This window comes from Patiria miniata, unplaced genomic scaffold (genome assembly GCF_015706575.1).
Source record: "Patiria miniata isolate m_02_andy unplaced genomic scaffold, ASM1570657v1 HiC_scaffold_13, whole genome shotgun sequence".
Taxonomy (NCBI): domain Eukaryota; kingdom Metazoa; phylum Echinodermata; class Asteroidea; order Valvatida; family Asterinidae; genus Patiria; species Patiria miniata.
In genome coordinates, this window is record NW_024037051.1 from 1,877,853 (window position 1) to 2,003,590 (window position 125,738).

The 125,738-nt window shown below is 40.3% G+C and overlaps 2 protein-coding genes across 2 annotated transcripts; both read left to right on the forward strand.

The window, feature by feature from the left end:
- Positions 1-36,584: 36,584 nt before the first annotated feature.
- Positions 36,585-48,022, forward strand: LOC119721476 (lactadherin-like). The gene is made up of 5 exons (XM_038191557.1): positions 36,585-36,638; positions 39,112-39,364; positions 42,008-42,142; positions 46,307-46,512; positions 46,977-48,022. Exons 1-5 carry the CDS (start codon positions 36,585-36,587, stop codon positions 47,112-47,114), a joined length of 786 nt encoding a protein of 261 aa, XP_038047485.1. The 3' UTR covers positions 47,115-48,022.
- Positions 48,023-53,102: 5,080 nt separating this feature from the next.
- LOC119721477 lies at positions 53,103-121,606 on the forward strand. Its single transcript, XM_038191558.1, has 27 exons — positions 53,103-53,574; positions 55,087-55,221; positions 55,796-56,004; positions 56,376-56,507; positions 58,246-58,621; positions 59,223-59,357; positions 62,523-62,731; positions 63,199-63,330; positions 69,592-69,979; positions 70,903-71,037; positions 74,253-74,455; positions 83,972-84,299; positions 86,930-87,064; positions 91,175-91,301; positions 93,940-94,009; positions 94,162-94,534; positions 95,325-95,459; positions 98,052-98,257; positions 98,712-98,843; positions 106,210-106,462; positions 108,339-108,473; positions 109,094-109,302; positions 111,675-111,927; positions 112,537-112,671; positions 119,268-119,410; positions 120,676-120,875; positions 121,573-121,606. Exons 1-27 carry the CDS (start codon positions 53,247-53,249, stop codon positions 121,604-121,606), a joined length of 5,250 nt encoding a protein of 1,749 aa, XP_038047486.1. The 5' UTR covers positions 53,103-53,246.
- The last annotated feature ends 4,132 nt before the right edge of the window (positions 121,607-125,738 follow it).

The following is a 125,738-nucleotide window of genomic DNA, read 5'->3' on the forward strand; positions in this document are numbered from 1 at the left end:
GTTCTTGTCAGAATCACACAAATCACAATAGATATCGTTCACATGGTGTTTGATTTTAGCATAAACCTCTCATTCATTGAGCTCAGATGCAGTACTCAAAGAAACTACACAGAAGCTAGCAAATCTTTTGAAGAAAGAGTCTTGATCTACATATTTAACCCCCCACCCCCCCCCTCTCTCATTAAAAAACAATTCAAACAAGCCCACTCACCTGAACAATGTTGAAAACTGGCATGCACACTGATACTGATGCAAAGCACACTGGTGATAACTTTGAAAAAGATGTCGATTTGAGCCTCATGACTTCTATGTACAAACAAGTGGATACAAGAACGACATGTATGAGAATCTATTAGCTTCATTAAAACAATGAGAGTTAAAGGTTTGGATAATGGACATGATCAATGAATAGGATTTATGCAGAAACACTATGTGATTGATATTTCTTTTGAATTTTGTGGTTCTGAGAAAACTGGTTCTTCTCAGAATCACACAAATCACAAAGATATATCATTCAAATGTTTTTTTAGAGCAAATATCTTATTCATTGAGTTTAGATTCACTACCAAAAGAAACTATACACAAGCTAGCAAGTCTTTTGAAAGAAAGAGTCTTGAGCTACATGTATACTACCCACCCCATTCTCATCCCTTACAGCTCACTCACCTGAACAATGTTGAATACTGGCATGCACACTGATGCTGATGCAAAGCACACTGGTGATAACTTTGAGAAAAGATGTCGATTTCAGCCTGATGACTTCTATGTACAAACAAGTGGATACAAGAACGACATGTATAAGAATCTATTAGCTTCATTAAAAAAATGAGAGTTACAGGTTTGGATGGTGGACATGATCAATGAGCAAGCAAGTCTTAGTTTGTGAAAGTAAACCACAATGGATGTCAGAATATTCATCTGAAAAGGTGAAAAGATGACACCACTTAGAAGCTTGTACTCCCACTACTCTTCATGCAAAGATTAGCTTGTCAAAAAAGAATATATACTTTACAGTTATTCATTAGTTATTGCAATTACACGTACATTAATTTCTTGGGGAAAATGTTATGTGATACAAATGATGATTATTCACTAAACTATTGCTAGTAAGTTGAGATGTAGAGTTCTGAAGACGTTTGAATCTTGATCTTTCAAGATAATGTTTGACAATATCTTCAATAAAATTGCTCAAATTATATAGTTATAAAAATTGCTTCATTCTGACATAAACGTGGTCAATCAATGTGCCGTTTTCTGTTGTTTCATCATTAACACACTGTCTATTACCATAATCTTGCATTAACTTTTCAATCTGTGAACAGTCTTTCAGAATGTCTTCATTAAGATCGCCCATTACAATGCATCTATTGGACACTTTATGAAGTTCACTCAGCAAAATTTTAAGATAGTCAACAAATTCGTTCATCAAATATGAAGCCGGACGAAATTACTGCCACACAGTATGACATATGACTTATTATCTGAAATGCAATATGCTCTAGATTCTGAACAGGAAGAGTCAGTCTGTTAAATGTTCTGTTCTTTCTACCAAATACTGCTACACCTCCACGACATTGCTGCTTTAACGTTTGTGTTAGTTTACTTGTATTATCATATGAAGCACTTCTGATCAGGGGCGGCGGAACGTGGGGGCTGGGGGGGGGGGGGGGGGGCGTTTGCCCCCCCCCCAGATTTTCCCAAGTGCCCCTTTAGCGGCCATAAAATGTGCCCCCTCGAGCATTAAAGTGCCCCCTCGAGACTGAGAAAAATGCCCTTAAAGTATCTTACTATTTCTTAGAAGTAACCATTTGCCAATAATGGTATTGATATTTGTGATATAAACGAGGAATATGAAAACCAAGTCCCAAAACCCATACAATACGCCCTGAAAATGGGCACATAATGCATATTTAGCATATAATGATTGGTTTTGTAGAGCAGCGCCCCCTATGTTGGAAGATGGTACCAGGCCCCCCCCCCCCCCCATCCCACTATTTGATTTTACGGAGGCCAAGTGTCCGGTGAAAAAAACGTGTCGACATTTCAGCACGGGTTTGCAAGTGCCCCTTTTGGGTGATGCCCACCCCCCCCCCCCCCCCCCCCCCCCCCCCCCCCCAGTTTCAAACCCGTTCCGCCGCCGCTGCTTCTGATCTGATGATAGCATTTGAATTCAGTTAATTGTATGTCGGAGTATTCCTCATTATCGATCCATGTCTCAGTGAGACACATAAAATCAGATTTCATCATTTCATGATTACTTTTTAGGTCCATTTGATGTTCCTTCAATCCTTGAATATTATGCATCATGATTACAGTCTTGTTTGATTTCTCTTGTCTTGTACATTCTTCACCATCAATAAATTCTGGCATACTCTTTAATGATTCCCAAACTGCCTTGTTACAGTAGATATATTTTTCATCAAACCCTTGAATCACAAGTCCATGCATTGATGTGACTCTGCTCAGTGCAACATAAGCTTGTCCAGCTGAAGATGTACGTTCAAGTGAAACAACTGCTCTATCTGTTGTCATTCCTTGCACTTTGTGAACTGTGCATGCCCAGGATAATTTTAAGGGAAACTGTTGTCTAACACACCGCTTAGTCACACTTTCCTCTTCCTTCTGAATTGGAACTGTGTCTTTGCCATTGGATGATTTGTATTTTCTTTTCTACTAAGTTCCAACATCCTTACTATCAAACTCAACTTCAATCAACTTTGGCCAAGATTCATCAGCCAACATAATAATTGCACGTACAGTGCCAAAGACTCCATTCACAAGTCCATCTGATACAAAAATGTTCTTAGTTAACATTACTCTACCACCAACACCCATGCACAATGATTCAGGCAAGTTTGTATATGTCGATTTCTTAGGAACTTTTACCCTTCCTTTCTGATTACCATCTTTCTGAACATCTTTAGCAACAATACATGTACAATCATAACACTTTGCAAATAGTGTTTGGGTATTGTATTCATCCACTTGTTTGTTACATGGGTAGATATGTCATGCATCATTCCAATCTTCTTCAGTTTCACAGGACTTCAACAATGTTACATCTTCTTCTGACAACTAATCCTTCTTACTTTTGACTCGTAACCTATTCAGTACTTCTGCAAACTGTACATCATCTTTTTGTTGCATGATTTCATTTAGCTCTACTTTCTTGAAAACATCATTCCACAGATCTACTGGGAGTGCTCTCTGATACAATGCTTTTCCTTTGACTGGAGGCAACTGATAAAAATCTCCAACAGCTAAAATACTAATGTTACCGAAAGGATTATGACTACATGTTTGTTTTATCTGACGCAGACGTCCATGTATGTAGCACAAAATCTTGTGATCAACCATCGATATTTCATCTATAATCAAGATTTGAAGATCTTGTAACACATTCCTTAGCGTACTCAATTTCTCTTCTCCTAGTGGTTGACATGGTAATCTCGCATCAACCGGGATTGAAAGAGCACTGTGAATTACTGAATTGTACTACCATTGACATGAAATGCAGCAACTCCTGTAGGCGCAACTATCAAAACTGACATTTTGTCAGGATTCTGAACCATTCTAGCAAAAAGTCGTGTAGCTTCGTAATGAACTGACTTTATTAAGTGGCTTTTCCCAGTTCCAGCTCCACCTGTCACAAATACATGAAATGGTTCAGGATTTTTCCCATTTATTTTTTGTAAGCACCAATTACGAATCTTATTAAAGACCTGTCTCTGCTCTACGTTCAATGATCTTAATAAATTTAGTGCTTCTTGCTTTGATATTTTTGCTGGATGTGGTTCAATACTACATATTTTTTCTACCATTGCATCAGCTTGCAAATCAGGGATATCAAATTCATTGTCTTCCTCTGATACTTCTTCACGTTCTGCTTCACACTCAAGTCTCTCTTGCTCAGCCTTAGGACAAATCAAAGCCCATGCATCTTCCTGAAGACCAAATTTTTCAGATACTGTTCTGCCGCTTCAAGAGACTCAACATTTTTTTCATATATGGAGCGGTTACTTTCAAGAATGTACCTCACAGATTTCAATTGACCATTAAGATTTACTGCACCATTTTTATAAAATTCTGCAAATGTTTCAAACTGAGGTGGTTTCAAATGCACATCTGCACGATATGGAAGAAACCACTGCAAATTACTTTGGTAATATTTCTCAGGATATTTACTCTCTGAAAATCTAGGGTATCTTATCACTGCAGTTCAGTTTTACTGCGTTTCTGTATGTGACCCAAACCATCTTTCAGTTCATACACTTGTGATTTGTTTTTCTTGTTAGTGTTTGCATTATATATTATCCTGTATTCTGAGCAAAATGTGGCAAGGCACATCACATTAAATTCATCAAGATCTGGTCTTGCTTTATAGCGATCAACTTTATTAGCCATGAATATGTCACTGTCATCATCTGCAGATCTATTCTGAATTACACTTAACGGCAAGCTCATTCTGACAGAATTGTCACCAACAGGTATAAAGTCGACTTTTCTTGAACCCTCTTTCAATCTAAGACCACATACACGAAACACTGCTTCCTGGGCTGATACTTCACGATTATGCAGATACACAGAACCAATTTCCCTCATACTCTGTCTTGCATCTAGATTACCCTTCTCTGCCTCTTTCTGTGTGTTTGCTAATAACTGTCCCATTTCACGCTCAGATTTAGACATATATGACACAACATAAGCAGCACAGGTGTATGCATCAATGATGAACTGAATATCCATATTAGCATTCCAACATCTTATCAAATCAGGATTGTACAGATTGACCCATACATCTTGCGGTTCTCTTTTTATGACAATAGTAGGTTTGTTGCTCAATGTATTGTTAGCCTTTTCAAAATCATCCTGTGTAATATTAATTCTTTCAAACAACTCTATAGTTGACAAAAGCTGGTTTTCTTCATTCTGTACTGCATCCCAAACTGACTTCAGTAACTCCTTTGCATCTGTATGCTTCTTTTCATCACAATGATTGTTTGGATAATTATTCACATTATTATCATCAACATCATTATCATCATCATCACCATAATCATCATCATTAGTATGATTCTCATCGTCGTTGTCATCATTATGCATTGGGTCTGGCTTAGTAATGAATGTGCTATTGGATGGTGGTCTTGGAAAATTAAATCTACACTCAGTTCCTTTCTTTTTACATGACTTAGAATGCTTCTTGCTATGTAGCTGCACGTGACTCACTATGTCATTCAGTTCTGTGTCCTCCTCCTTAGATGGCAATTTGCAACTGACATATGAATCAATGAATTGAATGACGTCTTCATCGCTATCATATCCCAATCTTGGTGCATTCTCAATCCAAAATAGACAGTGAGCATGCGGCGATCCTCTTTGCTGAAATTCAACTCTATAAAAATAATCCTTGACTTTGCCAATAGGCTGAGCTCTGGACATGAGGACATCTTTCAAGAATGAATGGAATCTCTTGTCAAACATTCTAGCTGCAGTCACAGGGTTACTTCGCAATAATTTACATTTCTCATTCCAATCCAAATCTTCAATATCTCTAGAATCACCCTGTTGCCTCAATATTGTGTTTATGATTTCACACCATCTCATATCAGCTGCAGAAAATGAGCAAAACCATGTAGGTATTCCAAGTTGCCTAATCATAGCCATGACATCTTTTTGAGTTGCTTGCCAGTATGGGGGTGTACCTCTGATTTGTTTCAAGAACCTATAACCACTATCAGACTGTAAAATATCTCTCAGTTGATCTTTATCTTTAATCATGCTAGCATTTACACCTTCAGCACAGTGTACTTTGCCTGAACTCTGACACATTGCAATTGAAACTTTTGACATTACTTGTTGGATTTCTGACAGATACTGAGCATAGAAAATGTACTGAATATTTCTTGCAAATCTATTATCTGCATTCATTAACCTATTATGAAAATATCTAGACAGACTCAATTTCACATCACGATCATCACTGAAAATAGGGGTGCCTGTTGGAAATAATGCTGGGAAACATATGGCCTCATTAGCTTTCTCCATTAACACTCTGACTGGGGTATTTCGTTCACAAGGAGAAACACACATTATATCGTCAAAATCTTGATCCAAAGCATCTTGAGCAATGTTAACTGGCTGCAAACATGTATCGTAAACAATGCCTGTCAGACGTTCTTCATCTGTGTCCACATCAGTGTCTTCATCACTTTCACTTGAATTATTAGATTAATCCTCTTCTTGGTTTTCATGTTCATCTTTCAAAAGATTGTCCCATTCACAGTTAATCTCAATTGCACTATACGATTCATTATGCTCCTTTAGATAACGTAGTGCACGCTCAACATGTTTTTCTTTGCTGACATATTGATACTGATAATATCCTTTGAATGACAATTTTCTCTTCAACTTAACTTTGATTAACTGATTGTTATTTCCACATCTAGGTAATGATGTTACTGTTTCTGAAATATTTGATGGTACACATACAACTGGCCCATGCACAGCATTCTGACTTCCTCTGGGTAAAGCCATCATTTTTCATAAATGCTACATTAATTGCAATCAGATGTTCCTCCAATGTATTCAAACAGCTCAATTCCTCAGGGATCTCTTCCAATGCCAAATTGTTTGCACAAACTTCTGCTGGTATCTTATTCTGAAGCAATTTTCTATGACATGTAAAGCAAATCCACAAACTTGATCTACTTGATTTTGACACACGACACGTATCACCACAGTTTCTGTTGGCTTCACATGTATGCAAAAACTTACCAGATATGCTATCAACACATTTATATTTGTCTTGATTACACTTTACCACCTGCTTTCGAAAAAGGAGTTTATGACAAACTGCACATATGTATTCAGGTCCTAATGATACATCTTGCCTCAGATTTCATATTACATTGCTCATAATACGTTGACTTGATCTCTTTCTATTTGCTCGTTGATTACTCCTTTGCTTCATATTCTCACGATAACGCTGATCCCTGTGATATTTAGCTTTCTGAAAATTTATCAGTTTCATCCTATATAATTTGTTCAAAGAGTACTTCTTTTTAATAGATTTAATAAGAGCATTTCTGTAGGATAAATCACTATGGTACTTCTTTTTCATAGATTTAATGAGATCATTTCTATATGATACATCACTGTGGTACTTCTCTTTCAAAGATTTAATAAGGCCATTTCTATATGATACATCACTGTGGTACTTCTTTTTCATATATTGTATAAGACCATTTCTATATGATATATCATTGTGGTATTTTTTTTTGCAGTATTAATCTTTTGTTGTTTATACACTTTGTTCTCATGGTATTTTTGCCTCATGGCTCCAGTAATCTTTGCTGCATTCTCTCTGTACCTTTTTTTGCCATACTCAATAGCACCTTGTCTGTATTCCACACATTTATGGTATTTTTCTTTCTTTGCACACTCCTTTTTCTCCCTGCAGTCACTCTTTACTTTGTGTTTTTGTACATGCTCTTCATTTTGTTCATCTTTCTTTCTTTGATATCTTTTTCTTTGACGGTCTCTATCAGAATTTTGCCTCATCCTTAAGTTTGCACGTTTACGTCTCTTTGAAGTTTTCAACACTGGTGTTTTGGATGAATTTCTATCATGCTTCTCATTGTTGTCTAGAACCTTTCTTCTGAACCCACGTACACTTGTCACTAAATCGTAATGTATTTGATTCTTGTGATACAAATAAATTCCTGACTTTATACAACTACCGGTATCAGTATTACTGGCTGGACATATATATCTATTTGAAAATAAATACCACTTATTAACATCATCATACGTATAAATACCGACATTCAACATGTTTGCTGTTACAATGATTTCGACCTCAGTAGCCCAGTACCATGGTAACACAGTCGCTCCCTCATTACATAGTCTTCCACTGTTGTATAACCTTCACGTAAATATCCCTTGAACAAAGCTGCATTCTCCAACAAATGATGAACAATAGCCAATCTCAGTAACATATGATTATCTTCAGTCCCTGATATAGCATAACTAATAGCTCTGTAGAAACAGTTACCATCACCTTGGATTGTCTTTATAGAATCAGGTTTACTCAACTGCTCACATCTCACGGGAATTTCATGAGCATCTAGACAAAGTGTTGTCAGACCATATTTTTGACACAATGCAATCTTATGGTCATAATCTAATGGAACAAATTTCAAATTGACTGGTTGATAATTAGATTGTATAATTTCTACATCACGTTCACTCTGTTCTTTTCTTTGTACATTACTACAAGATGGTTCACTGCTTCCACTGACAGTTTCACCATCATTACAGATACTGACATCATCTACCCAGACAGTAACACCTGTAATTTCAAACTGTTCATTGTCACTGACATTCATAGACTTTCCAAGTTCAGTACAATACCTGCACACACCTTGCAATGATGACAAACATTTGAGCAAGCTTCTGCCTTCACTGTGCTGATGTCCATGCTGATTTCTAGAATGTGAATCAAAAATGTAATACATTCCATCTTTAGCAATTACTGCAAATGTGTTGCCTTTGAAACAAATGAAACAGGCCCAGTATTTCTGAATTGTCTGCTCTACTGCCCTACTCAACGGAATCATATTGAACTCAGTCAGATGTCCTTCTTCTGCAAAAGTGCCAGAAACAGATTCAGCAATCTTCATGTGGAAACATTTACCAAATGCATCTATCTTATCAGGCAACTCACTGATTAACAAATATTCATTCATCATTGTAGAGCTCCGAGACAAACAACAGACTGTACAATTCATTCCCAGTATTCAACACAAAGTCCACGTCTTTGCAACTCCACATATTTAACGGCTTAATTCGGCTATAGAGGATTCCACACAAGCTCATACAAACACATTGTCTTCCAGCCAGTTCCGCAAATCTGAGATCACCTTGATGGAAGCTACCTTGAATACATCTGATTTCTTTAGTCTCATTAATCTGTTGATTGTCTTTACAAGAGCAACTGTGTTTACTACTACATGTACATACATGTATTTTGGCTCTGAGTTATTGCTTGTCACAGTCTTGTGCTAAATCTTCCATGTTGTCTCCAGCTTTTCTTTTGGACTTAATTTTCTCAACACTGTTCTTTTCATTCTGTATGAACACTCGCTCTTTCCTTCTACTTTTGCCATTAACATCTCTACTTTTCCTTGCAGACTGACCTCTTGTCCTCTGTACATTGTCTTGATTTTCCTCATTCTTATCCTTTCCACTACTACAACTAATCTCAGCATTACTTTTCTTGCTGCGTAAAAAATAACCTCCAGTCTGCTGAACAATGCAACATCTTTCACCTGTATTTAATTATGCATGTTTGCAGTCCATGTTATCTACATGCTCAATTTTGTCATTGCCTGCATGTTCCTTCTTTTCCATGTACAGTTGAAACTTCAATGTGCTCTTGCGTGCTAGAAACACATTCAGTGCATGACTCAACAGCTGCTTCCTCCATTTACACTTCAGATGATGGCATCTCAAATTTGTTCTCATCTGTCGGAATGCCAAGATCATACAACAAAGAGTCATTGTAGGTACACCTCTCACATTTTAGACACAGCCATGCTACGGATTTGCTTGCAAGCACAGACTGAATGTTTGCAAATCCCATACAATTGACATGATAGTAGATTTTACAAGTATCACACTTCACAACTTGATCGTGTTCACTAGCCACTTGATCACACAACCAACATTGCTTGACTTGTACTTCGTTTATAGAACGAATCACATCCGTAACTGCTGACTTCTCAACACTACGTCTCTTGTGAAGTTTCCTTCCTATATTCCCATTTAGTCCATCTGAACATTAACTTCTCTTCAACAAGACCTGTTCATTCTTATGTTTGATCGACTTCCTTTTTTGGCATTGCTCTTTATTTTTCATTTTCTTGATAACATAAGACAGACTTCTTTTTGTGTGACTCTGCATACTCTTTTGTGTTTTCTCATGGTTCCTCCTCTCTTCCTTACTCATACACTGTTCAGTCGACCTTGCCATTCCTTAACCTATGCAATGCTTGTCTTCGTTCACATCTTCTGATTTTCTTTCTGTTCGGTTTTGACACCCTCTTTGTCTCTTTGTTATACTCTACAATACAATCCAATATCTGATGTCTACTGCAGCATGTTTGCCCACTGGCCTTCAACCTTTGCACTGCTTTCTGCTGTTTCAATTTCTTTTTGGTCATTTTGTTGATTCTCCACTTCTTCCATCGATTCACATGTCTTTCAACATCTGCCACAGGAACAAACATGTACACAGGTTCTGATTCACACACATGTTCAGCATTAGACTCAAGCATGCCTGTACGTTCTTGTATGAACTCAATGATACACAATGGGATTGCATTTTGTCCACACTTTGATTCTTGTTGGAAATTTGGTTTCCACACATCCCCTGATATAAATCTTGAGTTTACCTTGAAAACATTAACTGACTTCAACTTTGTCATCTTTGGCTACAAATTGACAATCAACTTCAGTTTTGTAATCTTTAGCTCAGAATTGATAATCAGCTTCAGCAAGTAATCGTTGCCTTTGAATTGGCAATCAACTTCAGCAAGTACTCTTTGCCTTTGAATTCGCAATCAACTTCAGCAAGTAATCTTTGCCTTTGATCCGGCAATCAACTTCAGCAAGTAATCTTTGCCTTAGAATTGGCAATCAACTTCAGCAAGTAATCTTTGCCTTAGAATTGAAAATCAACTTCAGCAAGTTATCTTTGCCTTTGAATTCGCAATCAACTTCAGCAAGTAATCTTTGCCTTTGATCCGGCAATCAACTTCAGCAGGTAATCTTTGCCTTAGAATTGGCAATCAACTTCAGCAAGTTATCTTTGCCTTTGAATTGGCAATCAACTTCAGCAAGTAATCTTTGCCTTTGAATTGGCAATCAATCTCAGCAAGTAATCTTTGTCTTTGAATTGGCAATCAACTTCAGCAAGTAATCTTTGCCTTTGATCCGGCAATCAACTTCAGCAGGTAATCTTTGCCTTAGAATTGGCAATCAACTTCATCAAGTTATCTTTGCCTTTGAATAGGCAATCAACTTCAGCAAGTAATCTTTGCCTTTGAATTGGCAATCAATCTCAGCAAGTAATCTTTGTCTTTGAATTGGCAATCAACTTCAGCAAGTAATCTTTGCCTTTGAATTCGCAATCAACTTCAGCAAGTAATCTTTGCCTTTGATCCGGCAATCAACTTCAGCAGGTAATCTTTGCCTGAGAATTGGCAATCAACTTCAGCAAGTTATCTTTGCCTTTGAATTGGCAATCAACTTCAGCAAGTAATCTTTGCCTTTGAATTGGCAATCAATCTCAGCAAGTAATCTTTGTCTTTGAATTGGCAATCAACTTCAGCAAGTAATCTTTGCCTTTGAATTGGCAATCAACTTCAGCAAGTAATCTTTGCCTTTGAATTGGCTATCAACTTCAGCAAGTTATTTTTGCCTTTGAATTCGCAATCAACTTCAGCAAGTAATCTTTGCCTTTGAATTGGCAATCAACTTCAGCAAGTAATCTTTGTCTTTGAATTGGCAATCAACTTCAGCAAGTAATCTTTGCCTTTGAATTGGCAATCAACTTCAGCAAGTAATCTTTGCCTTTGATCTGGCAATCAACTTCAGCAAGTAATCTTTGCCTTAGAATTGGCAATCAACTTCAGCAATTAATCTTTGCCTTTGAATTGGCAATCAACTTCAGCAAGTAATCTTTGCCTTTAAATTGGCAATCAACTTCAGCATGTTATCTTTGCCTTTGAATTGGCAATCAACTTCAGCTTTGTAACTTTAGAATAAAATAGCTTTAACACAGAACATGTTTAGCTCACAAAAAACAACTTCAGCTCACATATAACAACTTCAGCTCACATATAACAACTTCAGCTCACATATAACAACTTTAGCTTACATGTAACAACTTTTATTCATATGATATTTAGGAGATGAAATGTTGGAGTGAATGTGGAATGAACTGAACACATTAACTAAGGAACGAAATGAGATGACAGGGCAGGGTTAATGGGACAGACACACTGGACTAACTGCACAAAAACAGACCAGAAGGAACTTGATGTCTTGGATGGTGTCACGACACTCTTCATTTCTGAAAACAAAATAAGAAGACAAAATACATTTGTAAATGAAGTATGCATACAGTTAGGGTAACAACTAGTGTGTAAGAACCGCAATACAATTCTTCACAAAATTGCCTTTTGTCTTGCACAACATGCAGATTTGAGTAATACTCAAGATTTTAAAAGACACATGATCAACTAGAATCAAAAGACATTTGCCTTTTTCAGGTGACTTAACTACATAATGTACAGTCACACTCTTTGGGGGGGGGGCGATGTGGGCTTCAGGAGTATGTACATTTTTGAAAAGGAGGGGAAAGAACTGAAGACAAACCATATATGTATTGTTCAACCATTTTGTGCCAGAACATACTCATGACTCGTGAACATCTGTCTGTGGAGGGCATACACACCCCTCCCCCCACCATAGTTATGTAATTGATGTTATCTTCCACATGATCACATGCACTCGAATGCAAATATCACATGCAAACATGTGTCGAACACAAAGGTAAAGCAGGTTGAAAAATGCATACAGCATACACATCTGAATCCGTACGCGATCATGCCACACTTTACACAACATACAGATCTTCAGACTTTTGGCATCATGCTAAAGGAGCTTATATAGAGTGTAAATACTTTATTGTATTTGTAAAGGGCACTTTATTTTGTTTATAGTCAATCCTTAATTTGTGAAAAATACCATTGAAGTAGTAACACTTTAGTTGTCACCCTATTTCTAAATGTTGAACGTCAATAAGCATAAGAGTCTGACGTCTGACAAATGATGTACCAAAGAATTTAGTACACCACTTTGTAAATTGATCATCTAATGCAACACATCATATATGTATAAATTGACCACAGCAATCCACAAAATTAATAATTAACATAGACTGCTTTAACAATACTGCCTTCTTTGTAGTCACCTAATACTCTTTGGGGCATTTCAATACAGTTGTATGCCGCTGTAACCATATTGAGACAACTGAAATGCCACAAAAGACTAGGGCCTACCAAGTAACCACATTCCTCAAAGATAACACAATACGATCAAACCATCTGGAGAAAAGATGTTCAACAAAATCACTTCCATGAAATTTCACTTAATAAGTTTTCACTGACTACAACATCCAATTCAAAGTAGATCATGTCAGTTCATAGCAAACATGCATGCAACATGGAGGTAGGAAACATAGATCGTTATGCAGGAAATGTAAGTCAGTCAGTTCATCCAAAAGATTGCACTAACAACAGCCATGACAGCCTCAGGTCATATACTCCGAACAATTTCACTTGTATAGCTCCATGCCTACACTAGTACTCCGATTTCTTTTCATTCACTACTTTTTGACCTACAAAACACCACTCTGTGAGTCTGTGAGTTTGTGTATATCTTCCAATAAAAAGATGTTAACACAAAGATCTCATCATATTCATGTCGTGATAACTTCACCTCAATTTTGTCAACTTTTCGTGAAACACATGCCCCCCATATCATCCCAGTATAGTTAACAACACTTAAAAAGTGGAGTATTTGAGCCACATGGGTACACCCGTCCTGGGCCACGATACACCATGGATACACATAGACCCGGCCGCGTAATTTTTTTTCCTAGGAGGGTTAGGGACAATGTCATGAATAATTCAGTTTTTCCTTTGAATCATTGCAAGACTTAGGTTCTCGTTCTATTTTCCCCTTAATTTGAAATTATCTCAGTAATAAATTTGAAGAAGAAAAATAGCTGGTGAAAATGAGCAGCGACGACGTGGATTCGAACCAGGGATCTTTGTATCCATAAGCTCATCTCGCTATCCACTAGGCTACTGTGTGGTAGCTCGACGACAACCGTTCTTTAAAATGCTTTAATGTATTGTAACTAGTTGAGTAACTAACAACAATGCTGTTGATGTCATTGTCCGTTCTCATGGATAAAAATGAATTATTCATAAAAGAACCAGACAAGTTCGCCAAAGGAATGCAGATAAATACCTTGTGGGAGCAACTATAGAATGCAGGGCCACGCCGGAGCAAGGTTTTTTTATTCTGCTTGGAGGCGTGGATCGAGGTCGGCGATGTGGGGATAGGAGTAATAGGTTGACAATATAATAATATGCAAACCTGCAAAAAGTGCTAAGTACAGCGAATGCACTTGTCTTCTAAGCTTCTCATGAAGGATCGGAAGGGAGGGCGCGCTTGTAAATGTGTCGGGGCACGGAGTCGCGGAGGCGCGGAGTCGTGGAGTCGCGGAGTCGCGGAGACGCGGGGCACTGGAGTCGCGGAGGCGCGGAGTCTAGTCGCGGAGTCGCAGAGACACGCGCCGATAGAGGGCGCAATTCTCGGCGGTATTTTTTTGAGAACGAAGCATCCATATCCATTTTAAATGGGCTCTCAAAGGAAGGGAGGAGGGCGACGGGGCACTGGAGTCGCGGAGGCGCGGAGGCGCGGAGGCGCGGAGTCGTGGAGTCTTGGAGTCGCGGAGACGCGGGGCACTGGAGTCGCGGAGGCGCGGAGTCGCGGAGTCGCAGAGACACGCGCCGATAGAGGGCGCAATTCTCGGCGGTATTCTTTTGAGAACGAAGCATCCATATCCATTTTAAATGGGCTCGCAAAGGAAGGGAGGAGGGCGACGCGGCACTGGAGTCGCGGAGGCGCGGAGGCACTGGAGTCGCGGAGGCGCCGAGTCGCGGAGTCGCAGAGACACGCGCCGATAGAGGGCGCAATTCTCGGCGGTATTTTTTTGAGAACGAAGCATCCATATCCATTTTAAATGGGCTCGCAAAGGAAGGGAGGAGGGCGACGGGGCACTGGAGTCGCGGAGGCGCGGAGTCGTGGAGTCGCGGAGTCGCGGAGACGCGGGGCACTGGAGTCGCGGAGGCGCGGAGTCGCGGAGTCGCAGAGACGCGCACCGATAGAAGGCGCAATTCTCGGAGATATCGACTGCGGCTCCACGCCTCCACGATTTTCGGAGGTAGGTCGACTGCGGCTCCACGCCTCCACGCAGCCGTACGGAGGCGCGGATGTAGAGTGAAGTGGCCCTGCATTCTATAGTTGTACCAATTCCTGATTTCGTCAATAGAAGGACAGTGAGTGAGTAGCCAGAAATAACTGTAAATTTTCGTGCAGAAAATTGAGCCTTTCCTCACGTGTTCGACAACACGTAGCGATAGATTGGCACATGTAAGTGACCAACGGTGGATGATAACTCGCAGTAAATCACCAAAAAAGTGCAACGGACAGCCGAACGACTAATTCTGTGTAACTGTAGAGTTAAATAACTCATAAATGAGCCATAGTCACCGAACTGAAATCGAATTTCGGTGCATATACTCACACCATCGGCGAAAATAAAATCTACGGAGGCCTGTAAAAGACATCAAGATGTCAAAGACGGACAAGCCTAGCATGAACTGGCTTGTCACTGATCTGCACAAAGAGTGGAAACGTTTCAAGCAACACTGTGAGTTCACCTTCAAAGGCCCTCTTGCTGCTAAGAAAGAAGTAGAGAAAGTCAACTACCTGATAACATATATTGGAGACAAGGGGAGAGAGATCTATGAGACTTTCACATGGACACCTGCAGTTGGTGACACCCCAGCGGAGAATGACACTCTGCAAGGAGTGTGTGCTAAATACGAGAGCTACGTGGCACCAAAGAAAAATCCGATCAGAGCTACAGTAAATTTCCATCGCAGAAAACAACAAGACGGTGAGAAATTTGATGCGTTCGTCACTGATCTGAAAATTCTGGTCAAGGACTGCGGTTACACAGATGAGGACCGCATGATCCGTGATGCCATTGTATGTCATGCATGGCATTCCAAAGTTCGAGAAAAGTGTCTTGAAAAAGGTGATGACCTGACTTTGGACATAGCGATAAGCATCGGGCAAAACCACGAAACGTCACAAGAAAGCCTGAAAATCATCAGCAAGGAAGAGGACTCGAAAGTCCATTCCATCAAGAAACATCACTTCTCGAAACCAGCTGAACAAACACGGAGAGGAGGAAATACCAAAAAACCTCCACCCAGACGTTCTCCAGCTGGCAAGACACCACAACAGCAGACCAAACGCTACCAAGGTGCCCAATCAAGTGACCAACTATGCCACAAGTGTGGATACAGCTCAGCACACAGCAAGTGCCCAGCTAAAAACCAACGATGCAGCAACTGTCACAAGTTGCACCACTTTGCAGCAGTGTGCCGCCAACGCCAGGCGACACATCAGGTTGAAGAGAAGGAGATTCTCACATCAGATAACGACTCTGCATCAGACAACGACTACGCACACCTGATCAGCTCAGTTGGAGATCAGAATGCTGACGAATGGTATGAGAATGTGAAAATAGCAGGCAAAACACTCCGCATGCAAATATATACGGGTGCTGCCCAAAGCATCATGCCAAACAATGCCTTCGTCGAGCTTGGCTCAAATCTGAAGTTAGAGCCAACAAAGCAGAAATTCGAGACCTACTCCAGTCACCCACTGGAAGTAAAAGAATGTGTGACGATGGCAACTCAATACAAGAACAAATCAGTCGATTTGTGTATTACGTTGTCAGTTCCAACAAGATACCGCCACTCTTGTCCGGAACAGCCAGCCAGCAGCTACGACTCATCCACAGAATCTTCAGCATAGACCGATATCCAGAGCTGAAGAAAACAACTGGCACACTCCCAGGAACGTACTCACTGAAAATCGACCCGACATGCAGTCACACCGGTAGTACATGGCCCAAGGACACAACCACAGGCACTGAGACAGAAGATTATCAGCAAATTAGCAAGCATTAGAGCTGACATGCTGTTGCAAATCCACGCATCGCACCTTGGCATTGTCAAATGCAAACAACGAGCTCGAGAAGCCCTCTACTGGCCGGGCATGAGCGAACAGATCACAGACCTTGTTCAAGACTGTCATCTGTGCAACACCAACCAGAACCGTCAACATGCAGAACCACTGAAGCCCACCAAGCTTCCAGACCTACCATGGAGCGAACTAGCCTGCGACATATTTGATTTTGAGCGACAACAGTACATCGTCACGATCGACTACTACTCAAAATTCAAAGGGCATTTTCGACTGTTTGCCAGTAATTCATTTACACCACTCTTTGTTCAAGCAAAGACCCTACATCAAACAACATTGTGTGATGATTACGTCATGATGACGGTATTTATTTATAGGCAATTAAATTGTGACACTTTTAATATTTAAAAATGCATAAGAAAACGCGTCCGCAGCATTCTGTTGCGGCTAGTGGTAGAGTAGGTTGAGGTCTTTATTTCATTTATTGTGCGTGCAATCACATGACCCTTGCTTCCGGTCGAAAAAGCCCGAAACCGGAAGTGGCTTATTATTTAAAATTGGTAATAGATATGAAATTGCTTTTAACTGTGTTAGTCTCTTGGCTGATAGTATTCTTTAAATCACTTACCGATGACGTCATGCAATCTTCGAGCGCCCTCTAGCGACAGGTTCAAAATTTTCAAAAATGTATTTTGAATAGATGTCTGTGGCGAAGTTTGTCGGAATCGCCTAAATATTAATGTATATGATGACCTTGACCCACTTAAGACGTGCGCGAAGTTTTAGGCGTATGACGTCATCAGACCGGAAGTTATAATGAAAAGACCCTTTTTCCTTTGAAAATTCCTGAAAAATCAACAATGGAAGTATTTATATTAGTTTTTACTTTAAATGTCGATTTAAGGGTAGGTCTAAAACATTCCAAAGCTCCGAAGCAATAAGCGAACTCGGACATGCCCTGCGCACGCTTAAAACGTCAGGTTGGCAATACCTCTGCTTTAAAACATGCACAGGACGTCCACAGTGTACTTGTACATGCACGTACGTTGTACATGTACATATCGTATGCCAGTCAGCCGGCAGCGCACGTGTTGCCGCCAAGGTCAAATCCTGTCCACAGTGACCGTTTTAGCCGATTTTCGGCTAACTTTGACAGATTTTATGTTCATGCATAGTCAGGGACGTATTAGTCCCTATAGTCCCTATAGCAAAGTTCTGTCCCGAAGGGTGACGTCATGGTGACGTCATCAAGTGATTTATTATGATTTTATGAATAATTAATTTTTCCCATAGACTTTGTACACAGCTTTCTGCACCAGTCTTTTCCTATACAACACTGATATATCTTACTGAGTATTTCTGAACTTCGGCTGAGAATTACTATGAGAAGGGAAAAAAAAATCGTATTTGTTTTATTCTCTTTCATTTGATTGAAAATATTCCCAAGAGTCATAATATCAAGTAATATTTTATAAAAATGTTTCAGTTTAAAGGCAAATCACGTGTTTAAAGGTGCAGTTTTTCTGCAGTGGGATTTTTAGCCCATTGACTTTGTACACGTTTTCAAGCCACCATTTTTACAACTTTGCGATCTGGAATCGTCATCAAAGTTACAGCCAAGGAAGACCCTCATAAAAAATTATGCCCAGACTATGACGTCATTGACGGTCATGATGACGTCATCACCTAATTTTTTATTGATTTTTGAAAATTTACGTGCATATTTTGAAAACCTATATCTACAGAACTGTATGTCCGATTGGGTTGAAACTTGGTATGTGGCTAAACCGGGATGTGTTGTAGGTAAAAAAATGAGGTGACGTTATGATGACGTCATCCTGAGATTTTATATGAATATTTGAATTTTGTGACCTTTTAGCCATATCTCACGAACGCAACATGCAAAATTCAAAATTCTTTGTGTATTTGGTCTGTTAGGTAAAAGGTATTTGCACAAAATTTAAAAAAAAATATCTGACATCATTATGACGTCATTAAAATGATATTTTTCAAAATACATATAAGGAAAGGTCTGGCTGTCATGAAACTTAGTGGGTAGGTAAATAATGGTACTAGTATACAAAGTTTAAAGTGACGTCACGATGACGCCATCGTTTGGTTTTTATAATTTTTAGATATTTCGTCGGGTGCCCGGCAGAAGGGCATATGAGCGTTCTGACGCAAAAATCATTTTCAAGAAAATTGCATTGAAAGGTTCCATTGTTCCCTCGCGCGCATTATGTATCCAATGTTCTCCCACGCATAATATAAATCGTACGAATTTGAAATTTGTCACACGTATGAATCATAAGTTTAGGAACAACGTGTATTAATTTCTGACGAAAATGTTATAATTTCATTAAATTGGAGGCAGTTTTCTGCATCTTTTTGCTGGGAACATTTTGGTCATTACGCTACATTGCATAAGGGCATATGCACACTTATGCCCTTCTGCCGGGCACACGACGATTTATAGTTTTATTCTGCTTCCACAAATCGCACACTTTCTTTCATCGGATTGACATTAAACTTGGTTCAAACCAAAATCACAATGACAAAATGTGCATTGAGAAGGGTTTTAAGGATGACGTCATTGCAGGGCAGGTGACATCGTTTGATAAAATTATACTTTAGGAATTATTGTAAGCGTTTTGAACAACCTTTAACTGCATGAAGCACTCTGAAAAGTGACTGCAAAAGGACAAACGAAACAAATATTTGTAAAATGCGAAAAAGCCCTGTGTTCTGTCTCAAAACAGACATACAGCTCTAGTTCTTCTTTTTCTTTTTCACTTTTCCCCATAGGTTTTGTACACGTTTTTATTCTACAAGCCACTTTGGCAATTATTTTCAATCCGATCAACTTTAAACTCAGCATAGTTATTAACCATCATCTGAGGATGTGTGCCGAAACTTTTTCGTCATGCTGACGTCATCACGTGATTTATTATAGAATTTTGAATATTTAATTTTTCCCATAGACTTTGTACACAGAAATTAAAAAAAAAATGTCGATTTTCAAAGGGCATTTTCGACTCTTTGCCAGAAATTCATTTACATCAATCTTTGTCCAAGCAAAGACCCTAATTCAAACAACATTGTGTAATGATGACGTCATGATGACGTCATCCGGTGTTTATTTATAGGCAATTAAATTTTGACACTTTTAATATTTAAAAATGCATAAGAAATCAACCGTACGCGTCCGCAGCATTCTGTTGCCGGCAAGTGGTAGAGTAGGTTGAGGTCTTTATTTCATTCGGTGTGCGTGCAATCACGTGACCCTTGCTTCCGGTCGAAAAAGGCCAAAACCGGAAGTGGCTTATTATATGAAAGTGTTAAAAGATATGAATTTGCTTTCAACTGTGTTAGTCTCTTGGCTAATAGTATTCTTCAAATCATCTACCGATGACGTCATGCAATCTTCGAGCGCCCTCTAGCGACAGGTTGAAAATTTTCAAAAATGTATTTTGAATAGATGTCTGTGGCGAAGTTTGTCGGAATCGCCTAAATATTAGTGTGTATGATGACCTTGATCCACTTAAGACGTGTGCGAAGTTTTAGGCGTATGACGTCATCAGACCGGAAGTTACATTAAAAAGACCTTTCCTTTTTCAAAAATTGCTAAAAAATCAATCCGTACAGATATAATCTTGAATTGCCCATTAAATGAAAGCGTAAACATTTGCCTCAACAGTGCCAAGTTCCAAGCTTGTCAAATTGTTCACACAGTTGACGCGGCGTCGGCAAAAAATACCCTTGCGCAAGTTGCGGCAGAAAGAGTAAAAAATGCAGAGTCGACTCATCCAAGCATTAACCGCAAGTGTGTGCGTGTATACATGTACATTGACCATATTCGGCATCGCCTGTTTTCCAATCCATACACCACACACGCACGTGGTCGTGAGGGCGCGGACCTTCCAAGCGCCACATTGTCATACTGTTGATGTCTCTAGCGAAGTTTACGGCAATCTATGAAGCCCGGGAAGGGACAGGGTGGATTTTTTTTTGGAATTTCCTAATTCGTTCGCACGAATTACTCATTCGTTCGCACGTATTGCTAATTCGTTCGCACGAATTGCTAATTCGTTCGCACGAATTAGTTATTCGTTCGCACGAATTGCTATTTCGTTCGCACGAATTACTAATTCGTGGGAACGAATTAGTAATTCGTGCGAACGAATTACTGGCGTTATTCGTGCGAACAAATTGGTAATTCGTGCGAACGAATTACTGGAGTTTGCTAATTCGTTCCCACGAATTAGTAATTCGTTCGCACGAATTAGTAATTCGTTCGCACGAATTAGTAATTCGTTCCCACGAATTACTAATTCGTGCGAACGAATTACTAATTCGTTCCCACGAATTACTAATTCGTTCCCACGAATTACTAATTCGTGCGAACGAATTAGTAATTCGTGCGAACGAATTAGTAATTCGTGCGAACGAATTAGCAAACTCCAAAAAAAAATTCCACCCAGTCCCTTCCCGGGCTTCATAGCAATCCCTTCAAAATTGTGCGGCGAAGAAATTCTCCTACATAAAAGAAAGCGAAAAAGCCCGGTGTTCTGTTTCGACAGACATACAGTTCTAGTCTTCTTCTTCTTTTTGTTCCACTTCAAATGCCATTGACTTTGTGCACGTTTTTTCTCAGTGCCACTTTTGGCATTAATCTTTGTCATACATTATTCAAACTAAGTAATAGCATAGTCCATATTGCAAAGATGTGTCCCGAAGATTGACGTCATGGTGACGTCATCGACTAATTTATTATAGATTTTTGAATATTTAATTTTTCCCATAGACTTTGTACACAGAAATTAAAAAAAAATTGTCGATTTTCAAAGGGCATTTTTGACTCTTTGCCAGTAATTCATTTACACCAATCTTTGTCCAAGCAAAGATCCTAATTCAAACAACATTGAGTAATGATGACGTCATGATGACGTCATCCGGTGTATATTTATGGGCAATTAAATTGCGAAACTTTTAATAATTAAAAATGCATAAGAAATCAACCGTACGCGTTCTAAGCATTCTGTTGCCGGCAAGTGGTAGAATAGGTTTAGGTCTTTATTTCATTCAGTGTGCGTGAAATCACGTGACCCTTGCTTCCGGTCGAAAAAGGCCAAAACCGGAAGTGGCTTATTATTTAAAAGTGGTAAAAGACACAAACTTGCTTTTAACGGTGTTAATTAGTCTCTTAGCTGATAGTATTTTTCAAATCATCTACTGATGACATCATGCAATCTTCGTGCGCCCTCTAGCGACAGGTTGAACATTTTCAAAAATGTATTTTGAATAGATGTCTGTGGCGAAGTTTGTTGGAATCACTTAAATATTGGCGTATATGATGACCTTGACCCCCTTAGAACGTGTGAGAAGTTTTAGGCGTATGACGTCATCAGACCGGAAGTTATAATAAAAAGACCTTATTTCCTTAGAAAATTCATGAAAAATCAACCATGTCAGTTTTTATATTAGTTTTTACTTTAATTGTCGATTTAAGGGTAGGTCTAAAACATTTCAAAGCTTCGAGGCAATAAGCAAACTCGAACATGCCTTGCGCACGCTTAAAACTTTGGGTTGACAATACCTCGGCTTTAAAACATGCACAGGACGTCCACAATGTACGTGTACAAGCACATACGTTGTACATACGCACATACATCGAATGCCAGTCAGCCCGCAGCGCACGTGTTGCTGAGGTCAAATCCTGACAACGGTGACCGTTTTAGCCGATTTCGGCTAACTTTGACAAAACATGCACAAGACGTCCACAATGTACAGTACATGTACATGCACGTACGTTGTACATACGCACATACATCGTATGTCAGTCAGCCCGCAGCGCACGTGTTGCTGAGGTCAAATCCTGATCATAGTGACCGTTTTAGCCGATTTTCGGCTAACTTTGACAGATTTTATGTTCATGCATATTCAGGGCATATTATCGATAAAACAAATCATAATGCGGAAAAGCCCTATGTTCTGTTGCAAACAGACATAGACCTCTAGTTTCTTTCTTCTTTTTGTCGCCTAAATCCCATAGACTTTGTACACGTTTTTTCTACACGCCACTTTTGGCATTAATCTTTGTCAGATATCATTCAAAGTTGGCATAAGCATAGTCCCTATAGCAAAGATGTGTCCCGAAGATTGACGTCATGGTGACGTCTTCGACTAATTTATTATACATTTTTGAATATTTAATTTTTCCCATAGACTTTGTACACAGAAATTTTAAACAAATTGTCAATTTTCAAAGGGCATTTTCGACTCTTTGCCAGTAATTCATTTGGATCACTCTTTGTCCAAGCAAAGACCTCAATTCAAACAACATTTTGTAATGATGACGTCATGATGACGTCATCAGGTGTTTTTTTTATAGGCAATTAAATTGTGACACTTTTAATATTAAAAAATGCATAAGAAATCAACCGTACGCGTCCGCAGCATTCTGTTGCTGGCAAATGGTAGAGTAGGTTGAGGTCTTTATTTCATTCAGTGTGCGTGAAAGCACGTGACCCTTGCTTCCGGTCGAAAAAGGCCAAAACCGGAAGTGGCTTATATTTTAAAAGCGATAATAGATATGAACTTGCTTTTAACGGTGTTAGTCACTTGGCTGATAGTATTCTTCAAATCATCTACCAATGACGTCATGCAATCTTCGAGCGCCCTCTAGCGACAGGTTGAAAATTTTTAAATATGTATTATGAATAGATGTCTGTAACGAAGTTTGTCGGAATCGCCTAAATATTGGTGTATATAATGACCTTGACCCACTTAAGACGTGTGCGAAGTTTTAGGCGTATGACGTCATCAGACCGGAAGTTATAATGAAAAGACTCTTTTTCCTTTGAAAATTCCTGAAAAATCAACCATGGCAGTTTTTGTATTTGTTTTTACTTTAATTGTTGATTGACGGGTAGGTCTAGAACATTTCAAAGTTTCGATGCGATAAGCGAACTCAAACATACCCTGCGCACGCTTAAAACTTCAGGTTGACAATACCTCTGCTTCAAAACATGCACAGGCCGTCCACAATGTACATGTACATGCACGTACGTTGTACATAAGCACATACATCGTATGTCAGTCAGCCTGCAGCGCACGTGTTGCTGAGGTCAAATCCTGATCATAGTGACCGTTTTAGCCGATTTTCGGCTAACTTTGACAAAACATGCACAAGACATCCACAATGTACAGTACATGTACATGCACGTACGTTGTACATACGCACATACATCGTATGTCAGTCAGCCCGCAGCGCACATGTTGCTGAGGTCAAATCCTGATCATAGTGACCGTTTTAGCCGATTTTCGGCTAACTTTGACAGATTTTATGTTCATGCATAGTCAGAGACGTATTATTGATAAAAAAAAAATCATAATGCGGAAAAGCCCTATGTTCTGTTGCGAACAGACATAGATCTCTAGTCCTCTTCCTCTTCTTCTTCCACTTCTTTTTTGCACAAAATCCCATAGACTTTGTACACGTTTATTCTACACGCCACTTTTGGCCTTAAAACAATTCCGATTTCCTTCAAACCTGGCACATACTTACAACATCACCTGCAGATGTGTGCCGAATCATTACGTCATGATGACGTCATCACGCGATTTATTATAGAATTTTGAATATTTAATTTTTTCCATAGACTTTGTACACAGAAATTTTAAACAAATTGTCAATTTTCAAAGGGCATTTTCGACTCTTTGCCAGTAATTCATTTGGATCACTCTTTGTCCAAGCAAAGACCTCAATTCAAACAACATTTTGTAATGATGACGTCATGATGACGTCATCAGGTGTTTTTTTTATAGGCAATTAAATTGTGACACTTTTAATATTAAAAAATGCATAAGAAATCAACCGTACGCGTCCGCAGCATTCTGTTGCCGGCAAATGGTAGAGTAGGTTGAGGTCTTTATTTCATTCAGTGTGCGTGAAAGCACGTGACCCTTGCTTCCGGTCGAAAAAGGCCAAAACCGGAAGTGGCTTATATTTTAAAAGCGATAATAGATATGAACTTGCTTTTAACGGTGTTAGTCACTTGGCTGATAGTATTCTTCAAATCATCTACCAATGACGTCATGCAATCTTCGAGCGCCCTCTAGCGACAGGTTGAAAATTTTCAAAAATGTATTTTGAATAGATGTCTGTAGCGAAGTTTGTCGGAATCGCCTAAATATTGGTGTATATAATGACCTTGACCCACTTAAGACGTGTGCGAAGTTTTAGGCGTATGACGTCATCAGACCGGAAGTTATAATGAAAAGACTCTTTTTCCTTTGAAAATTCCTGAAAAATCAACCATGGCAGTTTTTATATTTGTTTTTACTTTAATTGTTGATTGACGGGTAGGTCTAGAACATTTCAAAGTTTCGATGCGATAAGCGAACTCGAACATATCCTGCGCACGCTTAAAACTTCAGGTTGACAACACCTCTGCTTCAAAACATGCACAGGCCGTCCACAATGTACATGTACATGCACGTACGTTGTACATAAGCACGTACATCGTATGTCAGTCAGCCTGCAGCGCACGTGTTGCTGAGGTCAAATCCTGTCCACAGTGACCGTTTTAGCCGATTTTCGGCTAACTTTGACAGATTTTATGGTCATGCATGCGCATAGACAGGGACGTATTATAGCACTTTTGGCTTTAATCTTTGTCAGACATCATTGAAAGTTTGCATAAGCATAGTCCCTATAGCCAAGATGTGTCCCGAAGGGTGACGTCATGGTGACGTCATCAAGTGATTTATTATGGATTTATGAATAATTAATTTTTCTCATAGACTTTGTACACAACTTTCTCCACAAGTCTTTCCCCATAAAACACTGATATATCTTACTGAGTAGTTCTGAACTTCGGCCGAAAATTACTATGAGAGGGAAAAAGAAATCGTAATTTTTTACGTCTGTCATTTGATTGAAAATATTCCCAAGAGTCAGAATATCAAGTAATATTTTATAAAAATGTTTCAGTTTAAAGGCAAATCACGTATTTAAAGGTGCAGTTTTTCTGCTTTGGGATTTTTAACCTATTGACTTTGTACACGTTTTCAAGCCACCATTTTCATAACTTGGCGATCTGGAATCGTCATCAAAGTTACAGCCAAGGAAGAACCTCATACAAAAATTATGCCCAGACTATGACATCATGATGACGTCATCATCAAGTGATTTATTATGGATTCATGAATAATTAATTTTGCTCATAGACTTTGTACACAGCTTTCTCCACAAGTCTTTTCCAATACAACACTGATATATCTTACTGAGTAGTTCTGAACTTCGGCCGAGAATTACTATGAGAAGGAAAAAGAAATCGTATTTTTTTTTACGTTTGCCATTTGATTGAAAATATTCCCAAGAGTCAGAATAGCAAGTAATATTTTATAAAAATATTTCAGTTTAAAGGCAAATTACGTATTAAAAGGTGCAGTTTTTCTGCTTTGGGATTTTTAACCCATTGACTTTGTACACGTTTTCAAGCCACCATTTTTATAACTTGGCGATCTGGAATCGTCATCAAAGTTACAGCCAAGAAAGACCCTCATAAAAAAATTCTGCCTAGACTATGACGTCACGATGACGTCACCACCTAATTTTTTATTGATTTTTGAAAATTTACGTACATATTGTGAAGTCTTATATCTACAGAAATGTAAGTCCGATTGGGTTGAAACTTGGTATGTGGCTATACCAGGATGTGTTATAGATTAAAAATGAGGTGACGTCATGATGACGTCATCCTGAGATTTTATATGAATATTTATTTGTTTGGACCTTTTAGCCATATCTCCCGAACGCAACATGCAAAATGCAAAAATCTTTTGACAGATTTTATGTTCATGAATATTCAGGGCATATTATTGATTTAAAAAAATCATAATGCGGAAAAGCCCTATGTTCTGTTGCAAACAGACATAGACCTCTAGTTTCTTTCTTCTTTTTGTCGCCTAAATCCCATAGACTTTGTACACGTTTTTTCTACACGCCACTTTTGGCATTAATCTTTGTCAGATATCATTCAAAGTTGGCATAAGCATAGTCCCTATAGCAAAGATGTGTCCCGAAGATTGACGTCATGGTGACGTCTTCGACTAATTTATTATAGATTTTTGAATATTTAATTTTTCCCATAGACTTTGTACACAGAAATTTAAAAAAAATGTCGCTTTTCAAAGGGCATTTTCGACTCTTTGCCAATAATTCATTTACACCACTCTTTGTCCAAGCAAAGACCCTAACTCAAACAACATTGTGGAATGATGACGTTATGATGACGTCATCCTGTGTTTATTTATAGGCAATTAAATTGTGACACTTTTAATATTTAAAAATACATAAGAAATCAACCGTACGCGTCCGCAGCATTCTGTTGCCGGCAAGTGGTAGAGTAGGTTAAGGTTTTTATTTCATCCAGTGTGCGTGAAATCACGTGACCCTTGCTTCCGGTCGAAAAAGGCCAAAACCGGGAGTGGCTTATTATTTGAAAGTTGTAATAGATATGAACTTGCTTTCAACAGTGTTAGTCTCTTGGCTGATAGTATTCTTCAAATCATCTACCAATGACATCATGTAATCTTCGAGCGCCCTCTAGCGACCGGTTGAAAATTTTCAAAAATGTATTTTGAATAGATGTCTGTAGCGAAGTTTGTCGGAATTGCCTAAATATTGGTGTATATGATGATCTTGACCCACTCAAGACGTGTACGAAGTTTTAGGCGCATGACGTCATCAGACCGGAAGTTCCCTTGAAAAGACCTTTTCTTTTTCAAAAATTGCTGACAAATCAATCCGTACAGATATAATCTTTAATTGTCGATTAAATGATAGCGTAAACATTTGCCTCAACAGTGCCAAGTTCCCAGCTTGTCAAATTGTTCACACAGTTGACACGACGTCGCCAAAAAATACCCTTACGCAAGTTGCGGTAGAGAGCTGTAAAACATGCACAGGACTTCGACAATGTGTAGAGCACATGCACGTACGTTGTACATACATCGTTTGTCAGTCAGGCCGCAGCGCACGTGTTGCTGAGGTCAAATCCTGTCCACAGTGACCGTTTTAGCCGATTTCCGGCTAACTTTGACATTTTTATGTTCATGCATAGTCAGGGACGTATTATTGATACAAAAATCATACTGCGGAAAAGCCCTATGTTCTGTTGCAAACAGACATAGATCTCTATTTTTTTTTTCTTCCTCTTCTTCTTCTTCAAAAACCCCATTCAATTTGTACACGTTTTTTCTCTACACGACTTTAGTGCTTTTGCAACTTCGGATTTTCATCAAACTTATGAAGGGCCCTTATGCAAGGATGATCCTAGAACAATGATGTCATGATGACGTCATCGACTAATTTATTATAGATTTTTGAATATTTAATTTTTCCCATAGACTTTGTACACATAATTTTTTTTTAAATGTCGATATTCGAAGGGCATTTTCGACTTTTTGCCAGTAATTCATTTACACCACTCTTTGTCCAAGCAAAGACCCTAATTCAAACAACATTGTGTAATGATGATGTCATGATGACGTCATCCTGTGTTTATTTATGGGCAATTAAATTGTGACACTTTTTAATATATAAAAATGCATAAGAAATCAACCGTACGCGTCCGCATCATTCTGTTGCCGGCAAGTGGTAGAGAAGTGGAGGTCTTTATTTCATTCAGTGTGCGTGAAATCACGTGACCCTTGCTTCGGGTCGCAAAAGGCCAATACCGGAAGTGGCTTATTATTTGAAAGTGGTTATAGATAACGAAGTTAGTCTCTTGGCTGATAGTATTCTTCAAATCATCTACCGATGACATCATGCAATCTTCGAGCGCCCTCTAGCGACAGTTTGAAAATTTTCGAAAATGTATTTTGAATAGATGTCTGTGGTGAAGTTTGTCGGAATCGCCTAAATATTAGTGTTTATGATGACCTTGACCCACTAAAGACGTGTGCGAAGTTTAAAGCGTATGACGTCATCAGACCGGAAGTTCCCTTGAAAAGACCTTTTCTTTTTCAAAAATTGCTGACAAATCAATCTGTACAGATATAATCTTGAATTGCCCATTAAATGATAGCGTAAACATTTGCCTCAACAGTGCCAAGTTCCCAGCTTGTGAAATTGTTCACACAGTTGACGCGGCGTCGGCAAAACATACCCTTGCGCAAGTTGCGGCAGAGAGAGTCTCATCTAAAGCAAGCATATACCGCAAGTGTGTGCGTGTATACATTGACCAGATTCGGCATCGCATGCTTCCCATACACCACACACGCACGTGGTCGTGAGGGCGCAGACCAAGCGCCACATTGTCAACTCATAAATATTAATTTCCCTTGTTGAACTACTCATCAATAAGCATAGCCCCTACAGCAAAGGTGTGTCCTGAAGATTGACGTCGTGGTGACGTCATCAAGTGATTTACTATGGATTTATGAATAATTATTTTTTCCCATAGACTTTGTACACAGCTTTCTCCACAAGTCTTTTCTTATACAACACTGATATGTTTTACTGAGTAGTTCTGAACTTCGGCCCAGAATTACTATGAGAAGGAAAGAGAAATCGTAATTTTTTACGCTTTGTCATTTGATTGAAAATATTCCCAAGAGTCAGAATATCAAGTAATATTTTATAAAAATGTTTCAGTTTAAAGGCAAATCACGTATTTAAAGGTGCAGTTTTTCTGCAGTACACGTTTTCAAACCACCATTTTGGTAACTTGGCGATCTTCAATCGTCATCAAAGTGAAAGCCAAGGAAGACCTTCCTACAAAAATAATGCCAAGAGTATGACGTCATGAAATCACGTATTTAAAGGTGCAGTTTTTCTGCACTAGAATTTTAAGCCCATTCACTTTGTACACGTTTTACTTCGTACAATTTTTGAAGATGATTTCTATTTTTAAAATTCAGGTAGCTACGGTATACTATATTTCCCACGCCTAATCAAACCACCAACAGCGAAAAAGCCATTTGCTCCGTCCATAAGACGGACAAAACTCTAGTTTTTTTTCTTCTTCCACTTTTTTCCCCTTAGGATAACACGTGTTTTCGTTCTACAAGGCACTTTTGGACTTTTTTCAAATCCGATCGACTTCAAACCTGGCACACACTTAAACAACCATCTAAAAATGTATGCCGAATCATGACGTCATCCTGACGTCATCACGTGTCACATGACGTCATCCTAAAAGTGCATACTTTAAGGCCCTATATCTACAGAACCGGTGGTCCAGTTGGGTTCAAACTTGGTATGCAAGTATTCCGGGACGTGTTATAGACATAAATTGCAGTGACGTCACGATGACGTCATCATGTGATTTTATATGAATTATTCAATTTTTGGACCTTTTACTCATATTTCATCAATGGAACGTGGTTAATTCGAAATTCTTTTTTGCAAAAGGTTTGCTAGGTCGTAGATAGATACAGACAATTTCAAAAAAATGTGTGCCGTCATCATAACGTCATGAAAAAATGTGTTTTTTTAACATAGGATGGACACTTTTTGTACAGAATACGCATGTACATGTTCATTCGACCTGGATGAAACTCCTTTACGGCAGTCATTAATAACGGTCGAAACAGCTCAGTGTTTGTCCACAAACACATTTCTAGTTCTCTTTTTATGTGCGTGCCAAAGAGAATAAGTTCATTGTTCAATAGTTTTGAGGATTTCAAATGATTAGTTTCAGGTTTTAGTTTCAAAAGATTTGGCCCTTGAACGACGTCGGCTCAACATAGCCTATACTTCAGGTATATTAAGTCCCATAATATGACGCGAAATATACACTTTGGATTTCGACAATTTAATGTCATGTTTCAAACTGATTCAGGAGCAAGAGATGGAACCGAAGCCGGGGAGAAAGCCGATGTTTGGAAAACCCGGCTTAGGCTATCCCGGTTAAAATCTCTCAGACCAATCGAAATTTAGGAGGTGAAGCTTAATTGTGTCCTTGATAAATCTGAGTTAAACCGTGGAACATCGTTTAATTAAAAAGTTATATTGATGAAAAATCCCATTTTTTCGCAGTTCGGAAATATACATCCTCAAATACTAATACTAATATAGGTTTCCCCGGTTATTTTAACACTTATATCACACGAATTCCCTATATCGATACTTTAATTTCGTCCCCGAACATCCCCAAGCTCAATTCTCAATTTGAATTTCAGAAAGCCACCACTAGATGCCATGTAAGGTTCAGTATAATTCGAATTTTTAGCATACCGATTCGTCCTAAATTTGTGAAATTCGTCTCGTGTAGCAATCGGCGTTGAATTGAAAAAGCAGATTCGTTTTTTGTCATTCGCTTTAATGTTGATGTCATTGCATTTCCTTTCTGGTGACTTAAAACGCTACGATTAGAAAATGTGCCCAATCTTTAGACTAATTGAAGAATTATGAGCATTAATATAATTCTAATTTCAACATATATTTCTTATCAATAGAAGTAGTTAGCTGTAAGTTCCGAATATTCTTTTGCGTGTGTAACATAAGAATCAGGAATATACCTTTCACATTATGCTCTTTACTTATGACATGGAAATTAAGCATTACATGTAAGATCAAACACCTTCGTAATGTTGCCATTTGATATACATGTATATATGAATAAAGCCACATAAGTTAGGTCTGCAAATCAAAGAGCAAACGGTATTACGAATGTGTTAATCCTTAAGTTCCATGTCATAAGTCAAGAGTACAATTGTAAAATGTCAATTCCTGATTATAATGTTAATTAAGAAAAGAAGATTAAAAACCTACAGCTAACTACTTTTATTTATACGTATAAAGGAAATAATTATATGTTGAAAGTATACTTTTTATTAATGCGCACTGTTATATATTTAAATAAGTCCACAGATTGGGCACACTTTCTAATCGTTATGTTTTAAGTCACCAGAAACGAAATGTAATGACAGCAACATTAAAACGAATGACAAAAAACGAATTTGCTTTTTCAATTCAACGCCGATTGCAACACTAGACGAATTTCACAAATATAGGACGAATCGGTATGCTAAAAATTTGAATTACACTGAACCTTACATGAAATCTAGTAGTGGTTTTTTGAAATTCAGATTGAGAATTGAGCTTGGCGATATTCGGGGACAAAGTTAAAGCATCGATGCAGGGAATTCGTGTAATACAAGTATTAAAATAACCGGGAAAACCTATAATAATATGGCACGACAGGATGCGGTATTAAAACAAGTCGACTATTTTGATTTTGTTGTTGCAGTTTGCTGGTAACTCGGACAGGAACACGTTGGTAACCGCTCGGTTCCCGTTGGCATTGCGCACCAGAATCCTGCGCATTCACCCCACTGTATGGAACTTTTGGTGCTGCATGAGGTTTGAAGTGATTGGCTGCTATTAATCACATTTAATCAGTCAACAACTAGCGGGACTGGAAATCGATATCGAAAGGAATCGATAATTGAAACCCATCTTTACATTAATTTTGTAGTTATAATACGCCTGATGAGATTGGTGTTTCAAAAACACAGTAGGCCTTTATTATATAGGCCTACTCAGAGCTCTACACATAGTTTGATTTAAAATTTCATTACGTAACAAAACAAGTGCGAGTGCACAATAAGCTGTGGCCGCCTTGCATGAAAGTCTTGCATGAAATCTATCAAAATGATCCCTGCCACAGAGCTGAAAAATGCGACGCCCACGAATGCGACGCCAATGGCACATATGGAACACCATACTTAAGATGTATTCCTAGAATTCTAGCGATTTGTGATAAATACCACATGACTATAACATTACTGCACATATTTTGCCTCCATTTACAAACTTTTGATTAACATCTTTTCCAACTGTTACAAACAGTTTTTGTTAAGTACTTGATGTATTTTGTTTGCCTTTTTTTTTGAAAAATAAAAATTAGGTAGTTGTGTTTTGTAAGAAACTTATGGGGACTTATTTTTGTCAATTTTTCGGGGCCTTATTTTTGTCAATTTTTTGACATGTGGAAGCTCCTTTCAGAGCTTGAAATTGTCAAATGAAGTCACGCAGTTTCCAAGGGCGGATCCAGGGGGGGGGGGGGGGGAAGGGGGCAATGCCCCACCACCCCCCCCCCAAAAAAAAACGAATCCAATTTTTTTTTTTTTTTAGTGACTTCGCAATAAAGGCAGGCAATGAGTACACCACCATCTTTTCCTCAAAAAACATTGGTTAAAGTGGTCAGAAATTGCCTCAGATCGCACCACAGAGTATCTAGAATCCAAAAAAAAAAACACGCCGTAATTTTTTTTAAACACCCCCCCAACATAAATTGTCTTCTGGATCCGCCCTTGGCATTTTCTAACTTTTCAATTAGCATTCAATTACAGCTATGACAGTTTACCCCTTTTTATTGGTCAAGAGCATCGCCATGGCTGGCTTTAAACCATCGTTTAAACACCGGAGAAAAGTGTTTAAACTGGCCTTCAGAAGCATTGTATACTGCACTGTTGAAGTGACACGGTTCTGAACCGTGTCCCTTGAAAAATGTATGCACCCTTGGTGCCCCCTGAAGTTTTACCGTAGTTACGCCGGTGCTTAAGGGACTGGTAGCCTTAAGAGCCCAAAATAATCACTACGAGGCTTTTAAATCTTCGAAATGTTTTGCGATATCTTGAAATAATTAAAGATATCTTAAATTACCTGAATGCCTTCAATTTTACGTTTGCCTTGACTAGCGAAATAATTACTATTTAGTGGATTGCATCGTGTTTGTTGGACTTTAATTGTTTGCACGACCTCGCTTTCTGAGCACCACAATAATAGAACTCATTACCAAATTGCAGTAGAAAGTATAATGTCGAATTTATGAAGAGTCACTATATAATAGTATTCTTATAATGCCTCGTGTTTTAACCGACATTTATTTTGAGAAATAAATTAAAGCCGAGGCCTTCAAATACGTATGGGAAATGATTTTGTTCGTGTTGACGATAACTGGGGAAGGTTGAAAGTGTGTGCCTTCCCCTGCTATGAGACGGAACTGGGCACAAGCCGTAGTGGAGAAAAATGCAAAAAAAAAAATTGGGGGTGATTTGTTTTTTCCATTATCAGATTTATTGATATTTGTAATCTTTGATATGTCTACTACACATATTTAAGGAAATTGTGGAATGAAAGTGTATACAAATTGTGGAATAAAGTGTTTTATTTTAAAGAAAAACAATTGGCATCTTTCATTATCACGACTACAATACAGTCGAAACTTCAAAAAGTCGATACAGTCGAAAAGGCCCTTTTCTTAGTATTTTTCCTTTTTGACATGTCGATAAATGCAAACTTTAAACAGCCATAACTTATCAACGTAATGTCCGATTGAACAAACAGTATTGTATTGAATTTTTATTCTCTTTCTTAATAGTATTACCGCAAAACCTGATTTCGTTCTCTGCCCAATTCTCAATAAATACGGTTCTACCATGTTTAGTAAAGCAAATGCCAACCTACAGCTAGGCTTTCTTTGTTTAATCGAATGAGCTATTAGAGCGATATGGCCTATATATGTTTACTAAAATGTACTTAGAATCTTCAGCTTAAGTTAGTACGTGAGGACGTGCGTGAGGACATTTAAGGTGGCAGCGTAGGCCTCACTGAAGTGCAGTGAAGCTTTCAAAACGTTCTGTACATTAAAGGCGTTTTCTTTGTGTATAATTCTGAACCTAGTGTGGAACCTGATAATGTCAGGGTGAATATCACAGTGAATTGAATACATTGGTTTTTATGTGGCCCAGTTTTTTTTGACAGTCTGGCTTTAAAAGTTGACGCTTGAAATACGTATAATATAGACGAAGCCAAAAACCGCTGCTACGTCACAAAAGGCCACCAGACTACAGAACTGCTGGTCATGGGCGTCGCGGGGGGGGGGGGAGCTTCCCCCCCCCCGGACAAGCCAAAAAAAGGGGGGAAAAAGTTGTGGAATGGAAGAAAAAAAGGCGCAAAATCATATTGTTGTTAATTTAATGGGTTGGGTGGGGGGGGGGGGGCAATGTCCCTGCCCACCCTAGACAAAATGATCAATCGGGAAAATGCTGGAAAATATAGGGATTTTGGGGGAAATGCCGATGCCAATGGCCCCCTGGCCCCCTACTGAAAAAAAAAATCCTAGCTGTAGTAGCCTTGGTCAAGGCTCTCGTCGTTATTTGTCCCGTACGCGGCATACGCGGTAATCAATCGGCGGCATATCCTCGCGCGCTTTACAGTGCATGTAAAAATACAGCGCGAACAGCGACCTCATGCGGCCACTATTTTATGCAAATCAGTTGGACCCGATCCTCCGGACACTTGGCCTCCGTAAAATCAAATCAAATAGTGGGGGCGTACCATTTGTCGATGGGGGTGCTGTTCAAAACGACGATTGTCCAAAACGTAATGGACAATATATGGTGCTTTTCAAGGCCATACATGCGCGAAGTTCCAAAAAAAAAATGGTTGTTAAGGCCAAAAACAAAAAGTTTCCGGTTTCTGGTATGCGCGCGCGTCGCCGTAGCCATGCGCGTCGGCAAAATGAAAAAGGTTTTTTTTCAATGAAAGATGATGTCTCAAAACCGCCAAACTCACTGGTTTGACTGGAATCCTGCTACTGCACAATTTTAACGTGTTTTTAGATGAGGTTATGGTCGAGAATAAGCTTTATGTGGCCTCTCTGGACTCCCATATATTTGCACTAAGTATAGTCGGGCACCATTTGCAGTCATCAGCCGACATTTGAAGCAAAAAAGTCAGGTAAAAAAAAAAAAAAGCCGCGTCGCCGCACCACTTTTTGGACAAGCTCTATACCAGAAACCGGAGACTTATTTTTTTTGGCCTAAAGGGCACTTGTTCAGAAAAAAGAAGGGCACTCCTTACCAATATTTGGGGGGGGGGTCTAAAAAAGGGCATTTGAGTGGGCAGTCTTTACAAAAGATGGGGGTACCCCCCCCCCCCCCTGGCTACGCCTATGAACAAAGGGAGTAAACGCACTGGCTGGGCGCTTATCTTACAGTCACAACATACGCCAAACTAAACCTTGAAGCGTGTCGTCTGTATTTTAGCCTAAGTACTAATTGTTCATACAGATATCACTGTAAAGAGTTTAAGCCATCTTTTCTGGGGATCCGAAATTGAAAGAAAAAAACCCAACTAATTTTGCAGGGAATGTATATAGTAGGCAGGCAGGAAGGTGTTTTCCAGAGTGGGACCTCGAGTTTGCTCAGTGACTTACTGTTAACAACGAAACACCAAAGACAGCACGAAGTGGACCACGCATGGGCAACCGTCCTGAAATTCTGCTAGCTTTCAATGCTGAAACAACTGTAACACTGAAGATTTCATCTGCCTAATGACATCACGGTGTTTGGTCATGAATACATGTACTGGAATCATTATTAGCATATAATAACTAGTTTAGGGGCTAGACGTTGTTATGGTCTGATACGCGAAAAACAAAATTGCCCCGCCCAGCGATAAGGGCGCTATCACGACCAACCAATCACCCTCGAACCCGTCGGAACTTACAACGTCTATGCCAATTCGTACTGGTTGTGTAATGCGCGCGCACTTGTTTGGCCTAATATATATATGCAGCGCGCATTCAAAAAAAAAATCACAGTATATAGTTCCGAAGCAAACGCTCAAATTTCTTCCAGTAATGTGGAAGATGCAGCAAGACGTTTGTGCATCTTCACTGGTCAGCTCATTTGTCGTGAGTAGTATGTGTGGGACTGAAAATGAACAGTTACGCCTGCTGAAGTCGCGCATGCGCACTAGTTTTCCCCATTTTTCGGGGGAGATTTAGGAGTTGGCCTAGACGCAACCTCGTCCCCAGTGCTTACTTTATTTCCAACCGCGTTTCCAATAGTAAACCCTGGATAGGAAACTGTCTTCCTGTATCCTGATTGGATACCGCAATTGGCTAGTAATGGATTTTTATCGTGTACTTGGTGCTATTATTCACAACGTGCAGTATGTGTTTTCGCGATCATTCGTCCACGCCTTCTCGAAAATACTAATTTCCTTTCCAATTTGCTCATATTAATATGAAATATGATACTGCATGTTGTCTCGATAAGATCGTAACAGTTTGATTTCAAAAATCGTGTTTTCGTAACTCACGCCGTGCTCGCGCTGCTACGAATTGACTCTGTATTTACCCCAGACACCGCATACAAAAACAAACACTAATGTGTAACGCATATCCAGGCACCAGACTGTTCCTCATTTGCATACGTGTTCAAAAATCTTGCACATGCAAATGATCCAATACCAGGGTGAGAGAGCAGGTAGTGGTGGGCGCGTACTGCTCGACACCCTGGGGACGAGGTTGGCCTAGACGTTGTTCTAACGGATTCGTGGGAGATATTGGTTGGTTGTGATAGCGCCCTCTCGCGGCGGCGGGTTATCGCTGCGGCAGGTTATCAAGGTAGCAGACCAGTAAATAAACTTCCATAGACCCCAATGGTAAATGCTCCCACTTCAAAAATTCGGGGAAAATACTCACAACTCTCCAAGGTGTTCGAGACACACATCAAATTAAAGCTTATTTCATCATCTTTCATTTTCTTTTCAATTTTTGGGGGGTCAACTGATGACTTTTAGGAGAAATTTCCTTCTGAAGATGATCACCCCTAAATATAGACCTGAAGACCATCGCCATTTTGAAAAACGATGCCTATACTCCATTGCAAAATCGAGCGCTTTTAGGGTCCAAATTACATCCAAATTACACAGAACTGCAAGCTCCCAGTCCTGTGCACGGCTTCCACCCATATTTTTTACAAACCCTCAAGTTCATGGCCCACAGCATGCTCAAATACTGAAGATTTTTAGGGCATGCAAATCGTGATTTGGCCGGCGTAGGCAATTTCGGACCGATTTACTGGTCTGCACCCTCAAACCATAACACTGTCTAGCTCCTACACTACATAATAACATAAAGGGGCTCCGGAAAAACATTTGAAACTGCCCATACGAAAATTAATTACATGGAGCATAAGGGCCCATTTAGTGGATTGCTTTGGGAAAATCAATTACACCGGGCCATTAGTTCGAAAATATCAACGCACCGAACGAAGTTAGATAGGTGACTTGGTATACGCGCCAAATACACGCGCCATTAATATATTTCGCTAGAATCCAACCTCCTCCAGAGTCAACGAGAGGAACAACACGGGCAATGCAAACTTGAAGTCGACTTATTCAATATTTTTCTCGTTTTGCTTTAAATATTTTGCACCTTTTCTCAGTTTTTGTGTGCAGGTTTTCAAGATAAAATTAATAGGTCTCAAAAATTATTTTGAAGACCTTAATATTTTCAAGCAGTGACAATTCCTGTATACAAGCACGTTATTATCAACCTCGTCGCCAGGGTGTCGAGCAGTACGCGCCCACCACTACCTGCACTCTCACCCTGGTATTGGATCATTTGTATGTGCAAGATTTTTTGAACACGTGTGCAATGAGGAATAGTCTGGTGCCTGCCTGCGCGTTACATAAGCGTTTGTTTTTGTATGCGGTGTCTGGGGTAAAAACAGCATCAATTCGTGGCGCCGTGAGTTATGAAAACACGATTTTGTTTGAAAGTTAAAATGTAACAATCTTGCCCGCCAATATGCAGTATCAAATTTCATATTAATATGAGCAAAATAGAAAAAGGAGTATTTTTGAGAAGGCATGGACGTTAAAATTACCATTAACGTGAAAACACGTAATGCACGTTGGAAATAACAACACCAACTACGCGATATAAATCCATTACTAGCAAATTGCGGTATCGAATCAGGATATATGGAAGAAAGTTTCCTATCCAGGGCTTACTATTGGAAACGAGGTTGGAAAGAAAGTAAGCACTAGGGACGAGGTTGCGTTATTATGCACCATTCGTTGTCAACAAGTCCATTTGCTATTGTCGTTAATTTACCATAGACCATTTTCTGGCCTAAATCATCCGTTTATTGTCGATTGTGACTTGGTGATCAATACATCTACTCGTGCCTTTAATTATTGTCAGCACAGAATACGATCTTTCGCCGTTCGTTGCTTGCAACACAATCTGAAACAGTTTCGAAGTAGTATTATATGGCTGAACAAACCTAAACGAAATGAATTTTCCTATTTATCACCCAAGACATTGTCGTCTTGTTTGGTGCCTCGTTCTTTTTATTGTCTGCGTGGTTCAGAGCGGAGCTGGCTCTAATCTCCCTACCGTGAAATCTTCGGATTTCACGGCTGCTTCACAGTTCAACAGCACCGTCAAATATCGAGTGATTCGGTCAAGCCAACGAGCCTCCTACTTAAGGTGTGCCGCGGCCTGTCTCAAGGAAGAATACTGCGAATACTTCAGTGATACCAAAGATACCAGACGGTGTGAATTGAGCGATGACTCGATCGTGTCAGTCAACGAAGAGAAGTTGAAATACTTCAAAAGAAATGGTGAGATTGTGTTACTGTTTCATTTCAAAGGCTCAAAGCTAATGCAACAAGCAGCACTTGAAGGGATTTCTGCTTTTACTGTAATTGAAATCCTGGTAAGCCGTCGAAAATAATATTAATATTAAGCATGTGATCTTTATGTTTCCCAAGATGTTTGGGAAATCGCCTTAAACCACAACTCACACTTAATGTTCCAGGTGTATCAATTAATGATGACATGGCTATTGCAGAAAGAATTAACTTGAATTTTGCAAATACAGCTCAAAGCAGGCCTTCTATAAACAGGAATGATTTGCCGACATTTCTCCCAGCTAATCAACCACTTCATGTCTATGAGTGGGAAATGTATCATGAACTGCGGAAAATCAACATCACCAAATCAGCTGGACCAGACAATATTCCTAATAAGATCATTAAAGAATTTGCATGTGAATTGAGTTTCCCAATCACAGATATTTTAAATTCCTCTCTTAAGGAAGGAGTGGTCCCACAGGTTTGGAAAGATGCTATTATTGCACCAATCCCAAAAGAGCTCCCTGCTTCAATTGATAAGCTGAGACCCATATCACTTACATCACAATTTTCTAAAATTGTTGAAACTTTCATATCAAGATGGCTGCTCCATGATATTGCTGGAAATCTTGATCAACATCAGTATGGTAGCCTTGGCGGGTCATCCACAACACATTGTTTAGTTGATCTGCTGAATGTCTTTTATAAAGGTAGTAATCAACCCAAAACAACAGGCACTCTAGTGTTAACAGATTTTTCTAAAGCATTCGACTGTGTTGATCATACAATCGCTGTGACTAAACTGATCTCCCTTGGAGTTAGATCTGAAATTGTTCCATGGATCATTAGCTTTCTTTCGTGCAGGCGTCAGAGGGTTCGTTATCAATCAGCCATTTCTGATTGGGAACACCTTACATGTGGAGTTCCTCAAGGGACAAAACTTGGTCCAATTATTTTTTTGGCCACCATTGACGACGCCTGCGCTGACTCCGTTGGTCACAAATGGAAATATGTCGATGACCTCAGCTTAGGTGAGATCAGATCAGTCAATAGCCATTCTTTTATGCAAAATAACATGGATGATTTGTTTCACTGGTCTCAGGCTAACAAACTTACGCTTAATCCATCTAAGTGTAAAACTATGCAATTTCACTTTGGGAAAAATCCCCCCGACCCACCTTCTTTAAAGATTGGTGATAACATAGTTGATGTTGTAGCACAAACAAAGTTGTAAGGAGTTTGGATTCAGAGTGACCTTAAATGGAGCACCCAGGTCCAAGAAATGATCTCTAAAAGTAGTAGACGCCTCCACATCCTTAGTCGTTTAAAAAGGTTTGGTGTTCCCAGAAACGATCTTGTAACAATATTTACTACTTATGTTCGTCCTGTCTTAGAATACGCTGCCCCTGTGTGGCACTCTGGTCTTACATCAAATCAAACATCATATATTGAAGCAATCCAAAAACGGGCATTTAAGATAATCTTAGATCAGGATCACTCCACTTATGATCATGCATTGTCTAGATTTAGTATGAAAACCTTGGCTAACAGGAAGGAAGATCTTTGTTTACAATTTGCCAAATCTTGTGTTGCTTCTGATCGTTTTAAGAGTTGGTTCCCCCTAAACAGTAGAGTTCATGCCATGGAACTAAGACAAAGACGACAGTTCATTGAACCTAAAATAAAGGTGGTAAGGTACTCCAAAAGTACTGTCCCGTACCTTACAAAACTACTAAACGCATGTATGCGCATTTGATTGTCAACAGTTTTATAATAATCACATTACCTATACAAACACGAAAAAAAAAAAAAAAAAAAATCCCAAAAATTTACAAATTATATAAAAAAAAAAAACTCTCCAGGATATATACCACCCCTAAATTTCAACTGCCGGTTAGATTTTGAAAAAGGCTGGACCATTTTTTTTTTTATTATTGTATAGTGCCGTTTTTTTTTTTTTCTTTCTTTTTCTTGTTTTCACAATCTGAAAATGTTAATGTGATTTTAATGTTAAGTATGCTTTTAAATGTATTGTTCATCTTTTTGGTCAAAATTTGTGTGTGTGTAATTTTAATTAATAATGTTTTAATGGAGTTTTTATATAAGTGATAACTTTTAATCTTTGTACATTGAACCGCAATTCGGTCTTTTGACCGCGAGAGTTCGATAAAAAAATTAATGAAAAAAATGTTTGTGATAAGTATATATAGGCGACTCATTTGGGTCATCTTGTTACTGAAGAGGACACACACTTTGGATTTACAAAGCTCTGGTTTTTCAATGTTGAGCAGGATGGAAGAGGCACATATGCATCCGAAACTATCTACTCGTGCCATTAAGCGGAAGAAAACGATTCTTTCTTCCCCGTTGAACTTTCACTTTGCAAACAGACCAATACTAAAGTGAAATCTTGATAAGCCAAACCTCAAGGAAACAGGTTCAAATTTGACTTCAGCAGAGTTTTGAGTTGAGCAGGGTTGTATATCATTGTTATACAACTGAAGGCAATGGATTGACGGTTTTGAGTTATCGGAGTGTGACTTGTCGAGATTTCACTGTATGTTCTTTAAAAAAATATATTAATGGTTACTTTGTACAAACCTTCTCAAAGCGATCGCACCTTTTCCTCAGGTGACTCTCCTTGCTTTGTGGAGGGACCTCTTGGGATGGAAGATGGTCGCATCCCGGATGAAAGCATCACAGCTTCGTCATTCTATAGAAACCTCCCTACTTATGCCCCACCCAGGACCAGGCTTTATACTCAAGGTAGGCTTTTTGGATTTAGTGCGATTAAATACATGTTTCCCGTGTTATTTTCGAGTTTCACCTCGAAAATATATTTGCTTTCGTTTTCATTTCATTTTTTCCCTATATATACAGGGCGAGTAAAAAGATAAATAAGAAAACCCAAATGGCACGACCAATTTATTTCAATAAAGTTCTGCATGTAGCAATATCAAAAATGTAGGATATAAAAGCCAAATTAATAAGCTTTCTTTTAGTAGAAGATTCATTCAAATCATATGTACTTTTCAAGTACAAAAAAGTAAGTGTTCTTTCAGCAAAACGAAAACAATTTGCATAGGGATGTGTGTGCATTTAATTGTTTTCGTTTTGCTGAAAGAACACACACTTTTTTGTGGTGATCCGTGGTCAGAACTTTAAAACGGGGGTTGTGTTTAAAATTCCGTAACTTGAAAAGTGCCTAAGTGATTCGAATGATTCTTGTACTACAAAAAGCTTATTAATTGGGCTTTCATATCCTAGATTTTGAAAGTGCTACACGAAGAACTTTATTAAGAAAATGCAGTAGCGTAACTACGGGAGGGAGGGGGGGGGGGTTGCAGCGGATGTCCGTGCCCCCCGGGGTGCCCCCTAGTCTGTGTATAGGAGACCATGGTGAAAGCGTAGAGCAAAATGACACGCTCATTTGCTGATCGTGTGTTTCGGTTTTGGGCGTATTGGCTTCGATAACCACCGGTATGGAATACAAACGCAGATATGCAAATAGACTTACAAAAAAAATCGTTCAAAATTTTGAGTTCTCCATAGGTTTGTGTACAAACATGGATGCGCCCAGCAGGGATCACTTTGTACATGAGTTAGCGCTGAATATAGCTCTATGAGTAAAACTAGCCTCCCAAGGTGATCCATGAAATAGAATGCTCCATGGATCACCGAGGGGACTACTTTTACTTCACGACGAGATAAAGCATTCAATATTTGTTTTAAACACTTCTCCCACAGATTCTGCTTGGTTTTAATATTTTAAATTATTTAAATCTAAACACAGTTAAAAAGAACTTCAATTTCAATACAAAATTGGTGGGAAATGTATTTCTCTCTTCCAAACCACCCCCTTCATGAAATGTTTGAACCCAACTCAGTGGTGCGCTCTTTTGGGAACAATAATGCGCTGCGCTCAACGCGCACGACAGCATTTGCACACAAATATAATACCGCGCCATCATCCAGAAGCTTGCGTCAAGTAGATCTGACATTGCGCACTCCGTAAGTGTCCTCCACTGCTCCCTGTCGGATGCCACGTGCCAGGTGTGTCGATCTTTGATGTTGACCCCCGTGGTTGTCAGGTCCGTGTTTACTGTATTCAACCACGTGGTTCGTTATCCACCTCTTGGCAGCTAATTGTTCTTGCGGATCGCTTCTAGAAGCGCTTGCTAGGCAGGTGTTTCCTCGGGCAGTGTCAGGAAATGGCCTGTCCACCTAAGACGTCTTCTGGTAATGGCTTTACTCCAAGGGATCTCGTTGGTTTTCTTGTAGAGTTCTTTATTGTGACCTTCTTTGGCCATGTAGTACCGCGCCATGGGTATTGAGTACTGAATTGTGAAGTCATTTTGAACCGGGAAGTGTAGTGCATGCAAACGAATGGAGTACGTGCGCGTGTTGGTTCACGGGTAGCCTTTAGTCAAGTCCCACGCGCCTGTACCCGGACCATCCGGAAACGCACCCCGGATGCTGGCACGTAAAAAGACTAGCACGAGCGGCGAAGCCGCGAGGGCCTTTCGCTCGTACCCCCCGACCTGCAAACAGGACGCTGGGATACTCTGATGAATTTCACGCTCTGATTGGTTGGATTTTGCGTGACCAGTGACCTGCGCGTCATCACGGTCATGACTCTGCAAGGTTTGCAAGGTTTGCAAGGTTTGAAACGGCCGTTAAGACTGATTCATTACTCTTTTATTCCAGTTTAGAGATGTTTTTTTCTCCTTGAAAAGCGTAATAATGTAGGAAATTCTGTAAAACTTATCTGTGTTGTAAATTTATGTTGTAATCCCACGTTGCCATGGAAATAGGTTGTCAACCAATGAAGATCAACGGGAGGGGAAGTTGTTCCCAGAGATGGTAAGGGAGAGCAGAGAAGGAAACTTCACTCACACACAGACCAGGACGGTGGTTCAGATGTTTTATTTTGCGTCTAATTTATTACCCCCAACACTCGTTCTTGTCAATGTAAACAGCCGGCCAGGGCTGGCTCTCGCCTCGCTTCCCTCAAACAGAAATGTCCTTCTGACTTTTGTCAAAGCGACGCTGAAAGAGACCGAACGATGGCAAACTTATGTATCACTGCGCTTTGTTTACATAAACATAGCTTAATGAAAGAGAGCCTAGTATGAAATATATCCCCTTGAAACTAGATAAATTGGGATTTCCTTAACTACCCCACATAATAGAATCATTACAAAATCAATTAATACAAAAGATCTCGTAGTTATTTGAAGTAAAGTGTGGGTCTATTTTCCAACGGCGCACGGACACCGTTGATTAGACCGTGCAGAGCACTTTGCGGCGGCGACTCCCTATTAAAGGAGTACACTGCGCTATCATTAAAGGGGCAACTAGTCATCATTATCAAATCCCCACATTTACAATTCCCGCCACTTGCTCAGGCTCCGTTTCGACTCACGAACGGTCGGATTGCATTATGCGACGCTCAAAATTTTGTCCACATGGTCCGCAATGAAACAGAAATCACATCCGGTATGGAATGTGCGCAATTCTATAGGAAGTTTACGGATAGCATTTGCGCACATTGTCTAACTGCGGTCTTGAACAGCTGCAGCCAGATGCTTTATACACAGGTCATAGACCACTTCCTTCACAAGATTCTGTGAAGCTCATCAGAGTATCCCAGCGTCCTGTTTGCAGGGCGGGGGGTACGAGCGAACGAGGGCCTTTACTATCTCGTGGACTAATCACTCATTCATTTATTCACGTAATATAAATCAAGCAATGTAAACCAATCATCTAACGGTGGTTTGCGGTTACCAGCAACAGCACGCGCGCCATGGCGTGCGTGCTGTCTGGCGCCAGACGACGGCTAATTTACGTTAGTAATTCTGCATTTTCATTGGTCAATTCACAACGGGTAATGCATTATGCATGTCTACCAAATCGGTAGACAAATGTAAAAAAAAAAAAAACTACACGAGATGGTAAAGGCCCTCGCGGCTTCGCCCCCCCCCCCCCCCCCCACCCGCTAGTCTTTTTACGTCTCAGCATCCGGGTTGCGTCACGTGTCCGAGTAAGCGCGTGGGACTTGACTAAAGGCTAGTTCACGGGTTGAATCACGCGCTAATCAACCTCGTCCCCAGGGTGTCGAGCAGTACGCACCCACCACTACCTGCTCTCTCACCCTGGTATTGGATCATTTGTATGTGCAAGATTTTTGCACACGTATGCAAATGAGGAATAGTCTGGTACCTGCATGTGCGTTACATTAATGTTTGTTTTTGTATGCGGTGTCTGGGGTAAAAACAGCATCAATTCGTCGCGCCTTGAGTTATGAAAACACCATTTTTTGGAAGTTAAAATGCTACAATCTGGCCCGCCAACATGCAGTATCACATATCATATTACTATGAGCAAAATGGAAAGAAAAGGAGTATTATTGAGAAGGCGTGGACGTTATAATTGCAATGATCGTGAAAACACATAATGCATGTTGGAAACGCCAACTACACGATATAAATTCTTTATTAGCAAATTGCGGCAACGAATCAGGATACAGGAAGAAAGTTTCCTATCCAGGGCTTACTATTGGAAACAAGGTTGGAAATAAAGAAAGCACTGGGGACGAGGTTGCGCGCTAATGTCTTTTACACACCCAAAAATTATGCACGTGATGTATTCACTTCGGTACTCTCTCCAGTTGTTAGTAAAGCGTCATACACGCGCGCGAACCACTGATTACAAGCGCCCATTGGCTAAAGTTGAGATGACGTCACACTTACGAACCGGATAGTACTTTGTTTGCCATAATGGTAGTACTTTGGTTGTCACGGGTATAGTTCTATTGGCCGTGCACAGAAAAATAGCAAAAATAGAAGGTACCATGTGACTCGCTATCGGCCAATCAAGACACAGAATCTGTGGATGAGGTGTTATAAAGTCAGTTATTTTGTTGAACAGGATCAGCTGCAGCCTGGTGCTATGACGGATCTGAAGACAGTCCATGGATACAGGTTAACTTCAATGGTACAGTCACCATCACTGGTTTGATCACCCAGGGGCGTGGTGACCGATACAACCAATGGGTGACAGAGCACCAGGTGTCGTACAGTGATGACGCTCAGTCCTGGGATCAAGTGACTGATGCGTTTGGCACACAAATAAAGGTATAGTAATCACTGTTAAATAGTATCGTGGTTTTTCAAATCTCGACTTCAACTCCGGACATGGCTGCAGAAGACTTGCCCCTTGAATGACGTCGGTTCAACAAGTCCAAAATATGAACACCAAATACTCATGTAAGAATTCGATATTATAAGGTTTTATTATGATTCAGGAGCAAGAGAGGGACCCGAAGCTGGGGAGAAAGCCGATGTTTGGAAAAGCCTGCTTATCTCGGTTAAAATATCTCAGACAAATCGAAATTTGGGAGGTGAAGCTTGTGTCTTTAATAACAAAATGGAGTAAAACCGTAGCACAGATAACTCGGTTCTACGGTGATGAAAAAAATCCCATTCTTGCTGTGCAGCAATATTTACCATCACAATAAGTAGTCCTCGAATACAATAATGATAATAACTTGGCTCGACAGGGTGCGCTAAACAAGTCAACCATTTTGATTGTGTTGCAGTTCGCTGGTAATTCGGACAGGAGCACGTTGGTAACCGCTCGGTTCCCATTGGCATTGCGCACAAGAATCCTGCGCATTCACCCCACTGCATGGAACAAGCATTGCAGCATGAGGTTTGAAGTGATTGGCTGCTATTAATCACATTGAATTAGTCGATAACTGGACTGGAAATAATCGATATCGAAAGGAATCGATAATTGAAACCCATCTTTATATTAATTGTGTAGTTACAATACGCCTGGTGAGATTGATGTTGCATAAAACAGTAGGTCTATACTCAGAGATCTACACGTAGTTTGATTTTCAAAGGTCACTGTATGATAAACTTTTAAAAGTAACAAAAAATGTCTAGTGAAGTCAAGCTTTTTCTTTTAAATTAGCAACTTTTTAATTAGCATTCATTTATATATATGATAGTTCTCATTGGTAAAGAGCATCGCCATATGGCTTGCTATAAACAATCGTTTAAACACCGGAGAAAAGTGTTTAAACCGACCAATGATAAACGTGGCCACTCACTAAGGACAACAAATTATGGTTTTGTCCCCTTTGTGTTCAGTTGTGTTCATTTTAAAAAGAACATAATTTTTGTTATATAATAAAGCAATTATTTAATGTTTTTTGAAAACCATCTTTTGAATGACAAAAAAGCGGCCGACATGACCAGCTTCATCGCTTTCCACGCGCCGTCTAGTAAGCTTAGTAGCGCCACCTTGCCCGCAAACTCCACGACTATCGTTATCGTAAATTGGAAGGAGTTGGCCTTAGGTACAAGGCACCAACGTATAAGTGATCATGTTATAGCTGTTCTTTTCCTCCTGTTTGTTGTTAAAAGTACGCCTGTAATTTGCCTGTAAATAAATGTAAGGGATAGGGGACTTAATTTTGTAAAACTCATAAAACTGTGAGCAAAACTACTCGTTTTGTAAGTTCCAAAGTTGTAAAAAAAAATTATGTACTTCAGGATATAACAGATGGTACTGTGCAGTTATTGTCGTCATAGATTAAGTATTTACCCGGGAAATAAACGTCCAATTTCGAGGAGAACACCGTTTGCCCAAATTTCGTTGTTAATTCGGCTTTCATTAAAACGTTTGAGAGAGATGTGGTCCCGAACCGATAAAACAAATGCGACATTTCATAGTTCATTTTGAAGCTAAAGATACTGTGCTCGGCGTTAACATGGTGATGTAGTTATTACTTATCAGAATTCAATCAAAAAGTAGACTCATGAATATTCAAAAATATAATTAGCTGGCTTGACAGACTTCGACACCAGCAAATCGGACGCAGAGCCTGCAAATCTTAAAGCCGCCGCGCGCAGCGCAGAGGTTTTCCTTTGTTGACAAGTATTCATGGTATTTACCAGTGCGGGCCGTTATCACGCATAGTCGTTAATCCTTGTGTGTAGGATCCGTGACCCAACCCCCTCTGTGCTTCCCCGTCCTAAACTCTTCACATTAAGCCGGATCGACAGGATCTTAAGTTGTTCTCAAACACTTCAGGCGATCTATTGCATTATGGGGTGGGTACAAGTTGAGGCCACGAAAACAAGACGAAGTTAGTGAAGTATAGTTGGGCCTTTTGGAGAGAAATCTGGTATGTCATCAGGATGCATGCATTGTGCGCGTTGTGATATTTCTCATGTTGTAGCAGTTGTTTGTGGTTTGTCTATCCATCAGCCTTTTCAAAATCCATCAGCATTTTTGATTATTTTATGGCGGACATCGACACAATATGCGGGCGGGTTTTTTTCAGAGGGTTAATGTGGGTAAATACGAAAGAGTTTAACTACTCCAATTAGCGCACTCCTGTGTGCACTTCTTATACGTTCCCGTCAAAGTATAATCTAGCGATAGAGGGCGTGCTTTGCTTCGATGGATGATTTCAGTATCTGATAAGTCACGGTCGTTCCTCCTTGACAAGATTGTGTTAATTGCTTCAGTGTTGAAGGCGCGCAGCTAGAATTAAATGCCTTATTATCAATCGAACAAACGGAATGAACGTACTGGCTTGGGTGCTATCTCGAAGTCACATTGCCAATTAAAACCTCGAAACGTACCATTGAATTTTGGCCAAAGTACCGTTAATACATCACTGTAAATAGTTTAAACCACTTTTCTGGGGATCCGAATTCGAAAATAAACAACACGTTTTGCAGGGAATGTAGGAAGCAGGCTCTTGTTTTCCAGACTGGGACCGATCGAGTGCAGAAAATAACCATGCAAAACCAAATCAGGCCAACTTTCCTCGCTGCTGGTAGTAGCCCGAAAATAATCACTCCGAGGCTTTTAAATGTTCACAGTGTTGAGAGGATCTTAGAAAATAACTGGCAGTATCTATAGTATAGCTGTAGTATCAGCAATTCACATAATTAGGTTGAGATATTCATCATCTGTCACCTGCATATGAAAATAAAGAGCTGCCCCTCTTGGTTTTAATTTTGTAAAATGCACTTTTTTTTAGCATTAAACATGTTACTTTCTTTTCCTGACAATTGAGGGCGTTTTGCCGTGATCTCACTTCACTTTTGTAGGTGCACTTTACAGTCTGTTGTTAGTGACTTGAAAGCACACAATTTGTATCCCCAAATGGGGCTCCTGCTCTCATTACCAACATTAATTCTGCATGAGTTATTAATTAACAAATATCACCCTTTTTCCCGGCTTCCATTGGTCGATACCGAAACCCACGCCATGTCACGCCGAGTGACGCTAATGAATATGCTAATATCCCCTTCACCATTGTGTGCCGGGCCGAAATCGGTCAGCTGTAGCGCCTACAGCGCTTTGCTGAACAACGCACATGGGTTGGGTCGGCAAATAATTTTTTTGATCCTCTTCGAAATTTTCCTTGCATATGGTGTGTCAGCAACAACAGATTAAGCTGAAATTCGGAATATAAGTGTTCAACTACTCGTGAAATAAAAATTTGGATGAATTCCTAGAAATTGGGATAAATACATACATTAATTTTGGGGAAGTTTTCGAACGATTTCTTCCAGACTTGAAGGTCAGCTTTGACAGTAACCAGTATTGACGTTTCGGCATTGATGACGGCGTTTTTTTTCACTGACATGAAGTTTAGAATTTCTTCGTCAGTTAGATTGTAACATTTTAAGCATACCGAGCATATTTTCTGAGAAACACAACGTTCAAAAGGCCATGTTTTGGGGCTCACGGATTTCAATGCTCTGTTACAACGTCTTAGTACGTAATCGGATTAGCTTTCCCTGACAACGACTGACGCTTTGCCTTCGCAACCATATTGCTGTATTTGCCTAACTTAACTAAGAGTTTTTATGGGAGATGCATAGACGTATTTTACGATTACACATATGAACCCACCCCTGCTCAAGGGCTTTCCCCACCCCTCTCCCTTTCCCTCCCTGGCAAGCTCATCAGAAACTTGAAGAGAATGATGTCCAATTCGGTTGAGCGACCCCTCTATAAGGACCAACGGATCGACGGTCATGGTAAATTGTCTAGCTGAGGCTTTGGGCGCAGTGCGCTATCAGTGGCGTAGACAAGGAGGAGGGGCTATGTTAACCCCCCTCCCCCCCCCCCAATCTTGTTTTCACGAGCGGCCTTTTTGCACGAGCTCCCCTTTTTTCGCGAGTGCCCTTTTTTAACGAGTGCCCTTTTTTTCACAATTTCCTCACAAGGGCAATTGCGAAAAGGGGGGGGGGGGGTGAAAAAGGCAGCCCGTGAAAAAAAATGCTCATGAAAAAGGCACTCGGGAAAAAATAGGGCACTCGTGGAAAAAGGGCACTCATTAAAAAAGGGGCGCTCCTGACCTTTTGTAACGTGGCTCGAACGTCGGCATTTGTGCCGCCATGAAAAGCGCCACGTTTCGTTGACTACCTATTGTTCGATGGTGTTATGTATAGCCCTCCCCCTCCCCCGTTTTTGATTTTTAGGGAGGCTGGGTAACCGGTGAAAAAAAACCCTGTCTACCTTTCAGCACGGATGAGGTGGGGCTCTTTTTCACGTCTGCACCCTCCCCCCATGACTACCCCTAACCCTCTCTGGGCTTCCCCGCTCCTAAACTCTTCATATTAAGACCGATCAACAGGATCTTAAGTGGTTCTCAAACGCTTCAGGCGATCTATTGCATTATGGGATGGGTACAACATACGAGGCCACTGTGTAGCAGAGTTGTCTGTGGTTTGCCTGTCCATCAGTCTTTTTGTATATTTATGGCGGGGGGGGGCGCAATAGGCGGGTGCTATTGGGTAAATACGAAAGAGTTTACCCACCCCAAATATCGCCATCTTTGGGCAGATTTCCGTCAAAGTCAGTAATGATCTAGCGATAGAAGGCGTGCTTTTCTTAGATGGGCGATTTAAGGGTATGTACCCAAATAAAAAGGCCAAAAGTCCGTCCGACGAGCTCCGGAATATGCTGTACACTCAAATTGTTGTATATAGAGAGTTCTGAGAGCTATGCAATTGGGAAATTGAAGAGATATGGCAATGCACCTTTTTTAAGATGGCTACTTTTCCAGTTTGGGAAACATCACTCTTTTTAGGGGTGTTCTTCTTTGGGTGAGCATTTCTCGAAAAGTCAGTGGTCGACCCACCAAAAAAGTGAAGAAAAAAATGAAAGATGACATGTTGATCATCATTTTTCTGTGCAGCCTGAACAGCTGTGAGAGTTCTGAGTAATTTTAAATGAATTTTGAAGTATGGCCATTTATCACTGGTGTCTATGGGAAATTTTATACTGGGGTGCACCCTTCAGGATCTGATAAGTCTAGTTCCTGCTCTACATGAGTATGTTACTAAATGCTTAGTGCTGAAGGCGCCCTGCTAGAATTAAATGCCTTATTATCCATCGAACAAAGGGAGTGTAATTATGTTAACACACTGGCTGAGCGCTTTCTCAGTCACAACATACGCCAAACTAAACCTGGCAACGTGTCATTTGTATTTTAGCCAAAGTACTAATTGTTAATATTGATATCACTAAAAAGTTCAAACCACCTTTTCTGGGGATCCGAATTGGAAAACAAAAAAAACATTTTGCATGGAATGTAGTAGGCAGGCTGAGTGCAGAAAAGCATGCAAAATAAAATCGGGCTTTACTCGCTATACTGGTAGTATAGCCCAAAAATAATCACTCATAGGCTTTTAACTTTTTGAGATGTTTTTACTTAAGAGATATCTTTAAAATAATTGGGGGTATCTACAGTAAAGCTATAGTAGTCGGGAACATAATTTGGTTCAAATATCCATCATCTGCCAACTTCACGAAAAAAATGAGCCAGCTCCTCTGGTTTACATTTTGTAAAAATTTGATAATTTATAAGTTTCTTTTTCCCCTGTCATTTCAGGGCGTTTTACCGTAATATCACTGCAGGTGGGTGCACTTTACAGTTGTTAGTGACTTTTATAGCATACAGTTACTAACCAAAGTGGGCTCATGTTGTACATTAATTTGTGCATTAAGTTTGCTCGAGTGACTCACTCTCATGTACTTAACAACGAGACACCAAAGACAGCAAGTTGACCACGATAATCGTCCTGAAATTCTGGCAGCTTTCAGTGCTGAAACAGCTGTAACACTGAAGATCCCGTCTGCCTAATGACATATTGATCATTCCTACATGTATTGGAATGATTATTACTATTAGCAATAAAGGTCTCCGGAAAACCTTTAAGAATAATTACAAGGAGCACAAGGATGCATTAAGTGGATATCGCTGAAGAAAAAAAACCAATTACATGAGCCATTTCGCCAAAAGACATTAGTTGGAAACTCTCAACGTACCGAACGCAGTTATGTATAGGAATGTGACTTGGTATAAGCGACAAATACGCGTGCCGTTAATATCTTTCGTTAGAATTCAATCTCCTACAGTTAAGTGCAAACGAGAGGAACAACAATGCCAATACAAACTTGAAGTCGACTTCTTCAATATTTGTGTGTAGGTTTTCAAGATAAATAGGTCTCAGTAAATATCTTGAAGACCTGCATTTTATTCAAACAGTGAATATGCGCATGCTGGAGCAGGCTGAGCACGTTATGCGTGCGAGAAAGCTATTAGCAGCGCAGCTTTTGTCATTGCGGTAATTTACCATGGGCTTGGCCTTAATTATCCGTTTATTGGCGATTGTGACTTGGTGATCAATAATATACTCGTGCCTTTAATTATTGCCAGCGTAGTATACGATCTTTCGCCGTTCGCTGTTTGCAGCACAATCTGAAACAGTTTCGAAGTGGCCTACATGTGAGTATTATATGGCTGAACAAACCTAAACGAAACGAAATGAATTTTCCTACTTATCACCCAAGACATTGTCGTCTTGTTTGGTGCCTCGCTCTTTTTGTTGTCTGCGTGGCTCAGAGCGGAGCTGGCTCTGATCTCCCTACCGTGAAATCTTCGAATTTCACGGCTTCACAGTTCAACAGCACCGTCAAATATCGAGTGATTCGGTCAAGCCAACGAGCCTCCTACCTGAGGTGTGCCGCGGCCTGCCTCAAGGAAGAAGACTGCAAATACTTCGGTTATACTAAAGATACCAGACGCTGTGAATTGAGCAATGACTCGATCGTGTCAGTCAACAAAGAGAAGTTGAAATACTTCAAAAGAAATGGTAAGACCTTCTTATTGTGGTGTTATTTCATTTCAAAGCTAATACAACTTACTGAACTTGAAAGGCACATTTACATAGGGAAATTTGCATTTATCCAAAGAATTATTACAGTATTTTTATCAAAAAGCTATATACCTGGATCAAAGATTGTACCGGTTCTAAACACCCTGTGAAATTATTTCGTCTGCTGGATTGCTTTCATTTAGAAGAAGTCAAGAAATGTAGTTGATTTCCACCGATCAGTCAATTATTGACAGATCTTTCGAAAATGAAAGAGATAATAAACGAAATGGTTTTTCGTAATCAAAAGGTTGTGTATGGTTTTCCACTGTTTTCTTGAAAAGTGTTATATCCACTGAGCTGAAACTTCAACAGGTTAGGTTTTCAAAAGACTTCTTTTGGTTTTGAGTGGTGTTATTAATTGAAATCGAATAAATTACATGATGAGTAAATGATCCTTGAGAGATTTGTTTCAAGTGTAATTGAAATCTTTATACACAGGGTGTATAAAAAAAAAGGAAACCCAGATGTAAATGTAAATTAAAAAATAAAAAATAATTATTTTCAAATAAGTTAAAGATGTGAAACGCCGATGTGTCCTCTTTCTAATGACACCTTGATTGCGTGTCTTTGGCCACGGATGGCTGAGCATTCCTTGTTATTCTGTCAAGGGTCAAAACCTGCACTGGGTTAAGTTTTACCTAGCTAAGATTGCTTGCTGATTTGTTATGCAAAGGTTGAAATGGACTAGACTTCATGCAGAGCTTTGTGTGGAAAGAGGTGGTAGCCACATTGAAGGCATTGGCCATTAGGGGTTATTTAACTTCAAAACTGAGAGTGGTCAAATCGCTGTGTCAAAACTAAATAAATGGTTTTAAAGAGGAGGATTTCTTTCTTTAAATTAAACCGTTCGACATGCCGAGAATACCAGTTACCCTTTTGCACAAACTTGGCCCGGTGCAGGTGTTGACCCTTGACAGAATAACAACGAATGCTCAGTCATCCGTAGCTACAGACACACATTCGAGGTATCATTGGGAAGAGAACACATTGGTGTTCCACATAATCTTTAACTTATTTGAAAATATTTACTATGTTTTTTGTGTGATGTTTATAGAATATTTATTAGAATATTTTATTAGATTTGCATCGGGTTTCCCTTTATTATACACCCTGTATTAGCCGTCGAAACACATTTTGTAATAAAAAAGCATTCATCTTTAGTGGTTCCCAAGATGATTGTGTACGGAGAGTCCAATTTGCAGGGAACTCTTTTTGGTGCTCCTTTTACTCAAAAGAGAACACACTTTGGATTTACAAAGTTCTGGTTTTTCATTGTTGAGCGGGTTGAAAGAAGCACTTTCTGCTCGTCCTCGTGCCAAACTTTCTGCTCGTGCCACTTTTAACCGAATCCCCCCTCGTTTGACTTTTACTTGGCAAGTAGATTATGTTGGTGTTTTGGTATGGTTATTTTGTACAAAACCTCCCACAACTATCGCACCTTTTCCTCAGGAGACTGTCCTTGCTCCGTGGAGGGACCTCTTGGGATGGAAGATGGTCGCATCCCGGATGAAAGCATCACAGCTTCGTCTGTTTGGAAAAACCGCACTAATCATGGCCCACTCAAGGCCAGACTTTATACTCAAGGTAGGTTTGTTTAATTTGACATTCAATCTACACTTCCAGTGTTATTTTCGAGTTTCAACCCAAAAAAAAATCGCTTTTTAATTTCATTTGTTTTCTAGCAGTAAACAAGTTATTCGAATTATCAGCTGTAAAATAATAAATCGGCTTTTGCAGGGGGGGGGGGGTATTAGTTGATGCGCAAAATGCATTGCAATTTTCAGAGGGACACTCGAAACCGTAACCCGTTGCTGTATTAGAAAAACATGTCATTCAAATTGACCAATCAATAGCTTATTCCACATTTCTGATCGAACTGACGTCACAATTTCTAAAGTCGACTCCGATTGGCTGGCGCGTGGGGTCGCATAAAATTTGCATTGCTCAGATATATCACATGTTGGATACGGAAAGGGTTCCGTTGTACAACGTTTGATACTCAGACTACTCGGTATGGGCTGGTCCCGAAAAGTCGACTTCGACTGGTCTATAATTATGGTCGACTATAGCGTTGGTTCGAAGATAATGGGACTGTGGTTAAACAACTTCATATTGGAGCCAGATTTACTGCCCTAGTATATTTTATGGGGTTGAATAGAATATGCTGCAGCCTGGTGCTATGGCGGATATGAAGACAGTCCATGGATACAGGTTGACTTCAGTGGTACAGTCACCATCACTGGTTTGATCACCCAGGGGCGCGGAGACTCCGAATACGACCAACGGGTGACGGAGTACCAAGTAACGTACAGCGATGACGCTCAGTCCTGGGATCACGTGACTGATGCGTTTGGCACACAAATAAAGGTAAAGGATTCATTGTTAAAATAGTTTTGTGAATTCTCAAATCTCGACTTCAACTCCGGATTTGACTTCAGAAGATTTGCCCTTTGAATGACGTCGGTTCAACAAGAGAAAGCCGATCTTTGGAATACCCTGTTTTCTTGGTTAAAATCTCTCAGACCAATTGAAAGTTAGGAGGTGAGGTTTGTGTCTTTAATAATAAAATTGAGTAAATCCTTACACAGATAACTCAGTTCGAGTGATAAAAAAATCCCACTTTCTTGCTGTGTAGCAATATTTACCGTCACAACAAGTATTGTCTTCAAATAAAATAATGATAATAACTTGGCTCGACAGGGTGCGCTAAACAAGTCAACCATTTTGATTTGTTGCAGTTCGCTGGTAACTCGGACAGGAACACGTTGGTAACCGCTCGGTTCCCATTGGCATTGCGCACCAGAATCCTGCGCATTCACCCCACTGCATGGAACAAGCATTGCAGCATGAGGTTTGAAGTGATTGGCTGCTATTAATCACATTGAATCAGTCGACAATTGAACTGGAAATAATCGATATCGAAAGGAATCGATAATTGAAACCCATCTTTATATTAATTGTGGATAGTTACAATACGCCTGGTGAGATTAATGTTTCATAAAACAGTAGGTCTACTCCGAACTCTACACGTAGTTTGATTTACAATTTCACTGTATGATAAACTTTTAAAAGTAACCAAAATGTCAAGTGAAGTCAAGCTGTTTCTTAGTTTTAATTAACATTCATTTACACATTATGGTAGTTTCTCCATTCTATTTGGTAAAGAGCATCGCCATGTGGCTGGCTCTAAACCATCGTTTAAACACTGCAGAAAAGTGTTTAAACCGGTCATCGGCGATATGCACGAATGCATGAAGAGTCACTATAATACCTTGTATTTTTGTTGTGAAGTATTAAACTGAAATTAATGTTGAGCAATAAAGCCGAGGCCTTCAAATACCTATGGGACAGCGGCGGTGGAACGTTTCAAAATGGGGAGGGGGGCATCACCAAAAAGAGGCACAAAGGCATATTTCGCTGGTGCAGCAGCGTATCAAGCATTTTTGGTATTTTTTGCACATCCGTCCTGAAATGTCGACAATTTTTTTTTCACCGGACACTTGGCCTCCGTACAATTATATAGTGGGGTGGGGGGAGGGGGGGGGGGTGCTGGTACCATCTTCCAAAATAGGGGGCGCTCTTCAAAACCGGCCATTATGCAAACTACGAATAATGTGCCTATTTTCAGGGCGCATTGTTAGGGTTTTGGGAAATGGTTACTGAAAACAAATTACCCGAAATGTGAGTTTTATGCTCGAGGGGCCACATTTATGTCCGCAAGAGGGCACTTGGGAAAATCTGGCAGTGCCCCCTGCCACCCGCCCCGTTCCGCCGCCCCTGGTAGGGAACTCATTCATGTTGCTAATATCTGGAGAAGGTTAAAGTGTCTGGCTTCCCCCTCTTTGCGAATATAATCATTATAAGGCATTTTGGCAAAATAAGAGGAAACGGCATGAGCACAGCCGCAGTGGAAAAAAATATACCAAAAAACAAAACAAACAAAAAACAAAACAAACACACAAACAATGGGGGTATTTTTTTCTCAATGTGTATTTATTGATATTTGCAATCTTTGATATGTTTACTACACATTTTTAAAATAAATAGTATAAAATCGTGGAAAAAAGTGTTTTCAAGGTAAACAAGAAATGACATGTTTTATCATCACGACTACAAAACAATCGAAACTTTAAAGACCTTTTCTCAGTATTTCCTTTTGACATGTAAATAAATGCAAACTTTAAACAACCATACAGCTTGTCAACGAAATGTCCGATTGACTATTGCTTCCTTTCGTTAGAATTCAATCTCCTCCAATTAAGTGTAAATGAGAGGAACGACAAAGCCTATACAAACTTGAAGTCGACTTCTTCAATATTTGTGTGGAGGTTTTCAAGATAAATAGGTCTCAGTAGTTATTTTGAAGACCTTCATTTTTTTCAAGCAGTGACAATGTGCATGCCGGAACACGTTATGTGGGCGAGAAAGCTATTAGCAGCGCAGCTATTGTCATTGCTTTTTTTAACCACGGGCGTGGCCTTAATCAACCGTTTATTGTCGATTGTGACTTGGTGATCAATAATACTCGTGCCTTTAATATTGCCAGCGTAGTATACGATCTTTCGCCGTTCGCTGTTTGCAACACAATCTGAAACAGTTTCGAAGTAGCTACATGTGAGTATTATATGGCTGAACAAACCTAAACGAAACGAAATGAATTTTCCTATTTATCACCCAAGACATTGTCGTCTTGTTTGGTGCCTCGTGGTTTTTTTTGTCTGCGTGGTTCAGAGCGGAGCTGGCTGTAATCTTCCTACCGTGAAATCTTCGGATTTCACGGCTGCTTCACAGTTCAACAGCACCGTCAAATATCGAGTGATTCGGTCAAGCCAACGAGCCTCCTACTTAAGGTGTGCCGCGGCCTGCCTCAAGGAAGAATACTGCGAATACTTCAGTTATACCAAAGATACCAGACGGTGTGAATTGAGCGATGACTCGATCGTGTCAGTCAACGAAGAGAAGTTGAAATACTTTAAAAGAAATGGTGAGATTGTGTTACTGTTTCATTTCAAAGGCTCAAAGCTAATGCAACAAGCAGCACTTGAAGGGATTTTTGTTTTAACTGTAATTGAAATCCTGGTGAGCCGTCGAAGAATAATTATAATATTAATAAGCATGTGATCTTTATGTTTCCCAAGATGTTTGTGATAGGTATATACAGGCAACTCATTTGGGTCATCTTGTGACTGAAGAGGACACACACTTTGGATTGACAAAGCTCTGGTTTTTCAATGTTGAGCAGGATGGAAGAGGCACATAATTATGCATCCGTAACTATCTACTCGTGCCATTAAACAGAAGAAAACGATTTTTTCTTCCCCGTTGAACTTTCACTTGCAAATAGGCCAATACTACAGTGAAATCCTGATAAGCCAAACCTCAAGGGAACAGGTTCAAAATTTGACTTCAGCAGAGTTTGGAGTTAAGCAGGGTTGTATAGCATTGTTATACTACTGAAGGCAATGGATTGACGGTTTTGAGTTATCAGAGTTTGACTTGTCGAGATTTCACTGTATGTTCTTTTAAAAAAATATTAATGGTTACTTTGTACAAAACTTCTCAAAGCGATCGCACCTTTTCCTCAGGTGACTCTCCTTGCTTTGTGGAGGGACCTCTTGGGATGGAAGATGGTCGCATCCCGGATGAAAGCATCACAGCTTCGTCATTCTATAGAAACCTTCCTACTCATGCCCCACCCAGGGCCAGGCTTTATACTCAAGGTAGGCTTTTTGGATTTAGTGAGATTAAAGATGTTTTCCGTGTTATTTTCGAGTTTCAACTCGAAAAATATATTTGCTTTCGTTTTTGCTTTCATTTTCATTTCATTTTTTTCCTTATAAAGGGCGATTAAAGAAAAATAAGGAAACCCCAATGGCACGACCAATTTATTTCAATAAAGTGCTGCATGTAGCACTTTCAAAAATGTAGGATATAAAAGCCAAATTAATAAGCTTTCTATTAGTAGAAGAATCATTCAAATCACTTATGTAATTTTCAAGTACATGTACAAAAAAGTAAGTGTTCTTTCAGCAAAACGAAAACAATTTACATATGGATGTGTGTGCATTGTGTTCATTTTGCTGAAAGAACACACACTTTTTTTGTGGTGATCCGTGGTCAGAACTTTAAAACGGGGGTAGTGTTTAAAATCCCCTAACTTGAAAAGTGCCTTAGTGATTCAAATGATTCTTGTACCGTCAGGACAAAAAGCTTATTAATTGGGCTTTCATATCCTAGATTTTGAAAGTGCTACACGAAGAAGTTTATTAAGAAAATGCAGTAGCGTAACTACGGGGGGGGGGGGGGGGGCAGCGGGGGTCCGTGCGGATGGGTGCCCCCTTGTTTGTTGTAGTAGACCATGGTGAAAGCGAAGAGCAAAATGACACGCTCATTTGCTGATCGTGCGTTTCGGTTTTTGGCGTATTGCCTTCGATAACCACCGTCATGGAATACAAACGCAGATATGCAAATAGACTTACAAAAAAACGTACAAAATTTCGAGTTCTCCATAGGTTTGTGTACAAACATGGATGCGCCCAGCAGGCATCACTTTGTACATGAGTTAGCGCTTGAGTAATTTAATATAGCTCTATGAGTAAAACTAGCCTCCCAAGGTGATCCATGAAATAGAATGTTCCATGGATCACCGAGGGGACTAGTTTTACTTCACCACGAGATAAAGCATTCAATATTTGTTTTAAACACTTCACCCACAGATTCTGCTTGGTTTTAATATTTTAAATTATTTAAATCTGAACACAGTTAAAATAAACTTCAATTTCAATACAAAATTGGTGGGAAATGTATTTCTCTCTTCCAAACCACCCCTTTCATGAAATGTTTGAACCTAACTCAGTGGTGCGCTCTTTTGGGAACAATAATGCGCTGCGCTCAACGCGCACGACAGCATTTGCACACAAATGTAATTCCGCGCCATCATCCAGGAGCCTGCGTCAAGTAGATCTGACATTGCGCACTCCGTAAGTGTCCTCCACTGCTTCCTGTCGGATGCCACGTGCCAGGTGTGTCGATCTTTGATGTTGACCCCCGTGGTTGTCAGGTCCGTGTTTACTGTATTCAACCACGTGGTTCGTTATCCACCTCTTGGCAGCTAATTGTTCTTGCGGATCGCTTCTAGAAGCGCTTGCTAGGCAGGTGTTTCCTCGGGCAGTGTCAGGAGATGGCCTGTCCACCTAAGACGTCTTCTGGTAATGGCTTTACTCCAAGGGATCTCGTTGGTTTTCTTGTAGAGTTCTTTATTGTGACCTTCTTTGGCCATGTAGTACCGCGTCCTGGGTATTGAGTACTGAATTGTGAAGTCATTTTGAACCGGGAAGTGTAGTGCATGCAAACGAATGGAGTACGTGCGCGTGTTGGTTAGTCAAGGCCCACGCGCCTGTACCCGGACCATCCGGACACGTAACGCACCCCGGATGCTGGCACGTAAAAAGACTAGCACGAGCGGCGAAGCCGCGAGGGCCTTTACTATCTCGTGGACTAATCACTTATTCATTTATTCACGTAATATAACTTAATCAAACAATATAAACCAATCATCTAACGGTGATTTGCGGTTACCAGCAACAGCACGCGCGCGCGTGCTGTCTGGCGCCAGACGACGGCTAATTTACGTTAGTAATTCTGCATTTTCATTGGTCAATTCACAACGGGTAATGCATTATGCATGTCTACCAAATCGGTAGACAAATGTAAAAAAAACAAAAACATAAGCGTTCTACACGAGATGGTAAAGGCCCTCGCGGCTTCGCCCCCCCCCCCCGCTAGTCTTTTTACGTGTCAGCATCCGGGGTGCGTCACGTGTCCAGGAAAGCGCGTGGGACTTGACTAAAGGCTAGTTCACGGGTTGAATCACGCGCTAATCAACTTCGGGTGTCCCCAGGGTGTCGAGCAGTACGCGCCCACCACTACCTGCTCTCTCGCCCTGGTATTGGATCATTTATATGTGCAAGATTTTTGCACACGTATGCAAATGAGGAATAGTCTGGTACCTGCATGTGCGTTACATTAGCGTTTTTTTTTGTATGCGGTGTCTGGGGTAAAAACAGCATCAATTCGTCGCGCCGTGAGTTATGAAAACACGATTTTTTGGAAGTTAAAATGTTACAATCTGGTCCGCCAATATGCAGTATCACATATCATATTACTATGAGCAAACTGGAAAAAAAAAGGAGTAGGCAACTACACGATATAAATTCATTATTAGCAAATTGCGGCAACGAATCAGGATACAGGAAGAAAGTTTCCTATCCAGGGCTTACTATTTGAAACGAGGTTGGAAATAAAGAAAGCACTGGGGACGAGGTTGCGCGCTAACGTCTTTTACACACACAATTATTGTGCACGTGATGTATATTCAATCGGTACTCTCTCCGGTTGTTAGTAAAACGTCATACACACGCGCGAACCACTGATTACAAGCGCCCATTGGCTAAACACTCAATTTGCCTCCGGTGTAGCATGAATTTATGTTTTATGAAATACGGACTCATTGATGGTATTGCGCACGCTCATGCATATATAATTAGGAGAGGGACCGGTCACGTGAGAAGGTTTAACCAATAAAAAGGGGAAAAGAGTCCGATTTTCATATGAGTCCGATTTTCATATGACACCGGTTCCGTTCGTGCTATGCTCACAATGTGAAGTACAAGTACGCATGGTTAAGTTGAGATGACGTCACACTTACGAACCGGATAGTACTTTGGTTGCCATTATGGTAGTACTTTGGTTGCCACGGGTAAAGTACTTTTGGCCGTGCACAGAAAAATAGCAAAAATAGAAAGTACCATGTGACTCGCTATCGGCCAATCAAGATACAGAATCTGTGGATGAGGTGTTATAAAGTCAGTTATTTTGTTGAACAGGATTAGCAGCAGCCTGGTGCTATGACGGATCTGAAGACAGTCCATGGATACGGGTTGACTTCAATGGTACAGTCACCATCACTGGTTTGATCACCCAGGGGCGCGGAGACTCCGGACACAACCAATGGGTGACGGAGTACCGAGTGTCGTACAGCGATGACGCTCAGTCCTGGGATCAAGTGACTGATGCGTTTGGCACACAAATAAAGGTATAGTAATCACTGTTAAATAGTTTCGTGGTTTTTCTAATCTCGACTTCAACTCCGGACACGGCTGCAGAAGACTTGCCCCTTGAATGACGTCGGTTCAACAAGTCCCAAAATATGAACACCAAATGCTCATGTAAGAATTCGATATTATAAGGTTTTATTATGATTCAGGAGCAAGAGAGGGACCCGAAGCTGGGGAGAAAGCCGATGTTTGGAAAAGCCTGCTTATCTCGGTTAAAATATCTCAGACCAATCGAAATTTGGGAGGTGAAGCTTGTGTCTTTAATAACAAAATGGAGTAAAACCGTAGCACAGATAACTCGGTTCTACGGTGATGAAAAAAATCCCATTTTCTTGCTGTGCAGCAATATTTACCATCACAATAAGTAGTCCTCGAATACAATAATGATAATAACTTGGCTCGACAGGGTGCGTTAAACAAGTCAACCATTTTGATTGTGTTGCAGTTCGCTGGTAACTCGGACAGGAGCACGTTGGTAACCGCTCGGTTCCCATTGGCATTGCGCACAAGAATCCTGCGCATTCACCCCACTGCATGGAACAACCATTGCAGCATGAGGTTTGAAGTGATTGGCTGCTATTAATCACATTGAATTAGTCGATAACTGGACTGGAAATAATCGATATCGAAAGGAATCGATAATTAAAACCCTTCTTTTTACTGATGTTGTAGTTATAATAATACGCCTGGTGAGATTGATGTTGCATAAAACAGTAGGTCTATACTCAGAGATCTACACGTAGTTTGATTTTAAAATGTCACTGTATGATAAACTTTTAAAAGTAACAAAAAATGTCAAGTGAAGTCAAGCTTTTTCTAACTTTTTAATTAGCATTCATTTATATATATGATAGTTCTTATTGGTAAAGAGCATCGCCATATGGCTTGCTATAAACAATCGTTTAAACACCGGAGAAAAGTGTTTAAACCGACCAATGATAAACGTGGCCACTCACTAAGGACAACAAATTATGGTTTTGTCCCCTTTGTGGTCAGTTGTGTTCAGTTTAAAAAAGAACATAATTTTTGTTATATAATAAAGCAATTATTTTATGTTTTTTGAAAGCCATCTTTTGAATGACAAAAAAGCGGCCGACATGACCAGCTTCATCGCTTTCCACGCGCCGTCTAGTAAGCTTAGTAGCGCCACCTTGCCCGCAAACTCCACGACTATCGTTCTCGTAAATTGGAAGGAGTTGGCCTTAGGTACAAGGCACCAACGTACAAGTGATTATGTTATAGCTGTTCTTTTCTCCCTGTTTGTTGTTAAAAGTACGCCTGTAGTTTGCCTGTAAATAAATGTAAGGGAAAGGGGACTTAATTTTGTAAAACTTATAAAACTGTGAGCAAAACTACTCGTTATGTAAGTTCCAAAGTTGTTTAAAAAAAATTATGTACTTCAGGATATAACAGATGGTACTGTGCAGTTATTGTCGTCATAGATGAAGTATTTACCCGGGAAATAAACGTCTAATTTCGAGGAGAACACCGTTTACCCAAATTTCGTTGTTAATTCGGCTTTCATTAAAAAGTGTGAGAGAGATGTGGTCCCGAACCGATAAAACAAATGCGACATTTCATAGTTCATTTTGAAGCTAAAGATACTGTGCTCGGCGTTAACATGGTGATGTAATTATTACTTATCAGAATTCAATCAAAAAGTAGACTCATGAATATTCAAAAATATAATTAGCTGGCTTGACAGACTTCGACACCCGCAAATCGGACGCAGAGCCTGCAAATCTGAAAGCCGCCGCGCGCAGCGCAGAGGTTTTCTCTTGTTGACAAGTATTCATGGTATTTGCCACCAGTACGGGCCGTTATCATGCATAGCCGTTAATCCTTGTGTGTAGGATCCGTGACCCAACCCTCTCTGTGCTTCCCCGCCCTAAACTCTTCACATTAAGCCTGATCGACAGGATCTTAAGTTGTTCTCAAACACTTCAGGCGATCTATTGCATTATGGGATGGGTACAAGTTGAGGCCACGAAAACAAGACGAAGTTAGTGAAGTATAGTTGGGCCTTTTGGAGAGAAATCTGCAGTATGTCATCAGGATGCATGCATTGTGCCCATTGTGATATTTCTCATGTTGTAGCAATAATGTTTGTGGTTTGCCTATCCATCAGCCTTTTCAAAATCCATCAGCATTTTTGATTATTTTATGGCGGACATCGACACAATATGCGGGCGGTTTTTTTTTCAGAGGGTTAATGTGGGTAAATACGAAAGAGTTTAACTACTCCAATTAGCGCACTCCTGTGTGCACTTCTTATACGTTCCCGTCAAAGTATTATCTAGCGATAGAGGGCGTGCTTTTCTTCGATGGATGATTTCAGGATCTGATAAGTCACGGTCGTTCCCATAGATAGTTGTCGTTCCTCTTTGACAAGATTGTGTGAATTGCTTCAGTGTTGAAGGCGCGCAGCTAGAATGAAATGCCTTATTATCAATCGAACAAACGGAGTGAACGTACTGACTTGGGTGCTATCTCGTTGTCACATTGCCAATTAAAACCTCGAAACGTACCATTGAATTTTGATCAAAGTACTGTTAATACATCACTGTAAATAGTTTAAACCACTTTTCTGGGGATTCGAATTCGAAAATAAACAACACGTTTTGCAGGGAATGTAGGAAGCAGGCTCTTGTTTTCCAGACTGGGACCGATCGAGTGCAAAAAAAAACATGCAAAACAAAATCAGGCCAACGTTACTCGCTGCTGGTAGTAGCCCGAAAATAATCACTCCGAGGCTTTTAAATTTTCACAGTGTTTAGAGGTATCTTAGAAAATAACTGGCAGGATAGCTGCAATATCAGCAATTTACATAATAAGGTTGAGATATCCATCATCTGTGACCTGCATATGAAAATAAAGAGCTGCCCCTCTTGGCTTTAATTTGGTAAAATGCACTTTTTGGGGGCATTGAAAATGTTACTTTCTTTTCCTGACAATTGAGGGCGTTTTGCCGTGAACTCACTTCTCACTTCTGTAGGTGCACTTTACAGTCTATTAGTGACATTATTAATTAGTATCCCCTAATGGGGCTCCGGCTGTCATTGCCAACATTACTTAGTGCATTAAGTTTGCTCGAGTGACTCACTGTTATGTACTTAACAACGAGACATCAAAGACAGCAAGAACACGGCAATCGTCCTGAAATTCCGGTAGCTTTCAATGCTGAAACAGCTGTGACACTGAAGACTCCGTCTGCCTAATGGCATCACGGTTTTGCTCATAACTTATGCACGACAATTAAGGCCCAGGAAAAACATTGTAACAGGAAAAACACTGTCACCTTGGCAGTGTGAACATAATGGATGCACAAGGCTGCATTTGAGGGATTGCATTGAAAGAAAAGTCAGTTAGGCGAAGTAAAAAAAAAACCAAGTTTCTCGTCCCCGCCCGCTTCCTTTTTGGAGGCCGCCTGGATTTTTTTAATATTTTTTATTTTTGAAAAATGTAGTAAAAAAACACCGAAAAAGTCCACAAATTCATCGTAAAATAAATACCAATACCAATACAACTTTAAATGACACTGTGGGAAAAATTCCATACTGGGCCACGACTTTACCTGCCGCTAAACACATCAATTTTCACCTCACCTTGTGATTTCACCCAAGAGGAATCCAGGAAGCTGTGTTAATGCGAAAAAAAATTAGGCAAAATGTGTTTTAAGAGCCCATTTTGGATGCACACGTCGTGCGGAACTATAGTTGAAGCAGCCGGTCAAAACTGATTGAAGTGTGGCTGACAGACAGCGGTACGCATGACGCATGACATCGACAACCATGACGTCGCATGAGCCGGCCAATGATAGTGCAATACGTCATTATGAATATTTATTTCTCATGAATATTTAGTTTATTTCAATTGCTACTTCAAATACGTCCAAAGATTGATTATTGCAACAGCGATCGTGCGCGGCCTAGCGGTTAAGAGTCTCGTGTTTCAAGTAAAAGTCCGAGGTTCGAATCTTGATGAAGTAAGTCAAAGGATACAACTTTTGGCGCTTGAAAATTAATCGAAAAAAAGTTGTGGCCCAGTACCGAATTTTTTCCGACACTGTAAATATGCTCAGTTCTCTTGTCCAACTTGTCTTTCATTTTAAAAGTCTCTTTGAACAGTTGACACAACCAACGGTTGCAGGAAATTTTTAAATGGCGGCCATCTTGAAAAAAATAAACAATAAAAAATAAAAGGCCCCGCTTCCTCCCTTTTTTCAAAAACCCCGGACGAGAAACTTTTTTTTTTTACTTCGCCTTACATGGGCCATTTAAATAAAGCGCGAACAGACATTAATTTGAAACTACATGCACCAACGAGGAACAACACGAGCAATGCAAACTTGTATTCCACTTATTCAACATTTCATTTCCATTATGCTTTAAAGATTTTGCACCATTTCTCTGTTTTTTTGTGGGGGGCACGTTTTCAAAACAAACAGATATCAATAATTATTTGAGGACCATATTTTCAAGCAGTAAGCTAGGATACTTATATGCGACCACGTCTATGCACCTTGCGAGCACGTTGTAAACAAGTCCATTAGGCGAGCGGCAGAATCCAAATTTGGGTCGACCTAAAGCCCCACCCCACACACCTACATCATACATCAATAGTAAGCTTAATATGTGTACTTTCAGATTAGGCATGATGTGGAGCTTGGAAATTGGGAGAAATGTGTTTTTGGGCTCATTTTGGGTCTAAAAGCCACATGTTTGGTCAAAAATATGATTTTAAAAATTTGGTATTTTCGATATCTGTTGAACCAGCCTCAACTATCAAGGCAGGTTTGAGACCAAATTGACGTTCCATCAATTCATTATAACCATCTTAAGGTTACAAAATGTGCAGTTACTATAGGCAATATTGAGTGAAAATGTGCATTTTTCTCAGAATCGTTTTTCTACGAGCAAAACGAAGACCAGTTTTGGTTATTTGTCTATTGCCCAACACCACACGCACCTACATCATACCTCATTAGAAAGCCTAACATGTCTTCTTTCAGATTAGGCATGATGTGGAGCTGTAAAATTGGAAGAAATGTGTTTTTTGGCTCGTTTTGGTCTAAAAGACACATTTTTGGTCAAAAATATGATTTTACAAAATTTGGTATTTTATATACCTATGGGACCCGTCTGAACCATCGAGGCAAGTTTTAGACCAAATTGACGTTCCGTAAATTCACCATTACCATATTAAAGGGAATGTACATCATTGGCTTTTGCTGTAATTTTCAGTAATGAACTTATTGAGGGGTAAGTATAATAGATCAAATATTGTTACACTGACATGTTTGAAGTTTTGTGTTAAAAAATGCTGGAAAAACAAAGAAAAACTAAAATGTTCAAGAAGTCTGGTTCCTTGACTCCACTAAAGATGATATGGATCAATTTATAGATGCCGGAAAACTGTAAGGTGAGGGAACCAGTCTAGCTGGCCTGCACCCGTTCATGAACATGTAACCAATAGCAAACCAAATTTGGACTGAAAAAATGGTAAATTTGGAGCAGTAGTTAAAAAATAGTTAGGTAATTCCAACGGTGGTCGGCCGACCACCGTTGGAAATTTACAATAAAATACCACTTTTCTTGAAAATGACTCCACACCAGGTGCCATAATTTTACGAGATGCTTTAGACCGTCATTTACCAACATCCTAGTAAGATATTTCGTAAAAAAATGGTATTTTGTTTTGTCGATGTTTGCAAATGTTGTATATTCTTAAGATTATAAAATGTACAGTAACTATAGGCAATATTGAGTGAAAATGTGCATATTTCTCAAAATCGTGTTTCTAAGAGCAGCACTAATGTAAAATGTTTGTTATTTGTCAATTGCCCAACACCCCATACACCTACATCCTACATCATTTGAAAGCCTAGCATGTCTACTTGCAGATTAGGCATGATGTGGAGCTGTAAAATTGAAAAAATCTGATTTTGTTTGGCTCATTTTGGTCTAAAGGTAACATTTGTGGTAAAAAATATGATTTTACAAATCTGGTATTTTAAATACCTGTGGCACCAGCCTGAACCATCGAGGCAAGTTTTAGACCAAATTGACGTTCCATAAATTCACAATTACCTTATTAAGATTACAAAATATACATTTGCCAAATACGTATGCGAGAAAGCTATCAGCAGCGCAGCTATTGCCACTGCGTTAATCTGCCGTGACCATGAGCCATTTTCTGGCTTAAATCGTCAGTTTATTGTCGATTGTGACTTAGTCACATCAATAATCTAGTCGTGCGTTTAATTATTAACAGCGTATAGTATACGGCCTTCCGCCGTTCGCTGTTTAAAGGTATAGTCCATCATTTGCAGCCATCCGAAAAGTAACTGGCGAAATTATTGTTGAAAAACAAACTTGGTTGAAAGATAGTAAGGGGACTAAACTCCCTGTGAAATTATTCTTTCTGGGAAGCTGTCATTTTGAAGTAATCAACGAAAGAAGGCATTTCCAACGGTGATTCTTAAGAAGCACCGTAGGAAAATTTAAATAAGTAGTTCGTTTTGTTATTCAGCGCAGCGTGCACAAGTATTGGAACGACGCACACGCGCGCACGGTTGTTATAATTCGTCGGATCAGTGCGCGACGTCGCGTATAGCTGCAATTCAAAACAATTCAAAACATGATTCAGTAACTTTGGATTTGAAATTGAGATCTTAGAATGCTGTTTTTCTCGGAATGTACAGCTGAAGCTTAGCTGAAACTTCATCAGGTTAGTTGCTCAGTATCCTTCATTAGATTTTGAAATCTTTTGTTGCTTCAAACGAACAAAATGCACAAATTACAAATGATGGACTGTAGCTTTAAAACACAATCTAAAGCAGTTTCGAAGTAGGCGACATGTGAGAATTATATGGCTGAACAAACCTAAACGAAACGAAATGAGTTTTCCTATTTATCACCCAAGACATTGTCGTCTTGTTTGGTGCCTCGCTCTTTTTGTTGTCTACATGGTTCAGAGCGGAGCTGGCTCTGATCTCCCTACCGTGAAATCTTCGGATTTCACGGCTTCACAGTTCAACAGCCCCGTCAAATATCGAGTGATTCGGTCAAGCCAACGAGCCTCCTACCTAAGGTGTGCCGCGGCCTGCCTCAAGGAAGAAGACTGCAAATACTTCGGTTATACCAAAGATACCAGACGGTGTGAATTGAGCGATGACTCGATCGTGTCAGTCAACGAAGAGAAGTTGAAATACTTCAAAAGAAATGGTGAGATTGTGTTGTTGTTTCATTTCAAAGCTAATACAAAAAGCAAAACTTTAGGGGATTTTTGTTTCTACAATAATTATTGAAATCCTTGTAAGCTGTTGAAGCATATGCTGTAGTTAATAAGCATGTGTATCTTTGTTTCCCAAGATGCTTGTGACAAGTACAGAGTGTAATTTACAAGCAACTCATTTGGGTCCTCTTTTTATTGAAAAGGAAATACACGTTGGATTTAAAAACCTTTTTTGATGTACTTATTTGGTTTAATCATTGATTTCGAGGTTGTACCGATTGTACCGCTCTTACTTGAAGCAGCGTGTTTCCCCGCCAGCGGCTGCCGCAGCAAGTCGCTCGTTGCCCGCAGTACTAGCGCCACATACACAGTCACGCGCGCCGTATACGCGTAGTACCGTGTGATATATGGCCATCGTGACTAGCGTTGTGCATACCTAAAATCTCCGTTATGTTTAAGAATCATCGACCTGAAATATAGTTGAGATTAATTAAAACGAGGTTTTATCACATTTGAGGGTCACTTTCGATAGCTTTAGTGGCGCAAATTAAAATAAATCAGACCCAAAATACACAACACTACATGTTTTCTATAGCGATCGATATAATTATTAGTACAGAGGGTTATTGACTGAATGAGAACGTGTCCCGACGCTGATTTCGGGCGCAATTCAAATCATGACTCGGCAACTAATTGCAATTGAAATCGCGATCCTAGAATATTGTTTTCTCGGAATATACAGCATTCACTGAGCTAAAACTTCATCAGGTTAGTTGTCAAGCAAACTTCTTTCGATTTTGAGCACTTTTGTTGCTTCAAACGAAAAAAATGCACAAATGACAAATGATTTACTCTGGCTTTAAGTGGATTTTAATATATGAAACTTCTCAAAACGATCGCACCTTTTCCTCAGGTGACTCTCCTTGCTCCGTGGAGGGACCCCTTGGGATGGAAGATGGTCGCATCTCGGATGAAAGCATCACAGCTTCGTCATTCTATGAAAACCGCCCTACTCACGCCCCACCCAGGGCCAGGCTTTATACTCAAGGTAGGCTTTAGCCTTTTTGGATCTAGTGAGATTAAAGATATGTTTCCCGTGTTATTTTCGAGTTTCACCTAGAAAAATTATTTGTTTTTTTCTTCGTTTCATTTTTTTCCTATAGCAGTATCAAAGTTATTCACTTTTGAATGAGACATTGAACACAAAAAGCCACTGACGTTTGATTATTAAATTATTTCTTCACAACATTCGAATGACTAGCTTCCAGACCGTACATTCGGCTCTTACAGGGTGGGTCTATTATTTTTTGCACAAAATGAAAAGCATTTTTCAGAGGGTTGCAGACGCTCAAAATCGAAAAAAAGGTGTTTCTTCCGTTAAAAACAAATCATTGAAAATTCGTCAGGAGAAAAATATAGCATTTTTTGAAGAGCACGGCATATGAACTTTAATCAGGTTAAATTGTGTACAGCCGTTTCATTTGTAGGCCACGGGGTTTGTGTTTCAATTGTACCATTTACTCTATACTGAAGGCATAGGCTTTTTGGATATAGTGAGATTACAGATATGTTTCCCGTGTTATTTTCGAGTTTCACCTCGAAAAAATGTATGTCATGAGGTGACAGATGGAATGTTCCATTCCACGAGGCGAAGCCGAGTGGAAGTGTGGTCAGGGGAAATCTCAGTCAGTTGCCGTGTCACGCGTAGCTGCTCTATTTTCTCGTCCACACAACTGACAGCAACGCGAGGCCAGCGAACGATGGCCGTAAAAAGGGCTTTAGAATATTCGCAATTTTCATGGCAAACCACAACCGATCCAAACAAACACAGTTGTTTTAGGTAGTTAAAGACCTACTTCATACATCCATCAAGGTATTTTTTTCTCAAAAAAAAAATGGATTTCGATGCATTTTGACGATTTTATTTCACGGACAAATCGACTAAAAATTAGGTCATGAAATTTCCGGATTTGGTTCGAGAACGACGAAAGTCTCCCAAATGTTGAGGTAATCAAAGGAAAGAGTGAACCTTCATCTACAAAAAAATTCTCGTGAACGTGATGTCGTTAATATTTCAAGAATTCGATGTACACCTAATGTTTCCAGTAACTTCCATTTTTCACAACGCGAAGAGATCGTCGCCATTGTAAAGCATAGAGCGAGGAACCCACACACGGTGTGACCTTGTGACCCATATGCCCACTGATTGGTCGAGCTCGAGTATGGCCTGCTTAATATTCATGTCATTCATTGCACGTTAGCAGGTGCTATTCACAATGTTTTCAGGCCAACGTAAGTCGGCGAACTAACGTTCGTTTACACGCGCACATGTGATTGCAAATCATGAAATCTCGCAAAAGTCTTTATTTTTCAACCGGCGATTTGGACCAAACATTAGAAGTCTCCTGCACGTGTTTCACATGAAAATGAAGCGTATACTTTCCTCTATCTACTGAGCATTGCCGTTTCTGTCGGCCTTTTATAAGACCTAAAAACTATCGGCCCTCGATTTTGCAAGGTGACGTCATTTCATTCTCAAATCAGGACTAAATGTGTGATTGGTAAATCCCAATGCAGTGTTTTGTAATACAACAACAGCCGGGCGCGTATCGCGTAATACAGAGCACGTGACCACAGCCTTTGTTGCTGTGTTCAGGTTTTTTATGACGCGACAACGGGTGAATGACCGAAGACACGATATAGAAAGCGCCTGCTGATTGGTCAAAATCTAGAGGTCAAGATGCGGTTGTCTTGCATAATTAATCAGCGAATCTGCTCAAAAATTATAGACCATGGCTCTATTTATTACATATACTAGTTGTGGTACGGCCGGGCCGCGAATTACTTTTTCCCAAACAACATCGTATGGATGAATAATTTCTCAATTAAGAGAATGGTTCTGAAAAGAACCAGAGGTATAACTCGACGTTCGGGTCAGTATGCTCTGACCGTCTTCAGGAGAGTGCCTAAACTCTAAGAAAGTAAACACTTACCGAAGTAGCAAAAGCAAAATCGGTGAAGTGTGAAGTTGCATCCTGTGTGGATGCCAAGTAGCTAGGATCCCAGAGCAAGCTTGGCGTGCCCACTGAAGTGGAACGCAGGTATATAATTCCATGAAGTGGAACGCAGGTATAATTCCATAAAGTGGAACGCAGGTTGGGCCATGCGTTGGGACGGGCCATGAGTTGGGACGAATAATTCAATGACATGTTATCAACGACCAACCATTCAGATGACGGGGATTTTTTTTCAGGCGTTGTATTATCCCGAATAGTCGACTTCGATTAACACTAGTGTGACCCTGTTAGAATTTAGGCCACGAAAAATGGGACGGGGAGACTACTTCTTAGGTTTTGCTGTTTTATTGCGGAATCCGTGACTTGGAAAAGAGAGGGAAAATAAGTATAAAGTGATCTTCATCCAAGAACAGAATGACTAAGTTAAATACAAATTCTATACTTAAACAATATAATTAAATAAAGAAAAAAGTAGCAAGTAATTAAAACACATGTGGTTAAAGTCCAAATTATCTCAGTGGTTCTCGCTAAATCCTTGATGGCGTCCACCATCTTTGAAACGAAATAATGTCGATTGGATTTAATTAAAATGCAAATGGAATTGAATGTGGAAACTGGAAATAGAGATCGTAAAGGGTGTTTATAAATGTTGCTCGATCTGATAATTGTATCAAAATGTGACTTTCATCGCAAAGTACGGGAGTCCGATTGAAGTTAATTTTATAACATTATCAGTTTCGAAATAAATTTTACAAAAACCAAAAAACCAAAACACAGAATAATATATGAAAGGAAATTATAGCTAAACTTGTTATTATCAAATACGATTACAAGTAAACTTTTAAAGGAGAAAACTAAATAAATTTGTCATACCTGTGAATTGGAGAAGAGACGAAAAATAAGTACATATAGTGATGATCTTCATCCAAGAACAGAATGACGCTCGATCGAAGCGCGCGAAATTCAAAATAAAAACCTAGAGGGCGCTTTGTCAAATTAAAATAACAAAAGAAGTAGAGATATTTGAATGATCTACCTAAATGAAATAAATGATTGTGTTAACATGGTATAACCCAAAATCAAGGGGCAGGGGGGGGGGGGTGTTGGCAAAAATAGCGTTTAAGTTTTAAAGCAACCGTGACACTGGTCTAAATAACTATGGTTCGAAGGTGTGGTTAAACAACTTCAGATTGGAGCCAGACTTACTGCCCTTTAAAAAAAAAAAACACGTTTTGTTGTTGAACAGGATTAGCTGCAGCCTGGTGTTATGATAGATCTGAAGCCAGTCCATCGATTCAGGTTGACTTCAATGGTACAGTCACCATCACTGGTTTGATCACCCAGGGGCGCGGAGATTACAACACATGGGTGACAGAGCACCAAGTGTCGTACAGCGATGACGCTCAGTCCTGGGATCAAGTGACTGATGCGTTTGGCACACCAGTAAAGGTAGGATCTCATCTCAACCACGACAAACCAGCTTAATCATACACAAATAAACAATTATAATCATAATATTTATATTAACTCAACCGTATTAATCTTGAAAGTGTTACAGTTACCCGCACTCTTTTGTAAACGTCTCGTTACAACAGTTCTCCAGATTTGGTAAATACATGTACAATTATAACATTTGAAAACAAAAAGTATACAAGGACAATTTCCAAATATTATGGTTGTATTGGTCATATAAGTACCTCTTGGCCATCCTGGCTTAAAATTAATATAGCTTTCCCGGCTATTTTAAAAGATTGTTCATTCAAATTCACCAACCCTCACATTCAATTCGATTTAAATTTCACACGCTTTTAACAAAATCAATTTAGACATTTACCATTCAATTTTAAAGTTTGGTCACCCTCTTTAGTCACCGGGTCGATAATATTCGTCATTGCAGATCAAATTCATCTACGTTTTTGCCGAATGGCAGCATTCAGAAAACGAATTCGTCTTATATAAATCAATTAGACGAATTTGATTTCTGAATAACAAGGTTTAGCGTAGACGAGACGAAATCGAATATTCCCGAACGAACACGTGTGTTCATTGTTTGAATTGGCTTGAACTAAATTTGAAATTGTCTGACCAAAGACGACATTACATATTGGAAGTGCACTAAATCGATGTTGATGACCGAATTTGAATATTAGAAACTGTGAATTCGAATGATTAACGTTTTAAAATGGCTGGGAGAACCTATACATGTATGTAAATTCGCCTTGAGACAAAACTCTGGGAAATTCCTATCTGACACCGAAGGCGATCGAGCACTACCTCAATCGATATAAAGAGCTTCAGGATATTTTATTCTTGGATATTTCTTGTAAATATAATAAAAACAAAAGGTCAAACATTACATGTTATGAAAGAAATCCAAGGTGTGTGCCGTGGTGACATGCGAATTGCACCAACCAGCATTCTAACGCCGTGAACACTACTTTGCATACCAAATGCACCTGTAAAGCTCACACTTGCAATGACATAGTAATTCTCTTTTTATGTGCGTGCCAAAGAGAATAAGTTCAATTGTTCAATGGTTTTGAGGATTTCAAATGATTAGTTTCAGGTTTTAGTTTCAAAAGATTTGGGCCCTTTGAACGACGTCGGCTCAACATAGCCTATACTTCAGGTATATTAAGTCCCATAATATGACGCGAAATATACACTTTGGATTTCGACAATTTAATGTCATGTTTCAAACTGATTCAGGAGCAAGAGATGGAACCGAAGCCGGGGAGAAAGCCGATGTTTGGAAAACCCGGCTTAGGCTATCCCGGTTAAAATCTCTCAGACCAATCGAAATTTAGGAGGTGAAGCTTAATTGTGTCCTTGATAAATCTGAGTAAAACCGAGGAACATCGTTTAATTAAAAAGTTATATTGATGAAAAATCCCATTTTTTCGCAGTTCGGAAATATACATAGTCCTCAAATACTAATACTAATATAGGTTTCCCCGGTTATTTTAACACTTATATCACACGAATTCCCTATATCGATACTTTAATTTCGTCCCCGAACATCCCCAAGCTCAATTCTCAATTTGAATTTCAGAAAGCCACCACTAGATGCCATGTAAGGTTCAGTATAATTCGAATTTTTAGCATACCGATTCGTCTTAAATTTGTGAAATTCGTCTCGTGTAGCAATCGGCGTTGAATTGAAAAAGCAGATTCGTTTTTTGTCATTCGCTTTAATGTTGATGTCATTGCATTTCCTTTCTGGTGACTTAAAACGCTACGATTAGAAAATGTGCCCAATCTTTAGACTAATTGAAGAATTATGAGCATTAATATAATTCTAATTTCAACATATATTTCCTATCAATAGAAGTAGTTAGCTGTAAGTTCCGAATATTCTTTTGCGTGTGTAACATAAGAATCAGGAATATACCTTTCACATTATGCTCTTTACTTATGACATGGAAATTAAGCATTACATGTAAGATCAAACACCTTCGTAATGTTGCCATTTGATATACATGTATATATGAATAAAGCCACATAAGTTAGGTCTGCAAATCAAAGAGCAAACGGTATTACGAATGTGTTAATCCTTAAGTTCCATGTCATAAGTCAAGAGTACAATTGTAAAATGTCAATTCCTGATTATAATGTTAATTAAGAAAAGAAGATTAAAAACCTACAGCTAACTACTTTTATTTATACGTATAAAGGAAATAATTATATGTTGAAAGTATACTTTTTATTAATGCGCACTGTTATATATTTAAATAAGTCCACAGATTGGGCACACTTTCTAATCGTTATGTTTTAAGTCACCAGAAACGAAATGTAATGACAACAACATTAAAACGAATGACAAAAAACGAATTTGCTTTTTCAATTCAACGCCGATTGCAACACTAGACGAATTTCACAAATATAGGACGAATCGGTATGCTAAAAATTTGAATTACACTGAACCTTACATGAAATCTAGTAGTGGTTTTTTGAAATTCAGATTGAGAATTGAGCTTGGCGATATTCGGGGACAAAGTTAAAGCATCGATGCAGGGAATTCGTGTAATACAAGTATTAAAATAACCGGGAAAACCTATAATAATATGGCACGACAGGATGCGGTATTAAAACAAGTCGACTATTTTGATTTTGTTGTTGCAGTTTGCTGGTAACTCGGACAGGAACACGTTGGTAACCGCTCGGTTCCCGTTGGCATTGCGCACCAGAATCCTGCGCATTCACCCCACTGTATGGAACTTTTGGTGCTGCATGAGGTTTGAAGTGATTGGCTGCTATTAATCACATTTAATCAGTCAACAACTAGCGGGACTGGAAATCGATATCGAAAGGAATCGATAATTGAAACCCATCTTTACATTAATTTTGTAGTTATAATACGCCTGATGAGATTGGTGTTTCAAAAACACAGTAGGCCTTTATTATATAGGCCTACTCAGAGCTCTACACATAGTTTGATTTAAAATTTCATTACGTAACAAAACAAGTGCGAGTGCACAATAAGCTGTGGCCGCCTTGCATGAAAGTCTTGCATGAAATCTATCAAAATGATCCCTGCCACAGAGCTGAAAAATGCGACGCCCACGAATGCGACGCCAATGGCACATATGGAACACCATACTTAAGATGTATTCCTAGAATTCTAGCGATTTGTGATAAATACCACATGACTATAACATTACTGCACATATTTTGCCTCCATTTACAAACTTTTGATTAACATCTTTTCCAACTGTTACAAACAGTTTTTGTTAAGTACTTGATGTATTTTGTTTGCCTTTTTTTTTGAAAAATAAAAATTAGGTAGTTGTGTTTTGTAAGAAACTTATGGGGACTTATTTTTGTCAATTTTTCGGGGCCTTATTTTTGTCAATTTTTTGACATGTGGAAGCTCCTTTCAGAGCTTGAAATTGTCAAATGAAGTCACGCAGTTTCCAAGGGCGGATCCAGGGGGGGGGGGGGAAGGGGGCAATGCCCCACCACCCCCCCCCCCCAAAAAAAAACGAATCCAATTTTTTTTTTTTTTTTAGTGACTTCGCAATAAAGGCAGGCAATGAGTACACCACCATCTTTTCCTCAAAAAACATTGGTTAAAGTGGTCAGAAATTGCCTCAGATCGCACCACAGAGTATCTAGAATCCAAAAAAAAAACACGCCGTAATTGTTTTTAAACACCCCCCCCCAACAAAAATTGTCTTCTGGATCCGCCCTTGGCATTTTCTAACTTTTCAATTAGCATTCAATTACAGCTATGACAGTTTACCCCTTTTTATTGGTCAAGAGCATCGCCATGGCTGGCTTTAAACCATCGTTTAAACACCGGAGAAAAGTGTTTAAACTGGCCTTCAGAAGCATTGTATACTGCACTGTTGAAGTGACACGGTTCTGAACCGTGTCCCTTGGAAAATGTATGCACCCTTGGTGCCCCCTGAAGTTTTACCGTAGTTACGCCGGTGCTTAAGGGACTGGTAGCCTTAAGAGCCCAAAATAATCACTACGAGGCTTTTAAATCTTCGAAATGTTTTGCGATATCTTGAAATAATTAAAGATATCTTAAATTACCTAATGCCTTCAATTTTACGTTTGCCTTGACTAGCGAAATAATTACTATTTAGTGGATTGCATCGTGTTTGTTGGACTTTAATTGTTTGCACGACCTCGCTTTCTGAGCACCACAATAATAGAACTCACTACCAAATTGCAGTGGAAAGTATAATGTCGAATTTATGAAGAGTCACTATTATAATAGTATTCTTATAATGCCTTGTGTTTTAACCGAAATTTATTTTGAGAAATAAATTAAAGCCGAGGCCTTCAAATACGTATGGGAATTGTTTTTGTTCGTGTTGTCAATAACTGGGGAAGGTTGAAAGTGTGTGCCTTCCCCTGCTATGAGACGGAACTGGGCACAAGCCGTAGTGGAGAAAAATGCCACAAAAAAACAATTTGGGGTGATTTGTTTTTTCCATTATCAGATTTATTGATATTTGTAATCTTTGATATGTCTACTACACATATTTAAGGAAATTGTGGAATAAAAGTGTATACAAATTGTGGAATAAAAGTGTTTCATTTTAAAGAAAAAAAATTGGCATCTTTCATTATCACGACTACAATACATTCGAAACTTCAAAAAGTCGATACAGTCGAAAAGGCCCTTTTCTTAGTATTTTACCTTTTTGACATGTCGATAAATGCAAACTTTAAACCGCCATAACTTATCAACGTAATGTCCGATTGAATGAAGTGCAACAAACAGTATTGTAAAGAGAATTTTTAATCTCTTTCCTAATAGTATTACCTCAAAACCTGATTTCGTCCTCTGCCCAATTCTCAATAAATACGGTTCTACCATGTTTAGTAAAGCGAATGCCAACCTAAAGCTAGGCTTCCTTTGTTTAATCGAATGAGCTATTAGAGCGATATGGCCTACATATATATGTTTACTACAATGTACTTAAAATCTTCAGCTTAAGTTAGGGCGTGAGGACGTGCGTGAGGACATATTTTAGGGTGGCAGCGTAGGCCTCACTGAAGTGCAGTGAAGCTTTCAAAACGTTCTGTACATTAAAGGCGTTTTCTTTGTGTATAATTCTGAACCTAGTGTGGAACCTGATAATGTCACGGTGAATATCACAGTGAATTGAATACATTGGTTTTTATGTGGCCCAGTCTTTTTTGACAGTCTGGCTTTAAAAGTTGACGCTTGAAATACGTATAATATAGACGAAGCCAAAAACCGCTGCTACGGCACAAAAGGCCACCAGACTACAGAACTGGTCATGGGCGTCGCGGGGGGGGGGGAGCTTCCCCCCCCCCGGACAAGCCAAAAAAAAGGGGGGGGGGGGAAGTTGTGGAATGGAAGAAAAAAAGGCGCGAAATCATATTGTTGTTGTTAATTTAATGGGTTGGGTGGGGGGGGGGGGGGCAATGTCCCTGCCCATCGGGAAAATGCTGGAAAATATAGGGATTGGGGGGGGGGGAAATGCCGATGCCAATGGCCCCCTGGCCCCCTGGCCCCCTACTGAAAAAAAAATCCTAGCTGTAGTAGCCTTGGTCAAGGCTCTCGTCGTTATTTCTCCCGTACGCGGCATTCGCGGTAATCAATCGGCGGCATATCCTCGCGCGCTTTACAGTGCATGTAAAAATACAGCGCGAACAGCGACCTCATGCGGCCACTATTTTATGCAAATCAGTTGGACCCGATCCTCCGGACACTTGGCCTCCGTAAAATCAAATCAAATAGTGGGGGCGTACCATTTGTCGATGGGGGTGCTGTTCAAAACGACGATTGTCCACAACGTAATGGACAATATATGGTGCTTTTCAAGGCCATACATGCGCGAAGTTCAAAAAAAAAATGGTTGTTAAGGCCAAAAAAAAAAGTCCCGGTTTCTGGTATGCGCGCGCGTCGCCGTAGCCATGCGCGTCGGCAAAATGAAAAAGGTTTTTTTTCAATGAAAGATGATGTCTCAAAACCGCCAAACTCACTGGTTTGACTGGAATCCTGCTACTGCACAATTTTAACGTGTTTTTAGATGGGGTTATGATCGAGAATAAGCTTTATGTGGCCTCTCTGGACTCCCATATATTTGCACTAAGTTTAGTCGGGCACCATTTGCAGTCATCAGCCGACATTTGAAGCAAAAAAGTCAGGTAAAAAAAAAAAAAGCCGCGTCGCCGCACCACTTTTTGGACAAGCTCCATACCAGAAACCGGAGACTTATTTTTTTTTGGTCTAAAGGGCACTTGTTCAGAAAAAAGAAGGGCACTCCTTACCAATATTTGGGGGGGGGTCTAAAAAAGGGCATTTGAGTGGGAATAGGGCAGTCTTTACAAAAGATGGGGGTACCCCCCCCCCCCCCCCCCTGGCTACGCCTATGAACAAAGGGAGTAAACGCACTGGCTGGGCGCTTATCTTACAGTCACAACATACGCCAAACTAAACCTGGAAGCGTGTCGTCTGTATTTTAGCCTAAGTACTAATTGTTCATACAGATATCACTGTAAAGAGTTTAAGCCATCTTTTCTGGGGATCCGAAATTGAAAGAAAAAAACCCAACTAATTTTGCAGGGAATGTATATAGTAGGCAGGCAGGAAGGTGTTTTCCAGAGTGGGACCTCGAGTTTGCTCAGTGACTTAATTACTGTTAACAACGAAACACCAAAGACAGCACGAAGTGGACCACGCATGGGCAACCGTCCTGAAATTCTGCTAGCTTTCAATGCTGAAACAACTGTAACACTGAAGATTTCATCTGCCTAATGACATCACGGTGTTTGGTCATGAATACATGTACTGGAATCATTATTAGCATATAATAACTAGTCTAGGGGCTAGACGTTGTTATGGTCTGATACGCGAAAAAAAAATTGCCCCGCCCAGCGATAAGGGCGCTATCACGACCAACCAATCACCCTCGAACCCGTCGGAACTTACAACGTCTATGCCAATTCGTACTGGTTGTGTAATGCGCGCGCACTTGTTTGGCCTAATATAATATATGCAGCGCGCATTCAAAAAAAAAAATCACAGTATATAGTTCCGAAGCAAACGCTCAAATTTCTTCCAGTAATGTGGAAGATGCAGCAAGACGTTTGTGCATCTTCACTGGTCAGCTCATTTGTCGTGAGTAGTATGTGTGGGACTGAAAATGAACAGTTACGCCTGCTGAAGTCGCGCATGCGCACTAGTTTCCCCCATTTTTCGGGGGAGATTTAGGAGTTGGCCTAGACGCAACCTCGTCCCCAGTGCTTACTTTATTTCCAACCGCGTTTCCAATAGTAAACCCTGGATAGGAATCTTTCTTCCTGTATCCTGATTGGATACCGCAATTGGCTAGTAATGGATTTTTATCGTGTACTTGGTGCTATTATTCACAACGTGCAGTATGTGTTTTCGCGATCATTCGTCCACGCCTATATATGAAATATGATACTGCATGTTGTCTCGATAAGATCGTAACAGTTTGATTTCAAAAATCGTGTTTTCGTAACTCACGCCGTGCTCGCGCTGCTACGAATTGACTCTGTATTTACCCCAGACACCGCATACAAAAACAAACACTAATGTGTAACGCATATCCAGGCACCAGACTGTTCCTCATTTGCATACGTGTTCAAAAATCTTGCACATGCAAATGATCCAATACCAGGGTGAGAGAGCAGGTAGTGGTGGGCGCGTACTGCTCGACACCCTGGGGACGAGGTTGGCCTAGACGTTGTTCTAACGGATTCGTGGGAGATATTGGTTGGTTGTGATAGCGCCCTCTCGCGGCGGCGGGTTATCGCTGCGGCAGGTTATCAAGGTAGCAGACCAGTAAATAAACTTCCATAGACCCCAATGGTAAATGCTCCCACTTCAAAAATTCGGGGAAAATACTCACAACTCTCCAAGGTGTTCGAGACACACATCAAATTAAAGCTTATTTCATCATCTTTCATTTTCTTTTCAATTTTTGGGGGGTCAACTGATGACTTTTAGGAGAAATTTCCTTCTGAAGATGATCACCCCTAAATATAGACCTGAAGACCATCGCCATTTTGAAAAACGATGCCTATACTCGATTGCAAAATCGAGCGCTTTTAGGGTCCAAATTACATCCAAATTACACAGAACTGCAAGCTCCCAGTCCTGTGCACAGCTTCCACCCATATTTTTTACAAACCCTCAAGTTCATGGCCCACAGCATGCTCAAATACTGAAGATTTTTAGGGCATGCAAATCGTGATTTGGCCGGCGTAGGCAATTTCGGACCGATTTACTGGTCTGCACCCTCAAACCATAACACTGTCTAGCTCCTAGACTACATAATAACATAAAGGGGCTCCGGAAAAACATTTGAAACTGCCCATACAAAAATTAATTACATGGAGCATAAGGGCCCATTTAGTGGATTGCTTTGGGAAAATCAATTACACCGGGCCATTAGTTCGAAAATATCAACGCACCGAACGAAGTTAGATAGGTGACTTGGTATACGCGCCAAATACACGCGCCATTAATATATTTCGCTAGAATCCAACCTCCACCAGAGTCAACGAGAGGAACAACACGGGCAATGCAAACTTGAAGTCGACTTATTCAATATTTTTCTCGTTTTGCTTTAAATATTTTGCACCTTTTCTCAGTTTTTGTGTGCAGGTTTTCAAGATAAAATTAATAGGTCTCAAAAATTATTTTGAAGACCTTAATATTTTCAAGCAGTGACAATTCCTGTATACAAGCACGTTATTATCAACCTCGTCGCCAGGGTGTCGAGCAGTACGCGCCCACCACTACCTGCACTCTCACCCTGGTATTGGATCATTTGTATGTGCAAGATTTGAACACGTGTGCAATGAGGAATAATCTGGTGCCTGCCTGCGCGTTACATAAGCGTTTGTTTTTGTATGCGGTGTCTGGGGTAAAAACAGCATCAATTCGTGGCGCCGTGAGTTATGAAAACACGATTTTGTTTGAAAGTTAAAATGTAACAATCTTTCCCGCCAATATGCAGTATCAAATTTCATATTAATATGAGCAAAATGGAAAAAGGAGTATTTTTGAGAAGGCATGGACGTTAAAATTACCATTAACGTGAAAACACGTAATGCACGTTGGAAATAACAACACCAACTACGCGATATAAATCCATTACTAGCAAATTGCGGTATCGAATCAGGATATATGGAAGAAAGTTTCCTATCCAGGGCTTACTATTGGAAACGAGGTTGGAAAGAAAGTAAGCACTAGGGACGAGGTTGCGTTATTATGCACCATTCGTTGTCAACAAGTCCATTTGCTATTGTCGTTAATTTACCATGGACCATTTTCTGGCCTAAATCATCCGTTTATTGTCGATTGTGACTTGGTGATCAATACATCTACTCGTGCCTTTAATTATTGTCAGCACAGAATACGATCTTTCGCCGTTCGTTGCTTGCAACACAATCTGAAACAGTTTCGAAGTAGTATTATATGGCTGAACAAACCTAAACGAAATGATTTTTCCTATTTATCACCCAAGACATTGTCGTCTTGTTTGGTGCCTCGTTCTTTTTGTTGTCTGCGTGGTTCAGAGCGGAGCTGGCTCTAATCTCCCTACCGTGAAATCTTCGGATTTCACGGCTGCTTCACAGTTCAACAGCACCGACAAATATCGAGTGATTCGGTCAAGCCAACGAGCCTCCTACTTAAGGTGTGCCGCGGCCTGTCTCAAGGAAGAATACTGCGAATACTTCAGTTATACCAAAGATACCAGACGGTGTGAATTGAGCGATGACTCGATCGTGTCAGTCAACGAAGAGAAGTTGAAATACTTCAAAAGAAATGGTGAGATTGTGTTACTGTTTCATTTCAAAGGCTCAAAGCTAATGCAACAAGCAGCACTTGAAGGGATTTTTGTTTTTACTGTAATTGAAATCCTGGTAAGCCGTCGAATATAATATTAATATTAAGCATGTGATCTTTATGTTTCCCAAGATTTTTGGGAAATCGCCTTAAACCACAACTCACACTTAATGTTCCAGGTGTATTAATTAATGATGACATGGCTATTGCAGAAAGAATTAACTTGAATTTTGCAAATACAGCTCAAAGCAGGCCTTCTATAAACAGGTATGATTTGCCGACATTTCTCCCAGCTAATCAACCACTTCATGTCTATGAGTGGGAAATGTATCATGAACTGCGGAAAATCAACATCACCAAATCAGCTGGACCAGACAATATTCCTAATAAGATCATTAAAGAATTTGCATGTGAATTGAGTTTCCCAATCACAGATATTTTAAATTCCTCTCTTAAGGAAGGAGTGGTCCCACAGGTTTGGAAAGATGCTATTATTGCACCAATCCCAAAAGAGCTCCCTGCTTCAATTGATAAGCTGAGACCCATATCACTTACATCACAATTTTCTAAAATTGTTGAAACTTTCATATCAAGATGGCTGCTCCATGATATTGCTGGAAATCTTGATCAACATCAGTATGGTAGCCTTGGCGGGTCATCCACAACACATTGTTTAGTTGATCTGCTGAATGTATTTTATAAAGGTAGTAATCAACCCAAAACAACAGGCACTCTAGTGTTAACAGATTTTTCTAAAGCATTCGACTGTGTTGATCATACAATCGCTGTGACTAAACTGATCTCCCTTGGAGTTAGATCTGAAATTGTTCCATGGATCATAAGCTTTCTTTCGTGCAGGCGTCAGAGGGTTCGTTATCAATCAGCCATTTCTGATTGGGAACACCTTACATGTGGAGTTCCTCAAGGGACAAAACTTGGTCCAATTATTTTTTTGGCCACCATTGACGACGCCTGCGCTGACTCCGTTGGTCACAAATGGAAATATGTCGATGACCTCAGCTTAGGTGAGATCAGATCAGTCAATAGCCATTCTTTTATGCAAAATAACATGGATGATTTGTTTCACTGGTCTCAGGCTAACAAACTTACGCTTAATCCATCTAAGTGTAAAACTATGCAATTTCACTTTGGGAAAAATCCCCCCGACCCACCTTCTTTAAAGATTGGTGATAACATAGTTGATGTTGTAGCACAAACAAAGTTGTTAGGAGTTTGGATTCAGAGTGACCTTAAATGGAGCACCCAGGTCCAAGAAATGATCTCTAAAAGTAGTAGACGCCTCCACATCCTTAGTCGTTTAAAAAGGTTTGGTGTTCCCAGAAACGATCTTGTAACAATATTTACTACTTATGTTCGTCCTGTCTTAGAATACGCTGCCCCTGTGTGGCACTCTGGTCTTACATCAAATCAAACATCATATATTGAAGCAATCCAAAAACGGGCATTTAAGATAATCTTAGATCAGGATCACTCCACTTATGATCATGCATTGTCTAGATTTAGTATGAAAACCTTGGCTAACAGGAGGGAAGATCTTTGTTTACAATTTGCCAAATCTTGTGTTGCTTCTGATCGTTTTAAGAGTTGGTTCCCCCTAAACAGTAGAGTTCATGTCATGGAACTAAGACAAAGACGACAGTTCATTGAACCTTAAATAAAGGTGGAAAGGTACTCCAAAAGTACTGTCCCGTACCTTACAAAACTACTAAACGCATGTATGCGCACTTGATTGTCAACAGTTTTATAATAATCACATTACCTATACAAACACACACACACACACACAAAAAATCCCAAAAATTTACAAATTATATAAAAAAAAAAAACTCTCCAGCATATATACCACCCCTAAATTTCAACTGCCGGGTTTTTTTTTATTATTGTATAGTGCCGTTTGTTTTTTTTCTTTCTTTTTCTTGTTTTCACAATCTGAAAATGTTAATGTGATTTTAATGTTAAGTATGCTTTTAAATGTATTGTTCATCTTTTTGGTCAAAATTTGTGTGTGTGTAATTTTAATTAATAATGTTTTAATGGAGTTTTTATATAAGTGATAACTTTTAATCTTTGTACATTGAACCGCAATTCGGTCTTTTGACCGCGAGAGTTCGATAAAAAAATTAATGAAAAAAACAATAAAAAAAAAATGTTTGTGATAAGTATATATAGGCGACTCATTTGGGTCATCTTGTTACTGAAGAGGACACACACTTTGGATTTACAAAGCTCTGGTTTTTCAATGTTGAGCAGGATGGAAGAGGCACATATGCATCCGAAACTATCTACTCGTGCCATTAAGCGGAAGAAAACGATTCTTTCTTCCCCGTTGAACTTTCACTTTGCAAACAGACCAATACTAAAGTGAAATCTTGATAAGCCAAACCTCAAGGAAACAGGTTCAAAATTTGACTTCAGCAGAGTTTTGAGTTGAGCAGGGTTGTATATCATTGTTATACAACTGAAGGCAATGGATTGACGGTTTTGAGTTATCGGAGTGTGACTTGTCGAGATTTCACTGTATGTTCTTTTAAAAAAAATATTAATGGTTACTTTGTACAAACCTTCTCAAAGCGATCGCACCTTTTCCTCAGGTGACTCTCCTTGCTTTGTGGAGGGACCTCTTGGGATGGAAGATGGTCGCATCCCGGATGAAAGCATCACAGCTTCGTCATTCTATAGAAACCTCCCTACTTATGCCCCACCCAGGACCAGGCTTTATACTCAAGGTAGGCTTTTTGGATTTAGTGCGATTAAATACATGTTTCCCGTGTTATTTTCGAGTTTCACCTCGAAAATATATTTGCTTTCGTTTTCATTTCATTTTTTCCCTATATATACAGGGCGAGTAAAAAGATAAATAAGAAAACCCAAATGGCACGACCAATTTATTTCAATAAAGTTCTGCATGTAGCAATATCAAAAATGTAGGATATAAAAGCCAAATTAATAAGCTTTCTTTTAGTAGAAGATTCATTCAAATCATATGTACTTTTCAAGTACAAAAAAGTAAGTGTTCTTTCAGCAAAACGAAAACAATTTGCATAGGGATGTGTGTGCATTTAATTGTTTTCGTTTTGCTGAAAGAACACACACTTTTTTGTGGTGATCCGTGGTCAGAACTTTAAAACGGGGGTTGTGTTTAAAATTCCGTAACTTGAAAAGTGCCTGAGTGATTCGAATGATTCTTGTACTACAAAAAGCTTATTAATTGGGCTTTCATATCCTAGATTTTGAAAGTGCTACACGAAGAACTTTATTAAGAAAATGCAGTAGCGTAACTACGGGAGGGAGGGGGGGGGTTGCAGCGGATGTCCGTGCCCCCCGGGGTGCCCCCTAGTCTGTGTATAGGAGACCATGGTGAAAGCGTAGAGCAAAATGACACGCTCATTTGCTGATCGTGTGTTTCGGTTTTTGGCGTATTGGCTTCGATAACCACCGGTATGGAATACAAACGCAGATATGCAAATAGACTTACAAAAAAAACGTTCAAAATTTTGAGTTCTCCATAGGTTTGTGTACAAACATGGATGCGCCCAGCAGGGATCACTTTGTACATGAGTTAGCGCTGAATATAGCTCTATGAGTAAAACTAGCCTCCCAAGGTGATCCATGAAATAGAATGCTCCATGGATCACCGAGGGGACTACTTTTACTTCACCACGAGATAAAGCATTCAATATTTGTTTGAAACACTTCTCCCACAGATTCTGTTTGGTTTTAATATTTTAAATTATTTAAATCTAAACACAGTTAAAATAAACTTCAATTTCAATACAAAATTGGTGGGAAATGTATTTCTCTCTTCCAAACCACCCCCTTCATGAAATGTTTGAACCCAACTCAGTGGTGCGCTCTTTTGGGAACAATAATGCGCTGCGCTCAACGCGCACGACAGCATTTGCACACAAAAATAATACCGCGCCATCATCCAGAAGCTTGCGTCAAGTAGATCTGACATTGCGCACTCCGTAAGTGTCCTCCACTGCTCCCTGTCGGATGCCACGTGCCAGGTGTGTCGATCTTTGATGTTGACCCCCGTGGTTGTCAGGTCTGTGTTTACTGTATTCAACCACGTGGTTCGTTATCCACCTCTTGGCAGCTAATTGTTCTTGCGGATCGCTTCTAGAAGCGCTTGCTAGGCAGGTGTTTCCTCGGGCAGTGTCAGGAAATGGCCTGTCCACCTAAGACGTCTTCTGGTAATGGCTTTACTCCAAGGGATCTCGTTGGTTTTCTTGTAGAGTTCTTTATTGTGACCTTCTTTGGCCATGTAGTACCGCGCCATGGGTATTGAGTACTGAATTGTGAAGTCATTTTGAACCGGGAAGTGTAGTGCATGCAAACGAATGGAGTACTTGCGCGTGTTGGTTCACGGGTAGCCTTTAGTCAAGTCCCACGCGCCTGTACCCGGACCATCCGGACACGTAACGCACCCCGGATGCTGGCACGTACCCTCCGACCTGCAAACAGGACGCTGGGATACTCTGATGAATTCACGCTCTGATTGGTTGGATTTTGCGTGACCAGTGACCTGCGCGTCATCACGGTCATGACTCTGCAAGGTTTGCAAGGTTTGAAACGGCCGTTAAGACTGATTCATTACTCTTTTATTCCAGTTTAGAGATGTTTTTTTTCTCCTTGAAAAGCGTAATAATGTAGGAAATTCTGTAAAACTTGTCTGTGTTGTAAATTTATGTTGTAATCCCACGTTGCCATGGAAATAGGTTGTCAACCAATGAAGATCAACGGGAGGGGAAGTTGTTCCCAGAGATGGTAAGGGAGAGCAGAGAAGGAAACTTCACTCACACACAGACCAGGACGGTGGTTCAGATGTTTTATTTTGCGTCTAATTTATTACCCCCAACACTCGTTCTTGTCAATGTAAACAGCCGGCCAGGGCTGGCTCTCGCCTCGCTTCCCTTAAACAGAAATGTCCTTCTGACTTTTGTCAAAGCGACGCTGAAAGAGACCGAACGATGGCAAACTTATGTATCACTGCGCTTTGTTTACATAAACATAGCTTAATGAAAGAGAGCCTAGTATGAAATATATCCCCTTGAAACTAGATAAATTGGGATTTCTTTAACTACCCCACATAATAGAATCATTACAAAATCAATTAATACAAAAGATCTCGTAGTTATTTGAAGTAAAGTGTGGGTCTATTTTCCAACGGCGCACGGACACCGTTGATTAGACCGTGCAGAGCACTTTGCGGCGGCGACTCCCTATTAAAGGAGCACACTGCGCTATCATTAAAGGGGCAACTAGTCATCATTATCAAATCCCCACATTTACAATTCCCGCCACTTGCTCAGGCTCCGTTTCGACACACGAACGGTCGGATTGCATTATGCGACGCTCAAAATGTTGTCCACATGGTCCGCAATGAAACAGAAATCACATCCGGTATGGAATGTGCGCAATTCTATAGGAAATTTACGGATAGCATTTGCGCACATTGTCTAACTGCGGTCTTGAACAGCTGCAGCCAGATGCTTTATACACAGGTCATAGACCACTTCCTTCACAAGATTCTGTGAAGCTCATCAGAGTATCCCAGCGTCCTGTTTGCAGGGCGGGGGGTACGAGCGAACGAGGGCCTTTACTATCTCGTGGACAAATCACTCATTCATTTATTCACGTAATATAAATCAAGCAATATAAACCAATCATCTAACGGTGGTTTGCGGTTACCAGCAACAGCACGCGCGCCATGGCGTGCGTGCTGTCTGGCGCCAGACGACGGCTAATTTACGTTAGTAATTCTGCATTTTCATTGGTCAATTCACAACGGGTAATGCATTATGCATGTCTACCAAATCGGTAGACAAATGTAAAAAAAAAAAAAACTACACGAGATGGTAAAGGCCCTCGCGGCTTCGCCCCCCCCCCCCCCCACCCCCGCTAGTCTTTTTACGTCTCAGCATCCGGGTTGCGTCACGTGTCCGGGTAAGCGCGTGGGACTTGACTAAAGGGTAGTTCACGGGTTGAATCACGCGCTAATCAACCTCGTCCCCAGGGTGTCGAGCAGTACGCGCCCACCACTACCTGCTCTCTCACCCTGGTATTGGATCATTTGTATGTGCAAGATTTTTGCACACGTATGCAAATGAGGAATAGTCTGGTACCTGCATGTGCGTTACATTAATGTTTGTTTTTGTATGCGGTGTCTGGGGTAAAAACAGCATCAATTCGTCGCGCCTTGAGTTATGAAAACACCATTTTTTGGAAGTTAAAATGCTACAATCTGGCCCGCCAACATGCAGTATCACATATCATATTACTATGAGCAAAATGGAAAGAAAAGGAGTATTATTGAGAAGGCGCGGACGTTATAATTGCAATGATCGTGAAAACACGTAATGCATGTTGGAAACGCCAACTACACGATATAAATTCATTATTAGCAAATTGCGGCAACGAATCAGGATACAGGAAGAAAGTTTCCTATCCAGGGCTTACTATTGGAAACAAGGTTGGAAATAAAGAAAGCACTGGGGACGAGGTTGCGCGCTAATGTCTTTTACACACCCAATAATTATGCACGTGATGTATTCACTTCGGTACTCTCTCCAGTTGTTAGTAAAGCGTCATACACGCGCGCGAACCACTGATTACAAGCGCCCATTGGCTAAAGTTGAGATGACGTCACACTTACGAACCGGATAGTACTTTGTTTGCCATAATGGTAGTACTTTGGTTGTCACGGGTATAGTTCTATTGGCCGTGCACAGAAAAATAGCAAAAATAGAAGGTACCATGTGACTCGCTATCGGCCAATCAAGACACAGAATCTGTGGATGAGGTGTTATAAAGTCAGTTATTTTGTTGAACAGGATCAGCTGCAGCCTGGTGCTATGACGGATCTGAAGACAGTCCATGGATACAGGTTGACTTCAATGGTACAGTCACCATCACTGGTTTGATCACCCAGGGGCGTGGTGACCGATACACAACCAATGGGTGACAGAGCACCAGGTGTCGTACAGTGATGACGCTCAGTGCTGGGATCACGTGACTGATGCGTTTGGCACACAAATAAAGGTATAGTAATCACTGTTAAATAGTTTCGTGGTTTTTCAAATCTCGACTTCAACTCCGGACATGGCTGCAGAAGACTTGCCCCTTGAATGACGTCGGTTCAACAAGTCCAAAATATGAACACCAAATACTCATGTAAGAATTCGATATTATAAGGTTTTATTATGATTCAGGAGCAAGAGAGGGACCCGAAGCTGGGGAGAAAGCCGATGTTTGCAAAACCCTGCTTATCTCGGTTAAAATATCTCAGACCAATCGGAATTTGGGAGGTTAGCTTGTGTCTTTAATAACAAAATGGAGTAAAACCGTAGCACAGATAACTCGGTTCTATGGTGATGAACAAAATCCCATTTTCTTGCTGTGCAGCAATATTTACCATCACAACAAGTAGTCCTCGAATACAATAATGATAATAACTTGGCACGACAGGGTGCGCTAAACAAGTCAACCATTTTGATTTGTTGCAGTTCGCTGGTACCTCGGACAGGAACACGTTGGTAACCGCACGGTTCCCATTGGCATTGCGCACCAGAATCCTGCGCATTCACCCCACTGCATGGAACAAGCATTGCAGCATGAGGTTTGAAGTGATTGGCTGCTATTAATCACTTTGAATTAGTCGATAACTGGACAGGAAATAATCGATATCGAAAGAAATCGATAATTGAAACCCATCTTTTTACTAATTTTGTAGTTATAATACGCCTGGTGAGATTGATGTTTCATAAAACAGTAGGTCTACTCCGAGCTCTTCACGTAGTTTGATTTAAAATTTCACTGTATGATAAACTTTTAAAAGTAACAAAAAATGTCAAGTGAAGTGAAGCTTTTTCTAACTTTTTAATTAGTATCCATTTATATATATGATAGTTCTTATTGGTAAAGAGCAGCGCCATATGGCTGGCTATAAACAATCGTTTAAACACCGGAGAAAAGTGTTTAAATCGGCCAATGATAAACGTGGCCACTCACTCAGGACAACAAATTATGGTTTTGTCCCCTTTGTGTTCAGTTTAAAAAAGAACATATTTTTTGTTATATAATAAAGCAATTTTTTATGTCTTTTGAAAACCATCTTTTGAATGACAAAAAAGTGGCCGACATGACCAGCTTCGTCGCTTTCCACGCGCCGTCTAGTAAGCTTAGTAGCGCCACCTTGCCCGCAAACTCCACGACTATCGTTCTCGTAAATTGGAAGGAGTTGGCCTGAGGTACATGGTACCAACGTACAAATGATCATGTTATAGCTGTTCATTTCTCCCTGTTTGTTGTTAAAAGTACGGCTGTAATTTGCCTGTAAACAAATGTAAGGGAAAGGGGACATAATATTTTAAATCTCATAAAACTGTGAGCAAAACTACTCGTTATGTAAGTTCCAAAATTGTAAAAAAAATATGTACTTCAGGATATAATAGATGGTACTGTGCAGTTTTTGTCGTCATAGATGAAGTATTTACCCAGGAAATAAACGTCAAATTTAGAGGAGAACACCGTTTACCCAAATTTCGTTGTTAATTCGGCTTTCATTAAAAAGTGTGAGAGAGATGTGGTCCCGAACCGATAAAACAAATGCGACATTTCATAGTTCATTTTAAAGCTAAAGATATTGTGCTCGGCGTTAACATGGTTATGTAGTTATTATTTATCAGAATTCAATCAAAAGTTAGACTCATCAATATTGAAAAATATAATCAGCTGGCTTGACAGACTTCGACACCAGATCGGACGCAGAGCCCTGCAAATCTGAAAGCCGCCGCGCGCAGCGCAGAGGTTTTCCTTTGTTGACAAGTATTCATGGTATTTGCCACCAGTACGGGCCGTTATCGCGCATAGTCGTTAATCCTTGTGTGTAGGATCCATGACCCAACCCCCTCTGTGCTTCCCCGCCCTAAACTCTTAACATTAGGCCCGATCGACAGGATCTTAAGTTGTTCTCACTTCAGGTAGGTGCACTTTACAGTTGTTAGTGACTTTTATAGCATACAGTTATTAACCAAATTGGGCTCATATTGAACATTAATTTGTGCATTAAGTTTGCTCGAGTGACTCACTGTCATGTACTTAACAACGAGACACCAAAGACAGCAAGTTGACCACGGCAATCGTCCTGAAATTCTGGTAGCTTTCAAGGCTGAAACAGCTGTGACACTGAAGACTCCGTCTGCCTAATGACATGTTGCTCATGCCTACATGTATTGGAATGATTATTACTATTAGCAATAAAGGTCTCCGGAAAACCATTAAAATTAATTACAAGGAGCACAAGGATGCATTAAGTGGATTGCGCTGAAGAAAAAAAACCAATTACATGAGCCATTTCGCCAAAAGACATTAGTTGGAAACTCTCAACGTACCGAACGCAGTTATGTATAGGAATGTGACTTGGTATAACCGTTGATATCTTTCGTTAGAATTCAGTCTCCTCCAGTTAAGTGTAAACGAGAGGAACGACAATGCCAATACAAACTTGAAGTCGACTTCTTCAATATTTGTGTGTAGGTTTTAAAGATAAATAGGTCTCAGTAATTCTTTTGGAGACCTTAATTTTTTTTTCACGCAGTGACAATGCGCATGCCGGAGCACGTTATGCGTGCGAGAAAGCTATTAGCAGCGCAGCTTTTGTCATTGCGGTAATTTACCATGGGCCTGGCCTTAATCATCCGTTTATTGTCGATTGTGACTTGGTGATCAATAATACTCTTGCCTTTAATTATTGCCAGCGTGGTATACGATCTTTCGCCGTTCGCTGTTCGCAACACAATCTAAAACAGTTTCGAAGTAGCTACATGTGAGTATTATATGGCTGAAAAAACCTAAACGAAACGAAATGAATTTTCCTTTTTGTCAACCAAGACATTGTCGTCTTGTTTGGTGCCTCGTTCTTTTTGTTGTCTGCGTGGTTCAGAGCGGAGCTGGCTCTGATCTCCCTACCGTGAAATCTTCGAATTTCACGGCTTCACAGTTCAACAGCACCGTCAAATATCGAGTGATTCGGTCAAGCCAACGTGCCTCCTACCTAAGGTGTGCCGCGGCCTGCCTCAAGGAAGAAGACTGCAAATACTTCGGTTATACCAAAGATACCAGACGGTGTGAATTGAACGATGACTCGATCGTTTCAGTCAACGAAGAGAAGTTGAAATACTTCAAAAGAAATGGTGAGATTGTGTTACTGTTTCATTTCAAAGGCTCAAAGCTAATGCAACAAGCAGCACTTGGATTTTTGTTTTTACTGTAATTGAAATCCTGGTAAGCCGTCGAAGAATAATTACAGTCGACTCTCATTATAAAGAGCACTTTTATAAAGAGGTTCTGCTTATAAAGAGCAAATTCTGAGGTCCCAAATCTCAGGTTCTCTTTGTGTTTCTTTGTTTCGCTGTCCTTTTACAACAACATTCCTGTCTCAAAGAGGTAATTTTGCTAGTCCCATCGACCTTGTTATAACGAGAGTCGACTGTATAATATTAATAAGCATGTGATCTTTATGTTTCCCAAGATGTTTGTGATAGGTATATACAGGCAACTCATTTGGGTCCTCTTGTTACTGAAGAGGACACAGACTTTGGATTTACAAAGCTCTGGTTTTTCAATGTTGAGCAGGATGGAAGAGGCACATATGCATCCGAAACTATCTACTCGTGCCATTAAGCGGAAGAAAACGATTCTTTCTTCCCCGTTGAACTTTCACTTTGCAAACAGACCAATAATACAGTGAAATCTTGATAAGCCAAACCTTAAGGAAACAGGTTCAAAATTTGACTTCCGCATAGTTTTGAGTTGAGCAGGGTTGTTTAATATCATTGTTATAGCCTACTACTGAAGGCAAAGGATTGACGGTTTTGAGTTATCAGAGTTTGACTTGTCGAGATTTCACTGTATGTTCTTTTAAAAAAATAGTAATGGTTACTTTGTACAAAACTTCTCAAAGCGATCGCACCTTTTCCTCAGGTGACTCTCCTTGCTTTGTGGAGGGACCTCTTGGGATGGAAGATGGTCGCATCCTGGATGAAAGCATCACAGCTTCGTCATTCTATAGAAACCGCCCTACTTATGCCCCACCCAGGGCCAGGCTTTATACTCAAGGTAGGCTTTTTGGATTTAGTGAGATTAAATACATGTTTCCCGTGTTGTTTTCGAGTTTCACCTCAAAAAATATATTTGCTTTCGTTTTCATTTCATTTTTTCCCTATATATACAGGGCGAGTCAACAAATAAATAAGGAAACCCAAATGGCACGACCAATTTATTTCAATAAAGTTCTGCATGTAGCACTATCAAAAATGTAGGATATAAAAGCCAAATTAATAAGCTTTGTTTTAGTAGAAGAATCATTCAAATCATATGTACTTTTCAAGTACCAAAAAGTAAGTGTTCTTTCAGCAAAACGAAAACAATTTGCATAGGGATGTGTGTGCATTTAATTGTTTTCGTTTTGCTGAAAGAACACACACTTTTTTGTGGTGATCCGTGGTCAGAACTTTAAAACGGGGGTTGTGTTTAAAATTCCGTAACTTGAAAAGTGCCTAAGTGATTCGAATGATTCTTGTACTACAAAAAGCTTATTAATTGGGCTTTCATATCCTTGATTTTGAAAGTGCTACACGAAGAAGTTTATTAAGAAAATGCAGTAGCGTAACTACGGGGGGGGGGGGGGCAGCGGATGTCCGTTCCCCCGGGGTGCCCCCTAGTCTGTGTATAGGAGACCATGGTGAAAGCGTAGAGCAAAATGACACGCTCATTTGCTGATCGTGTGTTTCGGTATTGGGCGTATTGGCTTCGATAACGCACTGGTATGGAATACAAACGCAGATATGCAAATAGACTTACAAAAAAACGTACAAAATTTCGAGTTCTCCATAGGTTTGTGTACAAACATGGATGCGCCCAGCAGGCATCACTTTGTACATGAGTTAGCGCTTGAGTAATTTAATATAGCTCTATGAGTAAAACTAGCCTCTCAAGGTGATCCATAAAATAAAATGCTCCATGGATCACCGAAGGGGGCTAGTTTAACTTCACCACGAGATAAAGCATTCAATATTTGTTTTAAACACTTCACCCACAGATTCTTGGTTTTAATATTTTAAATTATTTAAATCTGAACACAGTTAAAATAAACTTCAATTTCATTACAAAATTGGTGGGAAATGTATTTCTCTCTTCCAAACCACCCCTTTCATGAAATGTTTGAACCTAACTCAGTGGTGCGCTCTTTTGGGAACAATAATGCGCTGCGCTCAACGCGCACACCAGCATTTGCACACACATATAATACCGCGCCATCATCCAGGAGCTTGCGTGAAGTAGATATGACACGCACTCTGTAAGTGTCCTCCACTGCGCACTGTCTGATGCCACATGCCAGGTGTGTTGATCTTTGATATTGACCCCCGTGGTTGTCAGGTCCGTGTTTACTGTATTCAACCACGTGGTTCGTTATCCACCTCTTGGCAGCTAATTGTTCTTGCGGATCGCTTCTAGAAGCGCTTGCAGGTGCTCCTCATGCAGTCTCAGGACATGGCCTGTCCACCTAAGACGTCTCCTGGTAATGGCCTTACTCCAAGAGATCTCGTTGGTTTCTTGTAGAGTTCTTTATTGTGACCTTCTTTGGCCATGTAGTACCGCGCCATGGGTATTGAGTACTGAATTGTGAAGTCATTTTGAACCGGGAAGTGTAGTGCGTGCAAACGAATGGAGTACGTGCGCGTGTTGGTTCACGGGCTGAATCACGCGCTAATCAACCTCGTCCCCAGGGTGTCGAGCAGTACGCGCCCACCACTACCTGCTCTATCACCCTGGTATTGGATCCGTGTGTGCAAGATTTTCGCTCACGTATGCAAATGAGGAATAGTCTGGTACCTGCATGTGCGTTACATTAGCGTTTCTTTTTGTATGCGGTGTCTGCGGTAAAAACAGCATCAATTCGTCGCGCCGTGAGTTATGAAAACACGATTTTTTTGAAGTTAAAATGTTACAATCTGGCCCGCCAATATGCAGTATCAAATATCATATTACTATATGAGCAAACTGGAAAGAAAAGGAGTATTGTTGAGAAGGCGCGGACGTTATAATTACAATGATCGTGAAAACACGTAATGCATGTTGGAAACACCAACTACACGATATAAATTCATTATTAGCAAATTGCGGCAACGAATCAGGATACAGGAAGAAAGTTTCCTATCCAGGGCTTACTATTGGAAACGAGGTTAAAAATAATGAAAGCACTGGGGACGAGGTTGCGCGCTAACGTCTTTTACACACACAATTATTGTGCAAGTGATGTATATTCACTTCGGTACTCTCTCCGGTTGTTAGTAAAACGTCATACACACGCGCGAACCACCGGTCACGTGAGAGGGTTTAACCAATAAAAGGGAAAAAGAGTCCGATTTTGATACGAGTCCGATTTTCATATGACACCGGTTCCGTTCGTGCTATGCTCACAATGTGAAGTACAAGTACGCATGGTTAAGTTGAGATGACGTCACACTTACGAACCGGATAGTACTTTGGTTGCCATTATGGTAGTACTTTGGTTGCCACGGGTAAAGTACTTTTGGCCGTGCACAGAAAAATAGCAAAAATAGAAAGTACCATGTGGCTCGCTCTCGGCCAATCAAGACACAGAATCTGTGGATGAGGTGTTATAAAGTCAGTTATTTTGTTGAACAGGATTCGCTGCAGCCTGGTGCTATGACGAATCTGAAGACAGTCCATGGATACAGGTTGACTTCAATGGTACAGTCACCATCACTGGTTTGATCACCCAGGGGCGTGGTGACCATTACAACCAATGGGTGACAGAGTACCAAGTGTCGTACAGTGATGACGCTCAGTCCTGGGATCACGTGACTGATGCGTTTGGCACCCAAATAAAGGTATAGTAATCACTGTTAAATAGTTTCGTGGTTTTTCAAATCTCGGCTTCAACTCCGGACATTGCTGCAGAAAACTTGCCCCTTGAATGACGTCGGTTCAACAAGTCCCAAAATATGAACACCAAATACTCATGTAAGAATTCGATATTATAAGGTTTTATTATGATTCAGGAGCAAGAGAGGGTCCCGAAGCCGGGGAGAAAGCCGATGTTTGGAAAACCCTGCTTATCTCGGTTAAAATATCTCGAAATTTGGGAGGTGAAGCTTGTGTCTTTAATAAAATGGAGTAAAACCGTAGCACAGATAACTCGGTTCTATAGTGATGAAAAAAATCCCATTATCTTGCTGAGCGGCAATATTTACCGTCACAATAAGTAGTCCTTGAATACAATAATGATAATAACTTGGCTCGACAGGGTGCGTTAAACAAGTCAACCATTTTGATTTGTTGCAGTTCGCTGGTAACTCGGACAGGAGCACGTTGGTAACCGCTCGGTTCCCATTGGCATTGCGCACCAGAATCCTGCGCATTCACCCCACTGCATGGCACAACCATTGCAGCATGAGGTTTGAAGTGATTGGCTGCTATTAATCACATTGAATTAGTCGACAACTGGACTGGAAATAATCGATATCGAAAGGAATCGATAATTGAAACCCATCTTTATATTAATTGTGTAGTTACAATACGCCTGGTGAGATTGATGTTTCATAAAACAGTAGGTCTACTCCGAACTCTACACGTAGTTTGATTTAAAATGTCACTGCAGGATAAACTTTTAAAAGTAACAAAAAATGTCAAGTGAAGTCAAGCTTTTTCTAACTTTTAAATAGCACTCATTTATATAATTATAGTTTTGTCCCCTTTGTGTTCAGTTTAAAAAAGAACATAATTTTTGTTATATAATAAAGCAATTTTTTTATGTCTTTTGAAAGACAAAAAAGCGGCCGACATGACCAGCTTCACCGCTTTCCACGCGCCGTCTAGTAAGCTTAGTAGCGCCACCTTGCCCGCAAACACAACGTCGGCTAACGTTCTCTTAAATTGGAAGGAGTTGGCCTTAGGTGCAAGGTACCAACGTACAAATTATCATGTTATAGCTGTTTTTTTCTCCCTGTTTGGTGTAAAAAGTACGGCTGTAATTTACCTGTAAATAAATGTAAGGGAAAGGGGACTTAATTTTTTAAAACTCATAAAACTGTGAGCAAAACTACGCCTTATGTAAGTTCCGAAATTGTAAAAATAAATATGTACTTTAGGATATAACAGATGGTATTGTGCAGTTTTTGTCGTCATAGATGAAGTATTTACCCGGAAAATAATCGTCAAATTTCGAGGAGAACACCGTTTACCTAAATTTCGTTGTTAATTCGGCTTTCATTAAAAAGTGTGAGAGAGATGTGGTCCCGAACCGATAAAACAAATGCGACATTTCATAGTTCATTTTAAAGCTAAAGATATTGTGCTCGGCGTTAACATGGTTATGTAGTTATTACTTATCAGCATTCAATCAAAAGGTAGACTCAAGTAGTGGAGGGGGACTTCTTAGTACGGTTTGACCTTGGGCATAGAAATATGTAAAGGTCACATAAATATGTAAATATGAAAATATGTAGATATAAATATTAATTAAGGGATGTGGAAATTGTTAACACAGTTTGACCTAATGAATGGATGGGATGAATAGGGAATAGGTGTGGGTATAAGGAACCGGGTACAGTTTGACCAATTATATGGGAAAGATTGTATAAGGTATGGAAAAAAAATATATATATTTTTATGGTACATTTGGATCTTAGCCCGAATATGAGTTTCATACGTTAGTCCCTGTGAACGACCAGCTGGTCGGATCTTTAATCCCCCAACAATAGACGGGAGAGGGCGCGTGCCAAGTCAGCGCACTAGTATTGTTACGAAGTTAATCCGATCGATACAAAAAGTAATTGGATTTCCGAATGCTCGACAGCAGAAAGCAGCGATAGATGGCAAAAATGAATGTTGCGTTGATCAGACTGAAACGAGTACGATTGTCTATTTGAAGACTTATTTTAAAGTCATTTTTATTGGGTTTATGGGTATTGTGCACGTTGCGTTTTCCAAGGTATAAACAAACACTCACCGCAGCATACTTGCAGGGTACAACCTGTGTCGGCCATGGGGGTATATGATAAATCCACGATCCATAATCCATGCGTCTGTACAGAGACCGGTGGTCGATCACCCCTCGATGATCGCACCGATCCTGGAGCAAATAAATAACTCCGTCCGTGCGCCTATATTCCTCTTGTTAATCGATACAATACCAATGGCACTCTTCTACACTGCCACCAGAATCATCCAAGTAAAAATATATGTCTGTGCGCGGTGATCGTAGAAAAGGGAAGGTTTTGGCATCAGCCAGAGCAATTGCTAGTACACATGCACACTACTGTATACACGCCGTCCGATCAGATAGCGCTCAAGTTTTCTTAAACCGTGACGGCTAAATTATCGATTAGGCTCTATTGCAGAGGCGCGTACAATAAGGAATGGATTCAGTGGTTTAAAGCCATAACAAAACGTGCGGGCATGTGGTTTTTAAAGGGAACTATGGCCTGGAAAGTGCCCGATTGAGCTAGTGTATCGGAATAACACAACCATCCTTTACAACTGTGCATTTTATAATATTTCGTACTAGAACGACCCCAAAACCAAGCTATAGCCTATCTATAGTTAAAAATTCAGGGGGGTGGGGGGGGGGGGATTGGCGTTCGACGGGAAAAACGGTGCCACTTTAACCTTAGTTGTACCTCCGTGCCGGATTTGTTTACAAAATCATGGATGACTGGTTTTCATTTACGAGTATTTTACGGGGGTTATTTAGAGGGCGTGTCCAGCACTAATTTTATGACTGAGAGTAGGCTTTTCCGATTGATAAGACAACACAAACAAAGAAAAATACAACTGCAGAAATTAGTATATACGTTATGACATTAATTGCTTTATTGACGTCATTTCTCATTAAAACACTCGTGTTTTTATTTGTCTATCCCAATGTATTTTGCCGCAATTATATCGTCATTGTAATGTTGACTACTAGTCTTTAATCATCACTGTCTTTCTCGCTGACGTCTTCTTCATCTTGATGGAAAAGTCCGTCAAATTTCATTTGGTGTTTAGGCATAATTCTGCCGAGAGCCTTTTGTACGCTAATGCCCTTATAAATTTTTTCTTTGAGATTGTCCACAATATCTTGATGAGTATCGTTATCTTTCAGATGTAGGTAGCTGGACAGAAAATCCTTGTACTTGTCAAAAAAAATTTGCTTGACTGCCCAGAGGGTCTTCCTATCGGCCTTTTCCTTGGCCTGATCTTCACCTATACCCTCGTTGATGTACTTTTCATGTTTTTCGCTCCACATTTCACGAGTCGCTTCTTTGGACTCTTCCAACCAGTCTTGGAAAGTAGCATTGTCTTCTAATTCAGAACTAGACTCATCTTCATCGTCATCTTCTACCTCCGAGTCCGTTTCAGAGCCCGATTCATCCACGTCAGGATGATCAGATTGAATAACCTCAATTTCAGAATCATCGTTAAAGGGAATATACATCATTTGCTTTTGCTGTAATTTTCAGAAATGGATGGAATTGGGGGGTTGGAAATATATAGCAAATATATACACTGACTTTTTTGAGGTTTTGGGTTCAAAAATGCTATAAAAACCAAGAAAAACAATCATTTTCCTGTAGTCTGGTTCCCTGACTCCATATAAGAAGAAACAGAGCAGTTTACATACATTGGGGAATTGTAAGGTCAGGGAACCAGTCTAGCTGGCTTGTACCCGTTCATAGGTGTGTAATCGATTGCAAACAAGTACGATGGTCAACTGGGGCCAGTATTTGAAAAAAAGCCAGTTTTTTTCCAACGCTGATCGGCCGATCAGCGTTGGAAATTGATACAAAAATACAATTTTCTTGAAAATGACAGTTTACCAGGTGCCATGATTTTACAGGATGCTTTACACTGTCATTCACTACCAGTCCAGCAAGGTATTTCAAAATGATTTGGTAGTTTTATTTTTTGATGTTTGCAAATGTTGTATTTTCCCTTTAACCCCATTCATTTCAGATTCATCTTCAGCATGAGCGTTTTCGGTATGTCGCCAGAGATTATATCTCCGTCCAAAGCTTTTATCACACTGGTTACAAGCATGGGGTTTGACTGCAGAAAAAGTATTCATGTTGAAGTTATAAAGGCTGATTCACGAATGACAAGAAACGGATGAATTGGTTTAATATATATTGTGCCGAGACCTGTCTGTTTGAGCTCATTTCCACACCCCCCCCCCCCTGCGCATGCTCTCTGCGTGCCTGTGCGCTCTTAATTCCATGCTCATCCTACTCTTTTCCCTGCTCATCCTACTCTTTACCGTGCTCATCCTACTCTTTTCCCTGCTCATCCTACTCTTTTCCCTGCTCATCCTACTCTTTTCCCTGCTCATCCTACTCTTTTCCCTGCTCATCCTACTCTTTTTCCTGCTCATCCTACTCTTTTCCCTGCTCATCCTACTCTTTTCCCTGCTCATCCTACTCTTTTCCCTGCTCATCCTACTCTTTTCCCTGCTCATCCTACTCTTTTTCCTGCTCATCCTACTCTTTTCCCTGCTCATCCTACTCTTTTCCCTGCTCATCCTACTCTTTTTCCTGCTCATCCTACTCTTTTCCCTGCTCATCCTACTCTTTTTTCTGCTCATCCTACTCTTTTTCCTGCTCATCCTACTCTTTTCCCTGCTCATCCTACTCTTTTTTCTGCTCATCCTACTCTTTTTCCTACTCATCCTACTCTTTACCGTGCTCATCCTACTCTTTACCGTGCTCATCCTACTCTTTTCCCTGCTCATCCTACTCTTTTCCCTGCTCATCCTACTCTTTTCTCCTGCTCATCCTACTCTTTTCCCTACTCATCCTACTCTTTTCCCTGCTCATCCTACTCTTTTCCCTGCTCATCCTACTCTTTTCCCTGCTCATCCTACTCTTTTCCCTGCTCATCCTACTCTTTTCCCTGCTCATCCTACTCTTTTCCCTGCTCATCCTACTCTTTTCCCTGCTCATCCTACTCTTTTCCCTGCTCATCCTACTCTTTTCCCTGCTCATCCTACTCTACGGCATAGAGTAGGATGAGCACGGACGGAGTTATTTATTTGCTCCAGGATCGGTATTTATTTGCTCCAGGATCGGTGCGATCATCGAGGGGTAATCGACCACCGGTCTCCGTACAGACGCATGGATTATGGATCGTGGATTTATCATATACCCCCATGGCCGACACAGGTTTTACCCTGCAAGTATGCTGCGGTGAGTGTTTGTTTATACCTTGGAAAACGCAACGTGCACAATACCCATAAACCCAATAAAAATGACTTTAAAATAAGTCTTCAAATAGACAATCGTACTCGTTTCAGTCTGATCAACGCAACATTCATTTTTGCCATCTATCGCTGCTTTCTGCTGTCGAGCATTCGGAAATCCAATTACTTTTTGTATCGATCGGATTAACTTCGTAACAATACTAGTGCGCTGACTTGGCACGCGCCCTCTCCCGTCTATTGTTGGGGGATTAAAGATCCGACCAGCTGGTCGTTCACAGGGACTAACGTATGAAACTCATATTCGGGCTAAGATCCAAATGTACCATAAAAATATATATTTTTTTTTCCATACCTTATGCAATCTTTCCCATATAATTGGTCAAACTGTACCCGGTTCCTTATACCCACACCTATTCCCTATTCATCCCATCCATTCATTAGGTCAAACTGTGTTAACAATTTCCACATCCCTTAATTAATATTTATATCTACATATTTTCATATTTACATATTTATGTGACCTTTACATATTTCTATGCCCAAGGTCAAACCGTACTAAGAAGTCCCCCTCCACTAATGACTCATAAATATTGAAAAATATAATCAGCTGGCTTGACAGACTTCGACACCGGATCGGACGCAGAGCCCTGCAAATCCGAAAGCCGCCGCGCGCAGCGCAGAGGTTTTCCTTTGTTGACAAGTATTCATGGTATTTGCCACCAGTACGGGCCGTTATCACACCTTGTGTGTAGGATCCATGACCCAACCCTCTCTGTGCTTCCCCGCCCTAAACTCTTAACATTAGGCCCGATCGACAGGATCTTAAGTTGTTCTCACTTCAGGTAGGTGCACTTTACAGTTGTTGGTGACTTTTATAGCATACAGTCATTAACCAAATTGGGCTCATATTGAACATTAATTTGTGCATTAAGTTTGTTCGAGTGACTCACTGTCATGAACTTAACAACGAGACACCAAAGACAGCAAGTTGACGATGGTAATCGTTCTGAAATTCTGGTAGCTTTCAATGCTGAAACAGCTGTAACACTGAAGATTCCGTCTGCCTGAAACAGCTGTAACAATGAAGATTCCGTCTGCCTAATGACATGTTGCTCAGGAATACATGTATATTGGAATGATTATTACTATTAGCAATAAAGGTCTCCGGAAAACCTTTAAAATTAATTACAAGGAGCACAAGGATGCTTAAGTAGATTGCGCTGAAAAAAAAATCAATTACATGAGCCATTTCGCCAAAAGACATTAGTTGGAAACTCTCAACGTTCCGAACGCAGTTATGTATACGAATGTGACTTGGTATAAGCGACAAATACGCGTGCCGTTAATATCTTTCGTTAGAATTCAATCTCCTCCAGTTAAGTGCAAACGAGAAGAACAACAATGACAATACAAACTTGAAGTCGACTTCTTCATTATTTGTGTGTAGGTTTTCAAGATAAATAGGTCTCAGTAAATATTTTGAAGACCTGCATTTTATTCAAACAGTGAAAATTCGCATGCCGGTGTGAAAGGTAATTCTGTCCCCCGGTAAAAGTGTCCGGGGGGGGGGGACAGAATTACCTAGGTAAAAGTGTCCTCCGTGGCCCGTTAATTCTGTCCCCCTTCCAGGTAATTATGTCCCCTCCAGGTAATTCTGTCCCCCAGGTTTTTGTGTCCCCCTCTTTTGAAACCCAGAATGTTATTGTTTTGATGAATTCACTCTACAAGGTATACATTTTTGGACTTTTAGTCTGCCCTTCATGAATATAAAAATAATTAATTTAGTCTATTAGATGATACGTGAACACAATGTTTCGATTCGGAGTACGGTGAAGTCTATCGTGATTCTACCGCGATAGGTTAACACAGCGGCGATGCATGGCGATGGCCCTCGTATCATTGATAGTATGATACAACGTCTCCTTGGATTGGTCTGTGTTCCCATCATAGCGCGTAACGAAATTTCCTATTGGACGAATTTCCATTGTAGAGGGAGACGCATTTGTACACATGTTATAATCACTGCCTCAAATCTTGCAGCATGTACTGGCGCGTGCGACACGCTGCTGCTCTCAGTACATACTGCATGGGGACACATTTACCAGGGGAACACTTTCACCGTTGGGCAGGGGGACATTTTTACCTGGAGAGGGACAAATTTACCTAGGTAAAAGTGTCCCCCCGGACACATTTACCGGGTCACGAGCCGGTAAATGTGTCCGGGGGACACATTTACCAGGGGGGACAGAATTACCTGTCACACCGGAGCAGGCGGAGCACGTTATGCGTGCGAGAAAGCTATTAGCAGCGCAGCTTTTGTCATTGCGTTAATTTACCATGGGCCTGGCCTTAATTATCCGTTTATTGGCGATTGTGACTTGGTGATCAATAATATACTCGTGCCTTTAATTATTGCCAGCGTAGTATACGATCTTTCGCCGTTCGCTGTTCGCAACACAATCTGAAACAGTTTCGAAGTAGCTACATGTGGGTATTATATGGCTGAACAAACCTAAACGAAACGAAATGAGTTTTCCTATTTGTCACCCAAGACATTGTCGTCTTGTTTGGTGCTTCGTTCTTTTGGTTGTCTGCGTGGTTCAGAGCGGAGCTGGCTCTAATCTCCCTACCGTGAAATCTTCGGATTTCACGGCTGTTTCACAGTTTAACAGCACCGTCAAATATCGAGTGATTCGGTCAAGCCAACGAGCCTCCTACTTAAGGTGTGCCGCGGCCTGCCTCAAGGAAGAAGACTGCAGCTACTTTAGTTATACCAAAGACACCAGACGCTGTGAATTGAGCGATGACTCGATCGTGTCAGTCAACAAAGAGAAGTTGAAATACTTCAAAAGAAATGGTAAGACCTTCTTATTGTGGTGTTATTTCATTTCAAAGCTAATACAACTTACTGAACTTGAAAGGCACATTTACATAGGGAAATTTGCATTTATCCAAAGAATTATTACAGTATTTTTATCAAAAAGCTATATACCTGGATCAAAGATTGTACCGGTTCTAAACACTCTGTGAAATTATTTCGTCTGCTGGATTGCTTTCATTTAGAAGAAGTCAAGAAATGTAGTTGATTTCCACCGATCAGTCAATTATTGACAGATCTTTCGAAAATGAAAGAGATAATAAACGAAATGGTTTTTCGTAATCAAAAGGTTGTGTATGGTTTTCCACTGTTTTCTTGAAAAGTGTAATATCCACTGAGCTGAAACTTCAACAGGTTAGGTTTTCAAAAGACTTCTTTTGGTTTTGAGTGGTGTTATTAATTGAAATCGAATAAATTACATGATGAGTAAATGATCCTTGAGAGATTTGTTTCAAGTGTAATTGAAATCTTTATACACAGGGTGTATCAAAAAAGGAAACCCAGATGTAAATGTAAATTAAAAAATAAAAATAATTATTTTCAAATAAGTTAAAGATGTGAAACGCCGATGTGTCCTCTTTCCAATGACACCTTGATTGCGTGTCTTTGGCCACGGATGGCTGAGCATTCCTTGTTATTCTGTCAAGGGTCAAAACCTGCACTGGGTTAAGTTTTACCTAGCTAAGATTGCTTGCTGGTTTGTTATGCAAAGGTTGAAATGGACTAGACTTCGTGCAGAGCTTTGTGTGGAAAGAGGTGACGGCCACGTTGAAGGCATTGGCCATTATGGGTTATTAAACTTCACAACTGAGAATGGTCAAATCGCTGTGTCAAAATTAAATAGATGGTTTTAAAGAGGAGGATTTCTTTCTTTAAATTAAACCGATCCACATGCCGAGAATACCAGTTACCCTTTTGCACAAACTTGGCCCAGTGCAGGTGTTGACCCTTGACAGAATAATAACGAATGCTCAGTCAATCGTAGCCACAGACACGCATTCGAGGTATCATTGGAAAGAGGACACATTGGCGTTTCACATGATCTTTAACTTATTTGAAAAAAATTACTATATTTTTTATGATGTTTATAGAATATTTATTAGAATATTTTATTAGATTTGCATCGGGTTTCCCTTTATTATACATGTACACCCTGTATTAGCCGTCGAAACACATTTTGTAATAAAAAAGCATTCATCTTTAGTGGTTCCCAAGATGATTGTGTACGGAGAGTCCAATTTGCAGGGAACTCTTTTGGGTGCTCCTTTTACTCAAAAGAGAACACACTTTGGATTTACAAAGTTCTGGTTTTTCATTGTTGAGCGGGTTGAGAGAGGCACTTTCTGCTCGTCCTCGTGCCAAACTTTCTGCTCGTGCCACTTTAAACCGTGGCGCCAGGGGGCCACACGTGCCCCCCCTGGAAAACCTAGTGCCCCCCGAGTGCCCCCCCCCATCTGAGATTTGGTTGGTAAAAAAAAATATATATATTTTGTTATTTCAACTCCCATCATCTGAGTTGGTTAAATAGCAATTTCTGGAGATATCTTCAGATCGATTTAGCATCAAATGTGGCACCATTTTGCATCTAGCCCATCCTCCGTATGCGAAAATTTTCAAAGGGGACCTCCCCTTAGACCCCTCCCCCAGGACGGCGATCCGTATCCACCTAAGTGCCCCCCATCAAATGCTGGTGCCCCCCCTGTGCCCCCCCAGACTGAAAAGTCTGGTGACGCCACTGAATACAACTACCCCCCCCCCCTCTCGTTTAACGTTTACTTGGCAAATAGATTATGTTGGTGTTTTGTTATGGTTATTTTGTACAAAACCTCTCACAACTATCGCACCTTTTCCTCAGGAGACTGTCCTTGCTCCGTGGAGGGACCTCTTGGGATGGAAGATGGTCGCATCCCGGATGAAAGCATCACAGCTTCGTCTGTTTGGAAAAACCAAGCTGATCATGGCCCACTCAAGGCCAGACTTTATACTCGAGGTAGGTTTGTTTAATTTGACATTCAATCTACACTTCCAGTGTTATTTTCGAGTTTCACCGAAAAAAAATTTTCGCTCTTTCATTTCATTTGTTTTTAGCAGTAAACAAGTTATTCACTTTTGAAATCCACCGACGTATGATTAAATTATTTCTTCACATAATTCGAATGATAAGCTGTAAAATAATAAATCGGCTTTTGCAGGGGGGGGGTATTAATTTATGCGCAAAATGCATTGCAATTTTCAGAGGGACACTCGAAACCGTAACCCGTTGCTGTATTACAAAAACATGTCATCCAAATTGACCAATCAATAGCTTATTCCACATTTCTGATCCGACTGACGTCCCAATTTCTAAAGTCGACTCCGATTGGCTGGCGTGTGGGGTCGCATAAAATTTGCATTGCTCAAATATATCACATGTTCGATACGGAAAGGGTTCCGTTGTAGGACGTTTGATACTCAGACTACTCGGTATGGGCTGGTCCCGAATAGTCGACTTCGACTGGTCTATAATTATGGTCGACTATAGCGATGGTTCGCAGATAATGGGACTGTGGTTAAACAACTTCATATTGGAGCCAGATTTACTGCCCTAGTATCTTTTATGGTGTTGAATAGAATATGCTGCAGCCTGGTGCTATGGCGGATATGAAGACAGTCCATGGATACAGGTTGACTTCAATGGTACTGCCACCATCACTGGTTTGATCACCCAGGGGCGCGGAGACTCCGAATACGACCAACGGGTGACGGAGTACCAAGTGTCGTACAGCGATGACGCTCAGTCCTGGGATCACGTGACTGATGCGTTTGGCAGACAAATAAAGGTAAAGGATTCATTGTTGAAATAGTGTTGTGAATTTTCAAATCTCGACTTCAACTCCGGATTTGACTTCAGAAGATTTGCCCTTTGAATGACGTCGGTTCAACAAGAGAATCTTTGGAAAACCCTGTTTTCTTGGTTAAAATCTCTCAAACCAATCGAAAGTTAGGAGGTGACGTTTGTGTCTTAAATAATAAAATTGAGTAAATCCTTACACTGATAACTCGGTTCGAGTGATAAAAAAATCCCACTTTCTTGCCATGTAGCAATATTTACCGTCACAATAAGTATTGCCTTCAAATAAAATAATGATAATAACTTGGCTCGACAGGGTGCGCTAAAGAAGTCAACCATTTTGATTTGTTGCAGTTCGCTGGTAACTCAGACAGAAGCACGTTGGTAACCGCTCGGTTCCCATTGGCATTGCGCACCAGAATCCTACGCATTCACCCATCTGCATGGCACAACTATTGCAGCATGAGGTTTGAAGTGATTGGCTGCTATTAATCGCATTTAATCAGTCGACAACTGGACTGGAAATAATCGATATCGAAAGGAATCGATAATTGAAACCCATCTTTATATTAATTGTGTAGTTACAATACGCCTGGTGAGATTGATGTTTCATAAAACAGTAGGTCTACTCCGAACTCTACACGTAGTTTGATTTAAAATTTCACTGTGTGATAAACTTTTTAAAGTAACCAAAATGTCAAGTGAAGTCAAGCTGTTTCTTACTTTTATTTAACATTCATTTATACATTATGGTAGTTTCTCCATTCTTTTTGGTAAAGAGCATCGCCATGTGGCTGGCTCTAAACCATCGTTTAAACACCGCAGAAAAGTGTTTAAACCGGTCACCGGTGAAATGCACGAATGCATGAAGATTCACTATATAATACCTTGTGTTTTTGTTGTGAAGTATTAAACTGAAATTAATTTTTGAGCAATAAAGCCGAGGCCTTCAAATACCTATGGGACAGCGGCGGTGGAACGTTTCAAAACGGGGAGGGGCATCACCAAAAAGGGGCACAAAGGCATATTTCGCTGGTGCAGCAGCGTATCAAGCATTTTTGGTATTTTTTTGCACATCCGTCCTGAAATGTCGACAAGTTTTTTTTCACCGGACACTTGGCCTCCGTAAAATTAAATAGTGGCGTGGGGGGGGGGGGGGGGGGGGGGGGGGTGCTGGTACAATCTTCCAAAATAGGGGGCGCTCTTCAAAACCGGCCATTATGCAAACTACGAATAATGTGCCCATTTTCAGGGCGCATTGTTAGGGTTTTAGGAAATGGTTATTGAAAACAAATTATGCGAAATGTGAGTTTTATGCTCGAGGGGCCACATTTATGTCCGCAAGACGGCACTTGGGAAAATCTGGCAGTGCCCCCCCCCCCCTGCCCCCCGCCCCCGTTCCGCCGCCCCTGGTATGGGAACTCGTTCATGTTGCCAATAACTGGAGAAGGTTAAAGTGTAAGGCTTCCCCCTTTTGCGAACATAATATTTATGAGGCATTTTGGCAAAATAAGAGGAAACGGCATGAGCACAGCCGCAGTGGAAAAAAATATACCAAACCCCCCCCCAAAAAAAAAAAAAAAAACACAAAACAATGGGGGTATTTTTTTCTCGATGTTTATTTATTGATATTTGCAATCTTTGATATGTTTACTACACATTTTTTAAATAAATGGTATAAAATCGTGAAAAAAAGTGTTTTAAAGGTAAACAAGAAATGATATCTTTTATCATCACGACTGCAAAACAATCGAAACTTTAAAGGCCTTTTCTCAGTATTTCCTTTTGACATGTAAATAAATGCAAACTTTAAACAACCATACAGCTTGTCAACGAAATGTCCGATTGACTATTGCTTCCTTTCGTTAGAATTCAATCTCCTCCAGTTAAGTGTAAACGAGAGGAACGACAAAGCCTATTCAAACTTGAAGTCGACTTCTTCAATATTTGTGTGGAGGTTTTCAAGATAAATAGGTCTCAGTAGTTATTTTGAAGACCTTCATTTTTTTCAAGCAGTGACAATGCGCATGCCGGAACACGTTATGCGTGCGAGAAAGCTATTAGCAGCGCAGCTATTGTCATTGCTTTTTTTTTACCACGGGCCTGGCTTTAATCATCCGTTTATTGTCGATTGTGACTTGGTGATCAATAAACTCGTGCCTTTAATATTGCCAGCGTAGTATACGATCTTTCGCCGTTCGCTGTTTGCAACACAATCTGAAACAGTTTCGAAGTGGCCTACATGTGAGTATTATATGGCTGAACAAACCTAAACGAAACGAAATGAATTTTCCTATTTATCACCCAAGACATTGTCGTCTTGTTTGGTGCCTCGTTCTTTTTGTTGTCTGCGTGGTTCAGAGCGGAGCTGGCTCTAATCTCCCTACCGTGAAATCTTCGGATTTCACGGCTGTTTCACAGTTCAACAGCACCGTCAAATATCGAGTGATTCGGTCAAGCCAACGAGCCTCCTACTTAAGGTGTGCCGCGGCCTGCCTCAAGGAAGAATACTGCGAATACTTCAGTTATACCAAAGATACCAGACGGTGTGAATTGAGCGATGACTCGATCGTTTCAGTCAACGAAGAGAAGTTGAAATACTTCAAAAGAAATGGTGAGATTGTGTTACTGTTTCATTTCAAAGGCTCAAAGCTAATGCAACAAGCAGCACTTGAAGGGATTTTTGTTTTTACTGTAATTGAAATCCTGGTAAGCCGTCGAAGAATAATTATAATATAAATAAGCATATGATCTTTATGTTTCCCAAGATGTTTGTGATAGGTATATTTTATAGCAACTCATTTGGGTCCTCTTGTTACTGAAGAGGACACACACTTTGGATTGACAAAGCTCTGGTTTTTCAATGTTGAGCAGGATGGAAGAGGCACATAATTATGCATCCGAAACTATCTACTCGTGCCATTAAACGGAAGAAAACGATTCTTTCTTCCCCGTTGAACTTTCACTTGCAAATAGACCAATACTACAGTGAAATCTTGATAAGCCAAACCTCAAGGGAACAGGTTCAAAATTTGACTTCAGGAGAGTTTTGAGTTGAGCAGGGTTGTATATCATTGTTATACTACTGAAGGGAATGGATTGACGGTTTTGAGTTATCAGAGTTTGACTTGTATTGTCGAGATTTCACTGTATGTTCTTTAAAAAAATATATTAATGGTTACTTTGTACAAAACTTCTCAAAGCGATCGCACCTTTTCCTCAGGTGACTCTCCTTGCTCCGTGGAGGGACCTCTTGGGATGGAAGATGGTCGCATTCCGGATGAAAGCATCACAGCTTCGTCATTCTACAGAAACCTCCCTACTCATGCCCCACCCAGGGCCAGGCTTCATACTCAAGGTAGGCTTTTTGGATTTAGTGAGATTAAATACATGTTTCCCGTGTTATTTTCGAGTTTCACCTCGAAAAATATATTTGCTTTCGTTTTCATTTCATTTTTTCCCTATATATACAGGGCGAGTAAAAAAAATAAATAAGGAAACCCAAATGGCACGACCAATTTATTTCAATAAAGTTCTGCATGTAGCAATATCAAAAATGTATGATATAAAAGCCAAATTAATAAACTTTCTTTTAGTAGAAGAATCATTCAAATCATATGTACTTTTCAAGTACAAAAAAGTAAGTGTTCTTTCAGCAAAACGAAAACAATTTGCACAGGGATGTGTGTGCATTGTTTTCGTTTTGCTGAAAGAACACACACTTTTTTGTGGTGATCCGTGGTCAGAACTTTAAAACGGGGGTTGTGTTTAAAATTCCGTAACTTGAAAAGTGCCTGAGTGATTCGAATGATTCTTGTACTACAAAAATCTTATTAATTGGGCTTTCATATCCTAGATTTTGAAAGTGCTACACGAAGAACTTTATTAAGAAAATGCAGTAGCGTAACTACGGGGGGGGGGGGGGGGGGCAGCGGATGTCCGTTCCCCCGGGGTACCCCCTAGTCTGTGTATAATAGACCATGGTGAAAGCGTAGAGCAAAATGACACGCTCATTTGCTGATCGTGTGTTTCGGTTTTTGGCGTATTGGCTTCGATAACCACCGGTATGGAATACAAACGCAGATATGCAAATAGACTTACAAAAAAGTACAACATTTCGAGTTCTCCATAGGTTTGTGTACCAGTGTTGTAGTCGAGACCGGATAGTCCGAGACCGAGACCAAGACCGAGACCTGAAGTTGCGAGACCGAGACCGAGACCGAGACCAGCCCCTTCAAGGTGGACCGAGACCGAGACCGAAATGGTCCGAGACCGAGACCGAGACCGCGGATAATAAATAACAATAATCTAAATAAACAACAAGACCCTAATTACAGCTGAACAGTCTGTGCTTGAGATGTTGATGTTCATGGGGATGTGAAGGAAGTGATTGAAAGTTAGGAATCACTTGTACCTGCTTAATTGTGTCATGCGAGTGCTCTTCGTGTTTGCTTCATGCCATAAATTACAACATGGCAACAGAATTTGTTATTGTCACAATCAATTAAAAAAATTGGAAACAACCTAATTTAAAGAAGGGGGAAACCTTATTTGATAAACTCCATATATTTTTGCCACTTTAAAAAAAAAAAAATTTTTAAATATTGTTCAACTACTATAAAGTGTAAATCTGATGAAGAAACTCTAACTTAGGAGTACGACAATTTGTACTAGTTTTTGCAAAACTTGAACATGTTGAAACTTGACAAAAGTAAAAAAATAAAGGTGGATGTTTCATCTGTTATAGGAACTCGGACCCTAAACTCCACAGCCACCCCTTGGTTTCAGCAATGACCACTAACGGATATTTAAATGCAACTTTAATTTTACATTGGACCTCCTTGTAAACCTGATTCAAAAACAATTTGGAGCAAGAAAATATTGATTTATTTTTTAAAATTTCAGTCATGGAATATAGATTTGTACATGTAGACCAAAAAATTGAGAGATGGTTGCCAGACAGATATGGTTTGGTCTGCCCCCCCCCTCCCTCTTTGTGATTCTCCTTCCAACCCTGCATGTTTGTGTGTCCCCTACATGTTTGTTTCTTCAGTTGTTCCTCTGTCATTTACCTCTGAAGAAGGCCTGGCTAAGGCTGAAATGTAATGCCACTTTATTTTTGTTTAATGTCAATACCATTACATGAACTATAGAAGTTCGATGAACCATATTTGCCTGATCTATCTTCTGTTAATCTGCCCGCCGTCATCATCGCCATTAGCCTATTTGAGAATATGGCCGATACAATAGAAGGGCGCTGTCACAAACTGACTGTGGTGGGTGAGATGTACTTTTAGGATTCATGGCTCAGTGCCCACGCCTCTCTGTGTTTTTTTTACCGTGCCATCGTATCACCCGCATCGGCTACTTTGCTGGGCAATTTACTTGAATATTTTAGTGATTAACAAGCATGGGCGGAGATCCCGGGGGGGGGGGGATGGGGGGATATATCCCCCCCCCACCTTTTGACCAGGGGGGGATGACCAATGTAATCATCCCCCCCCCCCCACTTTTTAAAGGCAGGCGTACTAATTTGGGCAGGGTCCGTAACTTGCCAATACCCTTTGACAGGCCAGCACCGCAGCCCAGCAAGTGCAAGTGTCGTTCGCTTACCGTAATTTTTGGAATATAAGCCGCCCTGTGTATAAGCCGCAGCGCTCCAAAAACTTCAGAATAAGATTCAGGCCACAGCGTATAAGCCGCACCATCGTATAAGCCGCAGCGTATAAGCCGCACCATCGTATAAGCCGCACCATTTTATGTACATGTATTCATTAGCAGAGGATTATAAACAGGACCGCCGCAACAACTCTCTCATGCATGCAGTGGCGTAGCCACCGGGGGGGGGGGGGCGTGGGGGCGACCGCCCCCCATGAAACCTTGTCGCCCCCCTCCCCAGTCGCCCCCCCCCCCCCCCCCTCACTGAGATTTTGAGTTTCTAAAAAAATTATCATTGATCTAAATCTAAATAGTCGCGAATGATCCACATGATGACCATTGAGAAACGACCCTTCGACCGGCGACCGCGGACCAGTAAGCTGACAACCGGCGTGACATAGCGCATAATGATAATCTAAAATGCGTATTAACACCCACTGCACTGCTCGCCCACACCACGGAACACGTATTATAGACAGGTGGTCCGTGGGTCACACAGTTTCAGTCAGCGATATCACGCGAATCGGCCACGCACAAACTTTTTCCTCCATTCATATAAGCTAAATAATAATAATAGACCAATTAAAATTCCTTGAAATCAGTGGCGTAGCCACGGGGGGGGGGGGGTGGGCGTGGGGGCGACAGCCCCCCCCCCCATGAAACCTTGTCACCCCCCCCCCCCAGTCGCCCCCCCCCCCCCCCACTGAGGTTTTGAGTTTCTAAAAAAATTATCATTGATCTACATGACGCCATGGGCGTCAATCCTGGGGGACAGGGGGACTGGTCCCCCCCCCCCCTTTTTGAAGGGTGGGGGACACAATATGAAATGTCCCCCCCCCCCCCCAGATTTTTGAACTCGTGTCTCATTTACAGGGCCCTATTATGTACTACAATGTATCTTTTGCTTAGAAAATATTGGTTAAAGTGGTCAGAAATTGCCTCAGATAGCACCACAGAGCATTTAGAATCCAAAAATGTTTCGGGGCCCTTAAGCGGGCCCCGAACCCCACGCCTATAGCTCAGAATTCTGGTAGCTGATTCAATGACTCCAACTTCGAAAACAATGTTCAAAAATTTTTCTTATGCCTTTAGCTGAGAAAACATTATCTTTTGTGCTAAGATAATTATTGGTTAAAGTGGTCAGAAATTGCCTCAGATCACACCACAGAGCATCGAGAAACCAATTTTTTTCGGGGCCCTTAAGCGGGCCCCGAACCCCACGCATATAGCTCAGAATACCGATAGCTGATTCAATGACTCCAACCTCGAAAACGATGTTCAAATAATTATCTTTTGCTAAGAAAATATTAGTTAAAGCATGGAGGAAAGTGGTAAGAAATTGCTTCAGATCACACCACAGAACATCTAGAATCCAATTTTTTCGGAGCCCTTAAGCGGGCCCCGAACCCCCACGCCGTAAGGGCTTCGCGCTTCGCGCTCGCGCTTCGCTTCGCGCTCGCATCAGTTCTGATCAAGGTATGTCCCCCCCCCCCACTTTTGAGAAGCGATTGACACCCCTACATGACGCCCCCCATGAAATGTTCCAGCCTCCCCCAGCGGCCCCCCCCCCACTGAAAAAATCCTGGCTACGCAACTGTCGTCACATTCTAATCATACCTTACCAAAATGCATCTAGGCATTATTTTGCATTAATTATTTTGTAAATAATTATACTTAAAATAATGCATAGGCATTATTTGTGTTGCTAGGTGACCAGAGCTCCATTGTGCAAAGATAGCTTAGGCCTACACTTCCAAATACATTGGATGAGAAATTTTAGTTTTGAAGATCTTTTATATTTGTTTATGCTTGAAAGTGTTAATTATTGTCATTTATTGCAATTCAAGCTCAAGAAAAGATTGAATTTTGACACCATTTTGCACCTAAAATTGTGTAAACCCCAGGGGCTCCAGGGGGGGGGGGTTACCTCAACCCCTTGCAAGGGCTTTGCGCCTGCAACCCACCAGGGGGCCCTTCAGCGGTTTCTTGGACCCCGTGCCGTGTCGCGTTCCACACAAGGATGGCCTTTCAAAAATCATCCCCCCCCCCCACCTGTAACAAGAAATCTCCGCCACTGTTAACAAGTACGACATATTGCCAATATATTAATAGTTTATTGTGATGGCTGTAAACAGCATATAGCGATTAATGGAACACAATTCTTCTCGACTCATGCAAATGCAATTGACATTTAGGAAGGAGACGAGGCAGGCAATTAGACTCTATTTTTGTAGCTCAATGTGTGTTTATCACAGATGAAAAGATGAATACAAGTACGACATATTGCGAGTAATGGAACACAATTCTTCTCGACTCATGCAAATGCAATTGACATTTAGGAAGGAGACGAGACAGGCAATTAGACTCTATTTTTGTGTGACCATGGCAGTAGCTCAATTTGTGTTTATCACAGATGAAAAGATGAATACATGGCGAGTCTAAAGAAAGTGACCGTATGATAAAAAAAATGGCACGCTCCATTTTGTAAAAAATATAATTGGGATAAAGAACATGTTATTGAGTAGTAACTGTGAACATTTCACGTAATTTGCATACTCTATTCCCAAGTCGTGTCTATTTTAATAAAGAGATCACAAAATTCAGCTGTCCACCACTAACACCAATTTAACGGTCTACGAATTGATGAATATCCATTAATAAATATAATGGAAAAAAAAAACGTTTTCCCGCCCCCACGAATAAAGGAAAAATTGAAAAGGAAAATAGAAAAAAAAATCACCAATATTTCTAGGGAAAAAGAGTTAAATTGTTCCCCATATTCAAAATACAGAATCTGACGGTAAAAATAATGTTTCAGTCTTGATTCATAAGATTTAAATCTCAGTTGTATTTGGAATCAATGAGGATGGCTATAAAGTGCTTGTTTCAACAGATCATCCCACAATAAAAACGAGAAATAAGAAGAGGAGCAATGGTTATTGGACTATGCCTCACTCACTAGAAAGTGAAGAGAGACATGTCCATTAGCATCACACCGCAGTCACATTTGCCCTAAACTGATTCTTTACTTAACCCTAAAAGGGCCGGGGGCGGAATCCGCCCCTCACTTTTTGGCTGGTCTCGACTCGAGACCAGCCAAAATATCGAGACCAAAGGGGACCGAGACCGAGACCAAGACCGAGACCACAGTTCCCGAGACCGAGACCGAGACCGAGACCGAGACTGGCAAAAAGTGGTCTCGAGACCGTGACCGAGACCGGTCTCGAGACCTACAACACTGTTGTGTACAAACATGGATGCGCCCAGCAGGCATCACTTTGTACATGAGTTAGCGCTGAATATAGCTCTATGAGTAAAACTAGCCTCCCAAGGTGATCCATGAAATAGAATGCTCCATGGATCACCGAGGGGGGCTAGTTTAACTTCACCACGAGATAAAGCATTCAATATTTGTTTTAAACACTTCACCCACATATTCTGCTTGGTTTTAATATTTTAAATTATTTAAATCTTAACACAGTTAAAAGAAACTTCAATTTCAATACAAAATTGGTGGGAAATTTCTATTTCTCTCTTCCAACCGCCCCCTTCATGAAATGTTCGAACCTAACTCAGTGGTGCGCTCTCTTGGGAACAATAATGCGCTGCGCTCAACGCGCACACCAGCATTTGCACAAAAATATAATACCGCGCCATCATCCAGGAGCTTGCGTCAAGTAGATTTATACAACACCTGAATAAATCCCCGTCATCTGATTTGTGAATTGTAGATCACGTGACATATTATTATTCGGTATAATGCACGGTGCGACCATGCGTTATACCCATGCGTTATACCGTTTCACTTTGCGCTTGTTCCATGACGCGGTATTTGCGTGCAAAATGCATGCTGGTGTGCGCGTTCAGCGTAGCGCGTATTGTTCCAAAGAGCCAGCGCTACAGCGTTGGGTTCAAACATTTTCGTGAAGGGGTAGTTCAACATCTTTAAAATCAAAATAAATTGTAGTTTATAATTTACCAATCAAATGACGAGAATTTATTCAGGTGTTGTATAAAACAAATAACGAATGTTTTACGTTCGTGCGATGGAAAGAATAATTTCATTCGGTGACAGATTGAATGTTCTATTCCACTTGAATGTTCTATTCCACTCGGCTTCGCCTCGTGGAATAGAACATTCAATCTGTCACCTCATGATATTATTCTTACCATCGCACTCACAAACATTCGTTATTTGTATACTGACACGCACTCTGTAAGTGTCCTCCGCTGCTCACTGTCTGATGCCACGTGCCAGGTGTGTTGATCTTTGATGTTGACCCCCGTGGTTGTCAGGTCCGTGTTTACTGTATTCAACCACGTGGTTCGTTATCCACCTCTTGGCAGCTATTTGTTCTTGCGGATCGCTTCTAGAAGCGCTTGCAGGTGTTTCCTCGGGCAGTCTCAGGAGATGGCCTGTCTACCTAAGACGTCTCCTGGTAATGGCTTTACTCCAAGACATCTCGTTGGTTTTCTTGTAGAGTTCTTTATTGTGACCTTCTTTGGTCATGTAATACCGCGCCCTGGGTATTGAGTACTGAATTGTGAAGTCATTTTGAACCGGGAAGTGTAGTGCATGCAAACGAATGGAGTACGTGCGCGTGTTGGTTCACGGGCTGAATCACGCGCTAATCAACCTCGGTCCCAGGGTGTCGTGCAGTACGCGCCCACCACTACCTGCTCTATCACCCTGGTATGGATCCGTGTGTGCAAGATTTTTGCACACGTATGCAAATGAGGAATAATCTGGTACCTGCATGTGCGTTACATTAGCGTTTCTTTTTGTATGCGGTGTCTGGGGTAAAAACAGCATCAATTCGTCGCGCCGTGAATTAGAAAACACAATTTTTTGGAAGTTAAAATGTTACAATCTGGCCCACCAATATGCAGTATCACATATCATATTACTATATGAGCAAACTGGAAAGAAAAAGGAGTATTATTGAGAAGGCGTGGACGTTATAATTACAATGATCGTGAAAACACGTAATGCATGTTGGAAACACCAACTACTATACGATATAAATTCATTATTAGCCAATTGCGGCAACGAATCAGGATACAGGAAGAAAGTTTCCTATCCAGGGCTTACTATTGGAAACGAGGTTGGAAATAAAGAAAGCACTGGGGACGAGGTTGCGCGTTAACGACTTTTACACACACCATTATTGTGCACGTGATGTATATTTACTTCGGTACTCTCTCCGGTTGTTAGTAAAACGTCATACACACGCGCGAACCACTGATTACAAGCGCCCATTGGCTAAACACTCAATTTGCCTCCGGTGTAGCATGAATTTATGTTTTATGAAATACGGACTCATTGATGGTATTGCGCACGCTCATGCATAGATAATTAGGAGAGGGACCGGTCACGTGAGAGGGTTTAACCAATAAAAGGAAAAAGAGTCCGATTTTCACACGAGTCCGATTTTTCAAATGGCACCGGTTCCGTTCGTGCTATGCTCACAACGTGAAGTACAAGTACGCATGGTTAAGTTGAGATGACGTCACACTTACGAACCGGATAGTACTTTGATTGCCATTATGGTAGTACTTTGGTTGCCACGGGTAAAGTACTTTTGGCCGTGTACAGAAAAATAGCAAAAATAGAAAGTACCATGTGACTCGCTCTCGGCCAATCAAGACACAGAATCTGTGGATGAGGTGTTATAAAGTCAGTTATTTTGTTGAACAGGATTAGCTGCAGCCCTGGTGTGATGATGGATCTGAAGACAGTCCATGGATACAGGTTGACTTCAATGGTACAGTCACCATCACTGGTTTGATCACCCAGGGGCGTGGTGATCGATACAACCAATGGGTGACAGAGCACCAAGTGTCGTACAGTGATGACGCTCAGTCCTGGGATCAAGTGACTGATGCGTTTGGCACACAAATAAAGTATAGTAATCACTGTTAAATAGTTTCGTGGTTTTTCAAATCTCGACTTCAACTCCGAACATGGCTGCAGAAGACTTGCCCCTTGAATGACGTCGGTTCAACAAGCCCAAAATATGAACACCAAATACTCATGTAAGAATTCGATATTATAAGGTTTTATTATGATTCAGGAGCAACAGAGGGACCCGAAGCTGGGGAGAAAGCCGATGTTTGGAAAACCCTGCTTATCTCGGTTAAAATATCTCAGACCAATCGAAATTTGGGAGGTGAAGCTTGTGTCTTTAATAATAAAATGGAGTAAAACCGTAGCACAGATAACTCGGTTCTATGGTGATGAAAAAAATCCCCATTTTCTTGCTGTGCAGCAATATTTACCATCACAATAAGTAGTCCTTGAATACAATAATGATAATAACTTGGCACGACAGGGTGCGCTAAACAAGTCAACCATTTTGATTTGTTGCAGTTCGCTGGTAACTCGGACAGGAACACGTTGGTAACCGCACGGTTCCCATTGGCATTGCGCACCCGAATCCTGCACATTCACCCCACTGCATGGAACAAGCATTGTAGCATGAGGTTTGAAGTGATTGGCTGCTATTAATCACTTTGATTGAATTAGTCGATAACTGGACAGGAAATAATCGATATCGAAAGGAATCGATAATTGAAACCCATCTTTTTACTGATTTTGTAGTTACAATACGCCTGGTGAGATTGATGTTGCATAAAACAGTAGGTCTATACTCAGAGTTCTACACGTAGTTTGATTTTAAAATGTCACTGTATGGTAACAAAAAAATGTCAAGTGAAGTCAAGCTTTTTCTAACTTTTTAATTAGCATTCATTTATATATATGATAGTTTTCATTGGTAAAGAGCATCGCCATTATGGCTGGCTCCATTCTCTTTTAAACACCGGAGAAAAGTGTTTAAATCGGCCAATGATAAACGTGGCCACTCACTCAGGGCAACAAATTATGGTTTTGTCCCCCCCTTGTGTTCAGTTGTGTTCAGTTTAAAAATGAACATAATTTTTGTTATATAATAAAGCAATTTTTAAATTTTTTTTGGAAACCATCTTTTGAATGACAAAAAAAGCGCCCGACATGACCAGCTTCACCGCTTTCCACGCGCCGTCTAGTAAGCTTAGTAGCGCTACCTTGCCCGCAAACTCCACGACTAACGTTCTCGTAAATTGGAAGGAGTTGGCCTTAGGTACAAGGTACCAACGTACAAGTGATCTTGTTATAGCTGTTCTTTTCCTCCTGTTTGTTGTTAAAAGTACGCCTGTAATTTGCCTGTAAATAAATGTAAGGGAAAGGGGACTTAATTTTGTAAAACTCAAAAAACTGTGAGCAAAACTACTCGTTATGTAAGTTCCAAAATTGTAAAAAAAAAATTATGTACTTCAGGATATAACAGATAGTACTTAGCAGTTATTGTCGTCATAGATGAAGTATTTACCCGGGAAATAAACGTCTAATTTCGAGGAGAACACCGTTTACCCAAATTTCGTTGTTAATTCGGCTTTCATTAAAACGTTTGAGAGAGATGTGGTCCCGAACCGATAAAACAAATGCGACATTTCATAGTTCATTTTGAAGCTAAAGATACTGTGCTCGGCGTTAACATGGTGATGTAGTTATTACTTATCAGAATTCAATCAAAAGTAGACTCATTAATATTCAAAAATATAATAAGCTGGCTTGACAGACTTCGACACCAGCAAATCGGACGCAGAGCCTGCAAATCTGAAAGCCGGTTTTCTCTTGTTGACAAGTACATTATTCATGGTATTTGCCACCAGTACGGGCCGTTATCACGCATAGTCGTTAATCCTTGTGTGTAGGATCCGTGACCCAACCCTCTCTGTGCTTCCCCGCCCTAAACTCTTCACATTAAGCCCGATCAACAGGATCTTAAGTTGTTCTCAAACACTTCAGGCGATCTATTGCATTATGGGATGGGTACAAGTTGAGGCCACGAAAACAAGACGAAGTTAGTGAAGTATAGTTGGGCCTTTTGGAGAGAAATCTGGTATGTCATCAGGATGCTTGCATTGTGCGCGTTGTAATATTTCTCATGTTGTAGCAGTTGTTTGTGGTTTGTCTATCCATCAGCCTTTTCAAAATCCATCAGCATTTTTGATTATTTTATGGCAGACATCGACACAATATGCGGGCGTTTGTTTTTTCAGAGGGTTAATGTGTGTAAATACGAAAGAGTTTAACTTCCCCAAATAGCGCACTCCTGTGTGCACTTATACATTCCCGTCAAAGTATAATCTAGCGATAGAGGGCGTGCTTTTCTTCGATGGATGATTTCAGAATCTGATAAGTCACGGTCGTTCCTCCTTGACAAGATTGTGTGAATTGCTTCAGTGTTGAAGGCGCGCAGCTAGAATGAAATGCCTTATTATCAATCGAACAAACGGAGTGAACGTACTGACTTGGTGCTATCTCGTTGTCACATTGCCATTAAAACCTCGAAACGTACCATTGAATTTTGATCAAAGTACTGTTAATACATCACTGTAAATAGTTTAAACCACTTTTCTGGGGATCCGAATTCGAAAATAAAAACACGTTTTGCAGGGAATGTAGGAAGCAGGCTCTTGTTTTCCAGACTGGGACCGATCGAGTTCCAAAAAAAACATGCAAAACAAAATCAGGCCAACTTTACTCGCTGCTGGTAGTAGCCCGAAAATAATCACTCCGAGGCTTTTAAATTTTCACAGTGTTTAGAGGTATCTTAGAAAATAACTGGCAGGATAGCTGCAATATCAGCAATTTACATAATAAGGTTGAGATATCCATCATCTGTGACCTGCATATGAAAATAAAGAGCTGCCCCTCTTGGCTTTAATTTGGTAAAATGCACTTTTTGGGGGCATTGAAAATGTTACTTTCTTTTCTGACAATTGAGGGCGTTTTGCCGTGAACTCACTTCTCACTTCTGTAGGTGCACTTTACAGTCTATTAGTGACATTATTAATTAGTATCCCCTAATGGGGCTCCGGCTGTCATTGCCAACATTACTTAGTGCATTAAGTTTGCTCGAGTGACTCACTGTCATGTACTTAACAACGAGACATCAAAGACAGCAAGAACACGGCAATCGTCCTGAAATTCCGGTAGCTTTCAATGCTGAAACAGCTGTGACACTGAAGACTCCGTCTGCCTAATGGCATCACGGTTTTGCTCATAACTTATGCACGACAATTAAGGCCCAGGAAAAACATTGTAACAGGAAAAACACTGTAACCTTGGCAGTGTGAACATAATGGATGCACAAGGCTGCATTTGAGGGATTGCATTGAAAGAAAAGTCAGTTAGGCGAAGTAAAAAAAAACCAAGTTTCTCGTCCCCCCGCCCGCTTCCTTTTTGGAGGCCGCCTGGATTTTTTTAATATTTTTTATTTTTGAAAAATGTAGTAAAAAAACACCGAAAAAGAGTCCACAAACTCATCGAAAAATAAATACCAATACCAATACAACTCTAAATGACACTGTGGGAAAATTCCATACTGGGCCACGACTTTACCTGCCGCTAAACACATCAATTTTCACCTCACCTAGTGATTTCACCCAAGAGGAATCCAGGAAGCTGTGTTAATGCGGAAAAAATAGGCAAAATGTGTTTTTAGAGCCATTTTGGATGCACACGTCGTGCGGAACTATAGTTGAAGCAGCCGGTCAAAACTGATTGAAGTGTGGCTGACAGACAGCGGTACGCATGACGCATGACATCGACAACCATGACGTCGCATGAGCCGGCCAATGTAGTGATCAATACTTCATTATGAATATTTATTTCTCATGAATATTTAGTTTATTTCAATTGCTACTTCAAATACGTCCAAAGATTGATTATTGCAACAGCGATCGTGCGCGGCCTAGCGGTTAAGAGTCTCGTGTTTCAAGTAAAAGTCCGAGGTTCGAATCTTGATGAAGTAAGTCAAAGGATACAACTTTTGGCGCTTGAAAATTAATCGAAAAAAGTTGTGGCCCAGTACCGAATTTTTTCCGACACTGTAAATATGCTCAGTTCTCTTGTCCAACTTGTCTTTCATTTTAAAAGTCTCTTTGAACAGTTGACACAACCAACGGTTGCAGGAAATTTTTAAATGGCGGCCATCTTGAAAAAATAAAAATAAAAAATAAAAGGCCCCGCTTCCTCCCTTTTTTCAAAAACCCCGGACGAGAAACTTTTTTTTTTTTACTTCGCCTTACATGGGCCATTTAAATAAAGCGCGAACAGACATTAATTTGAAACTACATGTACCAACGAGGAACAACACGAACAATGCAAACTTGTATTCCACTTATTCAACATTTCATTTCATTATGCTTTAAAGATTTTGCACCATTTCTCTGTTTTTTTTGTGGGGGCACGTTTTCAAAACAAACAGATATCAATAATTATTTGAGGACCATATTTTCAAGCAGTAAGCTAGGATACTTATATGCGACCACGACTATGCACCTTGCGAGCACGTTGTAAACAAGTCCATTAGGCGAGCGGCAGAATCCAAATTTGGGTCGACCTAAAGCCCCACCCCACACACCTACATCATACATCAATAGTAAGCTTAATATGTGTACTTTCAGATTAGGCATGATGTGGAGCTTGGAAATTGGGAGAAATGTGTTTTTTGGCTCATTTGGGTCTAAAAGCCACATGTTTGGTCAAAAATATGATTTTAAAACTTTGGTATTTTCGTATCTGTTTGAACCAGCCTCAACTATCAAGGCAGGTTTGAGACCAATTTGACGTTCCATCAATTCATTATTTAAAAACCATCTTAAGATTACAAAATGTTGCAGTTACTATAGGCAATATTGAGTGAAAATGTGCATTTT

Excerpts from the sequence above, each read along its gene's own strand:
- LOC119721476 (XM_038191557.1), top strand. The coding sequence starts at position 36,585 with ATGTGGAAGATGCAGCAAGACGTTTGTGCATCTTCACTGGTCAGCTCA. Across the intron at positions 42,143-46,306 it reads GACCAGGCTTTATACTCAAG|GATCAGCTGCAGCCTGGTGC; the intron begins GTAGGCTTTTTG and ends TTTGTTGAACAG. Across the intron at positions 46,513-46,976 it reads CGTTTGGCACACAAATAAAG|TTCGCTGGTAATTCGGACAG; the intron begins GTATAGTAATCA and ends ATTGTGTTGCAG.
- LOC119721477 (XM_038191558.1), top strand. The coding sequence starts at position 53,247 with ATGAATTTTCCTACTTATCACCCAAGACATTGTCGTCTTGTTTGGTGC. Across the intron at positions 62,732-63,198 it reads CGTTTGGCACACAAATAAAG|TTCGCTGGTAACTCGGACAG; the intron begins GTATAGTAATCA and ends ATTGTGTTGCAG. Across the intron at positions 74,456-83,971 it reads CGTTTGGCACACCAGTAAAG|ATTTTTCCTATTTATCACCC; the intron begins GTAGGATCTCAT and ends CTAAACGAAATG.